Source organism: Nothoprocta perdicaria, unplaced genomic scaffold (genome assembly GCF_003342845.1).
Source record: "Nothoprocta perdicaria isolate Ctin4 unplaced genomic scaffold, notPer1 scaffold_24, whole genome shotgun sequence".
NCBI lineage: Eukaryota > Metazoa > Chordata > Aves > Tinamiformes > Tinamidae > Nothoprocta > Nothoprocta perdicaria.
In genome coordinates this window covers 168,129-312,307 of record NW_020455466.1, presented here as the reverse complement: position 1 = coordinate 312,307, position 144,179 = coordinate 168,129, and the positions used below count along the sequence as shown (strand labels likewise).

At 40.0% G+C, this 144,179-nt stretch overlaps 1 protein-coding gene across 1 annotated transcript; it reads right to left on the bottom strand.

Annotated features, from left to right (window-relative positions):
- Window positions 1-41,394: 41,394 nt before the first annotated feature.
- F13A1 (coagulation factor XIII A chain) lies at window positions 41,395-91,466 on the bottom strand. Its single transcript, XM_026039758.1, has 15 exons — window positions 91,449-91,466; window positions 90,290-90,438; window positions 84,524-84,712; window positions 75,838-76,089; window positions 68,853-68,971; window positions 63,272-63,379; window positions 61,165-61,339; window positions 57,721-57,859; window positions 53,883-53,986; window positions 53,022-53,110; window positions 52,437-52,590; window positions 51,564-51,851; window positions 48,245-48,405; window positions 45,851-45,987; window positions 41,395-41,836 (listed from the first exon to the last, which is right to left on the bottom strand). The coding sequence occupies exons 2-15, from the start codon at window positions 90,435-90,437 to the stop codon at window positions 41,692-41,694; spliced, it is 2,208 nt and encodes a 735-aa protein (XP_025895543.1). The 5' UTR covers window position 90,438; window positions 91,449-91,466; the 3' UTR covers window positions 41,395-41,691.
- Between the last annotated feature and the right edge of the window lie 52,713 nt (window positions 91,467-144,179).

The window sequence follows — 144,179 nt, the reverse complement described above, 5'->3', positions numbered from 1 at the left end:
CATGCACGCGCACACATGCACACGCACCCGTGCACACGCACACGCACGGGAGCCGCCCCGCGGGTGGGGACAGCGATGCAGAAACCCCTCTCCCGCCCCCGGGCCGCCCCGTCGGGGCTGGCCCGGCCCCCCGCGCTGCGGAGGCGGCGGAGGGGGGGTCCGAGGGGTGCCCTCCTCCGCCCTTCCCCCACCATGACGTCATCCCCCGGGCGGGGGCGGCGGCGGGGGCTGGGCTCTCCCGGTCCCGCCGCCCCCGCCCGGCGCGCGGGGCTGCGCTGGGGATGCCCGGGGCGCCCCGCTCGCCCCTCGCCGCCGCAGCCCGGGCCCCGCTCCTGCGTCTCGGCGGCACCGCGGCGGCCACGGCGCCGGACCGCGCCGCAGAGGGACGGCCCGGCCCGGGTGCCACAACCGCGTCCTCCCGCGGTGGTGCATCCAGGAGGGTGCGGGTCACACACGTAGCCAGGCAGGGTGAAGCGCTGTGGGAAGTGGGGAACTATAAGGCTATACGGGATGCCAAATTCCCAGGCCCGGGAATTTGGAGGTCTCCTGTAGTCCGGCATCTTCCTGGGGTGCTCCTCTAGGCCACCTCACCTGGAGCATGGCACAAGAGGAAGCTAAGGGATCCATGTAGGCTTTTCACAGGAGGAGGTCACCAGACTAAAACGCCATCCTCTACCCTTTCCTCCTTCCCTCACACAGCTATTATTCCTTAGATCTGCTCTGGCCTTTGCAAGCCATCTATAAGAGCAACAACAGCCAAAAGGAAGCTGCCTGGGGCAAGAGAGACCATGGGGTTACTCCACATCCTGAGCCCACCTAAGCAGTGATACCACCTCGGTGTTCTGCCCTAGCTGTGCTAGCAGTGCAACCTCTTGTGCCTATGACAATCCTCAAGCCTGAACAGGAGTGAGGCAGCAGTGAGTAGTGTGGACCCCATAACTCTCCTAGGCTGCAAGTGGCTGAAGACTGACACACCAGGCAAGGGCTTGCATGGGATTAATCAATCACAGCAACTATAAGGAGGTAAACTGCAGGGCAAGGTAAAAAACTTCCTTGCTGAGAGCTCCATTCACAAAATAATGCCAATGAATGACATTGCCTCCTTATGTCTACATAATGTGTGCAGTGACAGACTGCACGTGCACCCACTTAAAGCAACCATGAAGACCCAACCTCCTTCTTCAATCAGAAAGCAAGGATAATGCTCTCTATATATTCTTATAGTCAATTGGAGGCCTAGAGATGAAAAATGCTGGCTGAGCTCAGCAACTCTCTATCCTCCCACCACCCTTTTTGGTTCCACTTCTTCTCCATGTTTATGCATCTCCACTATGGATTAAGGGGGTAATGAGTATAAATTAAAATACAGGAAGACCCATCTCCATATGAGGAAGAACTTCTTTATCATGAAGGTGACGGAGTCCTTCAAGAGGCTGCCCAGAGAGGTTAGAATCATAGAATCATAGAATGCCGAAGGTTGGAAGGGACCTCAGAGGTCATCGAGTCCAACCCCCCTGCTCACGCAGGGTCACCTACAGCACGTGGCACAGGGCTGCATCCAAGTGGGTTTTAAAGATCTCCGAAGAAGGAGACTCCACAACCTCTCTGGGCCGCCTGTTCCAGTGCTTTGTCACCCTCACAGTGAAGAAATGCTTCCTTAAGTTCCTGTGGAACTTCCGATGCTTCAGTTTGAAGCCATTTCCTCTAGTCCTATCCCTGCCCACCACTGAAAAGAGGCCGCCCCCTCCTCCTCACTGCCTCCCTTGAGGTATTTATAGACACTGATCAGGTCCCCCCTCAGCCTCCTCTTCTCCAGGCTGAACAGACCCAGCTCCCTCAGCCTTTGCTCATAGGGCAGATGTTCCAGGCCTCTGATCATCCTGGTAGCCCTGCGCTGGACTCTCTCCAGCAGCTCCACATCCCTCTTGTACTGGGGAGCCCAGAACTGGACGCAGTACTCCAGATGTGGCCTCACCAGGGCTGAGTAGAGGGGGATGATCACTTCCCTCGACCTGCTGGAGACGCTTTTCTTAATGCACCCCAGGATCCCGTTGGCCTTCTTGGCCACCAGGGCACACTGCTGCCTCATGGTCAACTTGTTGTCCACCATGACACCCAGGTCCCTCTCTGCCGGGCTGCTTTCCAGCAGGTCCACCCCTAATCTGTATTGCTGTCCAGGGTTATTCTTCCCCAAGTGCAGGACCCTGCATTTGCCCCTGTTGAACCTCATGAGGTTATAGGAGAGGATCTCCCTCTCTGGAGATCTTCCAAACCTGCCTGGATGTCTCCCTGTGGTTGGACTAAATGATCTCTAGAGGTCTCTTCCAACCTTAATTATCCCGTGATTCAACGATTCTGTGGATTAGAAGACAGATCTGACTGAAAACCAAGTTCCATAATTAAAAAAAAATAAAAGAAAAAAAAAAAAAAAAAAAAAGAGAGAGATTTCTATTCAGTCAGCTTGGTTCCCTGAACCAGCTCATCATGTAGATGCACAACAGCAAGTGCAACACAAGCACACACAGTGGATGCCTCTTCCAATGTCAGCTGGTGCTTCATTTCAGTCCAAGCAACCATGAAGGTGCAGCCCTGAGCAGAGTTGGAGAATTGTCTTTCACCCACTCCTAAAGATGCTGGTAGCAGAAAGGCAGCTCAAACTAAGCTTTTGGGCTCTATGCTGATGTTCTTTTTCGATGGAAGAAAATACATGAACATAAGCTGGAGTTTAGGTGAAACACTTTTTTTCCTAACTCCTTGTATCATGGCAGTGGGAGCTTTCTCAATGATAACACAGAGGTCAAGGCTATGCCTAAAGGTAGAGCCCTGGTCTTGTTCCTGAAGGGAGCAACTAGATAACCCAACAGTTGTCACAAGCCTCCCAGTTGGGGCACATGAGGAAGAGGATAAATGACTCCATTTAGGAGTCATTCCTTACATTCCTTTACATTCCTTAACCTCATTAGTAGGTTAAGGAATGTAAAAGAAACATTGAATTTACCCTCTTGTTGGCTTGGTCACTTGTGGCTGCGCTGGCTAGTGAAATCAATCAATCAATCAATCAATAAATAAATAAATAAATAAAACCAGGCATGCTTATAGAAGCACTTTGGAGCAGAGGTTGTGGGAGGATGAAACTCTTCTTTTGATAATTGTAATAATCGGTTCATTTATATATTTTTTTCTATTATGTTTCTATCTGCTACTTTTTTTTCCTAAGGGTAACCAAATTATAGGTATAGATTAGAGTCAAAATAAGCTGAAAGAGGCCTGTATTGAACATATTTTCAACATTACATTATGAAAATCTGCTTTAGAATTAATTTCAGGGCAGTTTTCAAATGCATGAAGAGTTGAATATCGGACTTTTTGTATGTCCGTCACTGCAGAAATAGGTAGATTGTCTGGCAATTTGGTCACAAATCTCATAAGAACAGATATTTCTGGGGAATTGCTGTTAAAAAAAATTCCTAATAGCAAGGGGCATCAATTATGGTGCTACAACAGCCAAAATGAGCTTAGGGCAAATTCCTCTAAATACTCTTGATCCTTGGGGAAGTCCAGTTCTGTCTGAAATTCGAGCTTGGCTCCAACCTTGTGAACTACTTTGCCCCTAGAGTGGACCCGTCTCTCTACAGATTCTGCACAAAAAGTGAGTTGTTTCAATCCATTCCAAATATCAGTACTTGCAGCATTTCGGCATTGCTGGGGACCTAGAGCAGAATGCAAGGTGGATATTTATTTAGAGTATATTTAACTATCCTTTCCCCTTCCCCTCTTCTCCCCCTTCCTTTTTCTTTTCTCTCTCAAAATGGTGCTTGATGATATGTGCATATTAGCACCTGTCTAAAAGACAACTTTATATGTTTTAGAAGAGGAACTTTTGTCAGTGTCTCACACAGTTCTGTGAGGACAAATCACTAATCAGCACGACTTTGCCCTTTTTTTTCTCAAGGAAAACGTTCCTCACCGGTCCAGTTTTTCCTGCGCTCTCCTACTCCGCATGTTAAGGTTGACGGCAGTGAGTGTCATCCTGTGGCTGTGTGTAGCTGCTGCTGGGGCTGAGGCACATGGACGGAGCCCACGGCTGCTGTCCAGATTTAGCACTGCCAGATATAGCTGAAGTGGCTGGCTCCACGTGGCGATGCGTGGAGCTGCAGCAGAGGCGAGTGCCGCGTGGGCTGCACCATGTGCCTGCGTAGCTGGGTAAGTATTTGGGTGATTAGGCTTGCGCTGTCACATCAGCGCGCTCCACAGCTAATTTAAAGCCAGCTTGGCTCTCTCTAAACCATCTACCACAAGGGGACTCACTGCGTTTAGGAGATGTGCTTCTCATTTAGCTTCAGGCTCACTGTCATGGCTGAGCCTCCAAAGAGGCAGCGTGCACGAGGTAGCAGAGCACTGGCAAAGAAATCTGCTTTTCCTTGCAAAGCTGCCTGCATCTCAGCTTTTTTTTTTTTTTCCTTACATCTTTTTCTCAGGCAAACGGTCTCTTCACACAGAGCTCGTGCTACTGGCTTCTGAATTCAGGGCTGTGGGATAGTAATACAGACAAAAACTGAATGTCTGTCACAAAGTGGTTTAATCTAAGTGTTCACTTAGGTTTGGGGAGGGGATATTAAGTGATCACAGCAGTATTTAAAATGCTGTACTATGGGCATGTAAGAACTGCACTTGCTTCTCGTTCAGCCTGCAATAACATCACCTCTTCCAGGAAAAAGATGCTTTTCTTTTAGTTTCTCTCGCCATTGTTTTGAGAGCCAGCCTTAGAAAAACTGAGATGAAATAGGAGCCCATGACTCTGTCCCATCCTCTCCCTGCCTCCCTGGTCCCCCAAGAGGGCAAACTGGCAGCTTTGCAACAGTGCAGAGCTTTCTTTCCTCCTCTTGCTGTGGTTGCTGTTCCTTAGATGCTAGAAAAGTAGCCAGTCAGAAAATATATGCAAATATCAAGCCTAGCTGATAAATGAATAGCTCTCCATAATATAATCCTCCAAGATTTTATTTGACTTAGAGGTTTTCTAAACCTGCCTGGACACCACCCTGTGCCACATGCTCTAGGTGTGCCTGCTTGAGCAGGAGGGTTGGACTAGATGATCTCTAGAGGTCCCTTCCAACCGTGAACATTCTGTGATTCCGTGAATAACAAGAAGTCAAGGATAATGTGCCAGGCAAGGTTAGTGATCAGCCTCTGAAAGTTTCTTTGGGTGACCTTGGTCATTGGCTGGAGGTGTCTGTCTTTAGCTAAGCAGGAAGAACTCAGATCAGTGTTATTCATCTAAGATCAGAGTTTGCCCCATTTTCTGCCCAGAAATGCCTAGTTTCTGCCTAGTTTGCCTAGTTTCTGCCTAGAAATTAGTACTAATACTGTGGTTCATCATGAAAATCATTGTTATTTGATGTAAGCAAAAAGCTATTTCTAAAAATATAAACTTCTTCAATGGTTCAAAATAACAAAGTGGGGAAGTAAATAGAGTGTATTGGAATGTTTGATACAAAATCCTTAGAAATGTTAAGTGCTGTGCAAACCTTCCAGCATAGAAAACAGTGATATGACGTGAAAGCAAATGATGAATATCATTTCACAGGCAATATTCAATCTCTGCTTCTAGGACTTTCAAAGGAAAAAAAAAAAAGAGAAAAAACTCACACCCAATATATTTGTCCTCTGTAATTTTCTCTTTTAAAGGCAGTCTCAAAAAAAAAAAAAGATGTCACTTGACCATGGTCAGCTCATGCCAGCCAATCCAGTAAGGAAAGCACTATTATGGAAATAGTAACATTTACATTCAACTGCACTCTTCAGTGATTTATTTTTAGGAGGGTGCCTGTGTGTGTCCACTTGAACTACTGCATCTTGGTAGCATGACCCCTTTATATATGCGGAGCCCAGGCGAGTTCTGGGGAGGTGTGTGAGCCGGCAGTGCTCCATCCAGATGGAGTTCACACCCACTACAATTATGTTTGCAACACGTGACTTGCTTAAGGTGCCTGTGGATGTTTCAAAGTGTAGGATGGCTTCAGTAAAGCAGTCTCTAAAGGAAGCAGCATCAATCCTTAGCATCTTTACTGCTGATTTTTTCCTGCAAGAAAATTACATCTTCCTGATTAGGCCAGTCTGTATACTTTTCATTATAGGCCTGAGAGAAGGAGGTGGATCAAGGAAATAGCTGTGAAAGGGCTGAAATGGCTGGACGTCTTGGATTCAAGCTTGTGAAACTCAGATAGCATAAAGAATTGTGAGTTTTGTGATGAGCTGTACGCATCCTGCCAGAGCTGTTGATTGCTTACTAGCATTCTTAATGGGTTCCTTAGTCCGGATATCAAGCCCGAGTGCAGGAAAGTAAATCTGAATCCTCTCTCTTATTATCACGATAATTTCACTTTCTCTTATTACAAACAGAAGTTCTGAATCTTGTTTCAGAAGCAGGCTCTGGATCTGGGCTAACAATGCTATTATCAGAGCATAAACTGGATTCACAGACTTCACCCTCATTGTGTGCCCGTACCTCAAAGCAGTTGGCATACAATATTTCCTACTTCCACGGAAGTAAGCACCGCAACTTCTATTGACCACAGAGAGATGGCATGTCCCTCAGTGGGGTGGTATTCTGTTTCATCTATTTCTTTCATTGATTTATAGAGTATCCATTGCCACAATAGCTATTAACCTTCAGTTAAAGTAGGACTTCAATAACTCAAAATATCACTCTGAGTTTTCTTTGTAGCAATCAATATGTTTTCTTCTAGAAGAAACATAAATATATATTTAAAGAACTATTCATATTAGATTGCTAGCTATTGTGGAAAACCCTGCTTGTATTCCTCTACATTTCAAATTTATCTTTATCAGTCTTTAGCCATCAAACCCAAAGTTTCAGAAGAATTACAAGGCTGAGGGTAGGAAGTGGGGATAACAATGTGTTAATTAATTGTGATGAGTCTGATGAGAACTGTGGCAGAAGAGAATTACACGTGCATTGCAAGAACTTCAAATAAGATTTCACTTGCCTAGGAAGGATGAAATCCGTGTGGGAAAAATATATAAGGGCGAAAGTTTTCCCTTATATAGATGGATGTACTGTCAAATGTTCTGATAAAGATGAGTAAGGAGTTTGCAACATAAGCAATTCTTAATCAGCTTTGGGGCTCTGTGACAAAGAAAACCAAGGTAGATTTGTAAATGCACCTGACTTGCAGAGATGCTGAAGAAGTACAACTTCATTGCCTCTTCCCCTTCCTCTTCCACCATTAGGAATGTATTTATGTGACCTAGGAATCAGTTTCACACAAAGGCAAGTTAAGCAGAAGCAGGTATTCATTACAAATTTTCCTTCCTCAGAACCTGCATTTGTGCCAGATGTCCTCTGTGTGCCATACTCGGCACAATTATTTCAAATATCATTGTCTCATGTCAACTGCAATGCAGATGACTGCATCTGGAAAGATCAAAAGCGGTGCTACGACCTCCTCTTCTTAGATGGATGGAGCAACTAAACCGATGGGCAGGCTCCTTTCTTCCTCACCATAACCCAATAAAGAAGCTGGAAATAGATATGGGTAGATGTGTACTAAGAGATGTATGTGTCCTGTGTATCCCTCTCCATGAATCAAAATATATCCCGGATCTAAAACCTCTGTGATCATCAGAGGTTTTTACCTAACAATATTGAGGAGTTGCATCTTATTCTCATGTTGCTCCTTGCCTGTGACATTCCTGCCTTAGGCTTTTGGGAGAAACGCTCTGCTCCTCTCCATCCTTGTAATTTAGGATTGAACCCTGTCAGCAACTGCTGACCACCTGAGAACCGGAAAGCAGCCCTTAAAAGACAGATGAGAAAGGGGCAGGTTGTTGTAATTTGTCTGTCCTGTCACTAGAGTGAGACACGATCACAAACATCCTGGGCTCTTATCTGGGGAGGAGCTGAGCTGACCTGCAGGGTGCGGGAACTGCAGCTGAGGGAGCACTACACACCCTGGTAGTGCCTGACATGCTCAGCAGGCTGAGCCTGTGGCTCAGAAAGGCTCCAGCCTTTCCACATTATATTGCAGTTGCATATTTTTTGTATGATTGCCATAGACTAAAAGGGGAGGGGGGCGAGCATGGGAGGAGGTCAAAAAAATCCATTGCTGTGAACTCCTGATGGCTGTGACTACTGACTCCTGCTTTCTGGGCATATGAAGTCTGATCTACAGTCTTCTAGAGTCCATCAGCATTTTTCTACTGACTTCCAAAAGACTTCGAATCAAACTGTCACATTGCTGAGCCTGAAAGAGACCAAGCAGCAAAATATGTATTGCAGGTATTTCTCAGTGAGGCAGCAAGGAGAATGAACTTTTTACTGAAGGGTAAAAAGACAGCAGCAATTCTGACATGTAAATAAAATGACTCATTCTGGAAACTGCCCTGCACTCCCTCCATGTTCGTGACTTTCTCACCTGAAGACCCATGATTTATGACAATATCTTTCAGAGGATCCCACGAGGAAGCTTTTTTTTTTCTTCTTTCTTCATTTTTTTTTCTTTTTCCAGAGCAAAGTGTGATGCCCTGCCAGTGAGCGACTTGTGCAGGTCCAGACGGAGAAAGCAAGCTGCTAAAAGGTACTGATTGCAGCACTGATCTCTTGCAGACTCTGCAGTGTGAGGAGCTGGTTCTGAATCACAATGAACTTAATTGAACAAGAAATGGCATTGATTTTTCCTTTTCAGCCCTCCCCATTGCTCACAGCAACAGTGCACCAATACCTCTGCCCATGCCAAGTAGCAGAATGGCACGGCACAGTAGAATAGAGATTTTTATTTTTGTCCTATAATTAGCATGCATTTATTTTTAAACGGGGTAGAAAACAAAGCTCTCCAGGCTTTGAATTATCATCAGGGAAAAACACGGCTGGTGCAATATTTTTTTTTTTTTTTTCCAGGAGCACAAGGAAGCAGGTTATGGGAGAAATTGTAGCTTGTTTTATACTTTCCTGGCAAGCAAATAAAGTTGTTCTTGGGTTTATCTATTTGCTGAAAGAGTTGAGAAGACACAATTGCTGAGATACTGAAGGGCTCCTAAAAGGTTGTTGTTGTTGTTGCTGTTATTATTATTAAATTTAGACAGATAAAGGTGTCCAAACTGTGTTCAGTCTTTAGAGAAGTAAGGAGAAAAAGCATGCCATGTCATGCTCCAATTATTGAATTTTTCTTTTTTCTTTCTCTACTAGGCAGGCATGTTAACACATAATTACATGTTTGAACAGCTAGTGATTTCCTATACAAATGTTGAACATTACCACTGAACATATTTGGGTATTTACTCTTGCTTAGAACCATATGGAGGTATATATTTTTTAGTGTCTCTCCCCCACCATCCCCCAGAATGACAAGAATATAAATTATGAAGCTAGTGGGGAAATTCTCTAGCAAAGTCATGTGAGCAGTTGTAGTCAGTGCTCAGATTCCAGCCTTGGTATCATAATTTGGTTCCCTGCAATATATAGCTTGTTTTGCTCTTAAGAAAAAATCCTTGAAATGAGATTGTGAAGTGGGAGGCTGCAGGCTAACTAGGTAAGGGGAGGATGGTTAAGGGAAGTTCATGTGTACGGCTCTAGCTAGAGCAGTGCATGCACAGTAAATTCAGATTCTACATATAATAAACATCTCCCTCTGACAGCAGTTACTGAACACCAGTTTGGTCATACACTGTAAGCAGGATGAGAGAATGAATCAAGTTAGCTGGTGTAGCTCATCTGACTTGAGGTAACTTCTTATTACATGCTAACTAGCTGCACATGTGTTTGTGAACTGTGTCTCAGAGCACAGGGATGATGAAGTTGTATTCCTAGCATGTGAGTGGAGAAATCCCTCATGGTGTGGGCAGAGACACTTCCAGCTTGGGCGTAGGAGTCCTAGTGGGAAGCAAGTACAGCCACAGCACCTGCATATTGCTGCTGATCTCTGGCTATGGAAACAGCCTTCTGAGTTCGGGGTTATTTAGGTTCATTTTGAGTAGCTTTAATGCTGGAGCTGGCCTCATGAACTGGTTCACTGCAGAGTTAAAACTATACCTTTCTCCTGCTTGCCTGTTGCCACTTGATATTTTTATTGTTTTCTGAGCAGCAATTAAATGCGCAGCAAATGTCTATCAAGTTTCATGGAAGTCCTGTCATTGACTTCAGTAAGAGCATGGTCAGACTCTTTGAGAATCAACAAAATTCATGAAAGCATTGAATGCCATACAAGAACTGCAGCAGTGTATTGTGTTGTGATATAATGAATGCATATAACAAAGTTACTAGTATTCATGTACTCTGTGTAAAGGAGATAATGCATCTAAGAGTTGCTATTATCAAAAATGGGGTCTGAGTGGATGGTGTAAGAGGAGAAACCCAAGTGTCTCTCGTATGAGGGAAGACTAGGCAAGCTGGGCCTGTTTAGCCTGGAGAAGATAAGATTGAGAGAAGACCTGATTAATATGTATAAGTACATGATGGGAGAATGTGGAGAGAAAGGGGCCAAGCTCTTCTCAGTGGTGGCCAGTGATAGAACAAGGGGTAATGGATGTAAGCTGAACCACAGCCAGTTCCATCTCCATGTGCGGAAGAACTTCTTTCCTGTGAGGGTGACAGAGCCCTCGAACAGGTGGCCAGGGAGGTTCTGGAGGCTCCTTCTCTGGAGGTCTTCAAAACGGGTCTGAATGCGACCCTGTGCCCCGTGCTCTGGGTGTCGCTGCTGGAGCAGGGTGTTGGACTAGATGATCTCTAGTGGTCCCTTCCAACCTCAACCATTCTCTTATTCTGTGATTCTGTGATTCTGTGCTTTGGGTCAACATGCTTGTCACCTGCCCAGGTGAACCTTCGACACGTCTTTCCCACCAACTGTTCACACTTCACAAACTTGCCTCTGCATTCACATGGGAAGCTGTGGATTTCACCTCCTCCAAGTCTGCACTGTAATAATAAAAAGCACCTTTTTGGCATTGGAAGGTACATATTTCTGCTTCTTTGAAAAGGGAAGCTTCTTACTGATTTAATGGACTCACCAGTTGAGTCAGAACCAGAAGGTCAGGTTGTGTGTGAAGGTTCTGCCAGCCAGAACCAGAAGGTCGGTCTTCTGTGTGAAGACATGTCAGGAGGGACAGTAACATACGTAAACCGCACTGCAGTTAAATGCCATTAGGCCTGCTTACTTCGACCCATGAACATGTGGATCATGTCCAGTGAAGATTGGAGAGCTCTTTGTGAAAAGAGCTATTGGCTCAGACCACCTACTAGAGAGCTCAAGGTCAGAAAGGAGTCTCTCATTACCATCAAACCACTTCCCTCTAGCACCACTTGAGAAGCCCAGGAACTCTATCTCTGAGGCCAATGGTAATGCCTGGATCTCCCTTTCAAGATGTTGATATTTTCTTGCTTTCTTGGCAGTTGCATCATTCAAAGCTGTTAACTGACTTTCATAGAGGATTGTAACTTCCACTGCCTTGGCACAGACGCCCTTAACCAATACTAGATCTGGCTTGAAGAGTTCATTGGTGGTATCTCTGTGAGATTCTCTCTCAAGACCCTCTAGCCAGCAGATGAACATTTGCAGGCCTTCTAGTCCATGTCCAGGGCTAATGCATTTCACCCTCAAGGAGGAAGCTGCCATGAGACTGCTGTGAATACCCGGAGACTTTGCTACATCAGGCAGCAGCAAATGTGTTAGAAGACAGTCTCACTAAAGATCTCAGAAGCAAGACAGTTATTCACCCATTACAGCAATAACAGTCTGGGATTCTGCTGTTTGTCAAAAGATGATCTCAAAACAGAAAAAAAAAAATCAGGAAAAACAACACAGATTCCAGCAGGCTGACAGTCTATAAATACAATGCAGTGGAACTATGAGTTTAAAAGCAAAAATATTTCATATATTATGGAGCCTCTAGTGATTCCACCATTAAGATTATGTCTAGCTTTTCATGCTAGATCTCATTTTTATAGCTTCTTACAAGAAAAAAAAAAGTTGCTTTCTCCCTGAATTTTTAAAGTTATTTTCTCTAGCCATAAGAGGATTTCTGTGTGTATAAAGTCTGAGGTTAAACTGACAAAGAACCTTAGAGAAATGAGCCTGAGAATTGAGACTAGGGTTTCCTGTTGTTTCAAAGTTTTCATTTTTTTTTCCTTTAAAGTATGTTACTAGTCAATACTAGTTATACATGAAAATCTTTAATATGAGTATTTATTAGTTTTCTTCCCTAAAAAAAATTATTCTCTCATAAATGTTTTAACAAGGACATTTGATTTTAAGAATTCTGCAGTGTGATCATTTTGACTTTAAACATTTCTGTTTTTAATGTAGTGCATGTCAGCAACAACCTACGGTCTTACTCAAGAGCAAAGTCTACCTGGGATAAGGCGGTGTACCTTTACAAGGAAAGCTGTCCGGGAAATCCTATTCTGTCTGCACTGCAAGATTATGAACGAGAGGAAAACCCTGATCAAATTAGGAAGGGATAGGCGGACAGCTTAAGCAGCCAGAAGAACAATATTTGTTTCATTCCCTTATTTCTTTCTGTAGTTTATTGTGACTTAAGTAGGTGGTTAGACGTGCTTGCATGGCCTCTCTCACCAGCTGAGGGAGCAAGGGTGGCCCGTGGATGGCTTAGAGCTGTATCACAGAATTACTGAATGGTTAAAGTTGGAAGGGATCTCTAGAGATCATCTAGTCCAAATCCCCTGTTCCACCAGGGACATCTGTAGCACAGGGCACACGGTGGCATCCAGGCAGGTTTTGAAGACCTCCAGAGAAGGAGATTCCACAATCTCCCTGGGCAGCCTGTTCCAGGGCTCTGTCACCCTCACAGTGAAGAAGTTCCTCCTCACCTGGAGATGGAACTTCCTGTGTTTCAACTTACATCCCTTACCCCTTGTCCTATCACTGGCCACCACTGAGAAGAGCTTGGCCCCTTACTCTCTACATTCCCCCTTCATGTACTTGTACATATTAAATCGGATCTCCCCTCAACCTTCTCTTCTCCAGAGAAAACAAGCCCAACTCACTCAGTCTCTTCTCACATGATAGATGTTTCATTCCCTTAATCATTTTTGTTGCCCTAAACCCTGTAGTGGTTTGTGACTGGGCGAGAGGGTCTCCCATGCCAGGAGAATATCAGATGAGAGGCACAGAGGAGAGGTTGATGTCATTGTTGCTGTTGGTGAGAATTATCTCTTCTCTGTGGGCAACTAAGAAAATATTCCCTACCTGAAAGGTACTAAAGAACATGTGGTGTGTAGTGGTGCTTCCGGGAAACAGAAGATTTTTGTACGTGGCTTGGAAGAGAAGTTGGCCTTCTTTGGTCTTTATTACTTATATTGCTTATATTTGCAATGTAATTTAATTATATAGTGCCGCAATGAGCAGTCTGTGTTGTGGATGGTGGTCCAGGTTTTTTCAGACATCTTTCTCTAAAAGAGAGTGAAATACTGTTCACATAAACCAAACTTTCAGGCCAAGAAACTTTAATATTACCTCAAATATATGACTTTTTTATTATTAGTAAGGCCAAAAAATGTGTATGTAAATGTTTTATTCAGGTGATCGCCTTCAGCTCCATCCATGGCTTCATGCTACTTATTGCATCAGTTGCCTTCTATCAGTTTGCTTATATCCCTTCACATGAACTAGACTGCCTGGTCTAGCACAGAGCATCTGCTACCATCCACAGAGTCATGTGGGATCTCTGTCCGTCCTGAACTCTAGTGACTGCATGTTGATTCTTGTTGTTGAATTCAATAGCTCTACCAAAGCCCTATCAACAGAATCTGTTTTCAGATAGATTTCAACATGTTTTGCAAAAAGTTCAGTAGCATAAGGAGCAGAACACTCACTTATTTGTAGGAAAGGTCAAACAATTAATGTAATAAGCTCTTAAAAGTCTGGAAGGGTGAAGATACCATAGATACACAGACCTAAGAGAGCAACGCAGCAAACCCTAGAAACAGTTTCACAAATAAGAAAATTCTGTGGTTATGAAGGCACTTACTGCAAATGTCAAAAACAAAACAAAAAAAAACCTAACAACAAAAAGCTCTCTCTTGTGTATCCTATTCTAGATCCTTGAATGCAGATGACTGTGTGGAATTGCTAGGCACAGAACTATTAGTAATATTAGCCTGAAATTACTTCCTGAGAAAATGACTGAATTTGGGAAGCTGGAGAGAATTCCACTGAGGAGTTGCAGAGTGTATGGGGGATGTAGCTCCACTCATTATTCTTTGAGTGTAAGGAAAACTAGGCAAAAGTAAAGGATTTAATTTGAAATGCATTCAGACACTAAGTGATATTTGCACCAGATAAATTGTTAACATGCCGATTCTCCTGAAAGGGAAGAACGTTATGTAGAATCATAGTACACAATGGGGTGAATTTTTTTAAAGAGAGATTTAGATTAGTGAGGTGTAAATTAGTCAGATGAGCCTAGGAGAAAAGTAGTCTCTACTTTTGGAACTAGGAGATGTACCAATTTACAACCCAGCAAACAACACACACACAAATACACACCACCCCAAAGGAGTTGTGATTAAGGACTTGGGTAGTGGCTCATTCTTGCCTCAGCGCTGAGCCCATCAGGAGCTCTGAGAGTTAGGAAGGAAATGCTCCTCCTCGATCCTAAGTTTCCAAGAAGCTGATTTAATCCCTTGAGCAGAGCATATCTCTAACTTTGTCTCTAAATTCTTTGGGATATTCTGCCTGGCCTTGAGGAATAGAAAACTAATATTTGCTGAGGAAGATCATAAAAGAAGAGCTACTCCAGGCTAAATTTTGTCTTTTGATGCATATGTCTTGATGATAAAGGAGTGTCCTGGGCTCAAGAAGGAATGAGATTTACATCTCATGTAAAGGCTTGGGTTTACTGCTAGAAGATTAAACAATCAGCTTTGATTCAGTATTCTTATGGTAAGTGATTGCTGGCTTGCTTCTGTAGTAACAACCACCATTTTTTTTCAACTTCATATTAAAGATAAAAAATATGGGCAAGCACTTGAAATAAAATGCAATAGGTATGATATTTTTGTATCAACATCCATTTTCCTGCTCTCCTCAGTGACTAGAAGAAGAAAAAATAATTTAAATTTCATTAAGTTGCTGGTTTTAAGGGTGGTCTTGTGCTGTTCTGCTTTTGATGACATCACTGGAATCTGAATTCACAGCTACAGATTAGATTTCTTCACCTCTCGGTGGCAAGACTGGTTGATGTTAATTCCAGCAATGGGTATAGTAGGCATCATCATAGAGCTTTGCAATCACACTTTGGCTAAGAATTAAGTGTTCTTTTTCCACAAGGACCATAAAACAACCTCATAATTATAACATCATTCGATCACTGCTCTGCTAAGTTTGAACATGGGATAGGAAGACCTAGGAGAGCTGCAAGTCCCATTACACAGGGGTATTTCTGAAGGATATTACAATTCCTTGAAACAGTTTTATAATAGATAAGAGTTTTGATGGAAACATTGTCCTAAGTATCTGTCAGAGGCCTGTTTCCATGAAGATATCCATTTGAGAACTAATCTCATTCATTTTACAAAAAAAATAATTTCTCAAGATTTCAAACTTTAGCTTTCCAAAGGATCTTCAGAAGGTAAGCTGCTATTGTGGCTTATATCAAAATGTGGGACAGCATTTGGTATTTCTCTACACATCGGTGTTTTTATGTCTCCAGTTGGGTCTCATAAGGACTTGGCTGTGCCTTGCTCTCCTCCTCATGTAAGCAGCATGGAGGATCCCTTTTCATTCTTCTCTCCAGTCCAGATGATCTTGTAATTGAATAAAAAAGGGTAATTTGGAGACTGAAAATGGTAAAAAGTGGCATTTTCCCCCCTCCCTTGACATTCCTGACATTGCCCTTCACTCAAACTGCCAGAAAGCAGCACCTGTTTCCCTTGCTCCCTTGTCATTGCCTTTGTGTGCTTAAGGAGGCCCCTCTTCCTCATGATCAGACAACTTCCTTTCCTCCTTTTCTACCTGCATCTTGCTTCTTTCAATTACGTTCTTCAGTTCGTTTTACAAGGCCCAATTTAGAAAGGAGTGAGCAAGCACATCTCTTTCATAACACAGTTACTCTCCTGTTTACTGATCCACTGAAATGGTGTAACAACTGGCTCATGACTTTCCATATTCCTTTTTCTTCCCCTTTTCACTCAGTTCAGATTCACTTCCTTTCGCAGTCTAATCTGCAAAGGTTCACCTCTCCTTCTGGTCATGGTGTCTTCCTTGTGAGCAAACATACCACATTAGTTGTGCGATGGTCAGTCCCGTTTTGTGGGTGAGGCAAGGCTCAAAACAACAGTTAAGCTCCACCCTGAGGAGCTGGGGTGTGGAAAGTGAGAGCCACTGTTGCTGGCCCAGGCTCAGGCAAGATTTGCCTTCTGAGCCAGTGGTCATTATAGGACGAGCTTCCACATACCCTGGAAGCAACATATTGGTGACAGCTCAGAAAAAGTACCTTTAGAATCTTGTTATCTCTAAACTCAAAACCAAAAGATTCTGTTAATTCTGCTCCCTTCCCCCATCTCTCTCCATTTGGGATGGCCCTGGTTCAGTAACAATAATTAACTACTCACCAGCCAAACAAAATCTTGGCACATGTCCAGCAGTTTGTGCTGACTAAGGACATACTTCACTGTTTCCTGCTCTTCTACCTCAAATGGGTAAATTACTGGGTTGTGGTGTGGTGGCATTGGTAGTGGGGCACAAGTGAGCGAAAATCGCTCCATATTTAATTCCTAAAATATGAGAAAAAAAGAGTATCATGGAGATTTCCGCTAGGTCGCCAACAGAAAGCTGTAAATTCTGGGTGTATTCCAAGCAATCCCTAATGTCTCCACTTTCTTAACCCTTCTAGCTCTGCATTATGTCCCTGAAACACACAGTTACCTTGGGATAGCTTGTCTTTTCCCTGGGATAGCTTGTCCAGACCCTAATAACTGAGCTCAAACTGACTTGGAGCCTAAGGCAAATGTTTCTGCAGCATGCACTAGTGTAACTTAATAGAAATAACCTGCCTGTGAAAAACAGAGCCTCAAAGGACCTAGCGTTTCTAAATAAATTTCCCTGCAGTTCATGAGCACAGCTAGTGTTAACCAGGCGGATGCTGCTAGTGCTCTCCCTGCCCCATCTATTCTTCAAGTAGGCCCACTGCAATTAATGGCTGTGTTTGAGGAATAAACAATGATGCGTGGAAGTGGTGGGATCTGACCTGTGGCTTCCATTGAGAACTATTGGTTTCCATGATTGCTGATCCCTAAGTATACAATGCTGCGATGCAACTGTAATTTAACCCTGGTATGTATTGAATGCAAATGTGCCCTCCTATCAATTAAGCAGGAAGAAACATTCATTTGGTTGCAAATATCCTGTTAAAGAATGCAGTTTAATTATTGAATCTTGTTGAAATTCAGCTTCATTGAGAAATGAAGTTCTTGTTCTCTTCCCACAGGGGTAACTGCATTTCTGTTCCCTCAAGTAGTGCAGTAATTTCTTTCTGTGGTCCTCATGGTTGGTTAAAAATCAATTTTCTTTTTTTTAATTCTATCTACTTAAAGTCTTGCTGTTTGTTAACTGCAGCCATCTTTTTGAGCTGAGATGGCTATAAGTGTTGACTCTTCTTAGGTGAACTTTACCTCACAACCATTGTGTCATTATTTAATGTGGTCAAAAGCTATTGTGATGGATCTATACAATTAAGGTAATAAATTTAGATAGCTACCTTTACAAATACATACGTATAGAAAATAGCTGTGTGTAATAAAACAGTGCTTTCATCTTAATCTTTCATCTTCTTTCCTGAATGTAGATTTTTTTTTCTCATTTAAAGCAGTTTAACTGAATATAGAAATTCTCCAGGAGAGATAATTAAAGGCTTAGTATGTTTGTTTGCTTTGCTCTCATAATCTGCTAAGTATGCTTATACTGCTGCTTTCCAACTATAAGCTGGGGATAGGCTATAGTAGAAGGTCTATGTAAGACTGTGTTCCTTTCAGAATGGAACACATCAAAATATCTTATGTACAAATATTTGGGATTTTGACAATATGAAAAAGTACTGGAAATAGAAATATTTAGTAAGAAAAAATGGCCCACTTGTTTTTCTGTTACTCACCCCATGCACTGCCCCAGCGAGCTTAAATCCTGGTGTTTTGACATCAGACTTCTGATATCAGTCTGTGTTTGCACAGTTAGTGTATTTTTTTTGTTCAGTAACAAAATGCTGTCAGCTCCTCACATGCTGTAAACTGGCATGTCTTTATTGATGGTAGTTGTCCTCTGCTGACTCGCACTAAATGAATAGCTGGACCATTGTACACTGAGACTTCATTCAATTCCCGTTAAAATCAAAGGAAACACTTGCCAGGTTCCTAGAGAGTGAGACCACTCTAGGAAACAACAGGCAGAACTGTAATTTGTATATATTTTTAATATCCTACCCAAGGAAGGTGTTTATTCAACTCTTCTCAGCTACAATCCAACAAGCAGAACCAGTCACTTCAAATGACTTTCTTTTACCCATCTTGAGGGTCCCATAACCAACACAAAGAACTCTATAAAATATTTAAACGTCAAGTCTGAGGCTGCTAACACCAAACAGCACTATTCAGTTCCAAATGCCAGCCAGCTGACCAGAGGGGAAAATTTAATAATGCTCCTGATCTCTGATAGGATAAAAAAAAACAGTAAAGTTTAAAAGTTGTCCTTTCATCTTCTCAGCAACCTGCAATTGATGAAAGTAACATGCTACACGATTTGATTTCAGTGAGAAGAGGGAAAAGAAGTGTGACAATGAGTCATCTGGTACAAAGCACCAGAATAATTCAATAAATAGAGCAATTTTCTCTTTCTCACTTTCTCACTTTCTCTCTTTCTCTCTTTCTCTCTTTCTTTCTCTCTTTCTCTCTTTCTTTCCTTCTTTCCTTCTTTCTTTCCTTCTTCCCTTCTTTCTTTCTTTCCTTTCCTTCCCAGGCAAACTGCCTTTTATCTCATAAAGTCTACATGACAGCTGCATATTTCCCAGAGTGTCAGTCTCCAGAGGCAAGAGAACATAAGAACACCAGTAAGTTGCAGGCAACCTAGTTCTCTTGTGTATAAGCTCACATGCTCTTTTTATCAGAGCTTCTATCATAGTAAACCAGGGGAATCACAGGAAGCGCACATACTTATAAAGCTGTTCTCCTCTGAGAATGACCCCCAGACACTAGCTCAAGTCCTTGGATTGCTCACTTACCGATTTACGCTGCCCTCAATCAGTGCTACAAATGAAAAACAAGGAACAGGGACTGTTGCTAATATGAGGTTCTGACTTAGAAACCGTGTGATTTGCTGTTGGCACAGACAGAACGGCACAACCTTGTCAGCCCTGTTAATAAACTTCAGTCACAGTGCTGACCTGCTGACAGGCTCCACAAGCTGATGATATCTTGCAGCTTTTGAGCAAGGATTGCTTAGCATGTCAATAGGGAAGGATTCTTTATTATGTTATTTTTATATTAATATTTTTATTAGGGAGCTAGGAGCAATAGCAGAACCTAAGAAAGAGGAAGAGGCTGTGATTTACCACCATTTTCAAATGTTTCTCTCTTCCCCCTGCCCCTTAATTAGCGCTGAGTCATCATTTGGTGATGGAGCCTTGCACCTCCATCCACATTTGCACCACATTTATCACCCAGCTGAAAGTAATGGACTACAACATGGTGGTGCCAGTTGTTGAACAAAACAGAGCATATGGATCCAGTACCAAACCCAGAAATTACTCCAAGCTTAATTCAAGTGAGGAGTGCTTTCAGGGCCACCCCGTGGTTTGGTGTACAGTTCTCTCCTTCAAACAGACCCTCTATTGGCCTACATACCATTCAGGTAGCTGTGGACAGAGTACCTTTGGCAGCCCCTGGAAGAAGCTGAATTGTAGGCCCAGCCAGAACAGTTGAGCACTGCCACCTCAGATGGTGATGGGGTATTCATTTCTTTATGTCTTAATTCTGGCATGACCAGTTAGTATTTGTGCTTGTGACTGGCTCATCTCCATCATCTCACAGAGTCTGAAGATTGTCCTGGATAAAAGACTGTTGATGTGCTAAGGCTGACCAACAGTGCCAGACTGACATTGGGCCTGACCAATAACATCAGCCAGGTTCTCCTACCTGTTTCAAACAGTGAAAAAGGAAGCGATAGCTTCGATGGTGCTAGGCTGGTATTCACCAATGATGGAGTCAGCCCTGAAGACTTTCATAGGTGTAATAAGAGCAGCTGCTGTGCTGCTAATACAATAAGAACGACTGAAAAGAAATACTTACCTGGCAGCATCCCTTTAAACCCATGACTCATAATCACAAGTGCATTTCTGATTCTCTTCCCATTCATGCCTCATGGACCATCATCTCATTTAATGAAAATGTAGGCAGCTGCTTTTCTGCCTGGTGTTACAAACTCTATCTAATGGATGCGGCTTGTGGAGTTGGTTTTATTTGTTATGAATGAACAATGCTCTGTTTAGGAAGTCAGTGCACTTTCTCTCTCTCTGATCATCATGAGGATCCATGAAGCTGAGTGTGGGGCCATTATAGTGAGCTTGACACATGGCCAGGATTTTAATATCGGAAATGGAGCTGTGATGGGAAGAACTGCTGTTTCATCTGCTTATCAGCTGTAGCCTCACAGATAGAAACAGTTTGATGTTCAAGGCTCTGGTTTAGAGAGAGGACTCTCTGCATCAAAGTGCAAGTCTAATTTTCATACAAGATCTCATTGCACATTAGTGCATTGATTATTATAATTATGCCCTTTCAGGACATTTTCAAGTTACACTACATCCAATTATAGCTATTTAAATACCATTGACTGTATAGCACATGATGTGGGAGAGAGGAGGTAGCAGGTGAAATGGGTATCTATTTTATTTAGCTACCTGCTTTTACAGTAAGGCCTCTTAAATATAAGAGAGCTGGCATTATTAATATTATTTATTTCACTAGTGGATATATCTGAAACTGTTTTCCTGAGCACCAAAAATGTGCTTACCCATCTTTCTACAGGACAGAGAATCTAATTTTAAAGGAAGAGGAAGAATAGGATCTTTATCTTCTTGGCCCATTCTTTGGTTGTAAGAGTTATACATTGAATTTCCAGGTGCTGCATTGGCAACAGAGAATAGAAAGTCCTAGTATCATTAAGTGATTGAGGGAACAGATTTTCTATTGGAGTATCTCCTTATGGTGATCATTATTGCTTGGGCAAGCTATTTTCTGGGTTGCCTATGCAAGGGGATGGCCTTTTTAGGAGAGTGATCCTAGATTCCTCTCCTCTTTCCTTGTTTTCCTCCTCCATAGCTTTATTAATTAGAGGTTATTTTTTTTAAGTTAAGTACTTCTTTAGCCTGATGGAACTTGAAGGCAAACTAGGCCCCAATTAGTTTGCCTGACTATACTTATGTTGGCTTAATCCCACCACCAGTAATCAATTTAAACAATATGTTGTATTTGCTCCCTCACAAGAAATGGTCTCAGATGGTCAACACCTCCACACAAAAACCATTCTCAGATGAAACTCCCCGTGTTTCCATTTCTCAAAACTACTTTTTTTTTTTTTTTTTTTTTCACAAGGTCCATAGCAGAGTGATGCTTTGATGATGTCAGGTTTTTACCACAGTAGGCCCTGTTTCTTAAATACATGCCTAGAATGGTGAGCATGCTTCACTCTATTGGCATGTACATTGCTTCCCCATCTAGTGATCAGTAAGTGCTTCCATGCTTCCATGCTTCCATGCTTCTTGTTCCTTGCTTAGTCAGGAACAGGAGATATTTTGCAATCAAAGTATCATGTACCTCAAGGAGATGTAGTCTTCTCTCTGTTAGAGTTCCAGCAAACTGCTTTTGGGTGCATCAGATTACTCTCCCCTTGCTCTGATTCATCTTTTGTAGATTGAGAGCTTCTGCCCCTACTTCTCCCTGGCAACTCCATCAAACTCCCTGTACCAGGCCTGTTGGTTGCAAGAGCCTAAAAGTTCCAATCTGTTGATCAGTGCCCTTGTCAGACAGGGCTCCCACCACTGCACAGTTTGAGGTATTGATGGTTCCCACTGAGGTGGAGAGAGAAGAGGAAAAGCAGGCCTATACTGTTTGGCAGCCTGCTGAGCTAAGCCTGATGATTTTAATAAGGAAAATAAAAGGAAAGAGATTTTTTTTCCTAGTTCCTAGTGCAGTTTTACATGGTGAAGGTCAAACTTGAAATCTCCTGTATGCATTATGAAATGTTGCAGGTGAAAGGAACCTGATATTGAGAGCCTACAGATGTCTCATGCACCCTATTGGTCTCACCACTAAACACCCAATAGTGCTGGCAATTCAGAGCTAATCTATGTAACCAAGTCCCCATCCAGCCCAGTCTTCAAATTGTGTTGTAGAGCATCAGGCTTGTGTTTTGCATTGCGGTGAGTTAGTATTTTCCAGTCTGTGACTTACTGCTGATGAATGTTTGGATGTTTGGAACCCCATCCTCAACATACAGGAATATTTTCCCAGAAATTTTAATGAGCTTCACAATGAACTCTTGTTGACTGGAACATTCTCAGGGCCAAGCAGTGCAAACATAGTGGAAGCACAGTAGCACACTGCCATAAACCAAATGCCCCGTTAGCCAGATTCTGACTCACTGACCTAACAGCTCTAGATGCACTTCAGAATTATGGGTGCCTTTGCTTGGTTTTATTCCAACACACTAATTTCCATTCAAAAAAAAAAAAAAAAAAAAAAAAAAAAAAAAAAAAAAACCCAACCTCTGTAACATATTTGAACAACGCTGACTTAAATTAGGACTTCCCACACAGTAAGAATATGAAGTTTCAATAATTCAAGGAGGTTTATTTGATCCCCAGTGTTCTGATCAACTGTATATGTATTCCAGAAAAGAAAAAGAAAGACCAGAATCATGATAAATTTATGTCTGTGTTCATGCAGACCTACTAGTCTCTACAGTTGCTCTTCTTATAGTAGCAGGACTGAGATGCCTGCATGTAAATTGTGTTGCAGACTCATTAATGTTACTGCTACTTGGTTGCTAGCTGAGATACCAGTTCTGATTTAGGGTATTTTGACACTTAGCAACAAACTAAGCTTTAGTGAGCAGGTGGCTGAGCCAAAATAGTAGCGGAGTTCACAGTTAGCTGAAATAATAACAAGGAATTGCTGGTCAGAATATGCTTTCCTTCTTGATTTATTAAAACAGCCCAGGAAAAGCTCATCGGTGAAGCATCCACTCCCACAGGACACCTGCTTCGAAGCCACTGTGATGCAGGTGTGTTTCTTTGCATGCACAGGAACAGTTCCCACACTATTGAGATCAACTAATAAACCTGTCCACCTGTGATGACCAAAGCATTCAACAGTCTGTGTGGCTTATCTTTCAGCAAAACTTTAAAAAGTCAGATCTCAGCTCTCCCATCAGCCTATGGCTGCTTCCTGCACATGTAACTCTGGATTCACTTCCTTTCCAAGCATGTGTCACTGTGCTCTCATTGCCTGCAGGAAAGAGTGATAGCTCTGCAGTAGAGACTGGTAGGTAGGACAGTCTTCCCACTTTGCTGTGGCAGTTTCCTGTCTCTCCCTTTGCTTGGGCTATACAGAGAGCTCAAGGATGTTCATCCTTCTTCTCAGGGCTTCTATGTTGCCTTGCACTGAGGACTGCCTTGCACCGAGGACCTCCTTGCACTGGTTTCCAGGCTGGTTGTGAAAGCTGACCATCACCTGCTTCACTTTGCACACACAGTAGCCTCCCAGGCAGGGCAGTACCCAAATCTTTCTCTTCCTGACAGGGAAGAGCACTGATCCTTCCAGCAAAACCCTTGCAATGTGCCAGAGAGCTGAGGATGAACTAAGACAAAATAATCACATAGCCACAATCTAAGAGAAGCACTCAGATCTCTGCTTCTGGCTACATACACTCAATTGTATACTCTGTTCACTCCTTTATTTCTTTACATTCTGTGTTTGTGGTCTATTTCAGGTATATGAAACATGGGGCTGAAGGGCAGACCTAGACTGCAAATTCATTTCGTATGGCCTGTGGCCAATCCAGTATTTAAAGCTTGACTGTTGGCTTATTCAAAGTCCTGTGTTCCCAGGGTGGTTTGGTAGTGGTTGTTTGAAGATTGACAGGGCACTTGTCAAGAAGGAGGTCCCCACTATGGTCTCAAGACAGGCACTTAGAAGTTAAGAAGATGTGTCTGCTCTATGATTTCATTGTGTGGCCACGAGCAAGCCTCTTCCAGAACTCTTGATATTCTGCAAAATGGGGCTAGAAATAGAGATTTTTTGTCATGTGCGAGACTTACCATCTGCTTAGGAACCTTGCTGGCAGGTTCACTGACTGAAAGTTAAGTGTTAAAGGCTCTGTTTGGGAAGATAAGGAGGTGGAATGGGAGAAAGCTGGTGTGGTACCTCACAAAGCCTTGCATGGACTCCAGTGCCAGGAGAGGAATGAAGGTCCTTGGTAAGGACTGCTGTGTGTATTTCCTGTATGCTGAGTTGGGCAAAGGGCACCGAGTTTAGTCCTGTTGGCCAGTGATTACAAGCTGCTTGGTTACTGTAGTGGGCATCTGTTTTATTGGTTACTCACTGTGGACATCCAACCTGAAGCACTTTAGAAGGGCCAAACTATTTTTTTTTCTTTTAGCAGAAGACAGAAGCCTTTGTGGAATGGCAAGCTGCCTTGCAGTGTCTCAGTTTGTACTCACAAAAATCACTAGCCACTTTTGGAAAACTTGACAGTTTACATTTACTGATCACTATGTGATGAACTAAGTTTTGTTAACATTTCCAGAAGAAATCAATGCAGATATTGCAGAGAATTATGTTCCCGATGAGGAAATAAGCTTCAGGAGAAGAGGTATGGTTAATATGGAAGGAGATTTTTTTTTCCAGAAAAGTACCGTTGCTTTTATTAGGAAAGAATGAGGAAAAGCAGTATGTAACACAGAACATGAGTGAATTGTCTGGCTTAGGGGAGAAGGCAAGGGAGAAAATTAAAAAAAAAAAAGTTAAGATGCAAGCAAGTCTTTAAAACACAGGCAAGCATTCTGCATATTATATTCACCACACAGGGAATTCAGCAAATGAGCACTAAACCCAAAGGGTTCCATCCCAGATGATAATTCTTATGTAAGAGGTATTTAAGTGTACCCCTGGGTCTGCATGGAGAGATTGGACTGGGATTTTTGTGACAATTGCACTGCAGCGAAAGAGAAGGAATGATCAGAAAAGCCCACAGTATGGACTGGAGCTAAGAGTTAACCAAAGTAACACTACTGTAAGTGAATACATCCTGGTATTGCTTGTACTAGCATTCAGCCTGATTATTGTCATGTATTAAATTAGATTAATTCTTAGTTGCTTGAGTAGTCCTTTACAAGTTCTTGAAGAGAGAAAAAAATAGTGATTTGCTTTCTTAGTGCCCCTGTGAAATGAAAGGCTGATTTGAAATGAATAGCTGTCTCCATCACATAGGTGAAGAAAGCTGATGCCTTCAACAAGTAAGATCCATGTTGTCAAAAGTTCTCTTAAATAATATACATCCCTATTTTTGAGTGACCAGCCTCACATCATAAAGGGCCAGTGCTCAACACCATCTGGAAGCTGAGTGCTTCTCTGAGGCATGGAGATGGATGTGCTAGTGTGTCTGAAGATATTGTAGTAAATGGTATTCAAACATATAACCAGAATGACTTAAAAGACTGCTTAAGACAGAGGCGAACACAGGGAAACGATCTTGGCAATGGGTAGGCAGTGAGCCAGATGCACTGACCCTGGGGCTTCTGGTGCTCTTACAGTACCACCTCAGTGCCTGATTTTTGAATTGTTTGGAAACTCAGTAATGTACTCGAGACTACTGAGTGAGTCAAGCAGAGCCAGGCTCAGAGCTTGAAGGCATTACAAATCTTCCTGTCAAACCTCCAGGGTATCAGACTAACATTCAAACCAAAGGATATATAATGTGCCTTACCACAAAGTTGATTTATTTTCACATCAGCAATTTGTATATGTATTAGTATTTCAAAATCTGTGGATCAGTTTAAAGGAAAAACAATCAGTAATGCTTCAGAATCAATACTGACTAAGCTGACTGACTCAAACGCAGTAGAAAGCCATCAAGGTTGGTTGGAATAGAATGAAACAAGTTTTCATAGAAGTATAGACATGGCTAATTTTTCATGAAAGCATGAAAACAAACTATAGCAACCTAATATAATAATCCAATCTTTCTCAAACTTTATAAAATCCAGAGCCCGTGTAACAATTTGGGAAAAAAATGTTCTGACTGTCATATGCATTTTTTTTATTTATAGACAAGTAAGCCTTAGCCTACACTTGAAAGTTAATGTATTGATATTTCTCCCCACTTTTATTCACTGGCAGCTGTAAAGTTTTTGTGAAAAGATACCAGTGGTTGTTCTGAGGATCACTTCCTGAAGTCCATGGCTCAGCATATATCCTTGGCTCTAGTCTGAAAAACATGAATCCATATTAGGAAACACCATGATCTCTTCACAGCTGTGAAATAGAGGCATGGAATAGAGAACTGTGGAAAACAAGTGCAAGTGGGAACAGAGAGCTGTGAATATTCTGGTGATAGCAATTCTTCTATTTCTCTGGTCTCACTAGCTCCCTTGGTGAGTGACTTACCAAGATAATGTTGCTCCCAATTTTCTGCTTTTAGCAATGGGTTCAGGTCTTTCCTGTAGTACTGAGCTGAGGTCATGATTCAGATTAATTGATTTTTCTTCCTATTAATCCCCTTGATTTTCCTGTAATTTTTTGAAAATCCGCTAGAGTCAGTATATGTGACAACAAGAGAAGCAACAACCAAACTTGTACTCACCAGAGACAACAAACTTTAAATTCAGCCTTCAGTTATATGCTCTATCCCACCTCAAACTGGTGTGTTCACCATAGGCCTGAGGGACTGTCAATGTCTGGACTGTCTCATGCTCATCCAACTTGGATGAGTTAACTTGCCTTGTCATTACTGGTTTTTGCTAGGAAAACTCACCAGATTGGGCTTTGCCTTAAAGCCCAAATGCTACTGTAAAATAAAATGTTCAAATCATGTGTAAGGGCTGTTTGTATATATAATATCCATGACTCTAAAAAACCTGTCAGTAAGATAAAAAATTTAAGATAAAAATAATAAGATATAAAGAATTGCATGGTGAATTCCTTGTGAAGCTGATTATTATAATGGCCCCTAGTTTTATCACATTGGAAGCTGAATCAGCTGCTAGTAGATAGCCTATTTCAAGAGCATGCTGTTGTAGATGCTGATGCAGATTCCCCCACTAAGGGGGAATATCCTGCCACTAGTAAGATGTCCAAAGAGATCACAGAATCACAGAATATTCAAGGTTGGAAGGGACCTCTAGAGATCATCTAGTCCAACCTTCTTGCTCAAGCAGGCACACCTAGAGCATGTGGCACAGGGTGGTGTCCAGGCGGGTTTTGAAGACCTCCAGAGAAGGAGACTCCAGAACCTCCCTGGGCAGCCTGTTCCACTGCTCTGTCACCCTAACAGTAAAGAAGTTCCTCCTCACCTGGAGATGGAACTTCCTGTGCTTCAGCTTATGGCCATTACCCCTCATCCTATCGCTGACCACCAATGAAAACAGCTTGTCCCCTTCCTCCCTGCATTCTCCCTTCCTGAACTTATACATATTAATCATATCCCCTCTGAGCCTTCTCTTCTCCAGAGAAAACAGGCCCAGCTCACTCAGTCTCTCCTCATACGAGAGATGTTCCATTCCCTTAATCATCTTCGTTGCTCTTCTCTGGACCCTCTCCAGAAGCTCCACGTCCCTCCTATACTGGGGTGCCCAGAACTGCACACAGTACTCCAGGTGCGGCCTCACCAGAGCTGAGTAGAGGGGCAGAATCGCCTCCCTCGACCTGCTGGCAACATCCTCCTGATGCAGGCCAGGATCCCATTGGCCTTCTTGGCCACGAGGGCACACTGCGGATTCATTGTTAACTTAGTGTCAGCCAGGACTCCCAGATCCCTCTCTGTGGAGCTGCTTTCCAGCAGGTCGACCTCTAATCTGTCCTGGTGCCTGGGGTTATTCCTGCTTGGATGCAGGACCCTGAACTTGTCCTTATTGAACCTCATGAGGTTCCTCTCTGTCCAGCTCTCCAGCCTGTCCAGGTCCCTCTGGATGGCAGCACAGCCCTCCGGAGTGTCGGCCACTCCACCCAGCTTGGTGTCATCTGCAAACTTGCTCAGGGTGCACTCTGTGCCCTTGTCCAGGTCATTGATAAACAAGTTGAACAGCACTGGGCCCAGTACTGACCCCTGGGGGACCCCACTGGCCACAGGCCTCCAACTGGACTCGGCCCCATTTATCACCACCCTCTGAGCTCTGCCATCCAGCCAGCCCTCGATCCACTGCACCATGCACTCGTCTAGTCCACTGTCCCGGAGCTTCTGTATGAGGATATTATGGGAAACGGTGTCAAAAGCCTTGCTTAAGTCAAGGTAGACAACATCCACGGCTCTCCCCTCGTCCAGCCAGCCTGTCATCCCATCATAGAAGGCTATGAGGTTCGTCAGACATGACTTCCCCTTGGTGAATCCATGCTGACTGCTCCTCAGCACCTTCTTCTCCTCCATATGCCTGGAGATTCTCTCTAGGATGAATTGCTCCATCACCTTTCAAGGGAGGGAAGTGAGGCTGACTGACCTGTAATTGCCCGGCTTCTCCCTCTTGCCCTTTTTGAAGACTGGAGTGACGTTGGCTCTCTTCCAGTCCTCGGGCACCTCCCCTGCTCTCCAGGACCTCTCAAAAATGATGGAGAGAGGCTGAGCAATAACCTCGGCCAATTCCCTCAGCACTCGTGGGTGCATCCCATCTGGGCCCATAGATGTCCAAAGATACCCTGCACCTTGACCAGAACTTCTGTCCTCTGTCCTCCCACTCTGTGACAACCTCTCTCTGCTTTTTGTGGGTGCTACAGCATCTGAGGTTTCCACCTTAAATTCAGAAATGAGAGGTCAAAAGAAGGAGAGAGGGCTGGAAGAAGAGGACAGGGGGTACCAAAAGCCCAAGGCCAGTGTTGGACAGATATTTTGTGGCCCATATACTAGGAGAGCTAAATGATGGCCCTGTTGACTCTACATCAATCTGGTACAGCACAGCGGGGTTCATGAGCAACCCAGTGACAGGTGCCCACACCTCAGCTGATGTAAACCAGGATCCAAAGTAAAAGTGCTGCCACTTTTTGCAACCACTAATGTCAGGTTTGAGGTCAGGGTGAAGATGAATATGCTTTGCAGTCTCTTCTAGGCTGTAGCAGTGAGGTCACTGGGCTTCACTTTATCTGTGGTCTCTCAACAGCTGTTGCAGGATGAAACATTGGTAATGTAACACTGGCTGTCGTGCCTGTGCTTGATAGGGAGCATTCTTGGACTGAAGTCTCTTTCACTCCATCTAGTGGCAACAGGGCTCTGAAACACCCGACAAGGTTTCAGGGAACCAGCCTGCAGATGAGTGGATCCCAAAGTCCCTAGGTGAGAGGCAGCCATCTTTTAGATTCCTAGGGCTGCCAAGTGGCCTTGTCCCAAAACTGAGACCAGACTGCACATCTTCAGCTTGTGCTGGAGCCAAGCTGAGTCAGGAGTGCTTGGGATTTGCAGACTGGACCCTACATCTCTGCTCATGATGTGACAACCATGACAGTGGTCCCAAAAGGCTTGCAGCAAGGAGGGAGGAAAGATGCCTAGCCTGAGCTCTTTGCCATGATAGTGGGTGCAAAACTGCTGACAGTGGATGGCCTATGAGTTTTAATAATCCTTGGTTAGGCCGATATGTATCACTTATGCATACATTCATACTTCTTTCCCCCAAGCAGGGGGGAAATCCACCTGGATCTACCTAAATCTACCAATTGCATGGTAGAATTCCCAGGGACCCCCTTCTACCAGCTGGTGGTTAGGCTGTGTGGCCCTGGGTAGTTAAGCACACCAGGACATTAACAAACACTATTTCAATATGAAAATTCTTACTAACTAGAAAATGACATAATGAAGGTGGATGGGGAAATCTTAATTTAATATTAGTGTAGAAGCCTGTATTGCGTTATACTGTGGTTTCTAGTTAGCTGTTCTCACAGTATTTTTAACCATAGTGCTGTCTTCTTTTAGCGGACAAAATGGATAGGGCTCTCCGAGAGAAGAACTATCAGTATATCCTCTCATTACTCAGTCCGTGGGCTCAACTTTTCCTAAATGCCCTGTTATCTGTTCAAGTCCTGCTCAGAAAGCAGTTACTTCTTATTCGTAGACTTTGTGTTGTACTCCTCCTGAGTGTGTCCAAATACTTTATAAATCTTTATGACTTTATTTTCGAAATAGGTTCCATAAGGTGCAGAGAGCTGGGAAGTCAAAAGTTATCTCCAAAACCAGAATGTTCGGTTAACAGATGATTTTGAAAAGAATTCAACTTCCTGTAGTGCTTTATGAATTCGAAGTGTGACTGTCATTAGCTTCTCTTGCGGCTATAAGTATGCTGCTTCTGCAAATCTGAGCTCTGTGCCTGCAATCGATCATCCAGAGCCATGAACACCTAATCACAGATAAAGTAGCCCACTGTCATAGAAGAAAGCAACCTCAAAGTGGGTGCATTTAGCTTTAATAGTTATGTCTCTGATCTTGTTCTGCTGCTAATTTCTTCTCTTGTTCAGTACATGCTCTCCTAATTCTGCATAAAATGAGACAGGGATGCAGCAAGCAGGGTCTGTACTCACTTCATAGCCTTCTTTCTCATAGCCCCAGCATTGTCCACCCTGTGGATGGAGGGACTATATGTGTGTGTGTGAAATACTGTGATTGAAGTACACAATAGTGGACAGAGAACTACAAAGGAACTGAGTTAAGATAAGCATATACTCATGTTTCTGAGTGCTTCACATGTGACTTAAAGATCAGTTAATATCTTCTGTATAGATGCAGCAAGAAGGTGACCTCCCAGGAAGGTCAGGTTTTCCAGACTCTCCTTGCAGGCATGGACCCATCAGCTCAGAACTGCCAATCATGCACAGAACAGGCAAAAGCGGGATGAATACAGCCACCAAAATCTTGGAAAGATTGTAACTATATTGTGTCTGAATGGGCTGCATATTGCCTTCCAGCACCATCATTTCACGCCATGATATGTTTCTAACTGCCCCTTTTCTAGGGGCAAGTTTGGCACATAAGAGAAGACTTACGCTGAACAAACTGTAGCAGCAGTAACCTCCTTGCAAATAACTTATTTTCAAGGTCCTTCAATTTTGCCCTCAGCTCATTAAAAGTACTTCTGAGGCAGTGGAGAGCACAGGAGGTTACCGGGTGATGTGGTAAAGAGGGAGGTCACCCATCCCTTCCTTGGCACTGCAAGGAAATGTATGACCTTGCCAACTGGGAAGCTTGGCCACCACTGCTCTATGTTGCTATAAGTACAGGAGAATTCTTTTCTCAGGACTTGCACTCCAGCTATGTTTCATCACATTAACACAGAAGGGCAAAGAGCACATGCTGTCATGAAGGGCACAATTCTGTTAAATACCAAGTTCTTGCTCCAGAAAGGGTTACCAAAATATAGTTTTCCCAAATAGCTGAATCCTACTGGATTACATTCAGCCTGGAGTGAATTTACAACCTGGAAAATCCCAGCTCAAACTGTTCATATTGGAAAGATAGTCGTGAGGAACAAACTACGTTCTATCTGTAAAAATGCAATGCGATATGATATGTTTGCATACATGACAGGTTTTTGCACACATGACGTTTTGCATTACTAAATCCTTGAGAATTATTGCCAGTGATCAGCTGGCAAGATCAGCTTGGGAAACTAACATTAATGCATCTATTATGTGTTCATAGAATCAGGCCCTTGGGGACAGTTTTGCAGACACCCACAATGTCACTACAGTAGGGAAATAAATTTTATTAGATGAGGTCTTGCCTCCCTTTTTTTTTTTTTCCCTGCATATCCCATTAAATGCTGTTTTTCATAATTGCATAAGGCCTAGTTCAAAATCTGATTAGGTATCACTCTATTTGGTAAATCAACCCACCAACCAAATTGTCAACAGCATCCAATCATCAGGAACAAAGCTCTACTCTCATCTGTTGCATTGACTTAGTGGCAAAAATTAAAACAGAAGCAGAACTGCTAGTATTATCCCTTCCAGGCCACAAAGACTTGCTTATAGCCATGAAAAGCAACTGAAGAAGAACTATGCTAAATGATTGTTGTCAAGGAGAATTCTCACAGACAAATGAACAAAAAAATACATTTTCTTTTAAATTCAGATTTGCCTACTAAGATTTGACACTGTAGGTGCTGCCATGCGGGCTTCTCATTATTTGCCAAAGTTTCACTTGCTCTGAAAATAGGAGCTGCCTCTGGTCTTTGCATATAGAGCTGGTAATATCCATTTGCTGTTCAATACAGAAGATGTGATAGAGCAAGTTCACACTGCTCTAACATGTTGAAGCGCTCAAGCTATCAGTAATGGCACCTGGCCAAGTGCTTGTAGCTGATCTCCTTAAAAGCAAAGCAAGTGCCCTTCCATGAATTTTGCTACTCTGTTCTTATGTCATTATTATGACAGTAGATCTGCAAGAAGTGAAAGAAACCTAAAATAAAATGAAACAGTTTTCACTTTGAGACCATCCTCCCTCAAACAGTTTGTATGGGCAGAGAAGAAAACATTCTTGAAAGATTTGCTTTTGATTTTGAAGGATCAGAAATTATTTTTTGCAATTGTTCTAAATAATGCGCTTTTGTTGGTTACCTGAACCAACCCTTCTCAGGAGAGGAAAATGTCTCTGTAGAGGTGTCTAGGCAACCCTAGTGACTTTAGAGCCATTGAAGGCAATCCTCACACTGATCTCCAGAAATCCAAATCCAATAAATTCCTGCTTTCAAAGGTTTTGTCCTGGCAGCTCCCTAATACAGTCTCAGAGGGGATCTCCAGCTCTGATGAAGGAGAGTAATAAAAGTGCCAGGAGGGATTATTTCCTAGATATTTCCAGAAGGCTTGACTGAAAGACTAAATTTCTCTCAGTCTCAGTTCTATGCCATAACACCATGGCATTTTGGAGATAGAAGCAGGGAGTAAATGGGACAGAACAGGGAAAGAACAGAGATGTTCCTGCTAGGTAAGGGAGGGTTAATCCATAAATAAAATCCCTTTCCTGCTCTGAGGACAGAGGCACTCAACTAGTGATTGGTCTTTGAATGGTAGTGTAAAGAAATCAAGATTCAGTTGGTAACAGAAATTATAGAAGTTAGGAAATGGCATAAACTGTTTGCTTGTTGATGTTTCTATGTTATTTTTGGTACCATCTCTTCTGCCTCACTCTCCTTCCTTTTGTAATTAATTCTCTCACAATGAATGGCTAATACTTGAAATCACATCCATGAATTCTCAACGTTCGTTGTGTTATGGGATGCTACATCCCAACCATTGAATATAAAAGGCAATTATGTTAATGACTACCCTACAATGCAAGCTATTTTCTTGGGACCTTAGAAATTGACTGGTAATGGAGGGATGTGGTTGGGATTATGGGCTGCAAAATCGTGACAGTCAGGAATTGGTTATGACAAATAGGCAGCACGCAGAATCTCCTCCTTAGGAAGACTGCCGCGGTACCCTTGTGGAGTAGAGGACTCTGTCACATGGTGATGGAAAGAATAAAAACCCATGAATTCTGGGCAGGGCTGTTCTGGAGGACTCGTTCTTCAAGGTGACAAAGCTTCTCAGAGAGGTTATGGAATCTCATTCTTTGGAGAAACTCAAAACATGCCTGGATGCAATCCATGTGCTTGCTTGAGCAAGGAGGTAGGCCTAGATGATCTCTAGAGGTCCCTATCAACCTCAACCATTCTGTGATTCTGTGATGCTATGACTGTAAAGTGTTTTGACTGTTGCAAGGATATGGAGATGCATTAGTACCTAAGACATCCACCAGCATGCACAGTCTGCCTTGGCCCAGAGCAAACCTTAAGAAAACTTACTAATACTGGAGTGACCTGAGGGCCATCCTGAAGAGACACAGTAGGGATGGAAAGATCTGCAGGAAATATTCTGACAGAGAGAGGAGAAACTGCTATCTTTTTCTCTGTACTAATAAGTAACTGACTAGTCCGGTGAAGTTTTAGAAATCTGACTAAGAAAAAAGTTGGAGAAACCAATTGTTTTTTCCCTGTCAACCGATATCCTGTAGCAGCATCCTGAGGTAACAACAGCATTGCTAGAAAGACAACAACACACAAGTCGTATTTATTCTTCTTTCTTATATGTCTTTCCCCCATAGTATGAAAACATTTCTTTTTTATGATAGCTTTTTCCATTTGCCTAACTTCATACCTTAAGTTGTAACCATAGTTTGAAGCAAGACAATTTACAGTCAGATGATGACACTTTCCCCATGCTAAGTGTCTCTGAACATAAAGGCATTTTTTTTCTTGTGTGCCTGTAATGTTGATGAGGTCATGAAAGCTTTGAGAGTAGAGTTTATTAGTTAAAAATTCTTCCAGATGTAGCTGATGGGAGCACAAATTATTGTTGATAATGCAACCTATAGCAACCTTATTTAGATTTGTTCAAAGGCAGAAAATAATTCACTAGCATGTTGTACTGGGACTTGTAATGACCCTGTGCAAAGCTTATCTCAGTATACAAAAATGTCTTAGTATAAACTAAACTTTTTAGACAGCAGAGGCTTTTGCAACATCACATTTTAACAGTCCCTAAATTAGTTCAAGGCTTTATAGAGGACAGCAAACTTACTGGTATTTTAAGCAAACAAGGTGGGGTAGTTTTTTACAGCTGCAGATGGGATTTCGGGCTGATTTATGTCACTTTTGATATGTTTGACTAGAAGGACATAATTTCCCAAAACATGGATATTGGTACAAATTGCTAGCATGGAAACACTTTCAATGGTCAAACTGGGTTGTGTCATCCTATAGAGGGCACAGGCTTTCCCGCTTATAAGTAACAAGAGGACTTGTAGCAGACTAGAGCTTGTTATTCCCCTCTTCTTTCAGTAGCACTGCTAAAAGTTCACACCATTTCTTCTGAAGGTGCATTTTGATTGTTGCTTACAGCAGTACAGTTTATTTGTTCCACCTGTGGGAAAGAGCAGTACTAGCCTGAGTATTCTTATGCAGAGACATCTACATCTGCATAGGAAAAAAGTCAATACTTTCTCAGACCGTGACATCTGGGCAGATTTTAGCTGTGCAGCTATCTTCGATCTTGAGCATCTGACCACCCTTCACACCTTTGGCTTCTCCCTGTGGATTCACAGAGCTCAGGGTGCATCTTCAGCAGTGACTCAGTTCAGACCAGAATTGTGCTTCTGAAACTGTTGCTTAAAGTGCTTTGGTTAACAGCACGGTTTTGGAGCACATACTTTTTCAGCTCAGTTTCATCTTTAAGAGATACTTGATGAGTACACCAAAGGCTCTCCAAGTGCTAAAAACCATTAACATCAGACAGGATCTAGTCCAGTATGAACTCTCTGAAATATAATGTGGCTACTGGGTACACAGCTCCAGCCATTTCACTTCACTGATTGGCTTCTGTTGAAGAATACTAATTCAAATATGGCGTAAGTACACTAAAAATGAGCTACAGTCTTCTAGATTTACCCCTTACTCCATGAGGGTTTGGCTGTACATTTCTATGAAGTTCTTACAATATTTAATCATTATCTGTAGACTCTTTCCAAAAGGATTTTCTTTTTGAAATAAGACAACCCGAAAGGCACCACATAGCCATTACAATACTTTGAAGATGGACAAAATTCAGGTAATATTTTAGTAGTGTCTCAGAACACTATAAATTTGCATAGTGATGAAAAATCAATTGATTTTCAGATGTTAATGCCTTACTTCTGATCAACAAATTATTCTAGTAAGCTGATCCATGATTTTCTCAAGAATACTTATACCGGCTGTTCTATAACACAGTAGTGGATTTCTTGAAACAACACTTGAAGAGGAATAAAAATGTGCTCAACTTTTAGAATATATGGAGTTTTGAATCTAGTTCTGAAGTTTTAGATCTATTTCTGCCTTGTGCTGGGTCCAATTCTAACCTAATGTAACTGGATCCCAGAGCAAACAGAAATAATATCTGGATCAGAGAGTCTCCAGGCAGGAGCCTGGGGAGATATTAGAGGAAAGTATTACATTCCCTTTCCCTGTCCTGAAATCTTTCATAAGTATCCATAAATCACCATTGTTGAGACAAGGCACTGAGCTAGCTGAACCTATGCTCTGTTTTTATGCTAAATGAAGGTCTTCCACCCACCTTTCTCACATTTGTGCCAAGTAAGTAGGCCACCAGAGCACAAGAAAAAAGCCTGCATATGCAATGCCTCTCATTGCTGCTGTAGTTTTCTCTAGACTTCTCACGCTCAAGGGTTTCTCTTATTTCCATCCTAGCACTGTGGAGGGCAGGTGAACACAGCCACTTCTGGGCAGGCTGCAGGTGTCTTAAAGGAACTGCCCAGCCTTTCCTGGACCTCCTCACAGTATATGTGCATCCTCTTCACTGCCTTGCCTTCCCCAGGCTTCCAGCCACCTGCTGATCCTCCCATAAGATCTGACCGTCCCCTAAAATCTGCCACCTTTGGGGAGTGAGCATAGCATACTCAATCTGGGCTTCCAACTCTACCTGTGTGGAGGTGATGCCATCCAGGTGCTGCTAGCCAGCCCCAGTGACCTCGTAGAAGATCTCTGACTGCTAGTGTCCTGTAGATTGCCTGCCTTGGGGAACACAACCTTCTAGGGTTTCCCTCTTAAGACTTTCTCTGTTTTTACCATGAAAATCTTTCTTTTGTCTCATTTTGTCATATTTTCCCTTGTTAGCATGCAACAATAATTTTCCTTCTTCAATATTGAATTCAATCTTTTAAACTCTGCCTTTATGCATTTAGTAAAAGCCCGTTTCCTGTGTGCCACAAATTCCTAGCTTCTTTTTGACAGTGTCTATCCTTACAGGTGCTTTTCCAATGTTTCTCCAATGTACATTTCATGTCCCTGCTTGGTTTAATCTATCAGGCCAGCTCCAAGATCCGAGCAGTCTCTCTGCTATCAATACTCACTGTATACTTTGCTCTTTTTAGAGTGGGGCTATTTTGGGTTGAACAAACTCAGACATTATTTCCATCCTATCTGATCTGGTCATCTCTCTATTGCACCATCACCAGAATACAGAGGCTGGTACCTGGCAGTTTCCTTCTTTGAGGGGCAAGGGCGAAGATGAAGACACTATACACAAGAAAGGGTGATATATTAAGTCCCCTACCGGAGGAGAGGGCAGATTGCTTGGTAGAACATATATTATTAGTTTCACTTTGAACCAATTATCACTGGCCGAACCAGTCATTAGAAAAGACAAAACTCAATTTTCTGATTCTGTTCCACAAAGCACTCAAAGTCTTCTAAGTAGGTGTCATTTGTGACAGGCCACAGGTTTGATGATTAGCTAGCAATAAAAGGTTCAGAACTTGTGAGGCCTTGGCTTGCCTGGAGTTTTGTTTAGTAGTAACAAGTTATCTAATGAGCAGGGGTCTATTGCATACTTTGTTCTAATTTTTGCTTTGCATCCTCAAATGGATCCTAGGATGTGAAGGAAGAAATTTGCATTGTTGTGCTCATCCCAGTAAAGAGGAAGATTAACACGTCCCCCATTAACATACTGCTCTTGGTGAAGGATCTGGGACAGTGATGACTTACTGTTTACCTCTGCCTCTAACTCAAGATTGAAGCTCTCAGCCTTAAGATCCAGAGGGACAATACAAGGGTAAATAGAAGGGCAAAGAAAGGGAAAGATACTAAAAAGTTTGTGTACATCTATTTTGCTTGTACATAATTTGGACTATAGGTATTACTACCATTGTAACAACTAAACAAGAATATAATTATAAAGAATATAACAAAGAATATAACAATATCTGCACTAGGAATAACTCTTTCATTACTCTATTAAGATTTTAATTAGGCTAACAATAATTTCTTGTGTTTCCTTGCCAGTAACAAGATTTTGAGTGTGACAAATTGGCAGGAATTCAAGCAACCTACTCTGTAACTTGGATATAACAAGCTGGTAACACACGACACATGTGTGTTCAGGAACATGCAAACTTCTGTTTCTACTTGACCTCTCTGAGCTGCAGGAGTGTTGGTCTGTGAAGGAGGGAATTTGATTTGGGACTTTTTTCTCCCCCATCCCCACCCCAGGATGCATCTGAGGGACAATTGGATCATATGCATAGTTTCCTTTTCTGCTTTATACTCTTTTATATCCATCAGTTTCTCATTCTCACTGATTAGCTGCTGCTGCTTCTCTTCCAGTGCATTCTGTGCTGCTGTCCTTGGGGCTGGCCTCTAGATCTCTCCCTTTGTTATTCAGTATCTACAATTAATCTGTTTTTCCTGGAGTCTTTGGTTTGCTTGCAGCATGTCTGAGGGCTGCTCTTGAGACATTCTGCCTCCCATGGTTCCCAAGCTGCTCCCCTGTCTTAGGTGATGAGTACACCGGAGTTTCTGCTTACTCCAATCCTGGGTCAGCTGGGCTATGCTGCTGAGTCTAGGCTTTCTGAGCCTCCCGGTCTCTCTGTGTCCCATTTGGGTGCCATTTGCAGCATATACGTAGTTTCCTTATCTGTTTTTTTACTCTTTTATGTCCAGCAGTTTCTCATTCTCACTGATTAGCTGCTGCTGCTTCTCTTCCAGCGCATTCTGTGTTGCTGTCCTTGGGGCTGGCCTCCGCAGACGATGTTTGGGATAAGGGCATAAATTCATCCCACTCAAAAGAAATCCTCATCTGAAGAATGTAAACTTCAAGATGGGTCTCTTCAGGTTGAAAAATCCTTCAGATTTGGGTTTCCCAGTCTGGCTTTATTGAATAATAGCTTTCTATGGTCCTATCAGAATAACTATAGCATCCTCAGTCAGAGTTTACTCCTGTTTCACCCAGTAGACCATGCACATTCAACCACCAATGAATGGTTGAAATCCTGGAGACTATCCTTTTGTCCTTAGGTTCCTGCAAGCAGCTTTCTGTGTGGAGCAAGCTTGAAGATGATGTTGAGGACTCTTGACATCCCTGGCATGTATTTCCAGGCATCCTTCACAGTCATAATTGAACTTGCCTTTGCTTCAACCTACCCCTCTGTAAACTATGTACAAAAATACTTTCTATCTCCTAGGGAGCACTGTTCAGTTTAACAACTGTTTGTTAAATACTTTGAAATACTGAGTTGAGAGGAGTACACTTTTGAAGTAGGATGCAAGTAAGGTCTCATGAGGAGCATATTGGTCGCTTAATAGGCTCCAATATGTTAGTAATTCCCAGGGGAATCTGTGGATTTTCTCCTCTGGCACTGTTATGTGCTCTGGATATTGCCACTTTCTGCAATGTATCAGGTAGTAAATTGTTAAAACAGAAAGAAAAACGAAAGCTAAAATAATTGAACTGAAAACAGAATTATTATTATTTTTAATAGAGATTGTGTTTTCTCTCCATCACCAAAAGTCACCTTTATCAGCCAGCTCAGAAGCATACTTTTTAATGCACTCTACCAATAAGAGATGCAGCAACTACTGTCTAGAGTGCTACCATGAAGTGATTGATCAAACACAGACCACAAGCTATAAGTGCAATCAGACAAGCTTTATTTTAAATTCCTATTACACTGTAGCTACTAAAAATCCAGAATGGAAAGCAGGTTTATATTCAAAAGCAAAATATGGATAATCTTATTAGATGATACAGGCTTCAGTAGAACTGCATAAGCACTTAACAGAGATTTTCATTGTGTAGCACAGACTATTCAGTGACCTGTTCCCAGAGGACTTCTTTGTGTGACTTTGTTATTACCATTTCTAATGGGTCACATAAGCTGTACAAAAACAGTGTGTGCCCATGTCTGAAGTAAAAGACTTGCAGAAATACCACCTGATATTCTTGGCTCCAGGATTACTCATTCAGATTGGTAGGAGGTGCAAATCTCTACTCTATTCCACATACTTGAGTGAAAGAGCAACCTGCATTTCTCCCCTCTCTTGGTTTATGAAAAAAATGGCCATAGGTTATTTAGGAGGCAGTGCATGGCAAAAAGGGGAGCAGAAAACAAGTCATCACCTTTGCTCTCACACTAATAAAACCACAGAATGACTTGGCTGTATGCTGCACAGTAAAGTTGCAGCATTTAATGAGCAAGAAGCTCTTTTTAGCTTTTTGGGAAGTGCAGTTACATCACTTGCACTGTTTGTTACTCTGGGATATGCTCTCACACACCACAGCTGGTGGGTGGCCACTGCAGCTGGGAATGTAAATGTAACAAGAACATACATCTTTTGTTACCTCAAGTAAAAAAAAAAAAAAAAAAAAAAAAAAAAAAAAAAAAAAAAAAAGGGAAGAATTTCAGGAGAGATGAAAAATGGAAAATGCACCAGGTAAACGGGTGCATGCCTCAGGGGAGTGAAGGAACCTGTTTGGAGGACTAATAGAAGCCTATCCAGAACACCTCCAGACCAAGCAAGGCCTTGTGCAGGCCCTTTGCACCTTACAGCCAAATATAATCCGTAGGAATTATATTTGAATTTGAATCTGTAGGAATTATAAGGAAACAGATCCAGCTTGTGGAGTTTCTGATTCTCAGCGTACAGAGTTTTTTTTTCCCTACCCAGGTGATCTTCTGTATAGTTGTTCACACATATCACAACCTGATTTTGCAGTAGCTGTGATCCAGGGGCACTTTCTGAGGTGCTTAAATCTAGATTTAAAACCTAAATGACAGCACCAATGCAGGATATTTGTTAAGATGGTGAATCAGGGAGCAGAAGAATCTCACTAACCTCCAGTCCACAACAGACTGTGACCAGAAAATGCAAATTTGATACCATCTGAGCAGGGGCACGAAAAACTCTAGATTTTCATAAAGCAAAAAAGAGGAACAGCATATTAACTGCATCATACACAGTGGGATGAAGGCATGAAATAAAGGAGTATGTGTGGGTGCAAGCAGACATGAAAGAGCAAGAGAGAAATCATATTGAAGTGGCAAGTGGGAACAGAGCGATGGGAATATTCTGGTGATAACAAATCCTGAGAGATGCTTACAGCAAACTGAGCTCTCTATGAACTGAAAAATTCTAACATTGTAAGATAAAGCAGTCCCTTTAGCTAGAAATACCTGTTTTTAATTGCAGCCTGAGTGATCTACTGCAAGGCTGTATAATTCACTCTGAGAATTTTTAACACTGATTTCTTTTTTTTTTCCTTTTCAGTAAAATATAAGACCTTAATTAAAACTAAAGTTCAGACTACTTTAGTGAACAGAGCCTTTCATATTCTCTCAGCACTAGTGCAAAGGGCCATAAATACAAATGAACTGTAGGAATAACAGGATCTAGAATTGCCTTTAATTACTTGTATCTAATTTTGAATCATTCACAATCCAGATGCATTTTCCAGCTCTTCCCAGTATTTTCAATTAGTTTTCTTTATCATATTTTAGTAGGCATGAGGATAATCAAAATAATAAAATTTCTACATCTCTATCTCTTTTTCTTCATCTAAAATGATATTTTGAAACACAGCTAATTAAAGGATGAATTCAGCACCTTTGTTCATAGTTTCTGAATCTGGACATTTAGCTCACCATATACATGCCTCAAAGCATCACAATTCAGGCTTGCAATCAACTTTCGTAGCCCTGACCGTTTTGGGGTGCATTTTACTTCCCAGATCAACGTAGAATTTGCTGGGATTTGCCTGCAGGGAAAAAAGGAAAGTAACAATATTAAAATCAATCAACCAGTTTTCTCAGCCTGGCCCAGAACTGGAGAACCTGAAGATGGACAATATAACACATCTTTTTTTTTTTTTTTTTTTTTTTCCTTTTTTTCATGTTTCACTCATCCTGGTAAGTGTACTATAAATTATTCCCTCCATCTTCCAGTCCTTGCAGAACTGACTCTGTCAAAATCTTTCCTAGACTTTCCTCCAGGCTAATTTTAAATTTCTAAAATGAATCTGCTGCCTGTCACTTCCTCTCACTATCACTTTCAGGATGATCTTTATGGATAACATATCTTTTTACTTTTTAATTCCTTTTTACCAGCATATTTTCCCATAGCTTGCTGGTGATTTCTTAAATGGTTAAGGAAGTCCTTACTCAGAAGTGCCAGCCAGGGCCAGCACTGTTGAGGAACTGAGCCCCTCTGCCCCCTTCTACCTTAAGCTACTCTACCACAGTTGTAATATCAGGGCATTTCCTCACTGACCACAGAGTTGACTTCCTCATGCCCATGCAAATAAGCCAAAGTATTTTGGGGAGTACTGTTGTTAGCAGTTACTTTTTTATGTAATTACAACTCTTGATAACACATAGTATAAACTACCTTTATTCTGCACCGCTCTTGATTTTCTAATTTTGCTATAATTAAAATACATAGAGACCCTTAAGTATTTGATTTCTGTGTTTTCTCAGTGCTTTCATTACCTTTTGTGTGCAGGTTTCGAAGACTGATATTGATTGATTGATCACATTTGGGGGATGTCAGGAAGGGAACCAATGCAGGAGGCAGCATAGCGGGGGGTCATTCATAAATAAAAATGAAAGTTCTTTAAAAGAATTAGGAAGTGAGCCAGTGTTCTCGTCAGCATCCCATGGTTATGGTAATCCGTAAACATCTGAATATTTGGAGAGCAAAGGTACTATAAACCTTAGTTACCGTTGCCAGTTCTCATCTGATAGGATTTGACTCTCAGATGTCACGTTCTCCACTAAGGTCAAGATAGAAACAATTTCCCAGGCTTAGCACAGTTTGCCACAGGACAGAGAAACTTTCATTAGCTAGAAATTATCCTGTTTAGGTTCCTCCCATCTGCATAATCATTTTAATGCAGGTCTGGCCAGACTAATTTAACCTGCTAAAAGGAACAGCATTCCAGCTCTTTAGAGTCCATCTTAGGTATCTCTGTGTGGCACTGCACTGTGCTTTGCATATGCAGCCATAGGTATCCTGAGGCATGTACCTTGTTTTAGAAAAGAACAAGTGGAGACTCACACTTTTAATACAAGGGTATGCAAACTGCTTCCAGCAAGTTCCGCCTTCTTTTGATCTTTGTTCTTAATGAGAGATATGCTGTTTCCCTCAGCTGGCCCACACCATCAAATGCCCATTAAAACAGTAACATGACAAAGCAATGACTTCAATCGCTGCACAAGATTAAATACTTTTTTACATTTAGAATGGGAATGATATGCAAGGGGTGATTTGTATGGAAAGTGAGGAAAATATTGTATGTATGTCCTGAAGCATCTGGGGAGTGATTTTCCAGGAATGAAGATTTGTGGACTTCATCCTCATAGTGTCCTACTGTAAGAGAGAGCGGTGTATTTACCTCTCATTTTCTAGATGGGATATATGTACATGTAGAAAGATAACAGCTTTTCCTGTTTCTTTTCTGTCTTACCACTATTCCTAGCTGGAAATGCAGCTAGGATTTTGGTGGCACAGCCAAAATGACTTATGTGCTAGTGAGAGTGCATGCTTGGCTAAAATCCTTTTAACAATATCTATCACTGCCTGTTTAATTCTCACATGCCACGCAAAGACTATGCTCTGGATAGAGATTGAAACTGCCAAAGGCTTTTTCATAAGTCATGCTCTTCATCTATCTCGAGCTGATGACTAAAGATCACTATAGAGCTCTTGTGAAGACAGAAACTTCCAAGTCACTTAATTCCCAGAATAATATTGGAATAATATTGTAGCTGCTTGTTCACTCATACCTGTTTTGTGGAGTTGTGCATGTGAGAAGAAAAGCTGCTTTAAAGATACACATAATTCTAAAGTCTCATTCCCCAAAACATTTGTAGAAGACACATCCCATGTATGACAGTTCCCAGTGGATAGGGAAACAATGGAAGGAGGAGAAAGCCTAGAAGAGGTTTAACTCCTTTTGCATATGGAGTAAAGCCACCTTAATCTGTTTTGCCTGGGAGAAAATTTAGTGATGAATGGCTCTGCACAATATGCTGAGCCATCACCACAGAGGAGCCATTTATCACTCTGAATGCACAGAGATAAATGTGATTTTTATTTAAATAAACTACAACTGCCCTCTGCTCTGTTCTCTGTAAGTATAATCTGTGGCCTTCATTCATCTCAGAGAAGTTAAGACAAAAATCTTAAAATGACTAAGCTGATCTATTTCCATTTTAAATCACACCAAGGGCACTACCGTGAAGGGAGAAACATGGTGACTTGAAGGAAAGTGACGTCTGCTTCATGAGTCATGTTTCTCTGTAACTCCTATGCCTTTGATGCACCTGACAGCTCCCGCTCCCTTGAAGGAGAGAGGAGTCGACAGCAGCTTTTGGAACAAGGAGGCTGCAGAACACCAGAGGATTCTAGCAGGGTTGCACAGCACGGAGAGCTTTCCCTGATACTTCTGTGGGGTGTGTGGATAGTGCTGAGTCACGCGCAGCAGCACCTGTGATAGGTCACATGCACAAAGCAAATGTGGTGTGATGCCCTTTCTTAGTCATTTTTCTATCTGGCTCCAATCTGGAGCCTGCTTTTATTTTTATTTGTTTTCTTTTCTTCTCCCTCCTCTAGAGTCTCTCTCTTTTTCCCTCGCTCAGGTGTAGTCACACTCAGACCTTCCTTACTGGCTGACAGTTTATGCAGCTACTGAAACAGAGGCAATTTTTCAGACTTCTTTGCACATGCCTAGGAACCATCAGCACTAGCAATGATAGATAACATCATCTCAGCTGCCCAAGGCTCAGTAACAGCTGCAAAATCTTCTAGGATCCCAGCTATATATCCAGGAACTAACCGGCTAATATCAAGTTCTGTGCAAGGGCTGGGATAACACCAGTCTCATCAATACATGTCCACAGCAACTAAACCTTGGGAGTCTCTATTACAAGTTCTTGTCACAGCAGTGACTGTCCTATCCCACTTACCGCATATAACCTGAACTCTAAATGGAAACATAGTCTAAAGAGTAAGTAAGTGCTTATCACACAGATAACCCTATGCCAGCACTGAGTGCAATTCCTAGAACAACGAAGACTGATGAAGGGCTTTCCTTTGCCTTGGGCATAGGATCAACTTGCTCCCTACATGCTCCTCTGTATCCAGGCAGCCCTGGGAAGTGACACTGCTAGAGGGAGCTCTGGGCCTTCACACCACTGTGGCTATCTCACATCATCCACTGCATCAGACACTCAGAGAGACAGGTTATCTAAGATCCAAATAATCTTGTGTCTTGGTGTAAACTTGCAAGAGTCACTTGAGGTAACTGAATGTACTGCATAGTCATGATTAACATGAGTGGAGAAAAGCCCTTCTAGAAAAGCTGTAAAGGACTTCATATGCACGTAATAAGCACATAGCAGTAACCGGTTCACATGCAGGATAAATCTATTTTCTTTCTATGATAGCAGCTCATAAGAGCTATTGTCAAGCAATAAAAATAATGTAATGCTATGAAAAAGAAAACTCCAGTTGTGTCAGCAGCTACTTGCAACCACTGCCCCTTCTCCAACACTAATACTGAATAGATGAAATGCTCTCATAGCCCCTCTTTGCATTGCGAGGCAGCCTGAGTCCTCCTGTCTGGTGAGACCTATAGTTTCTATGTGGGTTGAATCTTAAAGTCAGGAGAGAGTGTCCGAATTATTCAGCACTGCATTAGTTAAGCGTCTTTCGTGAGCTGCCCTGTGTGAGCAAGAACCAACCTCTTGGTTGGTTCTGCTTCCTTTCCTACCTGAAATCCTTTTTCATTGTTCTCAGCACGCCGGGTCCCTCGAGGCGGAGTGTGACATTCTCCAGAGTTTGATTCAGAGGATTGGTGAATTCCACAGTTACAAACATTTCCCTACCTGCCACTGTCTCGCCTTGAGTCTGCAAACCGAAGAAAAGGACAAAGATCCACCAGTTGAAAATAACAAAATGGTCCACAGTGAAATCTGTCAGATTAAATACACAGTACTTGAAAGGAAGGAGAGGGCAAGAGGAAGGACTAGAGCATATAAGAAAACAACACTGGACAGAGAAAGCCTTGTCAGAAGAAAGTTGTTAGATGCCCATGGACTTTGCTTCTGTCCGTTTTCCTGTCCACGCAGTTCTCTCAAGCTGTGTGACAGATTATGAGGCAGGCCCTCATTTCCATAGAGAAAATGGAAAACCGCCTGCAAAATCCTGGAACAGAGTGCCCAACTGAGGGAGAGACCAGCTTTAGGAGGATATTTCTCTCTGATTCATTCGCCATCTTCAGGCACTGAAGTGCATGGCTTGTTCAGCATGTGGAGCTCCCCAAAAGAGGGGTGCATCTTAACTCCAAAATAGAAACTTGTGCTGCTTGCACCTCTCAGAAGTGCTGTACCTGTCTTCCCACCACTCTGATTGTCTTTCGTGCTCCAAAGGGATTATGTGTGTTTGTGGTAGGTAAGCCTGATAGTCAGTTGTCCTCCAAAAACATCCTGAATTTCTATATATGCAACTGAGAGCATCTGTGTTTTTTGTAATGTGGTCTTGGGCTATATTAAGAAAAGACGCAATTTTCTTGATTATTAACTCTGAAGATCTTAGACCAACAGAGAAGGATCAAAGGAGTATCCAAAGACATGAGAGGAAATACATTTTCATTCTTCCACCTCACTTTCAGATTAAGAATTTCAGTTTCTCCATTGAATTCAGAGAAGTTGGACAAGAAAAGACGAGAAATAAGCTTTCCCAGATTTCAAAGAGAACAATAAAGCTGAGTTCCCCATATAAAAATAAATATATAGAGACCTGAACACACACGCATGCCTAAAAATGCAAATATTAAAATTTTAGGTATACTTACACATCACAAAGAAGCAGAAAATACATAAACTCAATCCTACTAAAAGATATGGTTATTGGACAACAATCTCTCTCTTGCACTAAGATTATTTTCTTCATAACAGCAGGAAGGATAAACTATTTTGAAGTTGAAATTGGGAATTTTGTGTAAGATGTTTTATTGAAGTATTGAATTGAAAGAACTCTGTATTTTAAAAATTTGGTTATTGAAGATAGGTCTTTGAAGCAGAGTTTATTTATTTTGCTTTCCTCTCCTCCTCTTGCAATCCTCTCTAGAAAGCTCAGTAAACAAGAAAATTGATTTGAAAATGCCAATAATCAGATTAGACCATAGTGGCACTTCTGTAGTCCAAGAAATGTAGTGAATTTTTTACAAGCTTCATGGTAGTTATGATCTACATTTAAAAAAAAACTTTTTCTATAGATCACTACCAATGCCATGATATGGAAACCTGAGCATTGGTTCAAATAAGCATATGGGAGAGGAAGACTTGTAAGTCTAGATTTCTTCCAAGATCCTGAATTTTACGACACTTCATTCATGATTATATATAGCTTTCTAAACAGGTGTTCTTGTTTTTCTTTCAGCATTATGAAAAAAGCAGATCCAAGGGACATGATTCAAAGCAGATAAATATTTAGCACTTCTGAACGTGAGGCATTTTACTTGGATGTCCAAGTCTTAGTACTGAATTTTAGAACTCTTTGCCATACAGCATAGGGTCTTTGTCCTATCAGATTCACTACACTCACATTTTCACAGTTATGATGCTACCACTCACAGAAGCACTTGGACCTTAATGAAAGTCTATTGAAAGCATATTCAATGAGGAGCAGCAAAGCAGCATCACAAAAGCATCATCCCAGACAGATGTAACTTTTCCAAGTTTGGAGGCATTTTTCACAAAACCTGCAGAAGCTTTCCAGGCAAAACCACCATAAGAGTAGTGCCTTTGCTTTAAATGAAATAGATTTTTAAAGTAGTTAAAAATCTAAGTAACATTATTTCTTTTACCCTGTAACTTTCTCCAGCTTTCTAAAACCATTCCCCCTCCTACTCCATAGAGATCATTTATCTCGCTACTACAGGTGATGCCCTCAGCCTCAGTCTTTTAATGCAGTGATAATTAGTATAATATATAAAATACATATACATTCTCACACATCAGCTGGCCACAGTTTATAAGTTCCATGTTAGACTTCAGACCTAACACATACGTACATACCTATCCAAGAAGTCAATGTGGCAGCCTCCTAGAGATCAGTCTGCACATAACAGAGCTGTGTCCCATCAACTATGTCCCCAAAGTACCTTGATATGCAGCATGGGAATTTCTAGTACTGTAGCTTTCTGCACAGCCAGAATCTTTCCAGTTTCATTGATCCGTGCCGTGACAAAGAAATGAAACGAGGCTTGGTCCAGCAGCTCACCCAGGTACTCACTTGATTTGATCACAACATCAAAAGTACTAGCTGATGGGAGAAAAAGAAAAAACTGTCTGAATCAATCTAAAAGCTAAAAGCTACTTATTCCTTCCCTCATGGCTACCTCTGCAGGCAGCAGTTACATGAATAAACTGAAAAAGGTGCTGAGGCACCAAAGGATGGCTTTGCCAAAATACCCTCTTTTCTTCACCTCACAGTCTCCCCTTACCCTCCTCCTCCCTTTTCTTTTCTCTCTCTTTTTTTTTTTTTTTTCCCCCTCTTCGTTTTATTCAGGCTGTGAGCTCCCCGGGGCAAGGGCTGTGTCTGTGTCTGTGTGTATCCTCTGTCCTGGTAGCCTGTCACGGTGGCCCAAGGTTATTACTGAAAGGTTCTAGGAACTATCACAAAATAAATAGCTATTGTGCATGCGTGTCCAAAGCAGTCTTTGAGTATCTTATAAATATTTACTCATTTGCTTCCCTTCAGAGAAATGCCATCAGGGATGCTGCTGAAGGAGCCCTTCCAGGGTGTTGAGTCCATGCTGACTGCCTGGAAGGGCAGGGCTTGCCCTGCTGGCTATCCCCTCTGCCCTACTTCCTGCAAAATTTAGCAAACAGGTTCTCCTGTCTCCAGCCTGCCCTTGAGAGAGCTTTCATACGGTCCCTGATGCTAATTATTGGAAGGAACAAGTCCCCCTTGGCTAGATTGTAGAGAAACAGGGAATCATTAATTTTAACATATTGAACTGCAATTCCCAACGCAACAATGGTGTGAAAACGTGATGTGCCGAGGCAGACTTGCTAACTAAGTGACCAGGAAGAACATATAGATCTGAAGCTCTTGCCTCAATAAATACTCATTATAACCCTAATAAACATATCAAGATCTCCCATCTGTTAACTATGATTATTGCTATTATACATTGTTGCATTGTATTTGTGACATACACTGTACACACTGAAATAATTGGACTCAGTTGGGCAGTCCCATTCACCCCTTTCACTCTTTTGATCCACTCACACTGAAACCATTCCCTCGATTTGGTTTCAAAGCTATTCCCTTGGTGATCCTAGATTTACCAGGTCAGTCTTAAATTTACGTGATATGCTTCCCTTCCCTTCACTCTGTATCTCTTGTAAGAGAACTTCCCATAATGCTCCAAATCATAAATTATAATTGAGGCAAGGTATTCTTCATCTGTGCAAAGTAAATAAATAAATAGTTGCATTCTAAGTGAATTTTACTTAACAGTGGAAGTAAAGAACTTTTCTGTTTAAAATTAATAAATACAGAAAAAAAAAAAGAAGAATTGACTTCCATTTCTGTAGCATTGACTGTGCTGGTAAGTTGCCAGTACCAGTTAGTGCACCTGGGAAAGCCAAGGGAGATACAACACTGAGCTGCCTTACAGCCTTTCAAAAAATAGAGAAAACTATATATAACGGAGATGTGAGAGCACCTTTGAAGGCATCAGAAGGTTTAAGCTATTCAAATCCTCAAAGATATTTTCAACCCACACAATTCCTTTAATCATTATTCTGAAAATCATGCATTTTGTTCCTGCTTGAAAACTTAGTTCACTTCATTCTTTCAATAGCATGGTCTGGAAGAATGCCTTTGGCACATCTTTATTATATTGTAATATTTTGTTACCTCATGACATATATATATATTTTTATATATATGTACATATAAAAATACTTCCTGCCATGAACTAAGCTTACAAATCCTGCTTGAGTTCCTGAAAAGGTATCCTATCAGCACACCTTCAGCAGGGTATTCTCTCACAAGCAAGAAGCTGCCCCTGAGATAGATCAAGCCCCTCAGAAGGGGCTGCAATACACTACCATTCATATAGCCAAACTTATACTCCTTGGGGGGTGGGAAGCACCCAAGCTTCCCACCCATGGGGGAAGCAGCTCAGTGAGCCCCCAGCTGCTCATGAAGACTCCCCTGCTTCTTCTTCTTCTAGCAGTTGGCTCACAATCCTCATCTGGCACTACCTCATTACAGGTGAGAAATCTCAGATATCAGCTGGGGAGGCTGTGACCTTGAATCAGAGTGGGACCTAGGGGACATGTCCTCTGAGACTGCAAAGTCCTGCAGCCCTCTCTGTACTTATCAGAGAGAGCTTTTGCCCTGTAGCATCATCAACAAGGCAAAGCCTCGGCTCCTGACTTGCTCAGTGGGGAACTCAAGTGCAGGATCCTCTGATATAGCCAAGAGGGAAGATCTTGACTCCTTAAAGCATGTTTTTAGCATTTTTGTTGAGATGGAGACTCTGATCCAAGAGCTCAGGCTTGTCAGAGAAACAAGTATTTGGCAGTCACCTGCTGCTGGGCTCTGCAACCAGTCTGCTGTATAGCACCTTGGACCCGGGCAGGTCCCTGACACATACTCTGAAAAACTTTCTGAAAGTTAATGCCATGGATAATAGGAAACAGCTTGATTACATCCCAAATAAAAGAATATTCCCTTTCTCTACTGTGAGCAGCACAAAATTTAGCCTTCAGCCATATGTACTAGGCTGAAAGGAACTGCTTTTTCATGAGAAGAGAGGGGCAGGATCTCCCCAAGACAGTCCAGAAGGCACTAGGAAAAGCACATGCTGCATCTGTAAAGATAACTCACCTTAATACTGTGTGCCTGTCTCACAAATGTCTTTGCTGTAGATAGTAGCACATCCTACTTGAAGATGAGCATTTTAGATTACTATAAAAGTATAAACCATGAACTACCCAGTCCTCCAGCCAGCTGTGCCCTGGAACAGCTTTCAGCCTCTCCTTTGTCAGGTTCTTCCAAGAAAGTCAAGACATTCACCCCTTTCTCTCCCTTTCTGTCCCTGCAAATCGCACCTGTGGAACCAGAGCTTTTTCTTCTCTTCCTGAGCTACATCAAGGAGACCTGAAGTTAGAAAGATGATACCTTGAAGCTTAATAACTGCATGCCTTCTCTTTCTTTTGTACTAAATGAGAATAATTAAAAGTTTCCAGACATGCAGGTCTATGTAAAAAAAGCATTATACAGGGAGAAGCAGCCTGAAGAAACCAGTCTAAAGAATGACACTGGTAACATGGGCAGAAATGGAAAAGATACCCTGTCTCTAACTACTAGAATTTGGTCTACCATGAACAGAAACTTTGGTGAGGGTTAATGACACACAGGAAAAATGTAAGTAGGTTTGGAAACAAGTATCTCAGTCTTACATGAGGAAGGTGCCAGTGTCACATTGAAAGTTTGATTCTTGAATTCACTCTTCATGACTCCTGTATAAAACACTATATTTCCTGAAAAATATGCAGTAGCACTGTAATAGTTCTGGCTTTTGTTCTTGAAAGCTATAGTGACTTTGAAGTCACTACCAAGGATTGCCTTTTGTACTTGGAAGTCCATGTCAACATCTGTCTGTGGATAATACACAGTATCTTGGGTAATTTGCTTTTTAACACCATACATCACAGCAGTATCAAGAGCCAGTCTCTCCTCATCTGAGCCTAGAAGTGAAAAAAAAAATCATATTAACAGAGAAACAGGGGTACTGTATCAATCCAATCATCAGTCATATAGGTGCACTACCACAAGGTGGTTGAGGTGAAAAGATAAGTTAAACTTTAGAACTTCACAGCTTAAAAGTGATTTATTCTTAAAGATTCAAGACATATCTGCTAAACATAATTTACTTGGTGTTGATGGAGCTACAATTATTTACTCTATGTGAACAGCTGTCCTTCTGTCTCAGACGTAAGTAAGAAATGCCTAAACAGGTGTAAAGAAATCCCATAGCTATTCAGAATGCTTCAAGTTACTCCATTATTATTCTTTGTTTTCACTATAGTTCACCCTGTCTGAACCATTTCTGACCAGCAAACGAAGCTTGTGTTCTTATCAGTGGATCTGCAGTGTTTCTGGGATGGAATTAGAAATAAAGAGTTTCAGAGGGCACTTTGGAAGCTTTTGTGGAGGTCCTTCAATGCCAGAAGTCTGTAAACACACAGTTAGGATTTGTTTGGAAAATACACAGTTATTATTTGTTTGCGGTATGTCTACCTCAGTGAGGTCTACACACCATCTCAGGTTACCTTCTTGGAACTTGTACTCCTCAGTGATGTCCATCATTCCATCACTCCCAATTTCCTTGGTCACAATCAACTTTCCAACATGAGTCATGTCAATTTTTTCAATCACTTGTGCTCCATTTCTTTCTCTTCTTGAGTAAACAATATCGCTGTTCACCTATAACATTAAATAAAAAAGGACTGAATTAAGAGGAGGGAGAGAGGGAGTGGAAGAAAAGCCAAACTCAAAACAATGATATCTTGACTCAAATTCCTAATTCCTTCCTAATTCCTAATTCAACGTGCTAATTCCTCCCAGTGAAAATTAGGCACATGCAACATATTGCTGTTTACAGCTTCAGAGCACCAATCAGTGTAAATATAGATAGGCAAGAGAAATATGTTCAAATTTGGGAAGCATGTTTATTCATTCCCTAAATCAAAGAATGCATTCTCTACACTGAAGAGCTCTAAGTCATACAGAGGAAAATGATTCACAGATCACTGCATAAAACACTGCAGTTCATGAACTGCAGTGGACCCCTTTCTTCTGTCTCACCTATATTCCCACTCATGTCATTTATTGTACTAAACTTTTTAGGTATGTACCTCAGCAAAAACAAAAGGAGCATCAAACTGGAAGCAAACATGACCATGTTTAATAGCTTGAACTGAAGTTGGGCCACACCTGTACATACCTGTGAAAGAAGAGATGGAGAGCAAGAGAATGAGTAATTTTTGTAATTAAAAAAAAAACAAAATGTTTTACTTTCTCACATGAAAAAAATAAGAAAAAAATCCTTGTTTTTGGTGAGCTTTTTTAATACTTTATAGGGATTCTTGACCAAGAAGTTAAAAGCGTGATTTCCATTGACAGTCTGCTAAAACACACAGCCTCAAGTCTGATGCTACCAAACTCTTCGGTTCTGCAAATTCTGGTGTAAGCCTCAATTGCTAGATTACTCTTCAATTAAAGTTGGTTTTGGTTAAAGATATCATTTTGGGAAGGCTCATTTAGATCATGGGTGTAGAAGCATCTTAAAGCAAATCTGCATGAACCATCCTTTAAGAACTAGACAACTAAGGACTGGGATGAAACAGAAGTGAATTTTCACTTTTTCCCTCTTGTTTAGAGCTTGCCCAGGCAGTGTAATGTCATAGTAAAAAGTCACAGTAAAAATTGTATGACATATAATGGAGGAGAAATACTTTGATCAGACAGTGGTACAGGTTCTTTAAAAAATGTGTAAGCCATCTTTTGGCAAGGAGATGCTATCTCTTCTCCATCCAACAGAGTCCTCCTCTTGCAGAATTTTGTGCTCGTGCCTTGTGATCAGTGGCATAGGAAGGACAGATCCAATTTATATCTCAGAACAACAGACTGGCCCTGGCCTTCCTATCATCAACTCTTGTTTTGCACCAAGAACCAAAACACTGTAAAGAAAGATAAGGAACATCAAGTAATGTTACCATCACTGGTTTCCTGGGGTGTCGCATCAACAACCTGCCATCCTCCGAAACCAACAGGAAGATCAGGTCTGGACATCCAAGCTTCATTCCAACAATGATAGTTCCTTATAAGGAGGTGAGAACATAAAATTAAATTCTTGGAAAACAGCATAAAAAATAAAACAAACACATGTCTTTATGTAACACTACTGCTTCAATAATCACATTTGCCAAAGTAGGGGTGAAGAAGTCTACACTTGAAAAAAAATCTATTCAGATATAATAGTTTTGTTTATGTTAAAACCTGCAGGCCCAAATCCTTCATTGTAGCTTCCTGACTGCAAGCTAAGGAAGCTTTGTAATTCTCCTACTGTGTGACGAAGCAATTGTCTCTGACAAGAGCTTCTGCTCCTTGGAGATTATTGAGGTACATAAAGAGATATAAAATCACTCTTAAGCCATGTGCCTAAAAGGGGTATGTGACGAAAGCGCCAGAGTCTTTTCTATCAGTGGAGAACACCTCTAACTCAATATGCCCACTAAGGCAAGCTTTGAAACTCTTTTCAAGCCATTGAAGATTGCTTCACACCTAGTTGAAGATCTACCATTGAAAATCTACTTCATATCTAGCACAACTGAAGCTTTAGCACCATTGGTACCTTTGTTTCCATGTCTCAAAACAAACAGGCTTGTCTGGTTTCTATTAAAAGAGGCTCATGCTGATTGATAAAATGACCCCACATAAATATTATAAAAATATCCTCACTGGAGATTGCTTACAAAGGCTTTCCAGTGTCCCATACCAGTGAGGAGATCAGATCTCCTAGAATACGTTTTTCTATAAAACCCACCTTAAGACCACCATAAAACTGTCTGTGGGCCAAGTGTTGCCTTTGGAGCCCAGAACAATATGGTTAAAGATGTATTTATCTGAGTGGTTTAGCTATGCACCCAGGCTTGCAATGTCCTCACACGGCTCCATGTTCAGGAAAAAGAAAAACAAACAAGCAAAACAACAAATAGACAAAAAACCCCACAAACCAAACCAAACAAAAAACAAACAAAAATCAAAACACTTCAGGTCAACTCATTTAAATCTGCCCTCAATGTTTCAGAGCATTTTTGGGATGAGCAGAAAAGGCAGATCCTGTAACTTTCTTCTTGCGATATTATCAGCACTCAAGGGAAAGTATAAACGAGGAAGAAAGATCACCTAGGAAGAAGGCCTTGCTGCAAAGTATTTGAATTGCATTACTGAAAAAAAAAAAAAAAAAAAAAAGGAAAGGAATAATATAGAAAGGGGCAATTTTGTTTGCAAATTATATATATCCGAGAGCAGATGTGAATAAAATTTTATCTGTGTAGCCACTGATAAAGACCTTTGTGATAAGGGGTGTATCAATGATATTAGCAAACGAAATGGGATTGTTAAATTCTGACAATTTCATAAATAATAGGTGAAAATCAGTTGTGAAGCAGTGTCGGAAGGATCTGAGGCTTGTCTAACAAGACATTTCAAAGTGAAAATGAAAGCCTGGATCAGGGAAAAACTTGTCAGTTATGAGAGTTAATGAAGCAGCACTACAGAAAAGGAATTATTCAAGGAAAATGACGCACTCTTGGAGAATTTTTTATGCTGCTGGGAGTAGTCAGTGCTGAATCATGCTTGCAGAGGTTTGCTGAGGGCCACCAGAAAATGGGGACGCACTTTATGGCAGGTGGGTTTTTAAAAGCTGTTATGCTAAGGTGTGAGAAAGACAATCCCTGCCCTGAAGCGCTCACTGGTTCACTTTGAATCAACTCAGATGTGTCATTGCTTTTGTGTTCTGCAGAAGAACAACCTGAAGAGCAGGCAGGAGGGAAGGATGAAAAAATTAAGGGGGTTAACAATGGCAAAAATGACACTCTGCTTCGATCCTGTAATTAGATAATGCAATGTCTTATATTTCTTCAGTCACTCTGGGAAATAGAGTCTTTCTCCCTGGTTTGTATTTGAACAATTTTGAGTGCAAAGAGATGGGTATTTACTTAGATCTACTGCCATGAAAACAATAAATATGCCTAATGCACAGGGCATTGTATATGAATTGGCAGAAAAATGTAGCTTGTTCTCTATGGACTTTAGAGTGAGGCAAACAAGGGGAATGTTTCTCTCTCCAAAATGCAGCAGGAACTTCTCTCTGATAGAAGTGAGCACAGCTGAGGACCTGGCTCTGTAGCCATAATTTGTTAAACTGAATTGTGTAGTTCTTGTATTCTACAGCAAGCCCAAGACATTAAGGAATGCAAGAATGGCTATAACGATCAATGTAGTGACCATTAAATATTTACAGAGATAATTACGAATAGACTAAACAAAGTGATGGGGGAATTAATAAAAGATGACCAGGTGGGGTTTATGCCTGGAAGACAATTTAAGAAGGGTAGTTCATATTGCTTATGAGGCAGGCGCATGCTGCAACCAGCTGCTGCTCTTTCAGTAACTAATGAGTGCAGGCAGTGTTACTGAGAGACATATTAGGAGAAATGTGAGGTAGAAGTGAAGGGCAGGGGGCTCAGAAGGGCTTGCTTCAGGCCTGGACATGGATGAACCCGTCCAGCATCTGCTGACTTCAAACAAGTTTCTGCTGAGGTACTGATTTTGGTCTGTTCTGTCCTCACAATAGGAGTTAGTCTTGATTCTCCTCCAAGAGAAGTATTCCTTAAGTGTCTTTATATCATCATTAAGAAAGACAAGGAGGACAAAGTAAGGGAACAGAGTGGTACTGATGGGCCCAAATCCGGCCAGCTTTATAAAAATAACTTTTTGCAAAGTGGGTGAAATTCTGTATATGTGTTTTGTTGTGATTGTTTCCTTTCCTAAGGGAGAAAATGCTCTTTAATAAAAATAAATTAATGTCAGAGAGATTCAGAGGGATCCCACACTCAGAGATGGATTTACTAAAAATCCTGGCTCCAAGTATCTCTGAAGTTTGAGGGTATTTAAAATGTGAAAACTGAACAGCTCCAGCAGTTCAAGGCAATAGAAATGATGTATTAATAAAGAAAAAAATGCTCTCTTTCAGTTTGCAGGAGATTATAAACAAAAGTGAGAAATATATTTAAAAAATCATTATGATACCTTGAACTTAAAAAAAAAAAACAGAAAAGAAAGCAGTAATAAAAATAAAATCGAGGTTTAGAAACAAGCCATTTAAGGTCTGCATGTGGACTGCCATTGAGTGTCACAGAGAAATGGAGAAAAGGACACAAAGGAGAAATGAAAAGAGATGTATGCTGTATTAACTTATGTCAAAAGGGTTATGTGCACCATGTACTAATAAATACACCAGGAGGATAATGGGATGAACAAGAGACTTCAGAAAGTAATCAAGCCAAGAAAAAGCAAACATAACATGGGAAGCTGAGATGCTGTTTCTTCAGCTGATGTAAAACTGCATATCGATTTCATGGAGCATTTTAATGGATTGTTTGGAAATCTGTCCTTGACACTGAATAGGACAAGTATCTCCTAAATATGGGAGGTCATGTACAGAGGTCACATTCAGTGCGTCACACTGAAGAGAAGAGACTTGAAACCCAGTATGCCACAGATCGTGAAATCAGTATGTGCTACACTTCTCATGTCATACGGGAGACTGTAAAAGTTTGAGGAGAGAGTTACAAAACTGTCTTCTCTAAAATAACAGAGTTCATTTCTTGCATCCTAGGAGGAGCTGTTTTCTTAAATCTGATCTTCATAATCAACAGTATTTCAGTAACTTGCATGATACACTGGCTTTATTATTATTACTATTATTTTCAGATAAACTGGATTATTTTGAAAAGTAATCTGACATAGGAAAGCTAGAAAACTCACCAGATGGAGTCTTTTGTAGTTTTGGTGTCCAATTTCCCTTCTTCATCCAGATAGAAATCTAACTGTAAATTGGCATTGTTATCATGGGCAGAAGAATAATTGGTAATGACTCTTGCAGGTATTCCCAAGCACCTCAGAACTGTGGCAAAGAGAAAAGTGTAGTGAGATACAAATACTAGGAGTTTGTGCTCACTTATAGATGACAGAATAATCAGAGAGAAAATGTAAATAATTAAACAGAAAAAAACCTTGGTCACTTTAACCTCCAAAATTCTTCCTGTTTGCTTTTTATATACCCTATGTAGCCCTAAAATGGTCAGCTTTCAATACACGTGGTAATATAAAGGCTTAACCTATGTCTTCATCTTCTGGCTTGTAATCTTCCAAAAAATGTGAAATACATACAGCCTCCTAGTACCAGTAATCCAGTACAATGCTAAAATGAAGAAGATTAGAAAGATTCTTCTTTTGGTTGATTTGGAGGTTTCCTGTTTTCATTACCCTCTCAAGAAATAGCATTATACTTCTAACAAAACTGAAAGATATTAATCACTCATCTGCCGCAGCAAACATGGAAATTGTATAATTAATGCCATGTTACAGGACTGAATGTTCATTTCTGTTACCATCAGAAAGAATCTGGAGAACACAAAGAAAAAAGCAGAAACTGACTGGTCTGTTAACCAATAAGGGGAGTGGAGAGAGCTGCATTATATGCAAGAGAAATGTCAGTGTTAGAGAGTCAGAACAAAATGCACTACATAATGAATATTGATGGTTGGATAACAGCATTTTGGAGTCAATAGTTCCTTCCAGAAAAGGATCTTAAGGGGAGGATCCAATCTTCTTCTGCTCCTACCACCCAAAACTCCAAGATCTCAGAACATTTCAGTATAGCTGGTGACTTCATTCAATACGTGGTAAATTGAGAAGTGCACAAAAGCTTTGGCTACTTCTAAAGTATAGCGGCATATCACTGGCCTTTCTGCACTTGTGGTGCACTCTGAGTGATAGAAACAGACATGGAGCATGGCCCCAAGGGGAGAGTAGGGCTGTGGTGTGATACATCTGCTCAGCTTGTCCAGAATTTGCCTTTTCTTTCTCAGGCAAAAAAAAATGTTCCTTCTTTTACATTCAAGAGCCAACAAGCTTCTGCTGAAAGTAGAGGGTTTCAGGAAAAATAAGATTGAAAATCCTACTTAAAAATAGTTCCGATGCTGCAATGTTGAGCAGTCCTTCCTGATACTGCTGAGTTTTATATATTCATTAGTGTCACTACTGTGACTCCCAGTAAAGAGTATTCATTCATTCATTCCAAGTTACTGGATGACAAATTACCTGGTTGCATCCAATACCATATGTACCTATTGATTAAACTTAATTCAAATGTCCTCCCAGGCTTCCAGCACATGAGCCATCAGGGCTCATTGAAAATAATTTGTCTGACAATTTCAAGATTAATGGCCATTTTCCAGAATGTTTTAGCATTTTTAACAGAGGACTATCCAAAGTGCACAACATAATAACCTTGGAAAGCTGAATTGGTCACAGTGATAAAACATCGGCAACTGTAAAAAAATCAAAATACAACTCAAAACAATCCTTTTAGTCCAGCATGCCTGTCCAGATCTTTGCTCTCTTCTCTTTGAAGCAGACAGTAGTCAAATGTGGAAGACGTTATGTACTAGATGGTATCTTAATTTCATAATGGAAAAGGATCTTTTCAAACCTGTTGCATTTTGCAGAGACTCTAGAAACTCAAGCAAGACTGTATGACCTCAGAGAATGAGGAAGGCAAATAAATCTCTGGTTTCTTGAATGTGGTTTATTGCTGATATGGCCAAGAACAGAGTGTACTATTTAATGAGTGGAAATATAGAACCCCTATTAGCTCTGTCCTCTTAGCAGAAAACACGCACCAGATATGAAAGGAAAGCAGAAAAAAAAGTGCAAGAATAAAAACCTGTAGCTGTGAGAATTCTGTGCCATAAGAAGGCTAGATGGTCAGAACAGAGCTTAGTTCTGAGGATCTTGCTGTTCTGAATAGCTTTTGAACCACCTCGGTTATTGAAAAAAAAATGAAATTCTATTACCAAATTGGAAGAAAATTACGCACAGAATGAAATATACGTGTGCAGAATGGCCAAAATAATGTAGAAATGTCCAAGGTCGCCTGAGGGTAAAGAACCAGTCTTGTAACATGGCATTAATTATACAGTTTCCATGTTTGCTGCAGGAGATGAGTGATTAATATCTTTCAGTTTTGTTAGAAGTATAATGCTATTTCTTGAGAGGGTAATGCATGTAACAGTCTTGAGCAAGATGGAAAGGGGAAAGGGTTCATGGGAAGATTTTCTATAATTTTTTCGTCATGACTTAAATACAAGAACCAAAGCTTAGATCTTCATAGGTGTCTGAAAACTATCTAATGAAAAGCAGATTTCAAATCTGCAGAAATGTTTACTGTGCCTTCCCTGGTCCTAGGCTGATCTGCACCCCTCCACCCTCTCAGTTTGAAGAACTTTAAATGTCCATGGGGAGATCATATAGGCATAAGAAAGACTTTCTAGTGTCTGTTCAACTTCTCCTATTAGTCATTATCATAAGCATAGGACTGCTTAACTGACTGCATTGACAAAGGACATGACACAAGCATGCCTGGTCACTGATCTCTGTAGAATGCACAGCTTTTACATTGCAGAGTCTTCTTTGACTGCTAATACTCTGTGATGTGTTCCAGTATACAGGCAGTGCTCATTTGAGGTGATGCTGTTAGCAAGTGCTAGACAATAAAAAATTAAGACCCATCCAACACTGTTCTCCCTACTGGGTTTTCAAATCTGCACTGCTTCTTCTGCTGCAGCTTTGGAACTCTAGTTCAAACAAGTGTGTTTAAATTTAATCTTATAGTCCTACACAATTCATATACCAGGTCAGCATTTTGACTCATAAATTTCATAGAAAATGTTGGCAGTGTTTAGTGGGTAGTGCTAGGAACAATCCTTGATACGTGAGTTTCTAGCCTCTCTGGAACAGCATATACCACATATGACTTACTGGGCAATAATTACATGTTGCAGATTTGGATAACAATTCCCCTGTCAATGTCAGGTTGCCTAAGAGAAATGTGGAACCTAATTTGAGACTTTCCAACTTTCTCTCTTCCAACCCCAGACTTGTCCTCTGAGACTCACTGAACATATTTTACTTAATAAAGAGTTAATAATTTTGTGTGGAAGAGCAGCCAAAATGAAAAATATGCCAAAAGTTTATTTAAAGGATGTCTATTTTAGCCATGCATTTATAAGTATCTCTGCTTACTACTACTCTATTTACTACTGAACATTACAGAGCCAGGAAGTATTTTAGTTACTTTAATCTGAACTCTTTCTCTTTTATGTAAGAACTGCATAGCAGAGTGGAGCTTTTATCACTAATACTTACATGTGTTGAAGACACCAGCAAAGACCCAGCACTGCCCATATCTCACTGGTTGTCTAGAACTGTAATATTCCAAGAGAATGTCCACACTTCCTGTCCAGATTGAAGGTGCAACCCCATAAGTGTAGCTATTGTCCCAGGATCCAGCGATCACACCATCATCATCTTTGGAATTGATCTAAAGGCAAAGGAAATGAACATTATGTATGTCAGAGTGAATAATGAAGAGCTCTTTAACCTAGCAGACAAAGATATGATGGGAGAGACCAAATATAGCCACGTTTAGGCTATAAATAAGCCAGAAATGTCTAATAATGAAGTTAAGAGATGAATAGAACATTCTTGCTAAGGGCCTTGGTGGATTTTCCATTATTGAACGATTTTAATCAAGGTCAGATGTTTGAAAACAATGGTGAAATTAAATCACTGCACTGAGTATTTATGCTGTGCGTTTAGTAAGTTTTATTAATGCTAAATATGTTCACTGATATTGATAAACGTGATCACTAAAAATCAAGCCCCAGAAAAGTTACACTAAATTCTTTCCCAACGTTCTTTTACTATCAGCATCCATCCACAGATTTTAATAAAATCACTCCTGGTTTACAGTTGACTTACACGCCACTGTTATTTTTAGAGTAGAATCTAATTTCTTCAGTCCAGCACATATGAAACAAGAAGAAATTTGCTGTGTAAGTTTTCCCTTTGTAAGATTATACAATGTGTGGAGTTTTGCTGACTAATAGCTAAACTGATAGGCATTAACGAGTAATACATCTCCTATCTGCAATTTGAACCAAACCAGGCTGTGCAAAAAGCTCATTCACATTGTACCTTTTAATTATGTTAAAGTGGAACAGCTGCACACCAGCCAAATAAATCACAATTCTCATTTAAGGGCTTTTGGCTGGATTAACTACTGTTTTATAATTAGGAAATCGACTTCCTCTGAACCCTAGGACTGAATAAAGATAGGTATTCAGAGATATAACCAAGGCATTAAGGGTTTGTGCCCATCTCACTGCTGCAGGAAGCTCTCCAAGAAAAGGAGCACTTCAAGGACAGGACAGCATTTGATCTTTAATTTGTGCTACAGACCATTGCTCTCTGGCTCTCCTCTGACTGTAAAAAGAGGATGAATGGAACAAACTCTAGCTGCCATTCAGTGTGTGGAAGCCTCAGAAGGATCTCAGTATTGAGGCACTGATCCCTGCTGGAAGCGTGTGCTCCTTCCAGACAAGCTCAGCTGCACTTCATGGCATTTTGAGGAAGAGAGCCCCAGTCCTGGCTCTTTGACTTGCCTTGTGCTGCTGGCTACCCACAAAATAGCTTCCCATAAGTCCAAACAATGATGCTGGATCCAAAGAGGAATATGGACAGGATGTAGGCACCTCTTCATCTCTTGTTCTTGAGGTCCAGATATTAAATAGATAAAACTCACACTCTCCTTTGGCCTAACTTCTCAGATTACTGGAAAGTAACTACTAAGTTTCCAAATTACTCCAGGATTTCCAGAAGTGAACTTCATCTTCCCAAAGTAGTTGAGTGGCTCAAATCTCACTAATATCTGAGGCCTATAAAGTGTATTCTTCTGCTTATGGGGCTTCAAGGGTCCCTCTGATAAGTGTTTTCTGTCTTAAACTACCACATACCTCTGAGCTCCAATAGGTCATCTGGGGCTTATAAATCAGTCACAACAACATCCAACCTTGCAATGTTTTAAGACTTCTTTGGGGTTAATGCTGCAGTCCATGTTAAGTCTCTTAATTCCCTGTCCCAAACTGTATCTATCATGCTATCTCACCTGCCATGGAAGGAATAGTTTTATCAGTTATCTCAGCTGAGACCACAGTGTCACAGAGAATGCTTTCATGCCCAGAAGTGAAATGTCAAAAACTGACTTTCCTACCACAGGGATACCATTCTCAGAAAAAAAGCAGGGGGCTGACATTAGGATTTGATCCTTCATGGAGTGAGACCCAAGAGCTCAGAGTGGACAGCTGATCTGGCAGATGTTGGTGTGAGCCTATCGGGGCATGAAGGCCATTTAATCATGCTTGGCTTTGAATCAAGAGTCACTTCTGACACATCTTAGGCATCTATAACATACCACTGCAGAGGCAACACGGACAATCTTGATTGGGTTTCCACGCCCAGAGAGCTCCAGTTCTGCCTTGTCCATCAAGAACAGGCAAGCATCCAGAATGTCTTCTTCAAACTAAATAAAAGGAAAGAAAGTGACAGAGAAATGTAGGGAAAGTTGAGTAACTTTTTATTCTGGAAAGCAAAACGACAAAATTATTGTTCATTGTTGTTACAGTAAATAACTAGTTTCAAAAATAGCTGATCTAGTCAAGTTAAATTTCCTTAGTCAAAAATTAAATTTTATTCTAGAATGTTCATCTCTAAAAGTATCATTTTCAATTCAGCCTCCATCTGGGTTTGAGGTTAAAATGGCTACACGGCCTTTTTGACAGGTTATAAAATTTTATACGATAACAAGAATATAATAGTAAGATATTGCAATAATAACTGCAAGAAGCTAATCTGCTTGCTAATGACTTAATGTCCTTCACAGATTCCCTTCTCCGCTCAGCTAGTGCAATACTTAAGAGTTGACCAATAGATGTTTTGCCAAAGTTAATTTTAAGAGTCAATATTTTAAAATAAATTTTAAATATGCTTAAAATTGACAAGCCAAAAGCTGACTGTATAGATTAATCCTGGTATAAGGAATGTAGACATCAAAAAATGTCAAGGGACCTATAGTAGTCTTCTTCAAAAATAGAGTAAAAAGGTACAGTTTCTTCAATCCAGCATGAACAAGCACAGGAATGAATTGAGGGCATAGGTGTCTAAATAGACCAGAAATCATTGTCACAGAACTTGCCCTGTGAAATATTTCATTTTCCTCAGGAGAAATTGCATAGCAAAGGAAAATTTCTCTGTCCTCTGGAAAACGGTAAGAGACAGGGAAATATACAAATGTTCCATATACACTGAAAACACAACATTATACATTAACTTTCTAGCTGTAATGGAAACTCTGCTGAGCTCTTCTCCTTACCATGACACAATAGAAGACTTTATTTTTTACATATGCAACCGTTTCTTAAAGATACCATTCATACTAATAGGATTTTTGCCCTCGTGCTAAGCTGCAACTAAAGCCAAGTTGATTTTGTAACCGTCTCCAACCTAGCTGAAGGCTTCTCAGCATTTAGGGGTGATCCAAGTTTTGCCTCGTGGAGAAAGAGGGCCAGAGGCCAGGACAAGCTATTGCTTTGCCAGCCTGGGGATAGGCAGAGGAGGGGGAAGAGTAAGAGGCGGGAGCCAAAATGGGAGCCCTGAAGGGCCAGAATGACCTGCTGGGAAGCCTACACACTCCTTGGACTCTCATAGGTAGCACGCAAGCTCTGGCAAGAGCAAAGGTGGCAGAGGAGTTACTGTTGTTTCATCACTCTCTGCTGAGTGCTGCCCTAGGAAAGCACTACTTTTTGCCTCTGTCTAGAGCTGATTTACCACTCACTGCTTAGGATGCTACCATGCAATGGATGCAAGTATCCTCCAAAGCAGCATGCCTTATCATTACCCTGTTCCTTGGCTCTGTCATCCACACATGCATTATATTAATTTCTCTGCAGAAGAAGTTCAGCAGTAAGTAACATCTTAGCGTCTCATTGAGCAAAATTTAATTCTTGTGGTTTGGGCAAACAGGGAAATGGGAGTTAGTGTTTCCCTGGAAAACAACTTCTAGTATGGCATCATCCCTGAGAAGCTGAATATTTGAACTGTGGACTCTCCAGTCCACTCCAATGATATATGATTCAGATAATCTCAGGTGAATGACTGCACTGTGAAGATCCTGCCTCCTAAGGAAATACTCACAGCAGGTTTTGTGAACCTTGGTCCCTTGTACCCATCCCTCCTGCTTCAGGATCACTTTTCTTCAAGTCTGGCCCAATGATTTATCACTTTCACCAGGATCAAAATCTGCTTTCCGCACTTCAAGCCATCATCGGTGTCTAACACCTGACTTAAATCAACAGGAAGTTTACCCTGCAAATTAGATTTTTCTTATCTACAGTTTATGGGACATTGTGAAAGACATTGTGAAAGAAATGGGACATTTATGGGACATTCAGTGAAAGAACAGGAATAAATTGCTATTGGTGTTGTTGCCTTCCACCTTAACATTTACTGAATGACATGAATGCCTATGAAATAACTGGGTTAACAAGACAAATAAAAGAAAAGCTGTTAAGCCTAGATACCCTGTAGTACCACAGTAGTGTAGGGGACAGAGTAGACCTAATACAGTCTAAAGCCAGTTTGGCCCTTCACCACTATCTGGCATTTCAGAAACTGTAAAGCAAACTAAATCACTTCCCAGGTCTCAATCTTAGCGTGAAAATGCTATCTCTAAGGAGGTAGACTAGAAACAGCACACAAAAAGCACACACCCTTGAAATGTAAGAGGAAACAAGTAGTGATAAGCAGCCAGGATATAGGAGTGATTTGAGCAAGGCAGTATAAAGTAGGCATTGTCTGTTTGACATAGCTAAAATGGAAATAAGTAAATTGGATTCAAGACCAAGAAACTTTGGCAGAGCCCCCTGGAAAAGATTGCTAATGGAAAAAAAAAAAAGGCATAAGAAAATAGGCAAGGAGGTTCCTTCTGTATGCATATAGATTTGCACTGTAGTCTTAGTCAGGCTGGCCCTTGGTGAGCATTCTCCTTTCACATTAACCTTTTTCTAATGGGTGACCTTTAAAATCATTTAAATCAAAATAAGAGGGACTGCATCACCTTTTGCAACAGCTGAATTAAAGCCATATTTCATGCAGTCAGTTGCAAGAACCCATGCACATGCCATAAAATTACACTTGCACTGTAGGCTATGAAGTTAACCCAGCTCAGCATGTGGACATAAGCCAACTCAAGATAGCAAAGAGAAGTCTACTGGCCACCCATTTATTTTTTCTTCTCACAAAATAAATTAAAAAAAAAATAAATGATCAATGTAACATTCAACTTCCATCATTTCTCAGCGAGACAATTCCCCTGTGCCTACATTTCTTCTAAAGCGAAATTTCCCCTGAATCCCCTTTGGGCTTTCCTGAATGACTGGCAATTTACATACTCTAGGAAGAAAGGAAGCACAGACATGTTACAAGGAACACTTCCAGCCTATTCATTACAGCTATGTTTCATTTGATCTGTTATTTTTTCTTCCTGGGTCCACTTTTTTTGGCTCCTCTCTTGCTCAAATTGATGCCACTCATTGAAGATGGCAGTTGCAAGACTTATGTCCCACTCATAATCCAGTTTTAAATCATATTTTCCTTTTTAATTTACAGCTTGAGTTAAAGCTTTCAACTGACATTCTTCTAAGCATTTTTTTAGTCTGAAAATATTGCAGTGCATAAGGAAAAAATCAACAACAGTATAGTTTGGTTATATAGAGAAATACAGATAGATTGAGGGAAAATTTAGAAACTAAGAAATATCTTAAATTTTATGTGTATACGTGACCTAACACTTTTTATTTACATTACTGCACAGGGCTATATGTATACATACAATAAAAATGCATGTATGATATACCCATAATATGGGAACTGCTGTTCTTGCTGCTAGCACTTTCATCCACTCATACAAATGTTTTTTATTCTTAGCATCCAGAATTGCTGACTTCCCTCAGAATATGAGTTAGATGCATGTTTTTTATGTCTGGGAATTGCCTGAATCAGATAAGGAGCATCATGTCTACTAACTGAAAGTCAAGGAACTAGAAGGAATATTGTTTCTCCACCACTGCAGTTTGAGATGTCTGTTAAACCCCCCCAAAATGAATGTTCCCATTAAAACTAGATTCCCCTAGATGTACCTGCCATACTTAGATTGCATATAGGCAAGTAATAACAAAAGGTGCACAACAGCATGGGGGAACATGACGCCCTCCAAGTTGAGAAAAAATGGAATGAAAGAACATAAAAAAGGAACATTCCTAACATCCCAGGCAGGACTATATGCTAATAAAAGCAAATAGATTATTCAGTTTCTGAAAGGAAGGCTTTTGTGTCAGAAAAAAAGCACCTCAGGCCATGCCATTATAGGCCACAAATTCAATGTCCTAAGGCATAAATCCATCAGCTGGTTTGAGCGGTATCTTCCATCTTCAGCCACTACATCTGTTACAGAGCAAATCCCAAATCTAGGAACTGAGCAAATGGAAAGATAACCCAGGGAGAAAAATATCAAGGAGATATTTATTCAGCTAGGTCAGTTGTCGAGTCTGATTCATTGCATAACTCCACCAACACTTGCAGGGGGTTGGAAGGACCAGGAGGGGGCATTTTTGGTCAACTTAAATGCACATCCAGCTTTGGCTTTAAGATATGGTTCCACATCTCTATCTCAGAGGCACCTGCAGCTTATGGAATTGTCCCCCTGAACAGCTACCTTTTTTAAGAGTTATTTTTAGCTCCAACAGGTTCACAGGCAGAGGCCACAAGCAACCGTGCTGACACAACCAAAGAAACAGTGAAGAGGTGGAAACTCCCTAAGGCAGCACTGATGCAGGGAAAAAGATAAAACTGTACCCTTAGATATGGAAACAAGAGAGATGCAAGCTCAGAGAATTCTCCAGGACAAGCACAGTGGCAAGCCATACTGCACAAGCTTTGTGGTTGTTTTTAGCTGAGGGAGAGAAAGCACAACAACAAGCTCTGCTCTCAGAGATCATTTTTGAGAGGTGCAGAGAAAACTAGATGGATCCATTGACCACAGCATTAAGAAAATATCTAAATGTTAGGAAAAAACAGCAGGTGAGATAAGCTGAGTCCAAGAGTTGTCCATTGTTGCCCTCTGAATGACAGTTAGGGTGACCTTAGCTCATTTAGATATTGCCCCTAAATGCCTATTGTTTCTAATCCCTATACAACAGCTTAATTTTTAAATCCTGCAGGGAATTTCAAGCTGTTTACTACTTACAAATAGATTGAAGTAAAATAAAAAAACAGCAAGTGTTTGATGTTGATGAAGGCAGCAGGTCTAAGTGCATCAATATCACACTTGAGCCTGATGGAGGGAGTTTCCCATCAGGCTTCAGAAGGCCACTGGAGCCCGAGTATATCAAGTCCAAGCAGTGCAGGGAGAAATTCAACCCTCTTTCACCGTGGTGAGGAAATTTTAAATTGTAGGACTAAATTGCAGTTTGTCACAGGAGCTCTGTGATAAATTGACCCACAAGATAATGAGAATTATTTCTGCCAAGCTGACAGAAGTTAAAGGAAGAGTCAAAAAGAAAAAAAAAATCTATTGCTGTGGTGGTGGGTGAAAAAATCTTTCCTCTTTCACCAAACAGGTTTAATCCTGAAGAAGCAATAATATGGCAGAAAAAATACTGCTCCTTGTGAAAACATCAGCTAATGATCATAACTTTCGACATGCAGCCTCTAGGTGCCCCAAACGAGCCCCTAAAACAAGATCTTTAAATAGTAAATATTAGGAAATTACTGTTTTGGACTAGGCGTATACCCACTTCATACAATTTTAAAATTATGCCCCTTATGTTTCTGAGGTAGACACTAATGCACTCCAGAGCCCACAGTCTCAACCACAGTCTGCTGTCAATTAAATTCACTTGCAGTCCTACTGGGACCAGTCAGTGGAATTGCTAACTCACCTGACCATAACTCCAGCTTCTTAATTTTATGTCGTTGACATCTCCATGGAAAATCACACCAACATCATTCAGGACATACTCTTCCCTTTCCTTTTCATCATCCAGAAATACAGCATCCTCTGCATCATTTTACCCAAAACATTAACACAGACACTTAGTTTTTATATAGGACAGATTAAAAAAAAATCATATAATATAGTTACCTTTAATGAAATGTAACAGAAATAAGGTATTCTTTGATTCAATATAGCACAAATATAAAGAGAGAGTGACCCCAGTTAGAAAGATGATACAATGGCTTAAAGGTGTGTAAGATGCAAAAATGCTGATATGTCCTGATTGCTTTCTCAAGATCTGTAAAGCATGGTTAAAATGTCACATCTTATGAAGGATTTTATGATTATTATGTACCACTGATTTAAAAGTTGGAACACTATGACACAATTATGCATCCGTACAAACAGATCAAAGAACAATTTCAAACCTATTAATGTTAATGGAAAACAACTCCAGTCAAGAGATTTAAAGAAAAGTCTGTAGTGCATTAGAAACAGAATACAGTTTTTATAGTGTATTAACAGAAGGATTTGGTTGCTTTTTATATATGTAAATTATTGAGTATACTGCCCCTCTTTCATGTAGCTTGACTGACCAACTAATATAAAGTGATATTTGACTGTCCAAGTGAAAACTGGAATAAATTTAAGAGATTATCAAAATATACACAAACGAGGTATCTAGATTTGTCTCGTAGCAGTTAAAGGGCTCACACATAAAAGTGAAGCAGATCGTGATTTTGTGACTAAAACAGTTAAAGATTTCTTTTCTGTATCAATGCTAACATTCTGAGCCTAGAAGACAGAGCGTAACGTGTAATAATTTGTGAATTAATTAATTTGTGGAAATCAGTTATGTGGTACCAGACAGCAAATTAAAGGGGAGCAATAATCTGTGATAGTGTGATATGGTAGTGATGGTAATGGTAGTGAAAACTACCATTCAACTACTCCCATAGTGGATTTCTTCAGCACCTCACTGCGAATCACTAGAGGGTCATTTCACTTTTAAAAGCTTATTGATTTGCTCTGTTTTGTTGAAATGCAAATCAGATTTGTGCATCCTTCTAAACCTCGTTTTTAAAAAAAGTTTCTTTGTTTGCCTGTAGAACTACAGTTCAGATGCAAATAGGGATAAAATCTGCACACTCTTAAAAATCAATGGCCAAATTCATACTGATTTCAACTAAGCTAGAGTTTTTCCGGTCTATAAATTTGACTGGGCCAGAAACTTTTATTTTCTTTGAACATATACTAATATCAATATATTTACCTTTCCTGTATGGATTATGCAACAATATACAACACACAACCTAAACACAGGAATGCAAGGGGAAGATACAGAAGCAGCAAGAGGCCTTCATTGCATTTAAGACCGGGACTTTCCCTTGTACTTTTGCCAGTGCAGCTGTGTGGCCTAAATAGTTCTTTTCCCTCAGTGCAACTGATTTTGCTGACTAAACTGCTGATTCGGAAACCCCAGTTTTTCTCCTTGCCTTTTTTCTTTTTTTTTTTTCCCAGTGCTCCTGAGACAGCCACATTCAACTTTATTTAATCCAGCTGCTAATGGGCTGCTACTTCAGCACTTTCCGGTTCTCTCTCTCTTTGTCCACCATAGGTCAGCAGCCAAGCACAGCAGAGCCACCTTCTTGCAAGCGGACGGAATAGAGCAGGCGGGGAAAAACATCTGGAATTTTGTTTTCCTGACATTTTGGAAAAGTTTTTTTCTTTGTTTGCTTTCAGCCCCAGAAAATTTTGAATAGCTTGAACTACCAAGAAAGTGATTAGGTAGAGATACAAGACTACATCAGCATCAAAGCAAATGTAGAAACAGCAGGTTTTATTTGTTTGTTTGTTTGTTGTTTTTGCAAAGGCATGCAGTTTTGGGATCCACTCTTGAATTCTGAATGGTTGTATTCACTCAGCTTCTAACAGTTGGGTCATAAAGAAGTTTATAAACCTATTACTACCTATGACCCTGACAACCTGTATCCAGTCTCAAAGAGGAGAATAATGGGTTTATAAGAGACGGCCAGGTGACAGAGACACAGTGGTAAAAGCCGAGAGTGAATCAAAAACCTGCAGTGATTTATGCCAGCAAGGCATGATCTCGTACTTAGATAACAGTATCTTTTTTGAGGTCTGAACTTCCAGCTCTGAGCAAATTCTACATAACATTCTGGCAAAAATGTTGCAGATTATACCAGATATATGCAGATATATCATGTAGGTGCTGTTTGATAAGGATGGATATGCACAATCCAATGTTTGAGCAATTATAAATAATTACTCACTGAATTAGAGATTTTATTAAAACACATCTGTACAAATAGGTACAGAGAGCACATTCGAAGGAAGAGAACTCACACCTCCTCTATGTTTATACATTCTGTGCAGTAAGTGCACAGGCTTTCTTGACAGCTGTTGTTCTCTTTCAGGAATTAAAAATATCAGTATTGATCTGGTTGATATCAATTGAGATGCTTATGTTATTTCAAGACTGCATGATCTTTGGTAAATCAGATGAAAATTGATTACGTTCTCTGTCAATTATTTTTAAATATTTGTGGTTTTTGATAACACAGAAAGGGCCTCCATGCTTCACAGAGAAGCCAGCTGCTTTGATTTTTGACAGCTTTCACTACCCCAGAGACTGTTTAGAAGAAAACACCAGGCATTTGTGACTCCTTTGATGCTAGGCATGCAGTATGTAGTACAACTTCTAATTATTTTGTGCAAGTGGAGACTCAGATCTGACAAACAGAAAAGTTTCATGGAAATAGGCTGGGTTTGTCTGGCAGTTTAAGGTTTTTTACTCACTTTTTTTTTCTATTCTGGAAGATTAGTAAGAAACTAGCAATGCTATGAAGAAGGAAATTAGCCTCTATGCTTCTCTGTTTGGAGATGGGTAAAGTAAAAATGCATTTCATGAGAAGACAGTACTGCCAGGAAGGAAACACATTGCATATTGGCTCCTTGTAAAACAGGTAAGCTTTCCATCTGGGAAAGGGAGCAAGGGACAGGAAGCCTCTTCCACATAGGTATCCTTCCCCAGCATGGGAGGGAACTCCCTCTGCCGACACAGCCACTAGCCAGAGCTAGAAATGCTTCCTTGTGCACAGTGACTGCTCAACATGGCACCACCAAGGCATGAGAAAGTGAAGATGTCAGGCTTATCTGGCACACCTAGCCTCTTTGTCTGGGCTCCAGTGGGTGCTGAGGAGCCCCAGGAGCACAGCTGGTCTACACTGGAGCAAGACAGCTGCCAGCACTTCTTGCTGAGAGCTTGCAGTGCTGTGGCAAGCTTGGAGCTACAACAATTAAGTACAGATGTCTGCAAAATCCACTTCACTCATCATCAAGCTCAGTATGCTTCTCTGCCACTGTTTACGCTTATCTACATTAATGTAGCAAAGGTATGAAGCTCTATGTGAATATTACCAGATTAATTTTTTGACACAGGAGATCACACCTGAGCTTTTCTGTAAGTGCCAGAAAATGTTATGGGGCCATAACTGGATTCCTGATATCTCATAAGAGGAGGTGAAGTCAACCCAATCATCAAAATATATTACGATATTTGAAGGACATAAGCTAAAGAAATGTGTAGCTGGATCTACAAATCAGTATGTTTAATAGCTTAATTATAATGCACTTCACATAAGGCTTTGGTGAATCAAATGCATACCTTCTCAACCCATGCAGTCTGCAACTCATCTGATATAACATGCATCTCCACTTGCTATAAAGCCATAAAAGCAATACAAAGTCTTCTCCTGATAGACACAGTGCATTCCCAAATGGAAAGTACCTTTTTTTGGAAAAAGCTTGAAATATCCGGATAAAAGGATAATGCTTTAATGTAGTCTGACATCACTAAAAGTTCAGTTAAATTTCAAGCGCTTATCCTCAACCACGTGCTCTTCGTGTCTTCTTTTTCAGAACTGAAGAGCATGCCCAAAGGGACATATGTTTTTCTGTATTATATCTGGTAACTGAAGAACGGATGCTTACAGGCTTTATCTTGCCTATTAATGAATGCAAATTTCACCTGAATATCTAAAATCTAAATCCACTAGTATACAGAATTCTGCTGTTTCAAAACGGCAGATGCATATCTCTGCAGGACCAGGTCCTACAGCTGGACGTGTAAAGCTTTGCTAGTGATGAGCCTTAATTGTAGCTGAAGGGGTTAAATCATATTAAAAAAAAAATCCAATGATTTTAAAAGCAAGCTACAGAAACTAGTCAGTTTAGCCTGGCTGGTAAATTATGCAGACTTTTGTGAAACAGCAGAAAATAAGCATACATGACTGGGAAAATATGTCAAAACAGAACTACAGTATGAAAAGGAGTAATAAGAAAGGGCACAAATGCCTCTGTCTTAAAGAAAAGCTCACAGACACACACTGATGTTTCTCTAAAATGATGAGTCGAAAAGCTGCAAAAGATACTGACAGTGCCAGTACTCTGCTCACTGCTATAACAATCCCCATTCATTCCTGCCATCAGACTTCTCTCTTTTTAATGAGGCATTTCACTCGGACTTTTCTGCTTAGCTATTAACCCAGCAAACAAGTCCAGAAGATTTTCAAACTATTGATTTCTGTGCACTTTAACTATCTGAATTTTTATACTCTTTTACCATTTCTGAATGGTAACTGAACAACCTTTTCTAACCAGAAGATAAAGCACGTAAAAAAGCGGCCATTGGCTTTCTAACACAAAAGGGAAAGGCAGTTATAGGAAATAATTAGTCCAAACTACTTAAGAGTAAAAGTAAGGGCAGGAAATAATGCAAGTATGTCCTGGGGTGTACGGAAAATGAAAATTGTGGTAGTTGGCAAAGAAAAGGATAGAAAATCATTGAGACACACCTGAACACATAGTTGGACACAAAACCAGGGTCATCTGGGGGTCCTCCCCTAGGCCTTGGAGCCACACAGGGGATCTTTGCTTCATAGACTCTTTTGCTTTCTTGCTGCAGAGGAGGGAGTACATACGACAGCAAGGCACTCATGTGACATGAGCAGCTGTTTATCAGTCAGCAAATAGTATTGGTGGAGAAGAAGGCAGGAAAAAGATACTAATGTTGCCCTTCCCACCTTCTGGCTAAACCCTTGAAACAACCCTTACAGGCACAGTCATGCTGTGGTGGAATAGCCAACCCTACTGCAATCACCACAACTTTACTCTGGATTATGGTTGCATGACATCCTTGTTGGTTGTATGCTAGTTATGAGGCAACTCAGGCTTACCTCAGAGGATGCCTCTGCACAGTTACCATGTTGGCTAACAAACTGGCTGTTGAGACATCCAGGATTAAAATCAAAGGATGCAATAACATAGAGAACTGCATATGTAGCTGGAGCTATGACAGGCTGAAGCCTTTACAAACCTTAAGCAGTTTGTTTGCTCAACAGCAGGTCACATGCACTCACTTTCCTGTGGCCATGACTCTTCTCTGCCTATTACACACCATTCTCCCAGAGAAATTCTTAGCTTACTTTTCTAAGGAGCTTTCCAAACTATCTCATAAAACTATAAAGCTGTAGAGGCCTGGACCCTGCCATTCCATCTTGTTCCCACTTAACTAACTCTGCTCTACTCAGCATTAACACATATCTTTCTGAATAATGCATAAGCTAATCATTGCTTATAATCCTTTGGTCTGGGGGCAAGTAATGAACTCAACACAAATCATTCCAGGTATTGACAGGAGTATAGCAGAATAATGGACTCTATTAATAATCCTAAATCTACTGATCACATGGTAAAATGGCCCTTGTTTGGTATGAGATTGTTTTATACAAATATTCTGGAAAGAAAAACAACAATTGTGCAGCTCCCATGAAGTGTGGCATATATTAACGTTATTTCGTGACATATATATGTAGCAGTGCTTGACTTGGAGCCTTACAAGTAAGAGAGACTGAGACAGTTTTACAGCCTGTATCAGAAGGTTGGTCAACTAAACCTCACCACTCATCCTTGTCTTTTTAAAGCTACATGTTGAATTAATTAAGTAGAACAGATTTCTGTCAGCATAGGCCTGATTTTACCAGGGATCTGGGAAAATTAAAAACTTTTTTTATTTTTTAACCTAATAGATTATAAAAAAGGCACATTTGCAAAATGTTCTGTTCCTTGCAGAGAATGGGATAGCTGGTAATTAGTCAGCCCTAAAGGAAAAGTCTCACAGAGAAGCAAGGCACCACGAATCATACAGCACTAGACTGACTGTATCCAGCCTGTGCAAGAACAGCAACTTCCACTGAGTTTCTGCAGGCATTTAGGCTGCAGCTCTTTGATTCTAAAGTGTGGTGATAAATGATGTAACTCAATAGAAAATTTGTCAGTACAGGACACTGCCACATGCTGCCCCATGCTGAATCCTAGAGAGAAAAAAATGGCTGCATTGATTTGTTAGTTTAACTAAGGCACATACAGGCAGCCAAGGGCTCAAACTGATGCCTATTAAAGTCAGAGCAAAGCTTTGGGGTATGTTTACTATGAGAAATGGAGCAGTGCCACACTGCCTAACTGGCAAGCACAAGCTTAGACTTATAAAAGCATGGAGTGTAACTAGAGCAGAGGCAAAGGACTGCAGAATGCACCCCTGCCCACAGGGCTATTCCCAGGCCAATAAAAGTTGCCTCCTGTCAAATTTAGGTAGATATAACTATTTATAGTTATATATAACTAGATATAGCTATTTTTTATATATATATAAATATATATTAGATATAACTATTTATAGTTATATCTAGTTATAGTTAGGTAGATATAACTATTTAGTTTCCAGAAAAAAATTGGCTCAGTTTGTACCACTTCAGTACCAAGCTCCCCTTCCTGGACTCCATGCCTCCCAAAAACCAATAAGCCTTGCAGCAGAAAGTGAGAACTTTTGACTTTCATAAATTACTTACGCTGGCACCAGGGATTGAAGAGTATGTAAGTATCAGTTTCTGCATTTCTGCGTGTTCGGAAGATGCCAAAGGGAGATGAGATAGCAACATATAGGCGAAACTTTCCAATAATGCAGGTGGCAGAGGACATGATGGACAGGCGAATGGAGTTGTTCTCCTTGTGGGTAATCTTGGCTCCCCACTCACCAGGTTTGAGCTCATCACCCACTAGGACTGGGATGTAAGTGCCTTTGTTTTGCTGTGGATAGCGACCTGGAAAGAAAAGGGGGTAATCCATGAGAAGATTCACCTTATTTTGACCCTCTCTTCATTTTCTGGCAGACCTTTGTTCCTTTGTCTGTTTTTCTTCTGAGATGGCTGGTTGAGTGGGCAGCCTCTGAGTGGGCAGAGACCAGCTGCCTTCAAGTTTCACATAGTGCCCGGTTACTTGACATTACTGCCACAAAAATGCACACAGTACTCTCAGTGGGAAGCCTGTGCAGACAGTCCACATTCACCTTGTTCCAGCAAGCTTTAAAGTGTAGGCTCTGCCAGGATTGCAGTCATGGCAGTGCAAGTGTGGGTTGCTTCTGGCTTTCCTCGGCTCAGCCCTATTCATCCATCAAACTCCACTCCAGTTTTCTCCTTACCTTGTGCAGAGCTACACCTACTCCTGGTAAGTGTGGCCAAGAGCCCCTTGCCAAGTTCAGATTGATCCACCACACTCATTGTTATGTAAGCATCCACATGTGCATGGACAAGGGCTGAGGGCTTTGGAGCTCTCTAGCAGAAGACAGTCATACTCTTCTCACTGTGCTATTGAGCTGACAAGCAGAGACCAAGCTCTCTTTCACACTATGCTACAGAGATGTGTCTGAGAAAATGCAAGCCAGTCTGTCAGCGGACACCCAAACCTCAGTTCTTCCCAAGCACGGACTAGGCAGCTGGAGTATAAGTGAGTGCATCTGAGCTATATAGCCAACTCTTTACAAGCAATGGATCATAAAGTACAACACATCTACAAAATATCACACATGATGTTCTATCTTGCAGCAGCACTCTACAAAAGCTTACTTTTCTCTGCCAACTGTAAAAAGCATCTAAAAGGATAGGATACATGTAAATATGTACACTCCCAGGATTTATAGTTAGGTGAGAACTATTCCATCTTTTCAGCCTGAGGTAGAGCCAAATTCTATCTGGAAACCAAGCAGTAGTGTAGACAAAATATACACTTGTGAGAAGGCTGACTTCCTCTCATCATTCTCAAACCTATTCTTCATTTCATATTTTAGGCTGGAAGTCAGACTATTTCATCCACAGACAGGGATATAAAAACCACAGAGGCAGACATAGAGACAGACTTCTATATTTTTCATTTCTGCTATTTAAAAATTTCAAAATTAAATGTACAAGGTCATTGATTTTCCTGGTTGCCTATTTTTATGCAGCTGAAGCAGAGATAATCTCTGATTAGAGTATCGCTACATTTCAGGAAAGGACAATTACAGTTTTGAATCTGAAGGTTGTAGGCTGCCATGACCCCTATGTTTCTATGAAATCCTACTAGGACTTCTGCACTTCATTCAACAGATTATTCAGTGAACATAAATAGCCCTTTTTGCTCTGAAGGCCAGGGATGTCGTAACTCACGAAACCAATTCAGATTACTGAGGCATGCAATAGCAGGAATAGGCCTACGGAAGAGAAAAAAGGACTGGAATGAGAGAGCAAAATCAATAGAAAACACTAGAAGATAAAGCACTGGACACTTCAAAAATAAGCCATCAAAGGAAGGACACGCTAGAGAGAAGAGCCTATAGAGGCAACAGAGACAACAGTCTTGTGTCTGCTAACAATTGGGATCAGAGCGCTGAGCATAGTCTTGTGCTTTGTGGTGGATTTTTTTATGATCCAGCTTGCCTCTACAGTTGGTATTTTATTTCTAGTTTTGATATATTTGCTTTTGTTTCTTTTTTTCTTTCTTTTTTAGAGCAAACCAAGTAACTGAACCAAACCCTTGATGAACCAACTGAACCAACACCAATTATTGACAAGTGCTACCTTTTAAAATACCCTCTTTACCTCTCTCAGAAAGGGGTGAGGGAGGGGAAGATTAATATTTTAATGTGGTTATGAGCTGACTTTATCATCGTCACTGGAAGCTACACATCACCGTAGGAGTCCATTGATTGGAGATGGTAGAAGCTGTGCTCTGGAGGGGGCCTGCGCAAGTATGAAAAGCTATGCAAACAGACTGTGCAAAGCTAAAGATATGAACTAGTAACAGTCTTCAGAATGATTCCCCGTTAAATCTACTTACAGAAACTAAATATTATCTCAAAGAGACCATTGGATCTTTGTAAGACATCTTTGTACTGAGTAACTCCTCAGCTCTGAATGAAGAAGCTAAACAGATGACTGGGATATCGCTCCATGGCAGACTCAGAAGGGATGTAAGAGAAGGGATATCTTAGAACTTAAGATAATTTGCAGATGATCTGAATAGTAAATAGAAGTCAATGGTGTTGGCTCCTAAGAGGCAAGGAGGGCTCTAGATGCTCTGCCTGTCTTGAACTAACAGTCCTATAAATCCTGAACCCAGGGGGAAGACCAAGAGACAGAGACCTCAAGAGCACAGCCCGTGACTTCTGTCATTTTATTTGAAGACAGGACAGGTTTCTTAATCTTCTGAAATGAAAGCAAAAATGCAAATTAAAGAACAAGGAAATAGTTACTTCTGACAGAAGCTTGTAGATCTCATTTGTAATCACACATCTAGACACCTGAAAACACCAGTCACACGAGCCTCATATACACACATCTGTTGCCTTGATACCAAAGCACTAAGAAACTGAGTAACTCTGGCATTACATACTAATGTTGTTGGCAAAAGAATCCTTATGTAGGTTCAATACTATGTTTATTGAAATTGTAGGATAGTCCTTTCAAGTTAGCTTGACCTTATTAATTTCATTTATACCGTTAGCACACATTTCTGGCTGCAGTGAAAAAGTAGGGCCAACTTTGGCTAATAGTTGGGATATCTAATATCAACCCATTTTCCAAAGCGATTATGTTGAGTGCTGCCTGATTTTCTGAGGAAGAAAATGCAATATTATCTAAAAACTCATTATCAAAATCCATATCTGGCAGAGCGCTCTCTGTAGGCTCTCTGGTGAAGGCAGGAGGTGTGTCTGGGTGCATCTGAAGACTGGGAGTCATGTAGTGAAAGTAAACTCCTTTTATGCTGATAAGAGGGCTCTTCTGCCAGCATCATCAACAGGCATCATCAGATCCCTGGTCTGATTTGCTCCAGCACTTGGCAGCCTAAACCACATTCTGCAGTCAGCTCTATGCATTTGCCTCATTTCTTGAGGCTTAGCTGTGTTTTGGGTGTAGGAGGTGCCTTCCTTCTTGGAAGAGGATCTTTGAGTGCCTTCCATCTTGGGTAAGACTAGACATGAGGATGTTTCGCAAGAAATGTCTCTGTGAAAGACAAAGCTGTTGCATGATGTGCTGCTGGGATGTTCCTATGCAACTCTGCCAGCTCTTTCCAAGTTACTAACAGGAGACCAAGGCTTACTCAAATGACATTCTTCCTTTTCCCCTACTTAGTCATCTTCAAGCTGATGTCTTAAGGTAGTTTATTTTCCCCCCTTGTTCTTAGCAGTCATGTCCCTTGCTATATACGTATGTGTATTAAGTATTATTCAGCCATTGCTGAATCAGCTGCTGCGCTGTGCTATGACAGGCAGTAGAGGTATCCATGAGTATTTTGGGATTGGTCCTACATGAATCAGTTTTCTTTTCCCTTTTGCAGGGAAAAGGGGGGAATTGGCTAGAACAGAGACAGGAGATGTTGTTCAGAGAACATTTCCTTCCTGATGAAAGTAGGATACTTCAGAAGAGAGGGATATGAATATCTCAATATTCATATGAATATGGGGATTGAACATAGGGATATGAATTTCTCAATAATCTCTTTAGCAAATCTAAGGACTCTAGTCTCGTCTGGTTCACTTTGAGACAGGAATTACATATAGTTAGGTTAATAATATTCCTGTTGGGTTCATTTTTATTTTTATTTACCTAGATAGATAGATTCTTTCACACACAGGGTAAAGAATTCATTTCCAGTCGAGCCCTAGAAACGTAATAGTTGTGACAAACTGATAAATAAGCTGAAGGTGGAGGCTACAGTGTAGCAGATGTATAGCAGAGGTAAGCCTTATTGTAGCAAACAGCCTGGGCATGGGTGTTAGTATACTGGCACTGGGATTATGACTTATTAATGACTATGAACAATGTCAGCAAACATCTGCAAGGGAAGGGAAGGAAACTGTTGTAAAATCCCCAAAAATGAAAGCAAACGAGGGACATTTTTTTTTTCTATAAAAAATAGTAGTAACTTTAAGCCATTGCTTTGATTTCCTAACTGATTTCCCTCACATTTCTTTGCCTTCATAAGAGCTGTATTCAAACAAGGAAGTGTAGGAAACCCAAGTATCTTCTGATGATTTTTGCTCATGGCTCCAAGTAGGAATCCTTAACATATGACCACACTGTCCCAGGAGTGAATGTTACTAGTACTTTACAGTTGTAAAAGACACATTGGCATCTTACATTCTAGTTATTAAAAACATTAAAAGATATCACTTGATGCTGCTGCAGAAATGAAAGGAAAGCGGACTACCTTTGCATGAAATACCAAATTTATGGAACATACCCCTCTTAGAACATACCCCTGTCTCAGCTTTTCTAGGTCCTGCCTGAGTATTCCAGAGGGGCAGAAAAAACCCACTATCATTCAGAAAGTGAAGAGTTTTGTTGTTGTTTGTTCTTCTTTGCTGACAACTGTTATACAACTTTTCTCTATCTGTGATTATCTTGTAAGGAATGTGTTCTGCTGCTAATAAAAATTCTTTCTTCACTCAAATGAGATCTTCTTTAGCAAATGGAGGCACTACAGGAGTGTGCATGGCCACCATAATCAGACCATCATGTGTTTCTGTATCTTTGTTCAGTTTCTGCAGTTTATTGTTAAACAGAGAAATAGTGATTTAATAGACTCTCAGGTTAAATAGATCACCAACAGGCCTTGCCCCCTGCGCAGAGTTAGTTGCTCCTTCTACAATGCTAGAAAGGCTATTAAGAAATCAAGATACTGTCATCAACTTTCTCCAAGGTGTGGAACTTGCCTCAGCACCACATCTAGGGTGCTTGGGGAAAACTTTACATCCCTGCCACTCCATTAGCTAGCCACCTATCCCCAGTGTTGCTGAGGAGTAAGAGTGACAGCAGGGGTAGCAATACTTCCCACAAAGGCAGATTTACTATCTCACAAAAGGAGCAACACTCCAACCACTCCTCGAATGACTTAAAGTCCCAATTCTACCTTTATTAGAAGGAAAGGCCATGGGCACTGTCGGGTGGCACAAAAAGTACCACTGTTTCTGAGAGGTAGTGCATCAGACTGCTGTTTCTTTAGCTTTACTGAAATGGCCCATCTGATTTTAGCGGGGAATTAGGAGTCCTCTTAATAAGCCATGTGGGACCAGGTTTAACACCTCTCTACTCCTAGCTACTTTCTTATATATTCAAATGTGTAATTTCATAGCTGTTCCTCTGGACCAGTCCTGGGAAGATCTCAAAAAAAGAGCACTAAGTTTCTGCTCTCATCTCAGGCCAAAACCTATAATTTATTGAGCTCTGGGGAGTATATACGGGTGGACACGTGGGTGTGCATGCATGCACACATGTGGAAAGGTGATAGCATGGGGATTTATGATCATTACAAAAGTATGCCAGTGAATACAAGGTTTATAATAATATTTAGAGCTAGACCAATATATATAGATTTATGAGGCCATTTAAGCAAAGTACCAATAAAGAACAATTTATGAGGGTGTGTGAAAATATATCATTAGAATAAGGATGCATCATGGAAACTCATCAATTGCTGTAGGATTTACTGCCTTGTACAGGATACTATGGTTAAAACATGATGGAAGGCTACATAAACCCATCTAATCATACATACGCATTTCTAGATAAAACCCTACTAGTAGAGCATTGATTGAGGAAACCTGGTGAAACTCATGCCAACTAGATGTCAGATGAGAGAATCACACAAGAAGTTTCCCACAGAGTCCCAACCTCTAAAAAATGAAAAGCCACACAAAATATCCTCTTTACTAGAAGGCCCTAGGAAATCTTGCCCCATATTGACCTGTAGTGGTCAAGAGAGATCAAGACAGCTGAAGGATTCACTGATTCATCCAGGCTCCCAGGAGCTCCCCTAAAAGTGCGGTTGTTCAACTATTGGCTATTGGAACTGAATATAAGAAGAATATCATCTATATTTCTCTTGGGAATTTTTCATATCATCCTCAGAACAATAGAAACAAGAATGTCCCAAGAGGTAATGTTCACTTTTCCTCTCACTAAACTCAAGAAGTATGTTGGGAGAAAAGAAACATGTGGTGATGACACATCTCCCATGCGAAAAGTACTGAGGCAGGACTACAGTCCAGCACAAGAACTGGAGAAATATCCCATTATTCCTTATGATTAATATTTTTCCATGTGGACTTTTGATACATTCATTGCTTTTCATACCTCAGCAGACAAGAACAGTTCTAATTTAATGAAATATTATATGCAAAACTTAATTATAATAATTTATATGTTAGCATTTCAGACTGTTTCGTTGATAATTAATTCACAGAAGAGTCCATTGAAGCAAAAGGGATTTTAGTAAAAAGGCACTTTTACAATATCTGTAAAAGTGAATTCCAAGGTAATAAAAAATATTTCATGAATTCTGCTACATATGAAAGGTATTTAAATGGACTGTACTTTAAAAAAAACAGATATTAACTAAACATATTTCATGAGTGTCTGAGACCAAATTTCATATGACACATTTGCCACAAGAAGCATTTTTCAGGGTATCCTTAGGTATCCTTGATTCATTATCAATAAGAGGGATTAAGCAGTCTAGGTATATAGGATTAAGTGCTAGGTATGTAGAACTTTCCATCAGTTGATTCCCAAGCTCCCCACATAAGACTTCAGCATTAATGTTCCTATTTCACTGAGAGTAACAGTGAAGAACAGGGAGGGGAAGAGAAGTCTACCATAGTCTTGAGGCTGACTACAAAATTAGCACTCAGACCTGAGTTTGTTGGAAAACCTCCCCTGGCTTAGGCTGAGTTTAACCTCATTCCTACTGTGGCTGAGGGTGAAGGGATTTTTATCTATTCCTAGGGATTCAAAGAGGTGGACATGAAGTGTGTTAGGAAAGAGCAACAAGAGAATAAAAGTATTTATGGTCTAAGCAGACTGGGCAATGTCAAAAGAAGTGTTAAATTTCTTTCTCCCATACAAAGTATATGATGAAAACAAAGGCAAACATCCCACAATGCAATAAAAATCAAATGTTTCATTTTCCATTTCTTACTACAGCTGTTTTAAACATATAAAGATTAAGGGAACAATCTTGAATTTAATTAAATCCCAAAAGAACTAATGGTATCTATGCATATTAAATTTTTAAAGGCTCTTGTGCCTGTTCAGCCAGTCATTCATCGGACTATCAAAACATGCCTCCCAACCTTAATTTAAATTAGAAAGAAGAGACCTGTGAAGAAAACATCCAGACAGTAACCTTTTCACTGCATATATGTTTAAGAGATAAACACGCATTTAGCATTAAAAGGCAACTAATCTAAGAAATGGCCATATTATCATAATTCAACAGTGGAAAAAATCAATGTTAAAAGTACTGCATCTCTCAGGAAGGTAAATTAAAACATCAATTCAAGCCTATTCTAAAGAGTTTATAACAGGAACACTGATATCTTAACACAGGGACTCTGAGATCACTCCAGATAAAACTAAGAAATGTGATATGTGGAGCAATGTTTGCTGGTGCTGCCTTTGAAAAACAACAGGAAGCAACAGGCTTTTATGAGAGACTTGAGCTTTTTCTTTTCTCCTTCTCTAGTAAAGTCATGTTTTTCTCTATATCTGTCCTTATACATTAAATAAGCTACTAGGTACATTAATATGTGGGTCTCTGATGAAGATTTCTCAGTGAGATGGAAAAGGCTTTCTTGCGCTCTCTGCAGTAATTTAGGAAATTCTCTGACATCACCCTAAGTACATTTCTAGTCCAAAGCTACAATCTCTGAATCTTTTCCCTTGTTACCAGGTTGGTTTTAAATGCAGGCTGCAAAGTTGCAAGGGCTTGTATTCTTGCACTTGGTGTGATTTTTCCCCTAGTGTATACAAAGTTTAGTTTTCCCATTTCATACACAGTTATCCTACCTCAAACAAGACTCCTCTTCCCTACATCTCCTAAACACTAATGATGAGGTGTCTCTCATTCCACCTACTTTTCATATTGTCATTCAGCATTGAGAGAGAGAATTTTGGCAGCCCAACAAGGTCCAGCTTCTTTCTAAATAGAAAGTTTCAGTACTGGTTCTTCATCTCTCACAAGTAACTCTGTTGAATCTCTTGAATAAAGATTCAGACCATATTTAGAAAATTACTTCTTTGACTCTATTTAAGCATGTTTTTATGGATTATCAATCATAACAGGAAAAGATGCAGCCACTAAGTACTAATGTTTTCCTGTTTATGAGACATTCTTAAAATTTACTCTCCTGATGCAGGAGAGCCTTGGTCAGGCACTTACCTATCAAATACTCCAGCCAGAATTGGTCAGTGTCTGGCTTGTAGGGTCGGTTGAAATCAATCTGGATTTGGAAAGGCTGTCCTCGACGGACTATCAGCTTAGGGCTGTAATACTTGTCAGTGTGGTGCTGTTGTTTGTTAATCTCATAGGGTTCCTTGAACACATGGATATCCACAACGTGCAGGTAATCTATGGAGGCACACAGAGAGGAAAAGTTATTATATTGGAATATCTGCATTGATTAACCAGTCATTAGAGGCCCAATTCTCCCCCTCCCCAGCACTACGTCATAAAGAAAAGCACCATTTTGAATCCTTTTGGATCAACAGATCCAGGGACTTATATCTTCCTGGCTAGGCAGGGATTAATGGACTTTAAATTCGCTGTTCACCTGCCATTGTATCGGAACCTACAAGGCATGTAGTGAAAGATGTAAGCAATTGCCAAAGGGGCAGGGACCTACAGCTAAAATGCTGAATATTCCCTAGGAAAGATGTGCTCTGTCTTTCCTTTGTCATCAGTTTTCTATAAGTCTGGGCCTTGCTGTCACAAGTTTGTCAATAAAATCAGTGGATGTTTGACAGGTGCAGCTTCATGTTTCTCTTCCTGCAGTTCTCTACTTGTAAAATGCAAATTCATAGGGGTTTTGTGGTGCTAAATACATAAACTTTTTAAAAGCGCAGCTACTACCAAATGCTGAAAAGCCTTGGAGTCGATTAATGATCTTGCACTCAGCTGACAACATGAATAGTATTAAATAAGACTTTGGTCTACTGTGTGTCTATACACAGCTTCTCAGCACACCTCCACTTCTATTAGCCTCTTTCCTAAATACTAAATATAACATTACATATGCAAGCACAGTATACAGTTACACACAAACAGCAGTAAATATCCATAACACGCAGGGCTAAAGTACATGTCTCATCCTTCAAAGGCAGGCTACATAAAGGGTTATTGTCTACTACTACTAGACATTAGTCTACTTTTCTAATGAGTGGTGTGGGGTGGCATCATGAAAAATAACAGGCACTTGCAGTCACCACTAGCTGAATGACTCTATTGGGCTGGAAAGCTTCATGATAGGAGTCTTTTCAAACAGACATTCCTTCTGCATGCATGTTTAAGTAGTAGCCACTGGCTTTAGAGTGAAACTAACACCTAGCAGCCATTTGAAAATAAACTGGATGTCAATCTCATACACGTTTAGGCAGATAATCATCAAAACTCTGTCTGTAGGGTCATTACTGCTCACCATAAGGGGAGAGACAGGAAGAGTAAAACTTGATTTGCTTGCATTTCCGGGTATTCCAGGTATAGAAACCAGCAAATTTCTATATTTTATACCAAAGATTACAAAGCCAAACTCACGCCTGGAAAAGAAGAGGTGCATCTTTAAAGCAGCTGATGGAACTCTGTGCACTCGTGAGAGTGGTTCTCATTTGGATGTCAGCACACTTAGCGATAAACACAAGCCATGTCACATAACTTCACATAACAGCTTCCTACAGAGCTTTTCTGTGAAGGTAGGACGACACTGCACATCATCAGTCTCTGGACAAGTAGATCCCCTCCAGAGCTGTCAGAAAGCCTCAGGGCCGTATCAGTGTACAGACTAGCCCTGTCCTTCTGCGGACAAGTGTGCAAGACATCAGCAGAGTTGTGTGGCAGCAACCACCTGGGCACCAAAACAGCCTTTCTCCTGCCCTAGCCGAGGCAGCCAGCACTGGGCTTGGACAACAGTTAATGAAGAGGCAGCAGGAGGAGGTTCTTGTGTGTTGCCACTATCTGCTGCACGTCACTGTCCTGCCAGAAACAAACTAAAAGAAACTGCTTGTGGATATGGTAGGTGTAAGCCCTGTAGAACGGAACAGAAAAACAGTGGCTTCCTGGCAAACCTAATTGTACTGCAGAGAGGCTGGAATACCCCATTCAGCCCTACAGGAGGCTTAAAGTCCTATGCAATGTTAGTGTTACCCTCTGCTCAATTCTCTTGGCTTCTGGAGTAACTTCTGTAGATTCCCACTAGGTCTAGTGGGTGTAGTTAGGGAGATGTTTTTTGTGTGAAATAGTAAATACATTTTGCTCAGGATTCACATTCATGTTGTCTCTGCATGAGGTGGTGCACTTAAAATAATTCCGACATAGCTCGTAATTAAATGATGTGAGACAGGAGTTTCCTGAAAAATTGTAAAGTGGATGTGCGTAGGGGCTCGTCTGTTATCTTCCCTGCCCTTTCTTAAAATACTCCAAGTAAAAGCTGCATATCTTGGGGCTTTGTGAGGGGTGAAGCAATGAGCAAGTTAGGCACAGCTTCTCTGTCCTTCCAACTGGGCATAAAAATTCAGCTGACCATTTGTTGCCTTTTAATCTTGTGTTTTGAAACAATAGTGAAATTAGAAAATAGTGACCTAGTCCTTTGTTTCCAAGTAAGCCCACTCAAGGAAGGGTCAAAGCTGAGCTACCCTAGCATGTCAGTTCTGCATTTGCTTCATTTTATGTCATGGTTTTACGAAGCTCGCTCACGGCTGCAGGAAAAAAAAAAGCCTCACTTTCACTACATATTTTAAAATGAGTTACTCAGGGGGTACCAGGCAAAGATGACCCATGAATGACCCTGTGCTAATTACAGTAATAGAAATTACAGAGGGCAAAACATGAGCAGGGCAGTTGGATGCTCTAACATCATCACTGGGTTATGCTTGAAGGAAAGGCTCAGGGCACTGCACTCAATGTTGCCTCTCTGCGTCTGAGAGGGACAGTTAGTCATTGAGGGCTGCCTCTGAAGTTAGATTCACCTGATGGTTTGCTTGAGTCTGGCCTTCTATGTAGTGCAAGCATATTTGCTGCATGAGATGCAATACTCTGAAGCTTTCTTAAATCTTTCATCATTTTAAACTTTAATGAAAACAAGTTGGAGATGTTTTGTCTTTAGAAAGGATAGCTTTCAAACATCAGGCTTTCTTAGATGACCAGAGAGAAGAAGCTGTAGGTTACAAACCAAACAGTGGCTTTTTCCAAAGGAGGTACTCATTGTATTTTGAGAGGAGAAACATGGTTCCTTGGTGAGAGCTTTGCAAAGGAGTGGGTAGTTTGCAGGGCCATGTGGCTGCAAGGCTGAGAGTCACACACTGGATAATGGTAGGTGTCAAGCCCACCCATAACATGTTCTGACAAGGAAAAGCCAGGGGAGGACACAGAGAAGGCATAATCACAGGGACACAGGCTTCTCATTAAAGCAGCACTCAGCTACATGTTCTCCTTAGTAAACTCTCCCTCATATGAACAGAGCTCATGTAGCAAGCAGGGGAAGTGGCAAGCAGCCCTCAAGCAGGGGCTTGGGAAGCAGACAGCCCAGCAGCCCTTAGCAAGTCAGTCTGGGTGTGATTCAGTCGAGGAGAAGTGGGTGTCAGTAGAGAGCTAGTAAAGCATACAGTTTACCTCATCCTAGAGTAGTAGCTAAAATAGGTCAAATGAATCACACCCTAAAAATGCCTGTTTCTCCCTGTTGGCTGTCAAGGCAAAGGAGGGTGACTAGCTCAGCTGTAGACACCTACACTGTACAGATCAAGGGCAGGATTCAGCCTAAGATTAAAATTTTTAAATTTAGGTATCTAAATGATGCATGTCTGATATATAACCTCTTATAAGTGTAAGTGATGCAGTCAGTGGGGCTGAGAGAAACATACAGATTATCCTCAAAGAGATGTCCACTGCAGGCAGCCACAGTGTGCCCTCACCTCCACTTGCTGCCAGGGTCTGTGCTGGCTACAATCTGACATAAGCACAGGCAACTGCACTTAGGTGCTTTTAGCTAGCAAACATCTCAGCTTAAAAGCAGAGCTGAAAGAATTTGACAGCATTTTTTTTTTTTTTTTTTCAGGTTGCTGGGAAAATGAAATCTGGGAGCCATAGCAAAAGATTTGGGCGAGTGAGAAGTGTGGAGGTATGCAGGAGAAGGGAAAGGAGAGCAGCACAAGCAGTCCCCTGCAAGGGAGTGCTTCGCTGAGCTAGAGCCCTGCCACCCCCTGATGCTCCTGCTCTACTTGCAGACTCTCGCTTTGTCTCACAAGCACGACACCGCATGTGCTATGGGCAGGCTCCGCTCCCAAACTTAAAATCCCAGTCTGAGCTGTGTTTAGAAAGCATCAAGCTAGAAATCTTTATCTGTTTTGGCAGATGGCTTTAAATCATAAACCAAGACTGTGTACCCAGGGACCACACAAAGTCAGATGATGTCACAGTCTTAGATTGCAGTTGATCAGCGCTGAAATGGGAAGGCTGCTGTAGTTCCTTTTCCCTTTCCCTGTTTCCCTTCCCCTTCCCTCTCCTTCCCTTTTCCTCTTTCCCTTCCCCATCTGCCCCCTTCCCCTTTCCTTCTCCCTGTCCCTTCTTTCCATTTTCCTTTCCTTCTGCTTCCCTTCCATTTCCCTTCCCTTCTGTTTCCCTTGTCTTCTCTTGCTTTCTCCTTCTCTCCCCTTCTCCTTCCCTTCTCCTTGCCTTCCTGACTCTCTCTCCACTCCATGACATTTCTTGCATGTTTTTGCCACAAGTGCTTCATAGCTGAACTAGAAAACAGGATTGATCCAGCAGTATAATAGGGATGTTGCCACTGCACACAAAATTATCTTTCAGTAATATTGGTCACATTACCAGCTTTATCCTACGGCCACACAAACACTTGCACTGCACAAGGGCTGTTTTTTTTTCACTAGCAGCATCATTTTAAGCACATGTCAAGCTCCTGCCTTAACTTGCTTGATCTGACATTCCTAAGTTTCCTTAGGATTTCCAAAAAGCAGAAAACTCCTATCCATCATCAGCATACTTCATTCAGAACCTGCTGTGAAGCACTTCAAAAATCAATAGCCCACATGCTTAAAGATCTTCATCTTCTAAGAGCAGACTGGGTTTGAAATGCTATCTAGGCAGGATTGGTGCTATATTATATTCAACAATTTAAATACACACACTTGCCCCAAAGCTATCAACAATTTTCCTTGTCAGCCCCACTTGCAGTAGCTTTGCAGTAAGTTTAGGCTGCATGTACCAAAAAGAGTGTTAAAGGAGAAGCTTCTCTTCACCCCAGTTGCAGATATTCCTCAACCAGGCTGATTTAGCATCAAACCCAATAAAACCAGTCTTTTATTTTACTATTTTCCTGGACTGTTTTTAACACACATCAGTGTCCTTATCTGCTTAACCAGTAAATCTACTTAATCAGTGTCCTTATCTGCTTAACCATGGATATTTACAGCTGTATAAGGAAAGGGACCAATACTGAGTTTGGAAAAAGTGGTCAGTGGCAGCACCATTTCTTCTCATGCCACTAACAAGTTATGACAACTTTGGTTATGAAACTGTGTTCTATGTTCTTTCACCCCAGATGTTCAATGACCAACACTACCAACTGCACAAAGCAGAGCCTTTATCCAACCTGGCCCTGAAACAGTCACCTTCAATTTAAACCTTCAATTTAAAACACTTGAGGAATTCATCCCAAGGTTACCTTGTCACTGTAATAAATTTGAGAAAATCTGCTTTTACATTTTAATTACTCTCAAAGTTCAAGCTGAGAACTGGTCACTTCAACTTCCCTAACCCTCAGTTTCTCTACTCATAATCTGAGGTTGTATCTCTATTAACACAGATGTTTAGCTATTTTTTTTAATAAGCCAGAAATGTTCTGTTTTTAGCTCATGCATCTAGACAGAGATGAACACAGAAGATGTAAAAATATACTTATGTCTTAATTGTAAACTATACCTTTTGGATTAAACCCTCTAGGTGTCAAACCAAAAACCTCCATTTCAGGGACTTCATTTTCTTCAGCATTGGAGTTGTTTGATGGAAGGGCTCTTCTCCCATTCAGAAGGGGTTTCTTCTGTTTTTTGATGCTTGTTGTTTCTGACATCCTGTGTTAAAAATGTTGCAATGCCATGAAAAGAAATAGAGTGCAAAGAAAGAGAGAACATGAGCCAGGATGGCACATGTAAGATGAGAGAAACCAAAAACAGTGTGGGGTGCCAGTGAGCTACACATTTTCAGACTCACATAAATAAAAACTGAGAGGCAGAAAACATCAGTCTGGTGATGGAATACAGCTCCCCAAGGTTTGGAAGGCATTTTGTGTTTGTCAAAACACATGAATAAGAGAAGAAGGGTGGAGGGGAGGGAAGGAAAAGGAAGCTTAATACATATAAATATTTGTCCGGAAGAAGCAGGGCATTCAAAATTTGAGAATTTCTATAGGCTAGGATAAAATGTGGAAATTATTCACTCCCCTTCAAATCAATATTATGGTCTACTAAATAATGAATGATATCTCCAGAAATTGCCTCATACATTATCTCCACCAATAAAAATGACATTCTGTGTTATACTGTAGTCATCCCAAATACTACAGCCTATGACAGTTTGTGGATGATTACTGGAATTTTATATTTTTGGGTCTATGCTTGCATACACCCAATACCTAAAGAGTAATCCCAAAGCACTATCAGCTTGGGAGAAGGAAACTGGGATAGAAAGTGATAAAGAAGAGACAGGAAGAGAAAGAAGAAAGTAGACAGAGAGAGAGAGAGAGAGAAAGAGAGAGAAAAGAAATTAAGATGAAAGAGAAAAAAGAAGTGAGACAAGACGAGATGAGAAGATAAGGGGAGAAGAGAAGAGCACTTATCTACTGTCTCTGAGGGAAATCTTGGAGGTAGACCTCAGAGACTACCTCTTTGAGGTAGCCAAAAATCAGTTCACATCTCTTTAGTGTAATCATGTAGCAACAAAAGAGCCATTCCATCCTTCTAAGAAAATATTCATGGCTGAGCATACAGTTTATTCCCAAAGCTCCCCAAAACAGCAGTACAAAAAGTAGCAATTATTTAATAGTAGTAAGTGCTTAAAGGAAGTTTTCTATTAGCAAAGGTACCTTCTTTTCAGGTAGTCTTTTTTTTTCCCTTCTCCTCTCAGATTTTCTTAAGTACAGTACAACCCTGGAAAAAAATGGGGGCTTTTAAGCAACCTCAAAATATACTCTCCTCCCTCCTGTTGTAATAGGGAAGTGCCAAGAGGGTTGCCAAACCCTCCCCACACCACCTCAGAGGATCTGTCACCACTGCTGTCACATCTTGTGCGACATTCATTTACTCTCTTCCTCTCACTGCCTCTCTTACCACCATCCTAGTGATCAGGAATTTTTCAGAGCACTTGGATTAAGGAGATAGCTTGGCTACAGAAGTTTTATTTTTCAATGACACTGAGTAGTGCTGCTCATAATATGAGGACATACAGACTAGGAGACCCAAGAGAATTTTCTGAGGGCTGCCATCCAAGAAATAGTTCATCATGTTGCCAGTCTTTAATGGTGTCTTGGTGAGGCCACACCTTGAATACTGTGTTCAGTTTTGAGCCTCTTACTACAAGAAGGGCATTGAGGCGCTGGAGCACATCCAAAGAAGGGCAATGAAGCTGGTGAAGGGGCTGGAGCACAGGCCTTATGAGGAATGGCTGAGGGAACTGGCATTATTTAGTTTGGAGGAGAAGAAGCTCAGGGGAGATCTTATTGCTCTCTACAACTACCTGAAAGGAGGTTGTAGGGATGCGGGTTCAGTCTCTTTTCCAAAATAACTACCAAAAATAGAACAAGGGGACATGCCCTTAGGTTGTGCCAGAGGAGGTGCAAGTTAGACATCAGGAAGAATTTCTACATGGAGTAGTCAAGCATTGGAATAGAATTGGAAATAGTGGAGTCACCATCCCTGGTGGTGATCAAGAAATGTGTAGATGGGGCACTTTTGGATATAGCTTAGCAGGTATGATATTGAAGGGTTTAAGACTGGACTCGATGACCTTAAAGCTCTTTTCTAGTCATAATGATTCTTTGGTTCTATGTGTCTTTCAGACAGATGTAGCCTCAGAAAAGGCCATGGAGCCGTAATGTGGAGAGGTCCAGACCCTGGTGCTCCTTCTTCCCTTTTGTCCCATACCAGGCTGCATGATGGAGTCATAGACTGCACAGAATGCAAGTGATCTGTGGAAAATTCTGCACAGGTCTTTTTTGCAGTGCCGTAAGTGGCTCTGGGATGAATGGCACACCTGAAGTCCTCTGTTCTGGGGATACATGAAAGATTGGCAGTGTAGATGTAGCCCCTCAACTTGAGGTCTGCTGGACAGTCTGTGGGAAGGACCTAAGAGAGTAGTACTGACATAGTACTGTAGACCTGAGGAACTTCCCTTTTCTCATCCACCTTCAAAATAATGTCAGAAAGTGACTTAGTGTCATGTCTCATCCCTCTGCCATACCAATTTTTTCCAATTTCAGTAAACTTTAAAAGAACTGGAAAATAAGTTCCTTGACACTCTATCAGAAAAAACTGTATAGACAAACCAGGCAGGGGACACCCTCCGAAAGATATGGGAATATCCATGATCATTTGCATGGTTTCTCAGTTGCATGATGGGCGAAGGAGTGAGAAGACAAGATGTGGGACTTCACAGAGCTGATGCTCTTTCAGTTAGCTATAGCTTCCAGGCCAATAACAGCATCAAGGTTTCAAAACTCTTCTGACTTACTTACACCTTTGAAATCAAGGCAAGGCAGCACAGGAGTGAATCTGTCTACAATCCTGTAATGGTAAATCATGTGGGAAAAATAAATAAAAAGGAATTCTCATCTCAGCTTTCTGGGATTTTCCTAATAAAGGCCACAACCACAGTAAGGTAGCTTCCACACAAGCCAGTAAGCCTGCACAGTAGAGCAGGAAGAGCAAGCCAAAGCTGAGCAAAGCAAGAGATGCTAGCTGGGGTCTTGAAAGCAGCATCAGCACTGCATTGTAGCCAAAATAATTAGCTTGATGATAGGGGTAATGATCTAGGCACAGCACCAGGCTGAAGTGGTTTTGGAGCTGCCTAGCTCTCTCCACAAGTACAGCATAGTACAAGTGGCGTCATAGCCAAAGGGCTCAAGTATACTCCTCACTCCCTCACAATATTCCAATGTACATAGTATAGGAAGCCATTCTAGCCACTGTACTGCACTTCTTGTACAGTGCTCCTCCAGGTGTGCAAACATCCTTCAAGAAGAGAGCTAGTCCTACTGCTCATTCTGAATTTCATCCTGAATTGCGATTTCCACTGAGTTGCTTTTACACAGATGGGCCTTGCGACAACCATCTGGAGGGCAAGCGATACTTCTGACACCGAGGAATATGAAGAGCTCTCTGTGGGAGGAGGTTGGTTGCTGATTCTTTTTTTCACTCTTTGATTTTTATGTGCTGTGGTTTGTTTATGGCTCTCTCTATATTTCCATCCAGTCTTTTAGTTCCCAAAATTGCAGCTGCTGTGAGGATGTTACAAAAACTGATGTAAATATTGCCTCAGTGCCATGCCTGCTGGAGGCCTGCAACACAAGTAAGAAATGCAGTCTCCTGAGGAAGTCATGTGCTTCCCCAAGAGGCAGTGGTGCTGTCAGACCTGGGAGGAAAACTTAGAGAAAGAGAGCAAATGGATGCAGCTGAACAACCCCATCCCAGCCCTTGTGCCTTAACAGCCAGGGATGTCTCCTTGTGCCCATTGAGATCTTTCCAGAGCTTTCAGCAGAAGCTGAAAGTGACTCAGAAGGGAGGGGGACCACAGAAAGTAACATTCCATAGGATATGATTTATTTATTTTGTGGAGACTGATGTAAATTCATGCTTACGACAGCTCCAGATGGCAGGTATTTTCTTGTTACCTTGACTTCTTAGTATTTGCTCTCACTTGTCTATTAGTCTGCACTGGCCTTAATTTAACTTCCATGGTTCAAAACCACTGCTGTCGGGGCAGCGGAGAACATGAAGCTCTGTTTTTTCAGTAATGCCTTATATTTAATTAATGATGCACTGGAATGAGTGGTAAAAAAGTTCTCTTTACTTGTGATGCTGCTACTGTACTGCACACTGTGGGAAACAAAAGTTCATCACCGTTTCTCAGAAACAGCCTTCAAATGTTCATGGTCTTTGCCAAAGACTTTTGCAACTACAGATGTTCTTTTCAGTGACTCTGATAGACTTTGGATAAGGGACAGCAATTCTTTCTAATCCCTACAGAAAAGCCCTACAATGTCTGGAAAGCCTGCTCTGTAAAGAGGTATCCAGAGTTAATCCAGAGTTGGCTACTGTCGCTTTGTTCCAATTTCTCTCCTGATGGCCAAGAGTTTTTTGGGAAAAAAAGAACTCCAAACCCACAAGGGTCAATAAGATTTCAAAGAGGATGGCATGCCATGGTCTGTCACAAGCAAACTGATCATTGTCATGAATGATGTGCTCATATGAATGGGTTGCTCTGCTCTGTGCTAAGCATTGGGAAGGAAACATATTTTTCTGACAATGTTTTTAGCTTTACCAACTACTGCTGGACACTGTAATGCTGTGGAATGGGAAGAGGGTTTTTTTTGTTTTTGCTTTAAAAATATACCCTAATACAATTTACAGACATTAGATGGGTGTTCAGACTCACTGGGTTATTATACTATAGAATATGCACAAGAGCACTTGCAGGGACATCATCCCTCAGTTCCCCATAAACCAGTCTCTTTCAGCTCTGATCTTCTATACATGCTATTCATAGACTTCCTTATCTTAGAGCTGCACTCAAGAACTTACACCCTTTCTTAGAGTGTCTAGTATCTCCACCCCTCTGTCCACATCACTACTTGTATCCCAGAATATCATTTTGCTCTTCTTATGATGTACTGCTTCACTGGGGTTATAGGCAGAACAGAGGAGACTCCAGTAGAAAATACGATTAAAAATGGTATATTTTTAACTGAGGAAATTTTGGATATGTTCATTTAGTGCTTTTGTTTGCATATTTTGCTTTGGCTTTTTTAAAAAAACAAATCCCAAAGTGGCTAATGTATCTGTCCCTGTGTAACAGCTCTGGCTCTCATATGCAGAGAAGCATCTACTTGTGTTAATGCTGAAAATTCAGAAGGCCTCTCTCTGAAACATGGTATGTGTACACATGTCTGTATGTGTGAAAGAGGGGCATAGAGAGAGAAAATGGCAGATCTTCAGATGGCAGAACATTTGGAGAGGGGGTATAGGGTTAGTTTTCAAAAGATATTGTTGCAAATGTTTCTGTTGCAGGCTATATATATATATATGTATGTACACACATACATATTTTGCTAAGAAAATGTAGCTAAGAAAATTGAGCTTTTCTCTGAAAAAAAAATGTTATTTCAAACAGCAAGTCTAAATTCAAACATTAGAACTGTGTAAGCATCTATATCTGAACTGCCCATGCTAGGCTCCCTTTATCCTCCGCAGAGATCTAGTCTAGGCAGTGATTCATCTCCTCCTACAGTAGACATGTAAATAGGTCAGATGAATCATGGCCTAAAAGTGCCTATTCCCTATATTGACTGTAAAGGGAGCCTGAGGTGGCAGATCCTGCTGTATGTGTCTATACTACCAACATCTACAGTGAAGTGAGATGAATCCTATCCTAAATATGGAAAAAGGATTTTATTTTGTTTTTGAGGCCTGACTTTCAAGTGGTAAATTCTCCTTTTCCTTAATGAGAGATACTGCTCCTGTCAGCAGTGATACAAAGTACACAGTAAAATATCCTTTTTCCCTCAGTATATGTGGTTGCCACTGCCAATTAGGTAAAACATATTTCCTACAATAAGCATCAGGTTACACTTAAATACATACCAGTACCTATGTTCAAAGTTGGGGAAAGACATGTATCCTTTTGTTTATGAAGACATTTCTTTGTTGTAGATGGAAATATAACTATATATGTAGTGACCTAAACAAAATAAGAAAATATTTCCATTATCTGTTATGACTGTATTATCCAGATTCCTAAATCTGTTCATATTGACATCCACATCCAAATTATTTAGCTGGTTTGGTGCTGGATGTTGCCCAATCTGGAAAATAAAGACTGAGATAGAAGCCGAGCTAGGACAAAGAGCCCATTCTCATTCATGGTACTTCCCAGGCTTCAGCTAAGTCAACTGGTTTATGCCTTACTGGAGCTGAGGTCCTAACAGATCAGGGAAATTCATTCTCTTAAAGCAAGGAGTAAAGAATTTCTCTGATGCACGCAGCTTACACAGAGGCTGTCAGAGACACAAAGGCTACAGCCCTAGGAGTTCAATTTCCCAGAAGAATGGTTAGATCAAAGGAATGTAATGTCTTCCCTGAAACTTTAGCACGGAATGCCATTTTAGGTAAAATGTTTGTCTGAATACATTCTATCATGCATGTAGTACATTCAGGCAATAAAAAGAGACTTATCTAAAGTAGCTGCTTGGTCTTATCACTTCCATATTCCCAAACAGAAACTCTTGGTTTAGAGAGCAATCCTACTAGGTCCATTATGACTGAGAAGAGAAATTGTAACTTGGAGAACAGGAGAACAGTTGAATTGTGTGATCCCATTTCAGAGTCTACTAATAGATGTGTACTCTCCTCCAAAGCCATCACATCTAAAGATGGGGAGCAAACAATACTTTCAGTTTGGAAGTACTTCGTGTATCCTTCTTGCTTTGTGTATCCATCTTGCTATATACTCATAGAGCTGCTTGATTTTTTTCCAGTACATTAATTTCCCTATAGTGAATGTTGATTCCACAAGATAAAACATTTTGCAAGAAAATGGTCGTTGATTATGGCAAACACTTAGTGTGAAATTACCAGAACAGGTGGATTTGCAGCTGGGCTGTGACTCCCCAGATGATGCTACTATGTGAATAGGAAAACAGATTTTGAGAGCCCAGAAAAGGGAATGCCCAAGTTTCCCCAAAGACCCAGCTTCAGTTACAGAATGTTTAGAAGCTCCAGCTGAGTCCTGCACCAAGGACGATTGCAGACCTATAGCCCTATAGCCTTTAGCACCAGAGGAACTCACCTGTCATATACAGCAGCAGATACACATGGAGAACATGCCTTTGTGCTTTGCCCAAACAACCATGGCTCCTCATGAACACATAATCATCTTGGACAAAGCCAGACCAAAGAGATAGCCAAGGAAGACCCAAACCATCCACAGCACAAGCACAGACCTGTCTGTGTCCAGTGTCCTGATACACTTGAGTCCAAGATCTGGCACAATGCACTTCAAATGTTAAGTTCAGCAGGGCTTAGTAGTTCCAGCTCTATGTAATGCACTTGCTTTCTTTTAGCACTAGGCTGAAGAACAATGTCCCTGCAGCACGGCACCTTAGCTACCAAGCTGTATCAGAACAGATATTTTTCCTGCATCCAGGAGATAGATAATACACAACCCAGAAAATATGGGCAGGCTTAATTGACAGTTGGTTCTGATTAATTTATTACCATATGTGGACATGCAATATTTCAATCTTAATGTCACAGAGCGTTTCAACATTACTGAAACAAAATGTTTCAAGCACATTCAATTATAAGACTTCTGAAGTTAAAGATTTCCTAAATCCTTCCTGTTGCAATTCAGAACAAAAATACATTTTTTTAAATCCCTGAAGAGCTTTTACTATTAATCCAAACACAGATGTAGAGTATTGATCCATATATAACAAAGCACTTAAGTGTATCTTAACTTCAAGCATGTAAGTAATCCCATCTTCAGCCATGTGCACAAATCCTGTGATATGCTCAGCTCAACCAAGTCAAGGCTATAAAATACCTGTTTGCATAGAAACTCTTCAGCTGCCTGTTGTTTGCATTTCTACCCAGTCTAACAAGTCTCTAGTATAACTGCTTCTTGACTTCTTCTGGAGATGGTTGCCATGAAGGTGGTCATTGACCATTTTTCAGTCCCAAGACTGACCTTATCTTTGTGTAAATGAGCTCAGTAATTGCCTATTTGAGGAAGCGTGCAATGTTTTGAGAAGTAAGTTTAAATGTGTATTGTAAAACATCACAACTGTTTGGGTTGTTAGTGGCAGATGTTCATGAGGGAGAAAGGAAATTGAAAGATGAATCATTATCCAGATGATTTTCAAAAGCAATGAAAAAGTTATTTCACAATCACAGATGTGTGCCAAATATACTCGTCCAGTACAAACTGTAAGCTTTGATTTTTGTGAAGTCTGCAAGTTCTTTCCTTTGCTTTCCCACTGTAACCTTTTGCAGTGTAGTTTGTAAAAGGGGAATGTAAGAAGAAATTAATGCTTTCCAAACTCTCCACATACCTATAGTGCTGTGCTACATCCCCAAATTTGCATTTAACATGCACAGTAGAATAGAATTTTTGTGCTCTCAGTAGATTCAACTGAAGTAAACGTAAAATTCAGAGCTGCAGATAGACACTACATCAGGAGGGCACCACAGCAAGATCCCAGGCATTTCTACCCTATGTTATAAATATATAAATAATATATAAAACCATAATTCTACCCTATGTTATAAAGGGTGGTTGTGCACAGTATTTCGATGATTAAAAAAACTTTCAGAAGTTTTCTTCTTATAAAACTTTCAGCCCCCCTGCTAAAGTATGTAAATTCCGTTACTGCAGTGCAAATCTAAGATAATAACCACAGCAGATAGGCAGGTTCTGTGAGCTGGAGCATTGTTCCACTACAGTTGTGTTTGCTGCATGACCACTTCTAAAACCAGACAAAATTCTTCTGTGGGTGACTGCATGGAGAGTAATGCTGCCCTCAGGGGCTACTTTAAAGAGTTGCCTTTTCTCCTGTGTTTCTGGTTCCATATATAAAAAAAAGAGGCAGAGGGGACTTACTGGTTGTGGCCCAAATATCTTGACCCACATACCTTTTTGTTCCTGAAATACTTCCTGAAGCGCTGCAATACTTGTGACTCACTTGGATAGTTTGTTAGAGATGTGCATGAAAATGGAGCACAACCAACATGTCAAGAAAAGATGAGAAAAGTGGTAGTAACATTACACTGAGGCCCTCTCCAAAGTACTTTCAAGTAAGATGCACAAACATGCTTGAGAGGCATCCACCAGAATACACAGATGGAAGTGAATTCCTGCTAAGTCCTACAGTAAAACCATCCATATCACCATCTTGCAGTCTGATTTCCTACTTCTCACTTGCAAGACATACAGCTAATCAGTGAACAGAAATAACATTACAGCCCTATAATGAGCAGTTACTAATTAAGTATAAGGAGAAGCAAATAACTTGAATAAATGGCTTTTGGGCAATAAGCTGAAATTGTTCACAACATTCCACAACAAATTTTAATCAAGAAGATGTATTCATAAAAAGCAAAGTTGATATGTGCACCTCTGGAGGAAAAAGGTGGAGGAATTAGGCAAATGGTTAGCAACTGCTTGCTTAATATCCACCACTGATAGGGCCAGTGGCTGATTAATATTTCTGTCCTTTATCTGCTGTGAATCAGTGTTCAAATGTGGAAAAGATAACTACCACTGCTGGCAAGATTTTCTTTTGTAGTCAATGGTAAATATATTTTTTTGTGTGTTTGTAACATACTAATCTTTTATAGCATTATTGAAGAAATGTGGACCAAAATAAACTGTGATTTGCATGCATAAAAAATATCAAACCCTTGGAATGCCTACAAAAGTCATTGTTGCAAGTTTTTTCTAATTAATACTACTTTAAGGCCTGTGTATATTCTCATGAAAATATGGCCTTTCACGATGAAGCCTTTAAATATATATGCAGAGCCTCAAGAATAATGTAAATTATGATCTAAATGCACTGTAGCCATGATACCTTTTAGAATGAACTCCCACGAGGAATCTTCAACTTCTTCACATCTTCTGAACGCTTAAAACATTACACCTTTTCAAGGCTTTAACTATTCCAAAAAAAGAAGTGCATTCTCACTGTAATAATGTTGTCTTAATTATATACAATACTTAGCACTAGTTTTACACCAGATGAGTCATAGTACAAGCTTGTACTTTGCTGTTTGACTAAATCCCATAACACTCTGAACTCTCTGCAGCAAAGGCTTAGCAATTTGTGTTCAGTTCTTCTCCCAGTCCATGCCTGCTGGAGCCTTTAGAGGTGATTGGTTTGAAGGGTCCTGCAATAGGATGAGTGGGCAGTGCATTTGGAAGCAAGGGCTCGAAAAACTGGTGGAAAACTGTCTTAAAAGGTGATCAGGTATTTATTTTTATACAATCATGTTCATTTCAACTAACTTAGATCCCAGATATTAGGGAGCTAGATTTTCTTTCTTTCCACAGGAGGCTAATCTTCTAAACAGGAAGGAGGCAATTTTCTGTAATGTTTATATTTTGCACGGTTTGTTGTAACATTTAAGGCAATGATAAACAAGCGACTGATCATTCAATTGAAAATCTTGTGGTCATTTAAGGAATATCATTTACATGCCTTACCGCATGTGCTAACAAAACAACCTCTAAACCTAACCTAAACCTAAAAGTACCTATTCATTTTTACACTTTCCCCTTCATCCTCTGTTTTAGAGCTTACTGATCTCAGCAAAGTAACTGAGGAGCAGAGCTTCCTCTACATGTTCATCTCTTGGAGAAAGGCAGTCACTATAAAATCAGTTATTACTTTGTTTCTACTTTATTTTCTATAAATAACATAAATAACTGCATCCAAATCTTCATAATTTGGAAACAGTACTGGATATATCCTTTTAAAGCAATTTATAAGATTCAGAGCAGATAGACTTGCAGTGAAGTATACTATAGTCTTTATTCACAGTCAATGGGAAAGCAAGGCTCCATCTTAATGCTTTTTGAATATCTGTCTGGAAGACTACATAGAAAGTGCCAAGTTAGACACTGTGAAAAGTTGTTCCAGTCTGCCTCCCTCCTTTCCTGCCTAAGTACGTGGCTACCATGGATCATCAGGAGAAATTTGCTGGAAGCCACCTTTCTGTGAATAATAAATGTTCTATGCATTAAACATTTTTGTAATGAATATCCTACTATGGCATTTTCTAAGAGACTCCTGATTAATTGTAAGAATTAAAATACTTCATGTTGAAATAACAGTTGGTTATGATACTTATCAGTATCAGCTGACAGTCTAGAGATGCACACTTCACCAGGAAGCTTTCACTCCTACATGTTATTTAAATAGAAAATGAGTTTTGCAAACTTAGTACTTCTAAAGTAAAGTTTATTACACTTGGCATATAGTCTTTTTAATTAACAGTAAATGTTTCTTAATGTGCAAGAGCTGTCCTATCAAAAGTACTGCCAAGAGGAAACTATGAGGAGGGATCTGTATACCACACTTGTTACCAAAGAGGATGCATCCATGTGAAAGGACAAACAAGTCATTCTGTTCATGAAATAATTTCATTTCCATTTTATCCAGGAATACACTAAATAATGCATAATTTCTCAGCTACTTAAAAGGTCACTCTTTGGTCTACAAACATCTGCAAGAGTTGTGTTCTTCCAAGACCCTGCAGTGAGCACAGAACAAATTGTTTGAGAGCTGAGGACAGGCTCAGGGTATGTAGATATGGGACAGGCTTTGGAGGGCTCCTGGCAAATCTAGTTCAGCAACGTTTCCAAGTTGTACTCTCACATTTTCCATTCCAGCCCTAGAGAGAATCCTCCTTTCCCTCCCCTTTCTAAGTAAATTAGTCATATGCAAAATATGAGAAAAACAACCAACTATGATTTTGACACCATGCAGGGAGATCTCCATGGAGATTAGGGACCTCCTAATCACGATCGATTTTCCAACACATTTGACAGAAAGATAGAACAGATTGAATAAAATACCTTCCCAGGAAGGCACTCTGAGGCAGAGTTCAGTTTAGAGACTGCTGAATCTCTTGTTCCCAAACTGTAACACAAGCAAGCTGATCTTGTGACAAAATTACATATTCAGCAGAAGGAAAATCATCTGACCTCCAGCTGGGCTAGGTAATAGCCCTAATATTTTGAGTCTTTCATACGCTTCCACTAGATGAAAGAAACTGGTGGCTTCTCATTATCAAGAGCTTGGATTTCAGTTTTGGAACTAGGAATTTATTCAGCTTTCTACATCAGGACGATGGCAATAACAAGTGGACTTCAGGGAGGACTTGAGGGAAGGAGTTAGAAGTGGAATCAAAATCACTCTGCTTAATACATGTCTAGTTCACAATCTATGTCCTAACTGATAAGTCAAGATAGTATAGTGGGCACATGCAGCCCAGACCTGGCTTTGATGGGATAGTGGATGAAGCAGTATACTATTCCTGTTGGGTTTCCTCAGCGGTCTTTGCCACAGATCTAATCATGTTCCATTCACTGAAAACTTAAATCTGCCCAGAACCAGCATATCTTTTGTTTCAAATTAAGCAAACAAACAAGGAAAGAAATACCAACTATATCAGAGAGAAGCTAGAATGTGAGTCACCGTATGGGCCATCTTGATTTCACAGAATCACAGAATGTTCAAGGTTGGAAGGGACCTCTAGAGATCATCTAGTTCAACCTTTCTGCTTAAGTAGGGACATCTAGAGCATGTGGCACAGGGTGGTGTCCAGAAGGGTTTTGAAGACCTCCAGAGAAGGAGGCTTATTGGATACATAGCAATCTCTCCCAGACAATAGCCTGGGAAGCACTGTATTTTAAAAGGTCCAGCACACAGTAACAGAATCATAGTGCACATTCAGTTAACCATATGCACTACTCATCTCTTTCCTTACTCAGAAAAACAATGTGAATCTTAAAAAAAGATGGAGGGGGAGGGGGAGAAATGTGGAAGCACTGGCTGGAATATAATGCAAAAAAGCTCTACCACATCTGTATTCCTCATTTTATCCAGATTTGCTTTCATCTCTTCCATTCATTGACATATTGAGACTGCATGAGGCCTCTGTGAAAACACCCTGAGCTCCTGTCCTTGTTCCAGAGTGATGTGGGTGTAATTAATTCCAGTTGCTGCTGTTTGCTTACCTCGTCGCACAAGAGGCCTGTGTCATTGCGTGTCCGCACAAAATCATGCCTGAAAGTATGTTCCAGCTGAGATTCCTACATAAGGTGCTGAAAGTTAAGCGGTGAGAATATTGTTACTAGTTCCTGTCCTCCACTCCTGTTTTTCCCTCACTGGCTGATAAGACATTTTTCTTCAGCAAAGACAACCATGCATGCTCAACACATAAAAATGATTGCTAGGCTGAAATGAAAGCGCCCCTGTGCATCCAAATGTGTCAGATTTACATGTCCCAGCTTTACAATGGAGCAGCACCAAGAGAGCACCAGTATCCACCATCCTATCTCCAGGCTACACAGGAAGGACAGATAGGCCCAGTGTTCAGGCCAGAATTCCACAGCACTTCAATAAGGACCATGCTGTGCATCACACTTTTTGTCCAATCAAAATATGATCAAGGTAACCTTTTTCTCCTGAGCATGTTTTCACAGCTTTCCCTTTGACTTAACTATTTAACAGGTTGCAATGCAGTTAACAGATGTGTGCGCGTACACACACACACACACACACACACACAGAGCTGACTGCATACAGCTTTCCTTACAGTTTTGATAATCTGGGTAATTTATTCAGTTTGGCAAAGTCTGAGAGTGTTTTTTTTTAAACTTCCTCTGCAGAAGGGCAGCAATGTGACTGTTGCTGTGGTGATCCTTCCCTTAATATTTTTAGCTAAGATTTGGCTAAAAGTCATGACTGGCTCTACAATGTGCCAGTTTATTAAGGCAAAATTTTAAAACATTGGTGACTAGCCTTTTATCTTTTGCACTGAATATAGAAAGACATATAGCCCTTAAAATTAGCATTTAACTTGATGCAAATTTACAACTGAAAACTTTTAGGTATTTCTTGATCATAAATAAGGCTGGTTTTGGCCTTTGCAAGTTAACTCCCTCCCCGTTTTCCTTCATTTCTTTGGAACAAAATTGCAGATTCGGAAAATCTGCTTACTGGGGTTAATGTCTTCAGAAGGAATACACTAAATCAGAAACATGAGTGATAACATTAATACTAGTTGTATGTGTAATTTCGTAGGAATACCTTTTTTTTTTTTAAACCTCCCTCCCTCCCTCCTAGAGAAGTTAGAGAGCTCTGCAGAAGAGGAGCAATGTGATTTCTTTTTCTTTGGTGAGCTTGCAGAGGCAGCATTCTACTCTCTAAGAAGAGGACAGGAAATGTCAGCTCCCACTTTTACTTATACCTTGATCAGTGAAGCTGTTGGCGCAGAAAACATCTATGCACAGTAAGAAAAGAAATACGAAACCTTTGCTACTGATGGAAATGGCTGAGGGCAAATTGTTCCTACTTTCAGCCTGACCTGTAGACACAGCCTTGGATGGGAGTACTCTGAGGGCAGTACCACATCATCCCCACCCTACATTGCAAGTAGCGCACATCAGATAAGGAGGTGCAACAGCAACAGCAGGTGCAGGTCTAGCATCTACCAACCCGTTCTTGCCTCCTTCCCTTCATTCTGAATAATAAATGACGAGTATACCATGCAGTACAGGTGAAAATTAATGAATCTCAGCCAATGGAAAGCTGTCCTCTCATTTAGTCATGATTTTCTGATCTTCTGTGAACAATTACATTTGAGACAAAAATTTTGTTTGCCTAGTTTAAAATCCAGGATTAATCATTCAGGAAAACTCACAATTCTGCTTCTTCATTTTGTATGTCCTGTGGATGTTTTCCGACATATAGAACAATTTCCAGATTATTCTTTTCTGAGGTGGGAATGAACAAGGGGCTTGTTTATTCTGCATTCAGGCAAATAAAAAATGATACTCCTAAAGGTTTATAATTTCCACGTCTGCAACCAAATGTGTTTGGCACAGCTGAATAATCCCAGTTCAAATATTTGTGACTAGCTGAAGCATTATCTAGAAGCAGTATCTGGTTGAATTAACTAAAGTTACTATAAAACTTGTCTTTTGCAATGGAATTGCAAATATACTTGATAGGAAACTATATGATCTCTTCATTTTCATAAGAAAATCTCCTAACCATAATTAAAATGGGAAAACAGTTAACCAAGAAATTGGTACATATTTATATTTGCACAGACAGGGACACAGACACGTACACACATACATCTCCTTACCAATTGTGTTAGACCTGACAGTGTACCACAGTTTATACCAAAAATGAGAATAACCAACCTGTGCCAAACTGGTGGGACTTCCTGGGACCCCTCTAATCCACTTCTGTGACACTGGCTTTGACTTCCCCAATGATCCATACAGCTAGTGACTTGGATTTAGGTGACATACCTATGTGGCTAGTCTGCTTCTACATAATACTTTGGGATTGCCCACGACCTTAAGCAGTGACTGAGCAGAGACACAGTGCTGGCTGTGCTTGTCCAAGAGTCAGCCCCATCAGGTAAGAGCTGTATGTGTCTGTGCAAGGGAAAGAACGATCAGTGTAACAGGCAAACAAGAAGGGAAGGCCACGCTACAGCTTTTTACTGTGAGTTGCCAGAAAGCCTTCTGCAGCTCCACCTAACCTGCTACAGCGCCAAGGTAATTGCATCAGCAGACCATACAGGACATAATCCAGCCCATGATCTCAATAAAGCATTGTTATGTAGAGGACAAGGTTGACAGCTTGACTGCTTTCATCCTGGCTCTTTCCAGACCACATTCCATACAGTAATACCACTACTATCCCAGTAATATGCAGGCCTACATTTATGCCTATTTGGTATATTTTTGCTTACACTGTGCATTATAAACTATAGAATTCTGCAAAGAAGTGTAATGGGAGCTGGGAAAAAGCATACTAGGTTTGCTGAACTGCTTTTCTGGGTCTCTTAGAGTTAGATTTCATTCCACAGACCCACTGATATTTAAGCACAGCTTCACTGTAAAAGAAACAAAACCAAAGCAAAACAGACTACACTAGATGGAGCCCAGCCTGCCTAGAGCTGCTCCAGCTCCTCTCATAGTCCCATATGCCATTCTCCATGATCAAAGTAATGAGCTTTATTTTGGGTCACCTCCCCTTAAGATGCACAAAACCTGACCTAATAGCAGCTTGCCAGGACCATTACAATCTGTCAAATTTCGACATTTTGAAGTGCCATGTTCAGCTCCATTTCCATGCAAATAGCCTACTTTCAGGCAACCTTCCAACAAAGATGCCAAGTGATCAGAAGTTTTCCAACCTGGTGTAAGGCAGCCTTATTGTGAATATATATTATAACTTTAGCATGTTATTCCATATCCAAATTTCTGCCTTTGTTCCAGGGAGCTGAGCCACAGTTCCTGTGGGAGCTATGAACCGTGCATTTGCAAGCAGAATGTAGTTTTCTGTTCTATTTCTGAAGCGCTGCAATTGACTTCCTGTCTTGCATGTGGACTGGAATTCTGCTTAGATGCAAAGCTTAGATAGAGCTGTCAGTCACAATATACTTCTCTTTTTATGTTTTAGAAAAGGAATTAATATCTGCAAAGGATTCACTCAGCTAAAACACCAGTAGTTTGAACTACAGTTGCTCTGGAGCAAAATACCTGAGAGACATGGAAGGATGCAACAGAATCAATTCTGTACTATACACAAGCCCAACTTATGCCCAAATCCCAGCCTTGCTAAACAAAAAAAGTTATCTCTGCTGGCTGTAGAGGACTTGGAATAAAATCCCCACACAACTTAGTAAGAAATTGTCTGGGGAAAAAACAGACTAAGATTTTTGTAACAGAGTATTTTCTAGCTATTTCAATGATTTCAACACACCTTATATTTTGTGAGGTAAAATTTCCCAGATCCTAACTCATGACCCAACTCTGGAGACAAGACCACAAGTTCATGTATAATTTTCTATATAAACTCGTCAATTTTGGAGGGAAAAATTATTGAAAGAAGGCCATAGCAAGTAGAAAAGGAATCAAAACATTTAGCTGGATTTTAAAACAAGATACAAACCAACTTAATAATAAATCACAGATTTTCAACAGCAATGTTTACAAACCTCTAGAAAGAATCTTAGTGGTTCCTAAGTCAAGACAGAGAAGAATGTGGGGAAACCTAACTAGCAATTACCTTATCATAGACCACCTGATCAACTCCATACCATGTGAAAGGAACACAGAGGTAACTCACTGTTAAAACTCCACTTGTATTCTGGCTGCATTCTCCACTTTTTCCCCAGCCCTGAAAGGTATTAAAATGTTTACGCATCCTTATTCAAATTGGTATAATAAAAGACAGAGAGAGAGCTCAGTTTTGCAAAATAAAGCACAACCAGTATATTTATCATCTCACCTTTCTCTAGAGCTTAACTTTGAATTAGCTTTGTGACTTGGCTAATTAGCTTACAAACTGATATTTTTAAATGATGATTAATTTTTTCCATCTCCTTAGAATTCAAGCTTAATTCTAGTAATTGCAGCTGCTCATTGCTGTAGCTTGTTAATGCTTATTTAACCTTCAAGGCAACAACTAACACTCTCCGTCTCTAGATATCTTTAAAATGGGGTTATACACACATCTATCATGAATAATGTTGATATAGTTGCATTTGCCTTTAGAGGGAGAGATGGTTTAGTGGCCTCTCAAGGTCCCTTTCAAGTCTAATTCTCCGTGACATAATTCCATCATAATACAAACTAGTTGCACTAGTTCAGGGGAACTTTACCCCATTTCAATATCTTCCCCACCCCTGCTTATCTTCTCTTTGTTCTTTAAAAAAATCCTTTATTTTTCTGTAGAGTCATTTGGCTGTGAGAAAAGCACAAAGCAGATCTCTGAGAAACTCCCTCTAGGCTAGATAAATAACATTCAGGTGGCAGATAGGGAACCTTCTGTTGTATCTTTCTATTCTACCATCTGTTGTACACAAGGTAAAACTTGGATATGCAAAACCGGGAGGAGAGGGATAAAACAGAATCTCGTACCATGGCTTCACGACCACTGCTTCTGACTCTGTCCACCAGCAAAGAGCCTAGCAGTATAAGCTTTATCTGGACTGAATATTTGCAGAAGACTGTATTTCTATCAAATTATTCAAAGTACCTAAGAGACAGACAACACCTGCTCTGACACAAAACTTGTCAATGAAGTTTTTATCCCCTGAAGTTATTTGAATGTTTGAATAATACTTGGGCACATCCTAATAATACCTGTGGCACTTGTGTTTTGTATCATGTGACTGCTGTATTTTTGAAACACTCATAGTGGCCTTTCAGATATGTTTGCTTTATTTCTTTTTTGCTATGTGCTTTTTTCATTCACTTATTTAGATTTGCTTACCATATAAGTTAAAAACAGAAGTCATTTTAATGTTTTATTTGACAGCTCAAATCCCCCTAGACCAATCTCTGAAATGGTGTAAGCATATTTTTTCTGAAAAAAAATAAAAAATAAAAAGTTAGAATATTGTTCAGTATATTGTCATATTTTATCTGTTCATTTTTAATTGCCCCTGGAGTTTGACTTTATATCTTTCATTGCAGTAGAAAGACTTCTTTTTTACTGAGAAGTAAATTAGCACTGGGCAAAGCAACTCTAAAAAGGAAAGAGGAGAGAGGCTGAAACTATCACCCCAGGTCACAAAAGAATCGACCAAAACTACACTAAACTAGACTATATGTCCTCTTTGTCTTGATCGACATTCCAGGATGTTGATGAAGATCCAAGGCTACCCATCACTCATAGCGTGCCCATTAAAGGGTCTGGCCCAAGGTAAGACAACCTTCAGAACTTTGGAGACCAGCATGGAAGCTCTAAAGTCTCCTATGCTTGAATTCAACCTTCCTTGTTAATACTTTGCCAAAAGATTTTGGTAAGATTTCAGAGGCACTCTTGTACAGATGTTGTTTTCTGAGTGGGATGTACAGGGTGGAAGCCACAGTAGCAGGTAATTTAAATCCTTTAAGCTCCCTTGGTTAGCACTAGAAGTAGTTAGGTGGATCTGTGGAGTGGGTTGGGTGTGATGAGAACATCCAGTCTGAATGGAAAAAGCAGAGTTAGAGCAATCATAAAGTGAATTGGAAGGAGACGCTTGGAGAGAGTGGTTTGTAGTTTGTCAGCCAGCAGTGGGAGAAGATATAAAGAAGTAACCTGGCCTAGCAGGGAGAAAGAGTACTGTTTTATCAAAAGAGTGTGGACACCAGGGAGCCATCTGGATCTCTTCCTGCTGTTTGCAGCTTGTCTCCAAACATCTAGCGGAACATTGTTCCCCATGGGAATAAATCTGTGCTCATGCTTACTGTGGAAAGAGTAGAGTAAAGCAAAATTAGAAGCATGTTTTCCAATACTGTATTGTTTACAAACACACTGGCTGGGAAAGGATGAATGTGATTCAGTTTTTAAGTGATTTTATAAGTGATCATATGTTTTAATTCTCTAAAATTAACCATGGCAAACTTCATTACATCTGATGGCAGATATAATTATTTCCCCCACTCTTTCATTGTTTCATTATTTTCAAAACACTAATGCCTAGCCCTTTTCCTCCTCTCCCCCCCAAAAACAGTAGCAAAATCTGGCCAGCTGATTTCAGAGTTTTCCCATTTATCCTGCTATTGAAAGTAGCAAATCTAATTCCTCTCCGTACTGCACACCCTCTGCACTGCCCTAAACAGACACAGATGATAATGCTGTGATAAGATGATCTATTACAGACAAGGTGACAGAGACAGGAGAGAGGTAGCACAGATTAACAATTTTTCATTTTCTGATCCTCTGACAGGATCAGAAGGAAAGCCCAGTGCTACTGCCAGCACTGGGCTTTCCTTATAAACAGAGAGGACCAATGTCTGGTACACTGCTGCCCTACGCAAGGTGTAACTTGCCTGCCACCCAACTTCACTGTCTGTCAACATATCATCTTATTCTTAGTGTGCTTTCTGCCTCCCTGGCAGGTCATAATGCCATCCACAAGCATTATTCCTTTTCCATCTATACAGAGGATACACATGGCATAATCTCTCTAGGAGCTTTGCATGGACATGATGAGATAGACTAATGGTGTTACATTAGTGCATAGTTCATAGTCTCTTATGAAATCCTTGGTGTTGCCAGGACAAGGCAACCAACTATCTCTTCTTTCATTTCTTAGGTACCACATCATTCTTCTATTTTAAAATATTCTGGGGTTAATTTGAGTCATTTTTAAGCAAGTTTTTATCCTCTCTTCTTGGCTTTTTTTTTTTCAGTCAGAAGAGTTATGTTTTTTCCCTAGCATAGCAGTGGCTTCCCAGAAGCATTCTCCAGGTATCTCACACTAAAGACTGCATTATTTCAATACTATATGAAATCATAATTATATCTCTAACCCCTTCCCTCTGAGGATCTTAGCAAAGGTGCTACATAACTGTATGTCATTTCTTTTAAAAGGCCACTACATAGGGAGTGTCATTATTCCTTTGAAATGCTTTTATAACATTTAGAAAGACAACAAGTGAACTAGTGTTGTGATATATCTACAGATTCAGATGCTGATTTCACATGAGATGAAATATTTTCACTGAGTACTGAAAACTGAACCTGGTTATAGAATATCTCCTAATTTTATTCAGGACTAATCAAATAATGGAATAAAGTATATCCCATAAACATTTGCCATGTTTAGTCAAACAAAATATTACCAGTTTTATCAAAGATATAAAGTGAACCTGTGTTATCCAAGCAGCTGGAGCTGGCAACTTAATGGTGAGTTTCAGCTTAATGTCTATGAAGAAACTAACCAATATAATGTTAAAGCACAGACCAGTCTGGTTAGACTAGAGATGTGCTATGAGCACAACAAACAAACATAGATTGCTATTTAGCAGTGCTGTTCTAGGAACGACAATGTCATATTCTCCTTGGGATGCTCAGGTCTGATAGGATCTTGAACACATCCACACATTAAAAAAAAAAAACGTTGGGATCTTAGTTACAACCCTCCACAACAAGTAGAATGGAGTAAAAAAAGGGAAAAATAAAACACGTTTGGACCGAAATGCAATATGTTTGGATAGGAAATCAACTATGGTATGGTTCAGCAGCAAGTAACAGCTAACTGTTCTTAACAGCATCCTGCAGGGCTGCTAAGGACCTTTATATGGACAGCAGGATCAATATAAGATAAACTTGCATTCCATAGTTGGAATCAGAGCAACTTCATACTGACAAAATAATAAAACAGGGAATAAAACACGAGATACTCAGGCACATGTGTACATTTTCAGAAACCACACATAATGAAGGTTTTAGCAAAGCACAACTCAGCCTCCCAGCTCAAAGTTTTATTGGCCATTATCTCACTGGATTTGGAGCTACTGCTCTGAATGCAGTAAAAGACATTCATTTTTCACAATGTTTCCCCATGTAACTGACAAATTTATTATTGTTATAAAACAGGATACAATTTTGAAATCCTCAGAGTGCCTAACTTTTAAGAGTGCCAAATACGTTTCTCTTTTCATTAGCATTCAGGGATTGCTATGCCCTAACCACATTCATCTACTTTCACCACTCAGATGCAACTGATGTTGCATCATCTCAAATCTAGTCTAGTATAAGAACTGAGCAATCAGATATACTAGGAGATCTCTAACAAAATCAGATGGAACCTACTAGAAGCACACAGCATATACTCTCACCTTAACTATCTATTCACACTCCACTAACCTATTTCAGTCTGATGTGAACTCTTTAGGCTACCCTCGATTTCATGTTAAGAAATATAGGCACTTCTCTTAGTTTGCAGAATGGCTGTAAAAATTTTCTTCAACAGGCTTTGTGTATCTTCTACCACCAAAAAAAAAAAAAAAAAACCTGATAGGAATGACAATATTACACTCTCCAGGTGATGACTCTCTGAAGAGGTTTCACAGGTAAAATAAGTCAATGGGGTATCAAGGTACTTGATCAACCAAATTTTACTTCTAGTAGGAGTAGGATTTTCCTTCCTGAGTTCCAACTCCTGTGTAGAGAGCAGGAACTTAGAGACACAGACCTCCTCATTTCCCTTGAGAGTAATCAGCAATTTGGACCTCAGTCCAAAGAGACAGATCACAGTACCAGTCATTCGGAACATATCTTTGTTAAAGTCCTTTTCTCTCATAAAGTCATTTTGGGACTATACAGTCCCAGTTAAGCTAAAAAGCCTAGCATTCTCATTGCTGCATTTAAATGGTACCACTATTACAGCATGAAAAACAAAGATCTTCAAGACTGACTAATAAAGAATTTCTCTTTCCTGAAAGCCCCTGATGTCCTCTCCTTTCCACTGTCATGTTTGGGGCAGGGCAGGGAGGAGGAGGAGGGGAAGGCAGTTATTTTGGTGTCACCAAATGAGGACTGTGAACAGGACTACTCCTGTTTGTGGACCTGACATAAGCTCTGTGCAATGTCATGATCAATGTTAGGTTATCTGTTGGGTCAGCAGCCCCACATATGTCTTTCAAACTTATTTTCAGACTCTGTTTCAAGGATAAGCTTAGTACTCCAGGATCCACATGATCCTCCATTTAAGTCAAGGAAAACAAAGGAAACAGTTCCTTTGAAACTACTAACGATTGAAGCCTTTTAATTCTTTTCCCGCTTGCCATTATTTCTGCCCCCACGAGTCTCAGAGCTTGCTGCTTTATCTTCTAAGCCTTAGAAGTCCTGTTTTCCTCAAGGACACCTTGGATTTCTGAATGTTTCTTCCTCTGTTTACCATGCCCTTCCAAATTTTTCAAAATAGGCAGACATACAGCACCTGTTGAGTCTTTTGCCCTGCCAAGAAAACCTTGTGTTTGGAAAGAGTTTTCTCTATACAGGGAATCCTTTTTTGATCATTTTCCTAGTAATATACCATGCCTACTGTAAGAAATAAATCTCTATGTATGCTTACAAAAACATAACATTAATAAAAATAGATAACTGTTGATTAATCCTCAATTTCACAATCCCAGTCTTCTAACCCACCCCCCAAATATATTATTTTCATTCAATGAAAATAGTCCCCTTCATAAATCAACAAATGCAATTCCCCTCAAGCTTGTTTATCTTAATGGTGTCTCCCATACATACTTTCCTCCTCTCCTTGCTTCTTCTCTCTCTGCTCAATATCATTAGGAATCCTATTTTTATAGGAATATAAACAGCATTCCTACTGATCTACTGAGGCCCACCTCTACAATCTCATTTTTCCTATATGGCTGTCCTTTCATGCCCAGGCTAAATGACTCACAGTAAAGTCAGAGACTGCACATCTTTATTAATAATGTCAGTTACTTACAGACACTAAAGAATTCCTGCTCTTCTCGTGATGTAATGGAAGGTGCACTACTTCAGTTTGGGATATATTCTGATAATAAAATTAGAAGTCATTTCAGGTCTTATGATTTCTCTTGCCAGATTGTGTAGCTTTTCAGACAGAAATTGCCCAAAATACTGCTCAAAATGTTTTTCTACCCTGTTGTTTTGACAAACAAATCAATAAATTCCTAGCCAGCTGAGCAACATGAAAAACAGTCAGTATGACAAATCACCAAAATATGTTGTCAGACAATCCATACTGGTGGTGAAAAAGTAAGTAGTGAAATAATGAAAAAAGTGCCAGGCTGAGTTACCAGACCTGGTTGGTAGGAAAATCATGCTTTCACGCATGAAACAAGGAAAAGAAAGGCCACCATCATGCACTTCACTGGTCTACTGTGAAAGTAAAAAAAAAATGGTGTAGACTGGACATTCATATGAGAGTTATTACCAAGAAAGAATTTAGAATCAAACCACTCTCCTGAATTTAACTGAATCAAGCTGAATAGTGAGAAAGTAATCTTCATCATGTCATGGCTCTTTCTCAATTTTTTTTTTTTTTTCTATYTTTTACAGAAATGAATGTGGTAACTTGAAGCAGCTCAAATGGAAACAAAGACTCTTGAACATCTAGCAGGTTAAATGTCACTGTCTCATTTCAAGAAGGAATTGATCACGTGGTCTTTGATGTCTCAGAGTATCATTTGCTTTTTACCCATGATAGTGATCTTTGCTGGGAAGAAAAGAGAGAGCAGCAGAGGTGTTCCTGAGATTCAGTTGTGAGTGCTCTCTTCATGATCATCACAAGTCATTGCTCTCCTGGTGATTTCTCTTAGTGGCTAATGTCTATCAGAAGACTTGACAAATGAAGAATTGCCAAAGGTAGGGAGAGATAGCCTATCCTTGACAAGCCTATCAAGAAAGAGAGAGAAATAAATAAATAAATAAATAAATAAATAAATAAATAAATAAATAAAAAGAGGAAGAGAAACCAATAGATTGAAAAATTACGAGTTTATCCCTGGCTTAAAAACCCACCTTGCACTCTGTTCCATATCACAAGCTCAAACCTGTTTCCACTGAAGTCGGGGACTGCCTAAGGCTCAGCAACTATTCCACCAAGTACTACATATCCTTACAAAGGACATTCAGAATAACAGCTAAAACACAGATTTCTGTCTGCTTTCAGGACACCAGCTTCTGTACTCTTTTAGAGGGTAAAACTTTAAAATGTTAGTTCTTGCATCCTCCTAAGCTGAAGTGTAGCAATCGTGATTTTTTTTTTACACTCCAATTCTTTAAAGTCTCATCAGTTTATCTACATAACACAGCCTCTCACATGCATAAAGCCACAGAGGCTCCCTGGACACTCTTGGGCTGCACCTTAGAGGTCTGAGGAGAGCAAGGCACAAGGCAAGCAGCCAATCTGCATCTCAGAGCCTATCCCCTTCTTACTGCTAAACCATGGTGCGGGAAGGGAGTTTAATATGCAGAGACCATTGCAATAGCGCAGTCACATAAGGAAGAAAAAACTCAAGAAGGAAAACAAAGTCCTTTGGTTGATCTTCCAACAGAGTGCATTTCATAAGCTAGGAAGATCACAGGCTACCACTTGTTTGTAACATTGTTTATATGCTGGTCATTAAAACATGCAAAACTGTTCTATGAAATCACACAAAATCTTTCAAGACCTACATTTCTCACTGCATTGCATCCTGAATGATTTCCAGTCCCACTCATCATATTTTTTGGGATTGTAGAAAACATCGTATCTCATTTTTTTCAAGTCAAATTTTCCTTGGTGACACCTTCCCAGCAAGAGAGAACCCCCACAGTTACCCTTCCTTGATTAGCACAATGCAGAAGGCTAGAGGGTTAGCATTGCTTCAGGCTGGTAAATGACTGAAGACCTCAGAAAAAATGTATTGGAAATCAGTTCATGATTTACCACTCTTTTCTTCATTGGTAATGTAGCACGTTAGAGAGGGTACCCCAAACAATTGCCAGCAAAGCTTTTAAGCTGCCTTACTAATTTATGTGTATAGTCCAAACACATAACCAAAGAACTAAGCTAGGAGACTTCTTTAGAGCTTATTCTCTGTTCTATTGGTACTGTTATTGCAACATGCTACTTATCTTACCAACTCTATAGAATGTGGAAGAAGAAAAAAGGAGGTACTAAACATCACATACAATGATAAAAAAAAATCTATCTATATAGATATAGATATATAGGACACAGAACCTTCCAGTGTGAAAGATAAGAGCAGCAGTAAGAATTGGGGATTCTTGGGAGACCTAACAAGTTTCAGACTGAGTAAAGATGAGATATTTAATGGGGCAGCAGAAATGTATTTAATGATACAGCTCTGCATTTTTGCATATCAATATTATTATTATTAATAGAATACAAATATTTCCATATCACTACATAGAAAGAATCATTTAATCTTGAATTAAAATGCAACTCTAGGGAAAAAATGCTGTTTGGCAATGCAAAATCATAGGTCAAGAAGTGAAGAAGAGCATCACATTCAATTAATACTTCTTACAGCCTGAAAGCAGCAGAATAGAATTCTGTAATTTAGCTGGAGAAAGTGAAATTATTCTTACAAAAAAAAAAAAAAAAGGAAATTTTTTCGTTCTGATGAAGAAAAAAAAAACCTTTTAAAATAACTTTCTAAAGTAAAACTTCCAAATATTTCATGAAAAAAAGTCTTCTGTAAATATTTAATTTCAATGCTTTTCAGAAAGCCTAATTGGCCTGTTTGGTTAAAATCATTATCATTTTGACTTTTACATAATTGAATGGAATATAATATATCTGAAATGAAAATGGAAGCAATACATGTTTCTGTGAAATGTTTTAATTTTTCAGTTGAACCCTTTGTAAAGAAAAGTTTTCCACCAAATATATTTACAAGCTGGCTCTGAAAAACATGTTTCCAAAATCATAAACTGGAGTGTCATTTGATAGAAAAAGTATTTTGAATTTAGAATTATCAGTGAAACAGTTATCTTTCAAGAAAAGGCAAGGAAAACTTGGCCCTATGCTTGTGCCCTTCAGAATTTCCCCACTGTCTTTCCATACCTTTAGCTTCTTCTGAGTTTTCTTTGAGGGGGTGAGGAGGTGCAGAAAGGTTACAGGTGTCCAGTCAAGCTGATGTTAAGACTAAAAGAACTGAGGGACTCACAGGCCAAAAAGTGTAGACAGCAAATAAAGGCCAGACAACCAATCTTGCCCTCCTCTGGAGCTCTTGTTCCAAGTCACAATGTCAAATTAAAAGACATGAGATACAAATTCACATTGAGGACTCATGTAAAGAAAGGTTGTGGAGGAAATTGCTATCTAGAATAAGCAGCAGCCTGGTTGAAATTAAAAATGAGAGCTTGATCCTAGCTTTGTCAGAATAAAATATTAACCATAAGGATCCTTCCATCACATCCTTTTTATCATGTTGATAAAAAGAAAGAAAAATAACAAAATAATTTCACAGAATAGGCAAGAAAATAACCCAGGCATATTTGGAACAGTATTTGCCCCAAACATTTTTTCTTAAGAAGCACTTTTTAATATTTAAAATATTTTGCTACAGAAAAAGGGCGTTTCTTAAAAGGTTTTACTTCCTGTTCATAGGCATATGAAAGGTAAATATGCCTATGAATTGAAATGTATGTAAATAAGAATATGAGAATATGGCCAGCAATACAGTCCTTAGCAGATAGAAAAGCAAACTTTTGTTGTCAAGCAGGTTAGCTAGAATCAGCTGGGATTTAATGTGTTGTGACACATTAAATTGCAAAGACAATAAATGAATCTTGCCTGCAACCTGGAGAGCCTTCCCAGTCATCTGCCTAGTCACGCATATCTCTGGAATTTGGCACATCCCAATCCTACAAGTAGCTCTAAATACCAGAACATGTATAGATCAACTTAGCTTACAGAGTTTTCCTCCTTCTTGCTATAACCCCCTGGCTTGAGGCTCAGGACTTTTTCATAGTTTGATGTTCTCCCAAACTGCCAATACAGAATTAACAGCTCTGTGAGAAAGGATATAAGGAATTTTCAGTCTTACCAGGGAGCAGGGAAGTCCTTATACTTCCATTTTGTGTTACCAGGTTTTTCAACTTTTTTATGGGACTTTATGATGACTTTTTATTTCTAAAAAGTAGAACTTCTAACTAAAGCATCTGCCTCTTTAAGACAGTTATTTTCCAGAAAGCAATTTATTTTCCAAAACTAAAATATTCCTTGATTACTTCTTCTGAGATATGATTTAGGACGATCCATGTGGCTTATACCTAACATGACTGACGAGGCCACAGCTCAAATGATTGCTATAATTGTATATGAGCTAGAGCACCATGCAGTGGCCCAATGAATGTGTCCACACATACATCTGCAGGGAAAAAGTACTCCTAGAATCAAACCTTTTTCTGTACAGATGACATGTTTACATGTGCCTAGTGACTAACACAATAGCTACATCTCTGCTTCTCTTTTAGAGCCCTAACCAAACAATAGTGTTTTAGGTGCCTCAGGAATATCCTGAGCCAGATATCTTACCATCCTGAAGGACACTAGTTATTCCACAAGTTCTTCCAAAACGTCTGTAAAGACAAGGTGTCTTGTACTCTAATTGGAGCCATCAAAGAAAAAAGGGAGAGGATTTCAGAGACATGACGAAATGGAACAGCAGTCTTCTAACTGTAATCATCAAGGACTGGTTTCTGACTCAGAGATCAGACCAGTCTCATGAAAAGACTCATCAGATCCTTTTCTTAGAAGATCTCCGGAACTCTAGTGGCTTGTCTTTCAGCCCATCATGAACACTGCATTGCCCAGAAAAGACCCACACTTACAGCACCTAAAGAGGATAAAAGTGTTGCCCATCAAAAAGCCTTTAGTGTGTCACAAGGTAATACAAGCACCTGGGTAGTAATAAAGGTGTGAGGAGGGAAAGGAGAAGTTTCAACTTGATACTCAGCCAATGCAAGCACTCAGGGAAGGATGGTCCAGTCCACATGGTGAACACACACGCGCGCACACACACACACACACACACACACACACACACACACACATAAAAGCTCATTACTATAAATCTGAGGCACCTAATGATAGCACAGGGCTGGGCCTACCGAGAGATGAAGTTTTCCATAGCTCTAAAACCAGATCAAATCTTTTGCTTTACATCTTTACTGAGATCTTTACTTACATCTGTAAGTTCTCAAAGAGGCTTCTGTTGGAGTATTTTCCCAAGGGAAAGCTAAGCAAGAGTCTGAAAGCCTGATTTTCAATTAAAAGAACCATGAAATCACAATAGGAGAAACTACAGAGGGAATTACAAAGTGCATCAATACAGTTAGATAAGAAAGATCACAATACAGTTAGATAAGAAAGATCATGATGTAAACTTCATGTAAATCAGCTGTTAGCTATTGGCACTTCAGTGTGATGTAGTCCAGGATTCCCAGAGGAGAAAAGTCCCAATGAGTCTCTGACAGGGTTAATAGAACCCTGACAGGGTTAATAGAATTGAGACAAATATAACTCATAAACAACATACTTTCTCTGACCACCTCTACATTGAAAATATGAATTGCAGTATATTTAGAAGAATGTTAGTAAAATAAATGTGAACCTACTTGTGATTCCTAAACTCCTAAAAAGAAGACACCTGTTTGTCAGGCAGATGAAGCTTGTTCTAGAGTGATAAGGAAAACCTTATCATACCAGGATAATTTCCTTGCTGTCAAAGTATTTAGGAGTCCTCTCAGACAAGTCCTTGAGAAATTATGACAATCACAGCAGTTGAGGGGTCTTCTGATTTGGTGTCTAGAAGGAGCTGAGTAATTTCATCCAGAAGAAATGTCTCTTTTACCAAAACAAGATAAGCAATGATAGTATCAGAAGAATAACTTCATTTGGACCATCAGTTACTATGAGTCTCATTTCAGTCTTTGAGCTGCATGGCTGCATTTGAAGAAAAACTTTGTCTTGTGCTACTTCATAATGCCACAAAGAAATCTGTCTGTCTGTTCAGGCACACAGTTGTAGAAACTGCTGAGTGCTGAAAGAAATGATGGAAGGAAATAGGGAGCAGGAATGTCTGTAAGATCAAGCTCTCCATCTCTATGCGGGTCGCTCAGGTTCAAATGAAATTTTCTAAATGGAAATTCTTTTACAATCCTTATCCTTTTTGCCTGTTTCTTCTGCAGAGCTTATTGCTTAAGAAATCAACAAATTCAGTGAACAGTCCAACCCAAACTTGGTTAGCTGTGAAAATAGCCTTCCTGAATTAGCTGAAATTTTCAATGGATGCTCACATGACATTTCCAAAATATATGCAAAAAGCTACCTGAATATATTTATGATATTCAGATTTGCATTCAAATACTGTGGATTTTCAGCTTGTATCTGAAGGTATAGACTGAAGTTCATACAAATCACCTTCAGTCTGCCAGAACTAGAAATGAGAATATGCTTTAATGATGACACAACAACAGAATCCTGACCTTAGGGCAACAAATTTTTCTGCAATAGCTAGAGATTTGTGAAATGAGCAATTACACAAGAGTTATCAGAAGTCACAGGAGGTTAAAGGAAAAATACAAGGGTATCTTCCAGAAATACATCAACTCCATGCCCTTGCTGGGATGTCAAAGAAGAACTTTGACGTCAGATAATGTCATGGGCTAAGATTTTTTGATTTCTTCATAAACCATCAATGAACCAGGTTAGCATTTCAGAAAAGGAGACTGTTGTGTTGCATGTGTGTATGGTAAAAGGTGACAGATGAAGAGGATCATTTCCAAGAAATGTTGAGAGATATTTTCTTTAACTTACATAATATTTCCTCTTTCAATTATTACTAATTATTGAGTGAGGAAATACTACTTTGCTTCTTTTATGTCTGTTTTGTGAAGTACTGAAAAATCACCACTTAGGTATATTACACTTCTTTTCAGAACAGGGAGATGATGATGAATATATTGTCTCTAATTTCAAGTCATCCCTTTGAGTGTTTGTTGCTCCAAGCTCCATTTCCTATTTTTTTTTTAATATTTCTATTTTCTTTCATCCCTTCTCAATATGAGTCTCTAAGGGTCTGTAAAGTACCTTCTGTGTGGCTCAGACATACCAAAGCTTATAATGTGTACAAAGCACACTGAGCATCATAAGGTTTTGGTGGGCCTGGGTGTCAACTAAGAAGAAAAGCTAAAAAAAATCAGAAGTATTCAGCTGCTTTTACAGCTCAGACTCACTATTTTATTGATCTCTCTGAGTCCATCATTTTCAGGCTGAAGAGTCTGACCATTCCAAACCCTTAAAGAATTTAGTCTCCCCTGTCATATTTTTCCTACCCTCCTACATGACAAATATTGTGGGCTCTTTAAGCTACTGCAGAAGTGTATCTTTCACCAGCTCCACTCTTCTTTTGGTGTAATTTCCTGATTCTTAGATCAGTAGTGTCTAGGAATTCCTAACAACTACCGTTCAAGCAAGGATACATCAGAAGAATATATCCCTTCAATTACAGTATTCAGAGACAGTATTGTATCATAGATCCCCCACCCGCAGCAGAGTAGAGTCACTGACCCGAACTACTCTTTTTCTCGGTTTCTAGTCAAAATCTGGCTCTGCTCATTTCAGCAGCCTTTTGAGCTTCAACTACCTAAAAGGAGTCTTGCTGGCACCAAAATCTTTCTCTTCAGCTTGCACCTGAAGTCTGTTTCTCCATCTCCTCTTCACAGTCTGAGAAGGGCCTTTGAATCTCTCTTTCTCCTCTGGCAGGCATACACGTGGTTTTCCATCTGCAGAATTTTCTGAATATAAAAATTTCAAAAGACACAATGAAATAAGAAAGTGATGATTTACAGCGACTCTACATCAGAAAAAGTAGGAGTGTTTCATTAGAACACCATTGAAACACATTTCTTCTTTAACAGGAATATATCATTTCAAAAAACATTATAATTCTGTATATTTGTTAAACTTCTTTCTGATCTTCAGGACTAAGGTTACCTGTTCACCCTTGTGTTAGAAGCCACAGAATCCTTCCAAATGCCATCAGACACTGGGAAACCTTTCTCCTGCCCCTGATGCCTGTAATATCTACTCCAAACTAGTGTCTCATACTGAAAAAGTGCATTTGAGGACTGGGTGCAGTTTTGATTTTAAGGAACATCTTTTAGTATAATCCAGGACCATTCAACAAATATTATTTCAATTTTTGATTTTCCAAGAATTAAAAAAAAATGCTTTTTCTTCTAAAGTGCATAAAATGCATTAGACAAAAACCCTGGAATTCCTGCAGAATGGAAATCTCAGTTCCTAAGAAACTCACTTTGAAATTTTAGATTTCTGTTTTGTTTTGGCTTTATTAATAGTAAATAAGACACTATTTAATTGAGAAACTGGATAAAAGCTAATTTCTGCCAGAAAAAAAAAAAAGTGGTATAATAAAAGCTTAATAGTTGATAATAACTGTGAATTATTTTGAAGGAAAGTGTTTTTTATACATTAAGTTTAAGGAAAATAATTGTGAACAATGAAGAATATCATATCCTTTTTTTTCTTAATCAACCGATCAATTTCCAGGAAATATTATGAAATCAGAGATATCCAGTTAATTAGACTTGTAAAAAGAAACTTTTGCATAAAACTCTAGGGTATAAAAGTATTCCATGTTCTCATGCGTGGAGTTTGAATAGATTTAAATACTCCTTTATGCCAGTGCCTTTTCTGCCAGAGCTCATTTCATATGACTGTTGTTCCTGCTTTCAAACTGAAAAAAGAATAGGGTTCTGATTATTTTACGTTATTTTATATTATTTCATATATGTGCATACCTGTATGTATAAAAAAGAATGAAATGGAAAAAAGGGGAAGAATATAGAGATTTGTATTTTTTTGCTTGTTTCATTTTTTTTAAGTTAGTCAAGCAATCTTTTCTGAATGCTTCTAAATGCAAATATCTGAAAATATACCAAGTATAACATTTTAAAATGACCTCTTAGAAAAATAGAGTGCAATCTTGTACATGAAGGATCATGAATTATCTTTCACTTCATCCTCTCAAATACTTTTTCAAATGCTCCGTGAGACTGCCTACACATGCCCTCTTTGGAAATTTCTCCTTAATGCAGTGTGGGCTGTGGCAAATAAAAGCTCTGCCCTGCAAGAACAAGAATAGTTAAACCTATGGCTCAGCACTATTCAGCGTCAACAAGAGGAAGCACAGAGAAGTAAGACGGTACAACACCAGTACTAAGATTTTGGATTGACTTGAGGGAAAGTAGCAATAGTGGGATATCCAGAAGGTCAATGTAGGAAAAAGGTCAGGAATCTAACAAAAATAAGAGTGGGAAAAAGGAAACAAAGTCACCAAAAAAGCTAGGTCAAAAGCTAGGTTGCACCCATTGCACTGTCAAGACCTTAAAAGCAGGGAAGCAAGAAGATAAGGAGACTTTTTTCCTGTACTAGCATCAGCTGCACCAACACCTAGCCTAGCCTCACATGAAACCTGACTGAGCTTAGCCTGTTATATAAGATTGCACCTGCTCTTGAAAATACAGTAGCCTTCATAACTGAATAGTGTTATCAAGGGATCAGGGAAGTCTGCTGCAGCTGCAGTTAATGTTACACAGTCATCATTTGAAAGAAATATGTGAAGGGTGCAAAGGTGTCTTTGCTCTTGTCTGGAGTAATGGAATTAGCAGGACCTTCACTGAGTCAGCGGTAAGGAGCTGCGCAGGGAGACTGGACAAACAATGCTTAAAAATTAATGTTTAACATACAAGTGCATTCACAGAATACCTCAGAATCTAAGCCACCTCGTTTCACCATCTGCTTATTTTCTTTCCAAAGAAATGAAGTCGTATTAGAGGCGAAGAACTTTTCTGCCTGTGTGATATTTTATAAGAATGATTATCAGTAAGAAGAGGTGGTAGAGGGTTGCTTGCTTTCTATTTTTCAGTGCACTGTCACAGTCATTCCTCTGGCTGCGGAACACAATGCATGAAACTAAATATTAAAATATCAGCAGTGAGGTCACAGACATCACTGAGGGTTGTATTTTTGCCTAGTCTTTGAAGCCTATTATTTTCTTTACTAAAAGGCCAGGAGCTTCAAATGTTGTCCAATAGACAACAGTTTCCACTAACAATATGATTCGATCAGCCAAGAACCAGCACTACAAGGCTGACTCTAAAAAGCAGCATTTACATGAATGAGCTGGTGGCTCTTACTAATAGGTCCTAATAATACATCCTGACTATTGTTCTAGTCTGTATTTACAGGAGATTTTTTTTTTAAATGACTTACATTTGACCAATTACATAAACATTTTTCCTCGTGTGAACTTCAAATGTGACGTTTTACTCTTATTAAAAGGGGACAACAAAGATGATTAAGGGACTGGAACATCTCTCATATGAGAAGAGACTGAGTTGGGCCTGTTTAGCTTGGAGAAGAGAAGGCTGAGAGGGGATAAGATTAACATGTGTAAGTTCATGAAGGGGGAATGTAGGGTGGAAGGGACTAAGCTCTTCTCAATGGTGGCCCAGGACAAAGACGAGAGGTAATGGGTGCAAACTGCAACACAGGAAGTTCCATCTCCATGTGAGGAGGAACTTCTTTCCTGTGAGGGTGACAGAGCCCTGGCACAGGCTGCTCAGGGAGGTTGTGGAGTCTCCTTCTCTCGAGATCTTCAAAACTGCCTGGATGCCACCCTATGCCACGTGCTCTGGGTGTCCCACCTTGAGCAGGAAGGTTGGACTAGATGATCTCTAGAGGTCTCTTCCAACCTCAACCATTCTGTTATTCTGTGATTCTGTGATTACAGCCGGCACTCTTCGAAGGGAATGTTTGAAGACGCACTTTAAAGGCCAACATTGCACCTCAGGCTGTTATGTTATCAAGTAATAATTGATCTAGGAGTGCTTTCTAACCCAGCTATAACGTTCTGGAATAACAGGAAATGCTCTTGATTATGCTTCATGCAATGAGATAAAACTGAATGGGGTGCACTCAAACATTTCAGATACATGATTTATTGTCATTTCAGAGGAAAATACCAATTTGGAGCAAGTTCTCATCAGTGTTTCTCACATGATGTCTTTTTTTTTTTTTTTTTGACTTTCAGGGCAGCTGTGACTTACTGATTTTCAGGGAACTCACCAGGATGTTGAAGAACAGCAGAAGAGGGAATTCAACACGGGTCTCTCTCGTTAAGAACTTTATTCCAACAACCATTGGCTATTTGAAGAATAGTTGGTTTCACTGATGCAGAGCAGGAATCTGGTCAGAAGGCCCCAAGAAGTGGCACTAAAGTGAAAAAAAAAACACATCTTTTTGCCCAGACCTAACATTTAAATGTTCAGTCAATGTAAGTATAGATATGACTCAAAGATTCAATGACTCAATATGTAGCACAGGTGTCAGGTTTCAAGAAAGTTTCTGACTGAAGAAAGCAAGATCTCTGATCTCTAGTAATTGGATGTCTTGATGATAAGACCTTCATTTGTTATTTAGGGCTGCATAAGACACAAAATAGTTCCAGATGTTATAAAGGAAGGAGATTCTGATACCCTGAGGGACAGAAATCCCGCTTTTAATAATTTCACCTATTTACGCTTCATTTTAGAGGTTCCCTGTATGTCTTTTAGGTTGTTGGCTGAATTCATTTTGACTCTTGAAGGACCAAGGGAGAAAAACTGTTATGGTCAGAGTACAGAAATATGTATTGTGGACATATTATAAGAAAGCACAATTTAGTATTTCTTTTTTTCATGGTGCTCACTTTCATTTTGCCCATTATAGAAGACTATAACCCTCTTCACCATGACTTATTTTCTTTAACAATTTGATGCATTCTCAGGGTGATTTAGCAGCTATACTTTCCTTTCTCAGCATTCTTCAGCAGCTATATTTTCCTTTTCTCTCTTCAGGAATATATTTGCCTCAGTTAATAGTGCCAAAACAGACACCAACACAGAGAATGCACTATGTAGAAGCAAGCCATGAAACTGAGGCAAAACAGCAGGTGCAAAGACAATCCTTCATCAAAGAAGACTGGCAGGAAATTCCCTAAAATGAAGGCATTTCCTCATCCTCCACCCACTCTTTGAGGTATTGTAAAAAGAAGCTATAATTCAATCCATGTGTTATTGATTTCATTAACTGAATCATTGCACTATTGCAGAGCTAACAAGTGTGCTCCATTATCACTGCTATAAAATAATTTCCCTCTGTTGTATTTCAAGATCATGCCATCTTTGGTAAGTCAGCTGGACAACCAAAATGGGAATTTAAATAGGGCTTGAGGCTTGGCAAAATAGACAGAACTAGAAGACTGTCTATATTTCATAAAGGAAAATTTCTCTCTTTGTATGTACATCACCTCAACAAATATTTTAGCAAAGGCTGCAGATTCACAGTGAGACCCAAACCCATGTTTGCTTAGAAAGAAAGATGTATGTACACTTTTATAAATTCATCCTCTATCTTTTTCTCATGGAAATGGTATGAAGTATTTCTGAGTGACTGCAACAGTTTCACTGCTGGAAAGTCCAATGTAGTACATTAAAAGGAAAGCTGTGCAGAGGCAGTGATGTGCTGTACCACCCAAGGGAGATCTTAGGTATGCCTCAAATGAACTCAACCTTCAGTGTGTGGGTATGCTGAGATTTTAAAGACATTTCCATTCAAGAAGGAAAAAGAGCCTCCATCCTAAGCTATATGCCACTTTTCACATTAGTTAGTAAAAGTAAATTCCTTTATTTTAAGAAGATTGCTCAGGTAGCAGTTAAGGCATTTGGACTAAAACACTGACCACCATTTTGCTTGATGTCTGCTACAGGCGATGCACAGCCTGAACAGAACAGAACAACTAGAAAGCAGAGGAAAAAAAGAAAAAGAGTAGTGCAGGAAGCCAGCTGGTGCCCATCATGGCATAGCTGCAAAATCATTGCTGCCTAATGCCAGAAAGTAATTTATTTATCAGTCTCATTCATTCATTAGCTGCAGGCATAAAACATGCCCCTCTGAGAAGCTTGACCTTTCAGCATCCTCTGACAGCTACCCTTGGGCTCCTGCTTGGCTTCTTCCATGCCTCCCAGAGTGCCCCAGCACCCACTCTCCGTGCCGCGCTTGGCTGCGTTTCCTCTGAATACATAAATAAATAAACAAACTTTGAAAGAAGGTACGCACGTGAAAACCTCCGATCTGGCTTGCTGCCATGATAGCACTCTGTTACTCTGCCAGCTGAGATTCCACATAACAGCAACACCCAGAAAATCACTTGGCATGTGTTTTCCCGTCCCACAAAGAAAAAGAACCCTATCCCTGCTGGAGAGACAGCAGACAAAATAGCATTTCCAGGCTCATCCTTTAAACTGCTGAAGTTGGTCTGACTTTATAGCATTATGTTACAGTAAATAAAAATAGGACCACTATTTATCTCTGATCATGAAGATGCTTGGTAAAAATTTCCCTTGTCTCAGGAAAATGTAAAATTTAAGAAAGATTAATTCTTAGAAGCTATTGTAGAAAAAAAAGCAAGGATGTAACAGGTGTATCAACTGCCAACTTTTTCTGTGTAATTCTAAGCCTAAAGTCTTTTGAGAGCAAAATAAAGGCTACCTAATGCAGTCAGATTAGCCAAACAGGACAGATGTTTCAGAATGGCACAAAGCCGTATATGTGTGACTTCAAATAGAGCTGTTTTTCCAAGGTAGCAGACACTCTGGCTCATTTCCTGTAAGTACACATATAACCAAAAGAATGTTTCCTGCTTTTGGTTCACCATCTCCTAATTCATCCAGTCCTGAACATGAATGAAAAAAATGTTGTGGTGAAAGCTTGAAAGAGCTTATAGAGCATGCTTGACAAAGTCAGACGTCTTTTAATAATCTCTATTTTGCCTTATTTTGTCACAGACAATATGATTGTCCATCAACCGTATAGTCTGTATTAGGATACATAACTTGCATATTTATATTTACCGCAAAGTCAGTGATTTCAGACAACAGCTAATTTTCTTGGAAAGGTGTAATTTCTCACCGTCAGTGTTCAGATGTGAATCAAAACAGTAACATTTCTGAACGACTATATCATTCAGACCTCTTCTCTAACCCTAAGGGCATGTTACTGAGATCTTGCAAATACACATGTAGCAGTGGGGAAGGTCCCACCTTCTGTACCTGCTCTGCAGGAATACATGGAGTTTAACATTAACTGCTCCATTTCTCTGAGGGGTCTTTTTCAAAGCCAAGCACTCTGGCATCACTTTCCACCCATATTCAGGTTCATTGCCACTCACATTAGACAGGAATGTTGTGTTAGGAAAAGGCTGAATTCTATTTTCTAGCCCCAAACATTGAGCACAGGGCAGCACCTTAGAACAGTACCTCCTTCACCACACGTGTTGTCTATGCCTGTGGTAACTGTGTAATTAAAATCAGAGAACATTATGATTCTGCAGCTCTGCAGAGATGTACAGCAAACCACCCACAGGGAAAGATATCACACTTAAAAAAGTACATGAAAAAATTGCATTGTTTTTTGCTAGTAATGATAGACCAAAATCCTCTGAAATGAGGCACCTTGATGAATAAACAGCCATTCCAGTTTAGCAGATGTAAAATAAGAAAAGCTGTTAAAAATCCTGGTCTACACAATTTTCAGGAGATGTAAAATATGGCACAAAATAAGAAAATCAAGGATAAAATATATATTTGTTGTCTTGCATCTTCATTTAATACATATTTAGAAACTTCCAAGAGATTAGACCATAATATGAATTTAAGTATAGCTTAATGACTTGGCTGCAGCTGAATGTATTCTCATTAAGCAAATGTCTCTTGATTTGTCCTGATTAACCAATTGTCATTTCTCTTCCCTAGTATTTAGTGAAACACAGTTCATATGTGCGGAAAAATCTCGCTGTCCAAGAACTGAATGTCCAAAAGGAGACAGAGGAGACCCAAAACTTTATTCGAATAAAGGGAGAGTCCACCGGGCATATCCCTGTGGGGTCTCTCAGGTTGCTGGGGGACGCAGCCCCCCTTTTATCCTCATCTCCCGGCCGCGGTGCCCTCTCCGTTTCCCCATTGGCCAAGGGACCCAGGAGTCACAGGCTGCCCGGCCGCCTACACCCAGCTCGGTGCCTCCCCCCACGTGTTCGCACCTCAGGTCCTTTGACTCCTTTGTGACCCCCTCGCTCCAGGCTCCCCGCAGTCTCTCCCCCCACTCCTGGCTCCACTCAGTCTCCCACCTGTCTGGGTTCCTTTTGTCCTGCTCATTAAAGATACAAACTTTAAACTTGTGATGTGTATTCTGCTCAAGCCCAAACTTCTTGTGTGTTTTCCACACACATAGAAGGGTCCCCAATAAAGCAGACATCCTAGCTGAACATACAATAACCCATGATTAAATTCATGGTGTTCAGGTGGGGTCATTCTTTAATGTCTAAATAATGTTACATGTGATGTTATAATCATTTACAAAACAAAACAAAAACTGTGAGAACATCTCCCACCCAAAACAACAGTCTAACAAAACCAAAAGCATCTTCTCAAGGCTTTTGGCATGGTGCTAAGTAAATGATATGGTAGATACTTATCCTATCCACCAAAGTCCACCAAAGAGAGAGAGAGAGAGAGAGAGAGAGAGAGAGAAAGAAAGAAAGAAAGAAAAGTGGTGAGGTCCTAGGAAGAACTGGGAAGATTTTGACCATTTGAGCCCTGACCTTACTTCTCATTGCTCTTACAGTGGGTTATGGTTAGACCATGAAAGACTGCTTACCTCCACTAATGAAGGCTCCTGCCGGCCTTGAACCTAGGAGGAGTTATGTTATGTCCACATGTCCACTAACAGGGCATTCATGTTATTTGACACAACAATATTACTCAAAATGGAAGTTAATATATTATGGAATGAAATTCCTAGATTAAACTGTCCAAGGATAGGAAACACATCCTGCTATATTTCTAGAGTATCATGTAATTTACAGTCAGTGGGGTGAGCTCCTTGTAAGAATATTAATGTCTCCACCACTCAGCCGGGAATATTAAAGAGGTATTATTACCTTCTGAAACTGTAGACTACAGACTGAGAAGCAGCGTTCTGCAAAAGCATTATTCCCTAACAAAGAAAGCCAGTAGGAATCCTGTAATACCATGCTCTTACTGAGATGGTCTTTTACGCTGTACTCAACTTCACCCAAGTGCTTTAGTCATCCTCTCCTGAAAAAAAAACACAAAGGATTAAAAAAAAAAGCAAACAGATCTTAATCCAGAATCTGCTTTTGTATGCTATTTTGTATGCTATTGCAGAAACAAAGATAACTGCTTAGGGAAAGCACATCTGAGTCTGTGTTGATTCCTATTACTATGATTTTTCTTCTCTATATTAATGGTGCATGTTCATATCAAGTAACTTCAGCAGCTAGTGCAGCTTTCTGTGTTTCTGTTCAATTGGATATTTTTCTTGCAATGGCAGACTATCTGACATTAAGATTCAGTAGTTCAGACTATTCAGATTGAGAAATTCTGATTATTTTTAGATGATTAGCTGGTGTGATAATCACACAGAGTTTGAAAATTTTATTAGTAATGTTCTATACATCTACATGTAGGCCATAATCATTGGTGTGAGTAGGCCTATAACGTGTGAAAGAGCAGATGTGTCTTCTGTTTCATGCAGAGAGGTTGTGGGAGTAACTCCAGCAGCTGATTAACTTAGCCACAAAGTCTTGCTAAATGAAGGAGGAAGTTTTGCCTTCAGCTTTTTCATATCAGTCATCTTTATGCCCACACAGTCATAAAATGGGAGAACTGATCAGCCAATCTCAGCACTTCAAAGCAGATCTCCAATTTGAAGAAATTTTGCCATATTAGTAATCAAAATTTGACAATAATAATATGTAATAAAGAAAGATGTATTAATGATTACTAAGGATGCAGATACAGTTTGGACCCCCATATGAAATGGGAATTTTTAGGCCAATCAGAAAGAAAATATTAGAGAGAAATGATGCAAATAAGAACTAAATTTTTTTATTAAATTTATTAAACTGTTTGACAGATCTAAAGAAACACGAAGCAATCATACTAACTTCAAGTGTGCAGAATGAAACAGCACAGAGCTGCTTCATATCAGTTAATTTTTATATTCCATCCATAATGGATGAAACTGAGTCCTGATACTCTCACGTGACAAGATACTAAATAAGAATCAGAGCTATCACAAAGACCACAAACTAACCACACCATAATCTAAGATGAAAATGGATATTAATTTGAAGATTTAGAGGTATAGAAAAGAGCCTGGCATTTTGTTTGACCAAAACTATAGGCCAAAAAAATGTTCCAAAAAGGGTAATTTATGGATGGAGAGAGCTGGACAAAACTAAGTGAGCCAGATTTCAGCGCACAGCCAAAGACAGTTTGTATGGTATGGTTCAACATGTCATATACATACCACAATGATCAAAATGCTATTGCATGAAGATAATGGAATTTTCCAGACTTGCACAAAGTTAACGTTAACAACACAAGGCATATATTCTGGGAATCTAGTATCTAAAATAAGCAGAAGAATGAGGAACTTCTTAGTAGCTGATGGCAGCTTTACAAGAGAGACCCACGCCACAATGTTAACTGAACAGAAGAGCAGATTTATAAAGATTCAAAATTCTCAGTGCCCATGTTCCACATTAGTTGGGTGTGAAACACTAGAAAATGTACATAGCTCTCAGATTAAGGGCAAAGGCGGCAAGGGTGACAGTCTTCATTTACTTAAATATGTCCTCAGACACCCTGTTTTATTCAACATTTTACTCTCTCAATGCAAAAAAATGTGGATTAGAGAAATGGTGAATGCTGTGGCTGCCTGTCCTTTAATCGAATAGATGTTTATAAATCACTCAGCTCCTGATTCTTATTTATGTCAAAACCCATTTTAGCATTCTTGCAAGAGAAAAGGTTCTTTATCTGTTGACACAGATACACACGAAGTAGACACACAAAGTAGATAGAAAAGAATGTATGTGCAGATATGAATTGAGCCTACACTCAATTTTTCATTTGTCTGGTGCTTGCCTGGTGGTGAGCTACTATTTTTTTATTATAGCAGTTATAATATGAGATTGTAATATGGTGGTCAGCAATAGCACAAGAAGCAACACCCAAAAAATGAATTCTGCCTGAATCTGAGGAATTTTTTTTGACTATGAGAGTGAAGGTGGAGCCTCCTTCTCTGGAAATATTCAAAATCTGTCTGGACATGATCCTGTGCAACAAGCTCTAGTGTGTGTGGAAGGCGGGCTGGACTAGATGATCTACAAAGGTCCCTTCTAAACTCAGCCATTCTGCAATTCCGTGAATCATTCTGCGATTCTCCCCCCTAAAAATATATATTTATATAGATGATGGTGCTATTATGATTATTGTTGGTCATTTACTCCGAGGCTTGGGCCGAGGGCAAAATGTTCCCAGACAGAAGTATGTGCATATAGCATCACACATGCATTTTGAATACAGCACTTCCAGGATGTATAGAGAACAGATGTACAGAGGAGCCCTTGGTTGAGATACTGCTCATTAAATATATTTTAAAAGACTAAAATTCAGAAAAGCTTCATGACTAAGATTTAGCATCATTAATGTTCCTGCAGTGCAGAAGGTCACTTTTTAAACACAGCACTTTTGTGCAATGGATGCATTTTCCTCTTTGCTCAACTTAGCTTTACAGGGCTAAATTTTTCTCTATGGCAATGTCAGCTTACAAAATCCAACCTAGAGATCTGTTTTTTTTTTTTTTTTTTTTCTGTTTGGCTATATATTCTTATCTTCTTTAGAAACCATTCTAATAGCAGGAAAGCATTTGTCATTTGAGATCTAATGCTAACAATTCAACATATTCATGCAAGAACATCAAGGAAGGTCCAAAAGTGATCAGCCAAGCAGAGTAGAAAGCTGCAGAAACTTCAGAAGAAAGAAACATGCCTTGGCAATCACACTACCTGGAACTGCTGAAGGGACATTTTGCCTAAGTCTCAGGCTGTGAAAATTCATTTAGATTTTATTCATTACTTTCATTGCCTGTCTTCAAGGTTAGATGTTTAAAGTCAGTTACTTAACTCCACATTTAAGCACACAAATAAATGGGATAACTCCAGCACACTTCCAAAGGAGCCCACAGGATTAGAATCAATAAAAACTGCAACGATAAAGTTTCAGCTGAAATATTCAAAAGCCAATTGAGGTATTTAATGACAGTCTGAATTTTCTGTAAGCACAGAGCACTTGCCTTAAGTAAAGCAGGCTCTTCTGGGAGTGTAAGTTGAGCAACTGATATCACAGATGGTTTTAAACATGTTGATCCATAGCCTGAAAAATGCAGTGTATATTTGTAAAACATGGACATATCTAATAAATTTCTTTAAATACTAGGCAACACAGCAAACAGGAGGTTGAAATCAAGGAAGAGAATGTCGCAGGATACAAACATATAAGTCTACCATGGGAATGTACTGCAAGCCAGCTCAAACATTTTAGGCCAAAATTTCAGGTTTGCCTAAAATCAGAATTTTAATTTAACCCACTATTAAGATTCATAAAATTACAAAACTTCACAGCTAGATCTAAACCTGTGACTAGGGTTGCATCTCCACCAATTTAAGTGGGTGACAGAATTTAGTTTTCAATTCAGACCTCTCACTAATAGATACACATAAAATAAATATATATAGAATGTTATACATTCATTTTTTTTTCACAAATTTACCTTACCTTAACGTAGACAGATGTCTTAATAATGCAGCTTGAAGGTTGTGGGGGAAAAAAAAGTCTGATCTAAAGGCTGATCTAATATTTCAAAGTACATAAGTTTTTACCCGATATTTAAAGAGGTATGGAACTTCTGCCTTGGGAGATGAAGATTGTCATTGCCAAGAGACAGAAAAGCTGGTAAACAAAAGCATAATACTTTTGAAATGTTTTTAGATTACTAAGATGTTGACTATAATTGAACCACATGCAAGTGTAGAACCTAGAAATATGGTCTGTGTTGCAACAGCAGTGGATTTTGTTATAAATAGGAACTTCGTGTAACCTCCATCTTGAAGCTCATAAGTTGCCAACATTCTTCTAGTATGAAACTATTTCTGACACAAAAATAGGTTTCCTGCAACATTGTGATTTTTGTCCTTGTCATCACCCGTGAAATTAGAAGCACACTATCCAGCCAGTATGAATTATGCCAGCCACATCACTTTCCATGCTTCCAGGGAGGCTCACAGTGCAACGATGTTTGGCTGCAGCACAACTCGGGCATATCCCTCAGACTATACAACAACATGGTGTAAGTGCATCAACATCATACAAGAAATAATCATCTGCCAGGGCAAGTACCAAAAGGTCTTAACCTCAGAAGTGGATTAGGATCAAATATTGGCCAGAATAGCATAAAATATGATTAGGTAGATTATTTTGTCCTTTACTTGCTATGCACGCAAGTACTGAGTACCACTCAGTGATCAGACTGGGGATAAGAAAATGGAAAGTATGACAGGCCTAACTCAGATTGCCTGACAGAGCCTTAAAATGCAGTTGTACAGCCCTTACCTCAGGTGCACTCATTTTCAAGCAAAATTATAAATTTAAAACATGCTGTGGAAAACATTCTAAATAGCAACATTACATCACTGCAGCTATTTCTGGGATGTGAAGCATAAAAGGAAAGGAACTAGAAATATCATTACCATACCTATTCATTAAAATGCACTTGTTTTACCTCACAACACTGCTCCATTTGGGATTAGCAAAAGAAGTGAGGTTGACAGGATTAGGACATTCACTTGGAATCCTGTTAAACAGTCAACATCTTTACTTCATCTGCAATTTCTTGGCATATGTCTTAAAAATAAGTCTGTTCATATCATTGAAGAACAAGAGTAAACACACTGAAATATAAGTATCCCATTTTCAGATCACAGAGTCACAGAATGGCTGAGGTTGGAAGGGACCTCTAGAGATCCTCTAGTCCAACACCCCTGCTCCAGCAGGGACACCCAGAGCACGGGGCACAGGGCGGCATCCGGGCGGGTTTGGAAGATTTCCAGAGAAGGAGACTCCACAGCCTCCCTGAGCAGCCTGTGCCAGGGCTCTGTCACCCTCACAGGAAAGAAATTCTTCCTCATATGGAGATGGAACTTCTGTGTTTCATCTCTCTCAACAAATTAAAACTGTCAGAATGCAGGCTTTATGTGACTACTGTGGCTTGCTGATTTCATACGCTACCTCACCTGCAAGTAGCCCACAGGCACTTTGAAGTCATGGGCTCACAAAAAAGCAGGCAAGTGAGCTGCACCTTAGGAGCTGAGCTGCAGTAATCAGCTACTTGTGTGCCTTTGGGCTGCACCATCACCCAGGAATACATTAAAGGTATCCCACTTAGCTGCTCAGCAAGGTATTTGAAACAGCACAAGTGACCAGGGGGCTGATAGGACTTTTTATTTCAAGATTTTTTGGGGCATGTGGCATAGTTAGCTACTGCAGCTCAGTGTTCAGACAGCAACTTGCCAACCCACAAAAACTCAGTTCATTTCAGTCATTTAATCATACCCTAAATATTAAAGAAGCTGTGCTGATAGTTAGGAATAACCAAAGCATGAAAAGGCTTTGGTCGTGTTCCATCAGCCAAAGGCTCTGGGTGTGATTTAGGAACAGCATGTGGAAAAGGAGTTGTTGTTCCCAAAACTACTGATTTCTCCTTCACTTTGAAACTGGATGGATTTGGATCTGCCAGACAGGGTGAGGAAGCTATCCCACTCACTGGGCCTGCTGTAAATTTGAGAAAAATTAGGTCTTTGACTTTATGTGATCGTGACTAGTAATACACGTATTTTTCTTTAAAACCACCTTTTGGCTGTGGGCAGAAACCTTATTGCAGTCATCTGCATGAAGTGATTTAAAACAGCACATGGGTGTCTTTCAGTGTCACTCTGATTTTAGATCTTAGCATTTGCTTTTTAGCAGGTCTTCACGATGCCTTTTCTCTGCATGTCTGTAACACATACACTCTGGTTTCACATTTCTATTTTCTTTCATTTGACATCAAACAGCCCTTTCTCCACACCTCCAAAAAATAAAAATAACAAAGCCAACCCCACTTATTTTAAATGGTAGCTTCATGGAAGGTTTAAACCCAAGGTTATTTTTTCTACCAGTTGTATCTTTGAGAACAGATGGCATTTGCAATGGTTCAGAATATATCTATTTTTAAATTCCTTCTCATGCTTTTGTTCTTCTGCAGTGGACTTAGCAATCAGAGAAAAATGACTTAAGACCTCAGCTTTTTTATGGATGTTTCATACTGTTTGGGAAATTATCTCTCATTGCTAGGGCTCAGCAGCCACATTACTTTGTCTGCTCTCTGCAACATTTCCTGTCAGTAATTGATAAGGAACAATCTGCTTCCGGTGGTGCCAGCTCAGCAGAGCAGCAGAGCATTAACACAACAGAATCAGCAATGAGAAAGTTCAAATTAAAGTCATACACCACAAAGTGATCTCTTGTATGTGACATTGCAGGGAACAATCACATGTTCCACTGCAAAATTCAGTACACCAAGGACATCTCATATGGTACTTCATTTTCTCTTTGCTGTTTCATCCCCAAATTTCATATTCAGACAAGGCAGTAGCTCCCCCAGAGCTGGAGAAACATTTTGGGACATGTTAACATGTCTAAGTGTCTCCTGGGTCAGAACTGTTTTCTACCCAAAAAAGCAGAAAGAGTTCCTATAAACTAGAAAAAAACAATATGAATGTATCTGAGTTAATATTTAGAAAGAGTTATTTGAATAGGAAAGAAAATACTGCTCTAAATGCTCTAAAAGGGAAGATGCACACAGCCACAGTGACTCATTCACCAAAGAAAGACAAAACCTGACATCTCTAATTCACTGCCAAATGCCTCCAGATTGTCTTTCTGCCAGCATCAGGAGCATCTTTGCTTTAGTTCCCTGACCTAATTCATCTCTTTTGTTCTTCCTTTCTGTCAGACTAAGAGCTAAAATTGTAATAGCTCAAAAGTACAATTTTGTAATGCACCTCTGTCTCACTTGTTCATTGACACCGTCTTGGGGCTTAGCAATCTGTGGAAGAAATTGTGATAAAATGGATTGTGACAGTAGTTTGAAAAAGTAATATTCAAATTAAATCTGAGTAGATTTCACCCCCCAAACATCTTTAAGTTTGGGGAGAAATGAAAATGGAACCAATTTGGGATCCGATTAAGTATCTGAATCCAAGCAATAGGAGTCTGAAAATGAGGAATGTGCTTAACACCAAATCAGTGAGGGGGAATTTTATGACTTTTTTCTTCTAATTTCACTGATGAAGGTATTCATTTGGAGTACTGAAGACTAGTATTCTCCTTTTTCCTAATAAAATAAGGGCAGAATTTGATCTTCTTAAGATAATATCCTACCAACAAGACTATGCTGAAGTTCTGTTTTTGAAACAATCCTGGCTACAGCTCTTCTTCTGTTCATAGCAAACTCAAACTATGTGTCCCTTTTCCTCAAGAAGAACCCTAGTTGTTATGGCATCAAGTTAAGAGTAACTTTGAACCCAAGAATGTACATTACTTTTGAAAACACTCAAACATTTTGCAACTCTGCTTTCATCCTAACTTAAGAAGTCAGATTTTAGATGCCAATAACATTTGGAAAAATGGAGTGGAACCTTTTCTGTGAAATTTACTGTTTGCTTATTCTGCATAGTTTCTTTAAACCAACACTTTTCATAGCAGAAAAATCTCAAAAGAGAATGAAATAGGAAATATTCCTAGAAATCTGAAGTTGCTTCACCATAAATATCACAGAAAAAAAATACTAAAACTTCTTGGGTACCCCTTCCAACAAAGTTACACAGGCCATTCCCTCCTTGCCAAAGATAAATGGTTCTGCCATTAGGCTGAATCCCTAGGGTCTGTCACAATAAGCTTGAGTGAGAGCATATGTGAATTGCAAGTAGAGTAAATGATCTTCTAGTCTTACATATGCTTAATCTATTGCTATTTTTCTAGAATGTTTGGAACAGCCAGTCTTGCCAGGTACTGATTTTCATACTACAGCTGTTTTGTAGCACACTGCTTTGAACTTGTGAGGCTACTTGTCAAAGAAGGTGCTATTCAGCTCAGGAATAAAGTCATTCTAATGCTGTCTGAAGAAATCATGTAACTACAGAGAGCAAACAACTGAACAAAGGCCCATTTTCAGGCAGTCTACAGAGACTAGATTTTTCCCCCTCAGAAAGACTCTCCACATATTCCATATTGCTCAAAGAAATATGATGTTGCAAATTCTAGCACTTAAAAGTGAGGAAATGCCTGTGCAAACTTTTATCCTTTCCTACGGAGCATATATGCCAAGATGCATTGTTTAGTTTTATACTACTTTCCCACAGTTTCCAACCTCATTCAATATGCTGATGGACTGTGCTTTGGCCACAGAGTTTGCATATTAAAGGAGATTCAACTCTGAAAAGCAGAGAAGAATTTCGGAGAAGGTTTGCTTTCCTTTGACAACAGACCTGAAGCTAAGAAGCCTATAAAAGTGAAAAGTGTCAAGGATTGCTTTCCTGTGTAGCCACGCAGGGGTTGGAAACTTCATGGTCTGGAGCAAGAACATCTCTTCTTGTCCTGAGATCCCTACAGCGAGGTCATTGAGAGCATGGTGGAGAACAAAGGAGAAACTATCATGCATCAAGCTCTGGGACTGACTAGGAGAGAGTAGGAGCAGTTAGGAAGGAAGATTGGAAAAGACCTCAGGTTTTGCAAAGGAGTTCCCATGTTCAGGACCAGGAGTCATCACTCTCATATTGAGCTACGGACATAGTGAAGGGAGAGGTTGAAAGGTAAATGCCCATGAGGTCAACATCAGTCAGAAGGGCATAGCCAAAACACTTGACTCAGTCACTGTCTGTATTTCCAAGAGCTGGTTTGACTGCAAGAGGATGACTGGCTTGACAAGGGTCTTTTTTTGGAGCTGGGGCAAGTCTGTGCCATCTTGGAAAACAAGATTTTCCTCTGACTCTGTCACAGGTTTCCTACTCAGTCACAGTATTCCCTAAGACCCTTTCCTAGCAAGTATCCTAAACACAACCACACTTCATTTTCCAGGTGCCCAACTTGGGACATTAGATATATGGATTGAAAAAAAAAAAAAAAAAAAAAAAAAAGAATTTCAAGCTCCCACTGGAGGTCTATGGGACCCATACTTTAAATGCAAATATAAATAGAAATTAAATAAAGTATTTTAATAGCTGAAATAGCTCAATTTAAAATCATATACATCTAAACATCTAGCTTTGGAGGCACAGGCGCACAAACATACATGTGTTTATGCTGAATATTGACTTAGACACATGTTACTAACACTGGAAATCTCTCTAGATATATAAATATATATGTATATGTGTGTATATATATTTATATATAATAATTATATATGTGTGTGTATAGGTGTGTATATATACATATATATGTATATATACATATACACACACGTATATAAACACACTAACCAGTTTGCAGCCCAGGCTACTCTAACTTTAGCTTCTCTCCCCTGTGGACATAACTCATGCAAGGTAAGCTTAAATAGTCTCAGGCGCTGAATTAAAAATACTGTTTTATTTACAATTCTGTTACAAATGATTCACTGTGGATATATGTTAACATATGAATTAAATATTCATCACTCAGTGGCTTGTTTCTACTGCTACAAGGCAATGCAGTGGCAATACCAGTGCATAGATACCAGTGACAACTGCCTTACAACTACTATGAGTAGTCTTCTCTGCAATAAAGCAATAAATTCCAAATTACTTGCCTGAAATATGTATTTTGAAAAACATTTGCTTTTCACTTTAAGTAGCCTTGCTAGTTGGACCTAAACTTAGCCTTCGGATAATGAAGCCTTTTTGCTGCTACAATCATCTAATGCTCTCCTAGGATCAGCTAGATTTCAATTCATAGGCATTCCAAAGGGGCTGTGGGCACTGGCTGCATCCACCACAGGTAGGCAGGCATTTTTGGAAGAGCCTTTCTCCAAAGAGAAAGCCACCTAGAGTCAGTCACCTTGAGTGAGATGCTCACTCCCTCCAGAAAACATTTTCATTCAAAAAAAAAAAAGTGTGACTCCACCTTGTGAACCTTAATCTCAAATTCTGGAATGCAACAGATCAAATACACTTCTTTTTATCTAAGAAATCTAGGTGTTTAAAAACATATACTGCCACGCTCAGTGTAGAAGTACCAGTAAGCACATGCATCTTTCATTAAATCTTAGTAGAAAATATGAAAATACTGCTTTGTCCTAGCCACAGAGAAGCCAGCCTCCATTTAACTGGAGACCCTTTAAAAATTTCTGCCAATTTTTGGTTATTCTGCACAGAGATCTTCTCTTTCTCTCTCTCTCTCTTTTTTCCCCTTATGGGGCACACTCAAAGCAGGGAGATGGTTTTTACAAAGGAAAGCTGAATAGTGTTTCTTCAGGTACTCAAATACAAGCCACTTGCAGTACTTAGACCTGAAATCTCACCACAATCAACAGCAGAGTTCCAGTTACCTCATTTTTTCTCTTCAAACATGAAGTATTACACAAGGGTTGTTATACAGAGTACAATCTGGTAGCAATTTATGCTAATATGTTTTCTTGAGCAGTTGAGAAAGAAGAAAAGAAGGCATGAGTTTGGCCTCCACAGCTCAGCTGACAGTAGCTCAATTGTTCAGCCACAATAAGCTAATTTTCAGTTATATGAACATACCTCTAAAAGAGAAAAATAGGCATAGAATGGTTAAAGATAAGACGTTGCTTAAAATAGCAAAGGAGAAATCTTTACCTTTTCTGTTAACTGAAAGAAATTTAATTATAAACCCTCACTTGACTGTCTCTGGTGTTCCTCCATTGTCACTTTCTGCCAGTGAAACCACAATGGTGATGCCAGGTGGCTGTTGGGGTGTCAGTGAACAGAATCTGACTTAAGCAGGGTCAACACATTTCCCACATACATATACTTCTTTCATGATGCCATGACAGAGGGAAAAAAGAGATACGCTTGGAAAGATTATCACCTGAGCAAGCCTTGCCTAGGATGTTTGTTTCAAACCTTGGCCTGCACAGCTGCTCTCAAAAGTAATGATATTCATCCTGCAGCTAGGTGCAAAATGATTGCTGGATTTCAGACTGAGAAATATCTTCCTTTCTGTTCCTGAAAGCAATTGATTTTGCAGTACCCACAGTCATTTCTAATGCAACTGCCTGAAGAGGCATGTATAGGCACTGGGAAAGGATTAGCGGAAAATGGCAGTGTTCTGGATGGAACATATTTTTTTCTGCCCCATTCTCAGTTTAGTTCTTTGCTTCAGTCTCTGACAATACTGCTGGGATTGTATTTCTGTTTCACTGAAAGTCTTTTTTTGAAAACAGAAGTCTTGAAATGAAATGGTGGAAGTGGCACATGTTTTTTTCAAAAAATCACTCTGATATTTTGGGTATTGTATGCAGACAGTTTTCTCTCCAGAAACCGTTATGTTTATCTTATTCTAGCTTTCTGTGAAACCCAGTGATTGTGGAAGATCTTAGAAGACACAATAATTTTGCCAAGGGGAATCTAAAACCTGACTTAGCTATTGAAATCTATCCATTAATGAGATCTATCAGTGAGGAAAAAGACTCAAAGCAATATGAAGTCACAACCAACACTGATTCCAAAATCAAGAGACATGTCTTGGAACTTTTAATAAATATTTGTTTACACTATGAATATTATACTACATACTGTATTTCTATGTATTGTATAAAATATGTATGTAGTATGATATTATACATTGTATTAAATATTTTGAAATTTACAACAGGAAGTTGTGACAACACCCGCATCTGCATGTTCTGGAAAATACAGCCACTTTGCAGAAATGTAGGAGACTATAGAGTTTAATTCAGGATGAAGAGGCCAATAGTGTTTCTGTGACTTCCAGCTGGGCTGCATCAGAGGTGAGTAGCAGAGACCTACCAAGCATCCTACCTACACTTACACAGGCTGCAAATTTTAAAAGGTTTGAACAGGCCACCATGTTTTTTTGAAGAACAGTCTATGTTCACCATGAAAAAGAAGAAACTTAAATCAGCATCCCAAACACCTCATCTGAAGCAGCACCTGCTGTCTAAAGGGAAATAGTCAGGAGTAGTGACTACTGAAACAGCTGGCCCCAATTCCATGCATCATGATCTCTGCTCTGGCAGCAGCAGCAAACCTGATTTCCCTTGGTGCTGGCACAAGCAATGCAAGCTATGAAGACATGACTAGTTTGCTCTGCCCGTGGCAGCCTGCTCCTGCTCAAGGCAAAAACCTGTATCACCTACGCTCCTCACTCGCCCTGTTTCTCAGTCAGTTCTCTATTACGTGTTCAAATGACTCTTCTACCACCTTGAAATAAATCATTTGGTCCCCACCTAAGGTTCAGAGAGACTTTAACAGTTGCCTTGACTCACAAACCTGTGGACTAATTGCCAGGAGCATCCAGAGACCATTAAAGCCCACACACAATTGAGACAACTTCGATATTGCTTAGAACAGTACCATTTGAGCCATGCTATAATTCAATCATTATTATTTTCATGGAAAAGGACATATTCTCATTCCCCTTTCTCCATTTCACAGAGTGGGAAGTACACAGGAAATATTTATCCCATATAAAAACAAATTATTATTTGCATGTCAGAAAATGGCTGTGGACAACAAAAACATCAATTATTCAAATGCAACAACAACAAAAAGGAAATTTTTCCAATTTTTAAAAAGAAATAGGTTATCTACAAGCAATGGGTTCATTTTTTTTTATTTTTTTTTTTTTTGTTCACAAAGCAATTACTCTATCCTCCTCTTTATGTACTATATGTATCAAATCTGATACCCTGGTTTGATTACTGAGAGAAAGAGCAAAACAAGGAGCTTTTACAGCCAAAAGCAATGAATTCTAACATATGCCAATTCAGCTTTTGGAGAGATATTCCATTATGCCTTTAGAAAATTTCCCCCAAACATGCCAGAAAAACACCTTTTCACTTCTTTTTTTTTTTTGAGGAAAGAGATTTTTTTCCCTTTCTAATGTGTTTCCACATGAATCATGAATTGCAGAGAACCATCTTGGTGGTACTTACTATGACTAAATACAATCTAAGATACCACAGACCATAAATTATTTATATTCACTGTTGCAGCCAGAAGTGTTGATGAGGCAGAGACAGGAACACCAGGGCACTGCCTGGGCACTCAGGCCAGGAGGTGGGCCAGTATCTGCCTTTCAATGCTGCTGTTTCCCATGTGAACTAGGACGGACTAGCCCACCCTCCATGCCAGACAATTACTCATTTGATGGAGAGATTCTCCCTCTCGCATGAACCAACCCCAAATAGGTCCTAGCCCCAATTCAAGTACATTCCTAGCCTCTGCTAAGAAGAGCAACAGCCTCTTCACTGAGACAGAACCACCTCGCTGTAGATTTACCTCAAGTTTTCTTATTCTGGCAGGTTTTAATGAAGCTGGAAAAAAAATAGCGAGAACAGATAATGAAAATGGCACTTTTTCTGAAGAGTTAGTTCAGTATTAGTTTGATTGAAGGATAAAATAGCAGATTGTGGTGATTTTTTTTTTCTTCATCATCTATTTTTCTTAAGCTAGCAAAATGCTCATTAATAGATAGTGACAAGCAGTTTCCTGCGGTCTTAAAACAAACCATTACAGAGAGTGTTTTCACTTTTAGAGGCTAAAATGCATTCAATATCATTCAGTTGGCTGCATTTTTTTTGAATGATGAGAAATCTATATAGTAAAAACATGTTAAAAAAAGAAAATAGAGAAACCATTGCACATTCTACAGAGAGTATTTTCACTTCTAGAGGCTGAAATGCATTTAATACCATTCAGTTGGCTGCATGTTTTTTTGAGTGATGAGAAACCTAAGTAGTAAACAACATGTTCAAAAAAGAAAATAGAGAAACCATTGTGCATTCTATAGACCAGTGTGCTTTGAAATAGCTTTCAACTGATAATTAGATTATCAGTGTTCTTAGAAAACAATTTTTTTTACAATGTTTTAGCTTGATCTTCTTTTGACTGATCATCTTTCTTCAGTGGGTCCGTGAATGCTTAGGTGCCATAAAGCTAAGCTCATAGATGTAAGAAGGCCAGGCTGCAGCTTTAATGGACACCACCAAGAATATTCATTCTTATCACTTTTTCTTTTCATTTTAGCCCTCCATCACTGGCAGATCAAGAATGAGGAAACTTCTAATTAGCTACAAAATCAAGTGTGAAAGGCCAGATTTTTTTCTGCATTTAGCATAGCAGCAACAATCCATGCTTCTAAACAGCCCATTTTTCCTTAATTTGTGTCCAACTTGAAACAGCCCCGGGAGAGAAAACACAAATTGCATTGGCCTATGTTACAAGAACA

What these genes read in the sequence shown, in the direction of transcription:
- F13A1 (XM_026039758.1), bottom strand. Translation starts at nt 90,437, where the DNA reads ATGTCAGAAACAACAAGCATCAAAAAACAGAAGAAACCCCTTCTGAAT. An exon ending in CTTCAATCCCTGGTGCCAGC is followed by an intron (nt 68,972 to 75,837) that starts GTAAGTAATTTA and finishes AAAATGATGCAG; the next exon opens with AGGATGCTGTATTTCTGGAT. An exon ending in ACTACAAAAGACTCCATCTG is followed by an intron (nt 53,987 to 57,720) that starts GTGAGTTTTCTA and finishes CCTCCTTATAAG; the next exon opens with GAACTATCATTGTTGGAATG.